Here is a 144,179-nt window from a genome sequence, read left to right as displayed (position 1 = left end):
TATGTTGGTAACGCTACGTAGCGCTCTGAATGAAAATCACTGACTGTGCTGTGTGAAGTCTGTGGCTGGTTTGCATTGTTGGAATAATTGCTATTGTACTGTTGTGCAGCTGGATGTGAACAGCGCGTAGCGTTGCGCAGTTGGAGGTGAGCCGCCAGCGGTGGTGGATGTGGGGAGAGAGATGGCAGAATTTTGAGAGTAGACGATCTGGACGTGTTTCCATCAGAAGGAGTAAGTTTGTAATACTGTATATCATGAGCTGATATGTATATATATATATATATATATATATATATGTGTGTGTGTGTGTGTGTGTGTGTGTGTGTGTGTGTGGACTTCTGAATATTATTAAGGTAAATACATTGTTTGTTCTCTATCAAATCTTTCATTTGCTAACTATGCCTATCAGTAGTTAGTGCCTTCAGTAGTTATAATCTTTTATTTAGCTGGCAGTATCGGCGCTCGCTGTATTGCAGTAGTTTGAGTAACGAAGATTTTTGTGAGGTAAGTGATTCATGAAAGGTACAGGTTATTGATAGTCAGGGTCATTCTTTTGTAGGGATTACTGAAAGTCAGATTGTACTGCGCTAAAATATTGTTGTGTCTGTTTAGTGTTGATCAGAATAATTAAAGAGAGAAATGTCCGAGTACGTTCAGTTCTGCTCAGCTGTTTGAAAATCAAATAACGTAGAGATTATAAAATTTTTCTAAGGGGACGTTTCAGATTTATTAAAAGATGACACAGATTACGTATCTTTAGTATGATGATTATGAGGGTTAGGGCGCCAAACTGCGTAAACAGTTCTGTCACAGATATATTCGTACCTTTCAACATTGGTCTAGTTTCTGATTCCTGGGAACGATGACTGGCTAATCTGTTAATATATGCAGTCTTGCTCCTCTGGCAATGACAGTTAGTAAGTAATGGCACTACTGATACACTTCTGCACTCGGAGGATACTGTAAAAGTGTAAAACTCTCGAGACACTGACCTCTAAGTGAAGCCGCAGTACAATTACGGACGTACCCTCAGATGTCGAGAAGTGGGAACAAGCAGTGCACCTAGGAACATTGTCGAACATGATCGTTCTGCTGTGGGAAAGCATAATGTAGCATGCTCGCACTCATCTCCAAATCTTTGAACACGGGGTACTCGTCGGTTAGTATTATTGTGACACTGTACTCCTTCCTCACATCTGTCTTTTCTGCAGTACGTTCGGTCCTTACTTCATTTTTATGGATGACAATGTGAGATCTATCGAACTGCACAGTTAGAGGAGCCCTTGGAAGGAGAGGATTTTCAGCGCATGGACTTCCCGCTACCCTTCTCCTCCATCCCCCACCCTCCGACTTAAATCACAACGAGGATGCGTTGCGGAGACGAATTTCAGTCCGTCCACTTGCACCAACGACCATCCATCATTTGTCAACCACGCTGGTGGAGGAACAAAATCCTCTGCAGCAAGAACTCCGTACCAACCTTTTGGACAGCGTAGGAGCACTTTGGAGAGAGTGTTATTTCCGTCCATGGCGAACTCATACCGTTTTAAGATCCATGTCCTGACTTTTTCAATGTCCAGGGGACCATCATGAATCGCGGTAACTTCAGTGTAATTACTGTCTTTGAATAAAAGTGTCATTTAAGGTCCTCGAATTGCGGACTTCGTTCATGCGGTGTCACCGTTAGACACTACGCTAGAAGTTGCGATAATCTATAGCGGTCCAGCACTTGCAACCTCTCTGGACTCGCCAGGGCTTGCAGCACCGCCGTATGGCGCAGACAGAGACTTGCAGATCGGACCGGCCGAGTCAGCTACAGGTCGTGAGAGAAGTCAGTTTAGAATAGCCTTCAGCTCTCTAGCTTCGCAGCCTCTAGTTCGCGCATGTATTACGCACGTAATAGTAGAATTGTGTTCTCTTGCTTGTTGTATAACACAGTTAATGTTTGTTAATGAGTCATTTGTATTCAAGAAAGACAGTTGTTGTTAGTTATGTTCCTGGAGTGCAGTAGCCGGACAAAGATAAGTAAAGGTATATATGTGAAGATGGTATCTGTTCTTTCGTACATGTCCGAAACAGCAGATACCATCTTCATATATATACTCCTGGAAATTGAAATAAGAACACCGTGAATTCATTGTCCCAGGAAGGGGAAACTTTATTGACACATTCCTGGCGTCAGATACATCACATGATCACACTGACAGAACCACAGGCACATAGACACAGGCAACAGAGCATGCACAATGTCGGCACTAGTACAGTGTATATCCACCTTTCGCAGCAATGCAGGCTGCTATTCTCCCATGGAGACGAGCGTAGAGATGCTGGATGTAGTCCTGTGGAACGGCTTGCCATGCCATTTCCACCTGGCGCCTCAGTTGGACCAGCGTTCGTGCTGGACGTGCAGACCGCGTGAGACGACGCTTCATCCAGTCCCAAACATGCTCAATGGCGGACAGATCCGGAGATCTGGCTGGCCAGGGTAGTTGACTTACACCTTCTAGAGCACGTTGGGTGGCACGGGATACATGCGGACGTGCATTGTCCTGTTGGAACAGCAAGTTCCCTTGCCGGTCTAGGAATGGTAGAACGATGGGTTCGATGACGGTTTGGATGTACCGTGCACTATTCAGTGTCCCCTCGGCGATCACCAGTGGTGTACGGCCAGTGTAGGAGATCGCTCCCCACACCATGATGCCGGGTGTTGGTCCTGTGTGCCTCGGTCGTATGCAGTCCTGATTGTGGCGCTCACCTGCACGGCGCCAAACACGCATACGACCATCATTGGCACCAAGGCAGAAGCGATTCTCATCGCTGAAGACGACACGTCTCCATTCGTCCCTCCATTCTCGCCTGTCGCGACTCCACTGGAGGCGGGCTGCACGATGTTGGGGCGTGAGCGGAAGACGGCCTAACGGTGTGCGGGACCGTAGCCCAGCTTCATGGAGACGGTTGCGAATGGTCCTCGCCGATACCCCAGGAGCAACAGTGTCCCTAATTTGCTGGGAAGTGGCGGTGCGGTCCCCTACGGCACTGCGTAGGATCCTACGGTCTTGGCGTGCATCCGTGCGTCGCTGCGGTCCGGTCCCAGGTCGACGGGCACGTGCACCTTCCGCCGACCACTGGCAACAACATCGATGTACTGTGGAGACCTCACGCCCCACGTGTTGAGCAATTCGGCGGGACGTCCACCCGGCCTCCCGCATGCCCACTATACGCCCTCGCTCAAAGTCCGTCAACTGCACATACGGTTCACGCCCACGCTGTCGCGGCATGCTACCAGTGTTAAAGACTGCGATGGAGCTCCGTATGCCACAGCAAACTGGCTGACACTGACGGCGGCGGTGCACAAATGCTGCGCAGCTAGCGCCATTCGACGGCCAACACCGCGGTTCCTGGTGTGTCCGCTGTGCCGTGCGTGTGATCATTGCTTGTACAGCCCTCTCGCCCTCTCGCAGTGTCCGGAGCAAGTATGGTGGGTCTGACACACCGGTGTCAATGTGTTCTTTTTTCCATTTCCAGGAGTGTATATATATATATATATATATATATATATATATATATATATATATATATATATATATATATATATATATAGTTTGACCATCTTCTCCTGTGTGGATGCACAAACAGTGCCTGGACTCTTACGGGAATCGGCGCTACAGCCACAAGTAATGAGTATGATGGATTCAAATGGCTCTGAGCACTATGGGACTCAACTGCTGTGGTCATAAGTCCCCTAGAACTTAGAACTACTTAAACCTAACTAACCTAAGGACATCACACACATCCATGCCCGAGGCAGGATTCGAACCTGCGACCGTAGCGGTCGTGCCGTTCCAGACTGTAGCGCCTTTAACCGCTCGGCCACTCCGGCTGGCTGAGTATGATGGACAGGGGCACTATGAATATAGTGCGGGACAATAAAGTTGCGAATGTGGGTCTCACGGTAGATGTGCCAGAGATAAATCCCTGCAGTCGTACTATCCTCCGTGTCCTCGGTGGCTCAGGTGGATAGAGCGTCTGCCATGTAAGCAGAATCCCGGATTCGAGTGCCGGTCGGGACACACATTTTCAACTGTTCCCGTTGACTTACATCAACGCCTGTATGCAGCTAAGGGTATTCAGTTCATTGTAATTAAGTAAAAGTTATTTACTAAAGTATTCCAGATTCCTACAACCACCCCACTCGTGCTAGCCTCTATCATCCTACTCCAAATCTCAGGGGCACCGATCGAAAAGCATCCTTCATTTGTGTGAGATCATGACATGCTGCCATCGGCCTTCACATGAATTCAGCTGCTTCCTGTAGGATACTGTAGCATTACTTTCCTTTCACCACCTAGGTTTCACAGAGCTATGTAACTTGTCAGTGAAAGTCTTAAGTATTGGACACTAGTGCATTAACAGGTTTGGTGACTAGAACGATCCAACCCACTACTTTTTAGCGTAACATCTATTTGCGAAAATTACATTTGCGGTTCGTATCTCACCACGTTTCACCTCTACACGTATTACTTCTGCCAATAAAGAAAATGGGCTTTCAGTATTCGTAGTAGCTGCATAAAATTATTTTCTGTGGCCACTTGACATAACACTGTATTTCATGATTTATGCAGCTTGGTTTCGCCTTTGTGCTATATAAATACAAATATTAATCATAACTGGTTCAGCAATATCATTAGATTGTGCATCAAATTCCTCTTCGCGTTAAAGAAACTGGAGTTTGATGTATTGTTTCTGATAGTCGAATTTTCTCCTGGACGTTCTTTGAAACCATTGTCAGTGCTGACAACATCAAATTTTCAAGACAGTGTACGCTCGTTTAAAGGGATGTGGAAGACGGTAGTGCTATTTCTTGCAAAGTTGAGCTACATACCACACGTCCCTTCAGTCGCTTTCTCGTGTTTGTGATCCAATTAAGTTAGGTGGCCAACACTTTCGCCGGCCGTGTCTAGTTGCCATTGTTATCTATGGCAATCATTAAAAGAAAAATGTGAAAAAATTAATATCAAAAAAGGCAGACTGACCGAGAGAAACATGCACTGGACCAATGAAACAATCGATGTTACACTCCTGAGTAAAGCGAGTTTGGAAGTGATTTCAGGAGCTCAAAAAAGAATCCAACTTATGTCTTAATATTTAAGGTGTGATAACTTTAAAAGCGTTTTCTGATTTTAAATAACTTAATGTTTTTCGGAGACAGTAGGTGCATTATTGACGTGCAGCCAGTAGTATGTTGGACATACTTTAGTAAGGTTGGAACTGATTTATTTTAGTAACCTGTTTGAGCTCTGAAATAAAAAACGTGCGAGCACTACCCACTCGTTAGTACAATTAATAAATTTGTATGTTGTGGAACATTCTACTCATAGTTTGGTCACTAAGCGCAACGGAAACGCCATCACATTGAAACAACACTTCAATGCGTTCCTGATTATACTCATTAATATAAGCGCCGCTAATCATGATAGAAGTTGTAGGAAATTTGTTCACAAATTGAAATCGGTATCATAATTACCAAACATTTAGTCAAATTCTAAACTAGAATGGAATATAATTGTAATACGGCTCTTGAAAACCTAAAATACAGGAAACTAACATGAAAGACCGAAGTTATCCATGTGGGGTTTTGATGCACATCGTTAGTAAGAGTGAAAGAAGCAAAAAAAAAAAAAAGGCTCCTCATTTGAGCAACTTCCATATTCGAATTAGCAAGAGAAAATAACTCGATGTACTCCACGTCCTATGTGCACAAAGAATCAATGAAATATGGACTGCTCAGAGCATGTACTCTAAAATATGAAACTAACACCTCATACTATTAGCAAAAAGCGTCACTTATATCTTCGAGCTGCACAGTCAGCATTGGACGACCGCCAGGAAGAAAATCACAAGAACTGAAACTTCTCTGTTCTCAGACTAAACTCCGTTGGAAGCATGCTTTAGGCAATGTGACGGACATGAAAGTACCTCAAAGCATGAAAAAAGAGGGGAACGCTGCAAAAATTCCCTGATATGACGCACAAATATGCGTAAACAACTTGATACGTTGGTATCGAGTCTGAACGCTCCGTTAGTGTTGGATGACGAGGCACATACAGCGTCCAGTAGGGGAGGTATTACACAAGATTAGGCGAACAGAAATACTTTTGAGATGGGACGAAATTTGTAATGTTTCATGGGCACGAAAAGGCGAAACTCTTGTTGATATCCACGCTGAATAGACACTTCGGACATTTCAAGTGAGCACTTAGGCGCTAGAGCACCCTTTCAGCCATGCGTAAGAGATTAACGCCCAGTAACAGCAACTTAGAACATGGTGTATGGCACCTGGGAGTCTTCCCAGGCTGCCAACCGACTTCAGGCGAGCTTTCCTGTCGCACTCGAGTCTAAACTAGAGTTGTACCGGAATCCGCTTCCCCATTTCAAAACTTATCAGCCATCACCCAAAAGTTTGTACTGCTCGCTTTTATTTACGACACAAATGTAGTGTTACAATGTTTCTCTGACAACTGGAATTTTTCTGACCTTCATATCATTGAACGTTCATCTTTTGACTTTTTCTTCTTTTCTGAGATGGGGGAGGATGTCTTAGTGAATCAGATGAGAGATACCACAGATTTTTAACATAGTATTTTTTCAATTTCAGTGGCCGAAGTTGCAGTTTGAGTGCAACCGGATGAATAACTCAGTTTTTTCACCATCTGGTTAACAAAGGTTTTTTTCATTTATTCTGATCAGTTTCTTGGCCATACTCGAAAACCGTCATTAGATCTAAAGGAGAAAAATATAATAACAGTTCAGAAAACTTTACATAATCAAATGTTAGATAAAGCATAAACACACACATGGAAAAACTAGTAGAAGCCGACCTCGGGGAAGATCAGTTTGGATTCCTTAGAAATACTGGAACACGTGAGGCAATACTGACCTTACGACTTATCTTAGAAGAAAGATTAAGGAAAGGCAAACCTACGTTCCTAGCATTTGTAGACTTAAAGCTTTTGACAATGTTGACTGGAATACTCTCTTTCAAATTCTAAAGGTGGCAGGGGTAAAATATAGGGAGCCAAAGGCTATTTACAATTTGTATAGAAACCAGCTGGCAGTTATAAGAGTCGAGGGGCATGAAAGAGAAACAGTGGTTGGGAAGGGAGTAAGACAGGGTTGTAGCCTCTCCCCGATGTTATTCAATCTCTATATTGAGCAAGCAGTAAAGGAAACAAAAGAAAAATTCGGAGTAGGTATTAAAATCCATGGAGAAGAAATAAAAACGTTGAGGTTCGCCGATGACATTGTAATTCTGTCAGTGACGGCAAAGGACTTGGAAGAGCAGTTGAACGGAATGGATAGTGTCTTGAAGGGAGGATATAAGATGAACATCAACAAAAGCAAAACGAGGATAATGGAATGTAGTCGAATTAAGTCGGGTGATGCTGAGGGAATTAGATTAGGAAATGAGACACTTAAAGTAGTAAAGGAGTTTTGCTATTTGGGGAGCAAAATAACTGATGATGATCGAAGTAGAGAGGATATAAAATGCAGACTGGCAATGGCAAGGAAAGCGTTTCTGAAGAAGAGAAATTTGTTAACATCGAGTATAGATTTAAGTGTCAGGAAGTCATTTCTGAAAGTATTTGTATGGAGTGTAGCCATGTATGGAAGTGAAACATGGACGGTAAATAGTTTGGACAAGAAGAGAATAGAAGCTTTCGAAATGTGGTGCTACAGAAGAATGCTGAAGATTAGATGGGTAGATCACATAACTAATGAGGAAGTATTGAATAGGATTGGGGAGAAGAGAAGTTTGTGGCACAACTTGACCAGAAGAAGGGATCGGTTGGTAGGACATGTTCTGAGGCATCAAGGGATCACCAATTTAGTATTGGAGGGCAGCGTGGAGGGTAAAAATCGTAGGGGGAGACCAAGAGATGAATACACTAAGCAGATTCAGGAAGATGTAGGTGGCAGTAGGTACTGGGAGATGAAGAAGCTTGCACAGGATAGAGTAGCATGGAGAGCTGCATCAAACCAGTCTCAGGACTGAAGACCACAACAACAACAACACACACACATGAATGTAACTGAACTGACACAGAATCTTGAAGCGATTTTTACTAGTCATGTTACAACGTTTCCGTGACAGCTGGAATATTTCTGATCTTCATATCTTTGCATTGTCATCTCTTGACTTTTTCTCCTTTTCTGAAAGATGTGTCAATGCATCAGATGAGAGACACCCGAAATTTTTAACATAATATTTTTCAGGTTCAGTGGCCGAAGTTGCAGTTTGAGTGGAATAGGGTGAATAACTCAGTTTTTTCACCGTCTGGATAACAAAGGTTCTTTTTATTTATTCTAATCAGTTTTTTGCCTATACTCTAAAACGATCATTAGATCTAAAGGATAAAAATATAATAACTATTCAGAGAACTTTACATAATGAGATGTTTGATAATATATATATATATATATATATATATATATATATATATATATACTGCTCTGCAAAACTTAATGACGAGGTAGGTAAAGTAATGTGACATATTAACCATTTTGTGGAAATCTATGATGGTGCGGGAACATGTTACCAGAGGTCTACCAGAAGTGCACAGGAAGGTAAACATCACATGTTTGAGGTCAGCGTGACAATAGTGCCAAATGGGGCTGACCCCGCAGCAAGAGGGCAGTTGAAGCAACGGCAGAAGACAGTGTGTGTCAATCAACAAACAGTTACGGTGGACTGTAGTGGTATCTTCACGACATTATGGGCTGGAGACAGTATTTGGGTGACTTCATAGAGGAAGAATCACCTGAAAACTGAAATAAGGACGAAGTGTGCCGAGTTTGGTATTCCTCGCCTTTTCGTTTAAGGGGAGCTGCACTATGTTTTGGTTCAAAAAATCGATTTTTTTAAATTGCATTTTTGGATCCATAAAGGAGCTTAGAATCCATCCCTGAAACGGTTTTTCTGAATACGAACGGAAATGTTTATTATTCGCTGTTGAACAAAATAATGCACCTACCTGAAATCGGCCTTTTCACGCACCAGTTTTTTTCTTTCGGAGGACGAGCTATTGTTCCAGTGCTTGGGAGGAAACACACAAAATTCAAACGAAAGTTTGAACGCGTCTGTTTGGAAGTTAGCCCCCCCCCCCCCCAGCATCTGTATTCTGGTGCGAAGACAGTGGAGATTTCGAGTTTCCTGGCAGTGAGCAACTTCAACCTTCAACGAAGGGTATTCAGCAACACTGAAGACCATTACAACGATAGACGTCACCCTGGGACTCCATTCGACGCAGTTCGCCAAGCATTCGGACGACCACCGGATTCAAGTGGCGGAAAACCGCTTGTCACCGGTCGTGCTAGCGGCTCTGGAGCAACGCAGGATGGCCCAGATCGAGCAGAACGCCCTCTATGAGAAAGAGGAAAGACTAGTTTATGGACTCAGAATAGCAGATTGAACGTAAGTTGCATAATATTGCATTTGTATGTAGTCAAAACTCTAAACGCGTTTTCCTCGAAATGACGTTTGTTTTTTTTTCGCGCGGTGTGGTAACTTCAAATCCACTGAGCCGATTGGCATGATTCTTTGTCTCCGACGAAGCCAACTAAATTGTCTAGGAGCTTAACACTTTTATTCCGATCCATCAACTACCAATATTTTTACTTGGCCGACGAAGTCGAAAAATTGATGAAAAAAAACCCTATTTTTTTCAAATGGCCGCCATTTTGTTTCCTATGGTCCAAATAACTTAAGCGATGTACAACTCCTAAAGAATCTTATATACTTCCCTAACGTCAAATCAATTCTGATTTCAGACGAGCCGGCTGACCTGTGACATATCGCGCGTGGAGGTCTTAATCGAAATTTTGTTTCGTTCCGACGGCACTTCCGTCTTTTCTCTTCGACACTTCCGGTTGAAAAAAAAAATCCAGTTTGTAGAGGAAATATCAGTTAAAATTTTGACCAAATTTAAAATTGATATCTATAACACATCCCGAGGAAAAAAGTCTCAAAAAATTTGCTTTTTTCAGGTCAAAGACAGTAAACCTTCCCTTAACGTAGATGGCGAGTGCTGTAGCCACAGGCTGAGCTGCCCGTTGGAGAGGAGACAGTCGTCCTCAGTCAACTATAGCATCAGACGATCGCCGCGTGGTGCACAGGCGAGGTGGGACCTACGTCAAACAGCGGGTGCGATCGCAAACACGTTTAACACTGTAGCCACGGTCCACAGCGGCACGGCGACAGCATAGGAGTGGCCACTTTGCGCGAAGACCAGTACCTTGCATTCCGTTGACGACCGCAGTTGGCCGGCACTGTTCGCGATGGTGCCAGGAGCTTAGAGCTGCGTGCTCTTCTCGACTGACAATACACTACTGGCCATTAAAATTTGCTACACTAAGAAGAAATGCTGATAATAAACGGGTATTCATTGGACAGACTTATTATACTAGAACTGACATGTGACTACATTTTCACGAAATTTGGGTGCATAGATCCTAAGAAATCAGTACCCAGAACAACCAACTCTCGGCTAATAACGGCCTCGATACGCCTGGGCATCGAGTCAAACATAGCTAGGATGGCGTGTACAGGTACAGCTGTCCAAGCAGTTTCAACGCGATACCACAGTTCATCAAGAGTATTGTGACGAGCCAATTGCTCGGCCACCAGTGACCAGACGTCTTCAACTGGTGAGAGATCTGGAGAATGTGCTGGCCAGGGCAGCAGTCGAACATTGTATGATTATATGATAGCGGAACAAACACTGGTAGCAGTTACTTCTGTAAAATATCTGGGAGTATGCGTGCGGAACGATTTGAAGTGGAATGATCATATAAAATTAATTGTTGGTAAGGCGGGTACCAGGTTGAGATTCATTGGGAGAGTCCTTAGAAAATGTAGTCCATCAACAAAGGAGGTGGCCTGCCAAACACTCGTTCGACCTATACTTGAGTATTGCTCATCAGTGTGGGATCCGTATCAGATCGGGTTGACGGAGGAGATAGAGAAGATTCAAAGAAGAGCGGCGCGTTTCGTCACAGGATTATTTGGTAACCGTGATAGCGTTACGGAGAGGTTTAACAAACTCAAGTGGCAGACTCTGCAAGAGAGGCGCTCTGCATCGCGGTGTAGCTTGCTCGCCAGGTTTCGAGAGGGTGCATTTTTGGATGAGGTATCGAATATATTGCTTCCCCCTACTTACACCTCCCGAGGATATCACGAATGTAAAATTAGAGAGATTAGAGCGCGCACAGAGGCTTTCAGACAGCCGTTCTTCCCGCGAACCATACGCGACTGGAACAGGAAAGGGAGGTAATGACAGTGGCACGTAAAGTACCCTCCGCCACACACCGTTGGGTGGCTTGCGGAGTATAAATGTAGATGTAAATGTAGATGTAGATTTTCTGTATCCAGAAAGGTCGTACAGGAGCTGCAACATGCGGTCGTGCATTATCCTGCTTAAATGTAGGGTTTCGCAGGGATCGAATGTAGGGTAGAGTCACGGGTCGTAACAGATCTGAAATGTAACGTCCACTGTTCAAAGTGCTGTCAATGCGAACAAGAGGTGACCGAGGCGTCTAACCAACGGCACCACATACCATCGCGCCGGGTGATACGCCAGTATGGCGATGACGAATACACGCTTCCAATGTGCGTTCACCGCGATGTCGCCAAACACGGATACGACCATCATGATGCTGTAAAAAGAACCTGAATTCATCCGAAAAAATGACGTTTTGCCATTCGTACACCCAGGTTCGTCATTGAGTACACCATCGCAGGCGCTCCTGTCTGTGATGCAGCAAGGGTAAGCGCAGCCATGGTCTCCGAGCTGATAGTCCATGCTGCTGCAAACGTCGTCGAACTGTTCGTGCATATAGTTGTTGTCAGGGATCCAGACGTGGCTGCACGAACCGTTACAGCCATGCGGATAATGTAGTGGACTGACAAGACAGCCAGTCCACAGTGAAGGGTAACCGAAAGGCACGCGTTTACACACGCCGGCTGGCGTTAGGTCTGAAACAGGATACGTAATGAATGCTATAAAGAAAAGTACGTAGCTGCTGGAATACTTAACTTTAATCCATCATTTGTATACAGCATTCTGGATGATACAAGTGAGACTCTCTCTAGATATGGTTAATGGCGCCTTGCTTGGTCGTAGCCATGGACTTAGCTGAAGGCTATTCTAACTATCTCTCGGCAAATGAGAGAAAGGCTTCGTCAGTGTAGTCGCTAGCAAAGTCGTCGTACAACTGGGACGAGTCCTAGTACGTCTCTCTAGACCTGCCGTGTGGTGGCGCTCGGTCTGCAATTACTGACAGTGGCGACACGCGGGTCCGACATGTACTAATGGACCGCGGCCGATTTAAAGCTACCACCTAGCAAGTGTGGTGTCTGGCGGTGACACCACAGATAAGATGATTGTCATCTCGACTGCTAGTGATACGAGGCCGTTGGAATCCAGCACGGCGTTCCGTAGTACCCTCCTGAACCAACCGATTCCATATTCTGCTAACAGTCATTGGATCTCGACCAATGCGAGCAGCAGTGTTGCGATACGATAAACCGCAAACGCGATAGGCTACAATCCGACCTTTATCAAAGTCGGAAACGTGATGGTACGCATTTCTCCTCCTTACACGAGGTATCACAACAACGTTTCACCAGGCAACGCCGGTCAACTGCTGTTTGTGTATGAGAAATCGGTTGGAAACTTTCCTCATGTCAGCACGTTGTACGTGCCGCCACCGGCGCCAACCTTGTGTGAATGCTCTGAAAAGCTAATCATTTGTATATCACAGCATCTTCTTCCTGTCGGTTAAATGTCGCGTCTGTAGAACGTCATCTTCGTGGTGTAGCAATTTTAATGGCCAGTAGTGTAGAATCCACCTGGGTAGTGATTCTGGTCGTACTCTCATGCTGAGAGAGGTTCGGAACACGTAATTCACCCAGGAACATTGTCGAACATAATCGTTTTGGTGATCCAGATGTTTGGGGTTGGGAGACACAACTTTGCGTGGTCTTGCTGACCTCCAAATACATGAAAACATTGTTGTGGCACTGTGGTCCATCTGCGTACTCTCAGTCGTGCATTGCCTCTTTGACTGCAATCGTTTGTGTGCCAATGCGCGACCGCATCGAGCTGCGCAGGTGGTGGAGGTCTTGGAACGAGGTAATACTCGGCGAATGGGCTGACCTGTACGTTACTGCGACTTAAATCTCACCAGGCTCGTGTGGTGTGCTGTGTGCAGACGTACCGCACTACGCTCACGTGCACTAACGACCATACAACATTTGTTAACCGCGCTGGTGGAGGAATGAAATGCTCTACCACAAGAACTCATTACCAACTTTGTGCCCAGCATGGGAGGATATTGCAAAACATGCATTGTCCTCCGTGGTGACCACACTCCCTAATGACAACCCCGTATTACCTTTCAAAATGCCCAGGGGTCCATCATAAACCGCGGTTTCATTGTGATTATTATTTCTGAATCAAATTATCTCTTTAGTTGTCTTCTGTACTATACTCTACTGTACTGGACTGTAGCCGTTCTTCCTTTGCATGGCTACAGCTTCATGGGATTACGTTACATGGAAATGACAAACCATGTGATAATTTAGTTCTTAAGTTTGCAAACTAGTGTACATTAAAACGTGTCTTGTAACATTCATTGAACTAATATGCTTGTCTGCCTATGTTTAAACGCTGTTCAACTACAGCATTCTAGGTTTGTATTCAACAGAGAATAACGAAATCACGTTATTGTCTATTAGTTTGAGAGGGCCGTCCAGTTATCTTCGGCTCGTTGCACGAAACACAACCATAAAACTGGGAAGACCACAGTATCAGTTCATTATTTTGTACATAAAGTACAAAAGTATTTTATTAATTTTCGTTTTCTTGTTCAAGGATTGTAAGTTCAGTGCTACAGCCGGCGGCTGTGGCCGAGCGGTTCTAGGCGCTTCAGTCCTGAACCGCGCAGCTGCTACGATCGCAGGTTCGAATCCTGCCTCGGACGCGGATGTGTGTGATGTCCTTAGGTTAGTCAGGTTTAAGTAGTTCTAAGTCTAGGGGACTGATGACATCAGATGTTAAGTCGTATAGTTCTCAGAGCCATTTTTTCGGAGTTACATTTAGTGAAAATACCCCAAAATTCGTTATATACGAGGAGAATCATCTAAATCTTGCGCCTCAAATAATTCGGAATGGAAAGTGCTATTGATATGGGGTTTTCGCAGATTTGATTGGTAGTCTGGGTCTCGAATTTTTAGCCAATGTACAGGTTGTAAAAATACTTAGAAAGTGTATTTTTTGTGCAAACACACGCTTTTTTAAATGGAGCAGCCCATATTGACATCGAGCGAGGTGGCGCAGTGGTTAGCACACTGGACTCGCATTAGGGAGGACGACGGTTCAAACCCGCGTCCGTTCATCCTGATTTAGGTTTTCTGTGATTTACGTAAATCGCTTCAGTCATATGGAGGAATGGTTCCTTTGAAAGGGCATGGACGATTTTCCTCCCCATCCTTCCATAACCAGATGGGACCGATGATCTCGCTGTTTGGTCCCCTCCCATAAATCAACCAAGCAACCAATGCATTATTTACATTTGAGCTGTGATGGCCCCGGCTTATGTGTTGGTTTGAACCTTCACTGTTAACCTGCGTTTGGTTTCCCCCGGTTATTGCGTTTGTGCCGTGGTTCTTCCTCTGTTTACTTGTGGCAGCAGTAGTGTGTATCGATATTCGGACCTTGTACTATCTTTGGTCTGGTGCTTATAGTTTCCGGCTAGCCGGTGTGCGACAGTCTGTCGTTTGGTGTGGATCAGCCAGGAAATCTCCGCGTGGCGCAGTGGGCCGGGCCCGCTGGCGGTCTCTACGCAGTGTGTGGGAGCTGTTCCGAATACTACGAAGTTCGTGGCTCACCGACCTGGGACATCAAAGTTGAGTTGTGATTTAATTACCGAAGCCAGTCCTTTCACATTGTGCTGTCGGTTATCATGGCTGATGTTTGGATGTTGGAGGTATTCCCTTGAGCAACAGCGGGCATTCGAGTTGGTGAAAGTTTGGCCAACATCCGGTGGAGTTTAACTGTATTTTGGTTATTTGAAGTCTAAGTGCACCAGCGGAATTTTCTGCCTTGTGGCCGTTATCGTTCCGGTTAGCTGCCCTGGCCGCTGACGTAAAATTCAGGCAGTGTCCTCTACTCATCGTGTTGTCGCTATCCAACACGTGTGTGTAGTTTTCGTAGCTTATGCGTACTTGGTTGTGGGCGGCTACGGCCTTTACGTTTTGGCACTGAAGTTCCTTGTGTACTGGTCGGGTGGAAAGCAAGTCGTCTTGTCGGTGGGTCCGTTGACTGTCTCTTGGTTGGGTTGCCGGCCTCTCGGATATAGTTTGGCCGACTACCTGTCTCCCATAAGCGAACGTTAGTATTTCAAGTGCAGACCGACCCCCGGAAACTTCTGAGCGCCGCTGGCTGTAATGCCTTTTCTTATTGTATAATTTAATGGCTCATAGCCGATGGTTTGAATTTGTATGCTTTCAGTTGGGTTTTAAATAATGGGCCTTCAGCCGCTTTAAAATTGAAAGTTCCTTACCTTTCAAGTCTTGCATTGTTCGGGCCTTCAGCCTCATTTAATTTTTTTTTCTGGATAAAGCTTTGGGCCTTCTACCTTTTCAAAATTTATTGTAGTTGTGTTTTTCAATCATGGACCTTCAGCTGTCTTAAAATTAAAATTCCTTACTTGTTAAATCTTAGATTGTTTGGGCCTTCAGCCTCATTTAAAAAAATTATTTAAGGATAAAGTCTTGGGTTTACTGCCTTGTAAAATTGTATTGTAGTTGTATTTTGAATCATGGGCCTTTAGCCGTTTTAAAAGTAAAATTCCTTATTGTTAAGTCATAGATTGTTCTGCCCTTCAGCCTCCCTTTTTAAAAATTATTTAAGGATACAGCTTTAGGCCTTCTGCCTTTTGGAAATTTATTGTAGTTGTGTTTTTAGATCATGGACCTTCAGCCGTTTTAAAATTAAAATTCCTTACTTGTCAAGTCTTAGATTCTTTGGGCCTTCAGCCTCATTTAAATATTATTTAAGGATAAAACATTGCGCTTTCTTCCTTTGGAAAATTTATTGTAGTTGTGTTTTAAATCATGGGCCTTCAGCCGTTTTAAAAATCAAACAGGTTGTGCCCTTAAGTCGTAAGTTTGTGTGACATATTTAGTAGATAATTAACCTCGGAAATGTTTGGGCAACTAAATAATGTTATATGTGTTCGAGTGTAGCTAACAGCCACTTATTTTTGCCCCTTTGCACAATTCCAGCTACCTGTTCTGTCCTGTTGATTTAACCAGGCGTTTCACATTAACAGATAACAAGTAGGGTAAATTAGAATGTCAGTGGTGTTTGATGTAGGAGGTTAGTGGTAGTGGCTTACGAGATATCGTGTTGTGTAAGGTTTCCACACCGACACTTGTCTGTGCCATTCAACTTGAGTAGTTGCTACGTAAGATGTTGTCATGTTTGCTTACAGTGTACTTGTGTATTCCTCAAGTGCATTGGGACTTGCTAGTCACTTAGTGTGTGACAGCTTTAAGGAGTAGTTTGTGAGTGGACGATAGGATTTACCAACGCAGAAAAAGCCGACATGCTCATCGTGCATGGAGAACGGAGGGGTGCCAGAAAAAGGGGAAATTAATGTTCTTGCTGCTGTTACAGCTGATCCGCAGGTTAGTTCACGAGCAGTCGCACGAGGAAGTGGCATTACTCATGCAAGTGTCCTACGTATTGTCCATCGACATAGGTTCCATCTCTATCTCATCTCTCTCCATCAAAAGATGCTTCAAAACGATTATGAGAACCGTGTTAAGTTTTGTTTAAGTGTAGGTGGAAGAACGTGGGGCCCAATAAAGACATCACCAACAATGCCTACCCAAACCTTGACATAAAATCTGTGTTGATGACGTGATTGCACAATTGCGTGCGGATTCTCGTCAGCCCACACATGTTGATTGTGAAAATTTACAATTCGATCACGTTGGAATGAAGCCTCTTCCGTAAAGAGAACATATGCGCTGAAATGAGGATTGACACATTGTTGGATGAACCATTCGCAGAAGTGTACCCGTGGAGGCCAATCAGCTGCTGATAGTGCCTGCACACGCTGTACATGATACGGAAACAACTGGTTCTCCCGTAGCACTCTCCATACGGTGACGTGGTCAAAGTTACCTTGTACAGCAGCAACTTCTCTGACGCTGACATTAGGGTAATCATCAACTGCGCGAAGAATTGCCTCGTCCATTGCAGGTGTCCTCGTCGTTCGAGGTCTTCCCCAGTCGCGAGTCATAGGCTGGAATGTTCCGTGCTCCCTAAGTCGCCGATCAATTGCTTCGAACGTCTTCCTGTCGGGACACCTTCGTTCTGGAAATCTGTCTCGATGCAAACGTACCGCGCCACGGCTATTGCCCCGTGCTAATCCATACATCAAATGAGCATCTGCCAACTCCGCATTTGTAAACATTGCACTGACTGCAAAACCACGTTCGTGATGAAGACTAACCTGTTGATGCTACGTACTGATGTGCTTGATGCTAGTATTGTAGAGCAATGAGCCGCATGTCAACACAAGCACCGAAGTCAACATTACCTTCCTTCAATTGGGCCAACTGGCGGTGAATCGAGGAAGTACAGTACATACTGACGAAACTAAAATGAGCCCTAACATGGAAATTAAGCGTTTCCGGACACATGTCCACATAACATCTTTCCTTTATTTGTGTGTGAGGAATATTTCCTGGAAGTTTGGCCGTACCTTTTTGTGACATCCAGTCTTACAAATTTCCCTTTTCTGACGGACACACGTCCAGATCGTCCGCTCTCAAAACTCTGCCATCTCTCTCCCCACATCCACCACTGCTGGCAGCTCACCTTCAACTGCACAATGCTATGCGCTGTTCACATCCAACTGCCCAACACTACAATAGCGAATATTCCAACGTGCCAATCAGCCACAGACTGCACACAGCACAGTCAGTGATTTTGGCTAACAGTACGAACCCGTGACTACCAATCCATTCACTGAAAACCGCACGTAAATAGCAGTTTCCATTTCCGCAATATTTGAGGTGCAAGTTTTAGGTGATTCACCCAGCGTACACTATACAACATTTACATATACAAACACGTATGAAGAAATAATGAGCGGTTTCATGTACTTGAAAAACAACCATGTTATAAAATGTGAAACCAAGACAAAAAGTTTGTCAGTAAAATCATAATGCAAGTTAAATATCAGTCATAAAAATAAATCAAATAAAAAGGGCGATTTCTGTAGGAGCCAGTAGGGCTCTCTGTGACCATCATGTTACTGTAAACAGAACCTGGATTCATCCGAAAAAAGCTGTTCACCTCAGCCTGCCTTTCCCTAGCAATGCTGTGCTAACTGCCGAAAGGCTGTCACTGATGCCCGCCTGTCCAAGTTAACAGCCACTAACGAAATCGGATTGCTACTGGTTGATGATTAATAGTGACAGACTTGGGAACTCTTAATCTTGTCTCGCAGGCTACAGCGAAGAGGAGAACGAGGTTGTTACACTATTTGAACTGCCAAGTTTTCTGCAGCAAAATGCACTCTTGTCTAACCTCTGTACATTATTTTCTGAAATGTTCTTTGAAACGAGAAACGCACCACAACATAATCTAACAAGACGTCGTATTAATGGATTCTCCCGTCATATTAAAGCTTCTTAGAGGTTAATTATGTGATACATACACTACTGGCAATTAAAATTGCTACACCAAGAAGAAATGCAGATGATAAACGGGTATTCAATGGACAAATATATTATACTAGAACTGACATGTGATTGCATTTTCACACAATTTGGGGGCATAGATCCTGAGAAATTAGTACCCAGAACAACCACCACTGGCCGTAATAACGCCCTTGATATGCCTGGGCATTGAGTCTAACAGAGCTTGGATGGCGTGTACAGGTACAGCTGCCCGTGCAGCTTCAACACGATACCACAGTTCATCAAGAGTAGTGACTGGCGTATTGTGACGAGCCAGTTGCTCGGCCACCATTGGCCAGACGTTTTCAATTGGTGAGAGATCTGGAGAATGTGCTGGCCAGGGCAGCAGTCGAACATTTTTTGTATCCAGAGATGCCTGTACAGGACCTGCAACATGCGGTTGTGCGTTATCCTGCTGAAATGTAGGGTTTCGCAGGGATCGAATCAAGGGTAGAGTCACGGGTCGTTACATATCTGAAATGTAACGTCCACTGTTCAATGTCCCGTCAATGTGAACAAGACGTGACCGAGACGTGTAACCAATGCCACACCATACCATCATGCCGGATAATACGTCAGTATGGCGATGACGAATACAAATCAGCTGTAGAATTTTGGAACACGTATTGTGTTCGAGTATAATGACTTTTCTGGAGACTAGAAATCTACTCTGTAGGAATCAGCATGGGTTTCGAAAAAGACGGTCATGTGAAACTCAGCTCGCGCTATTCGTCCACGAGACTCAGAGGACCATAGACACGGGTTCACAGGTAGATGCCGTGTTTCTTGACTTCCGCAAGGCGTTCGATACAGTTCCCCACAGTCGTTTAATGAACAAAGTAAGAGCATATGGACTATCAGACCAATTGTGTGATTGGATTGAGGAGTTCCTAGATAACATGACGCAGCATGTCATTCTCAATGGAGAGAAGTCTTCCGAAGTAAGAGTGATTTCAGGTGTGCTGCAGGGGAGTGTCATAGGACCGTTGATATTCACAGTATACGTAAATGACCTGGTGGATGACATCAGAAGTTCACTGAGGCTTTTTGCAGATGATGCTGTGGTGTATCGAGAGGTTCTAGCAATGGAAAATTGTACTGAAATGCAGGAGGACCTGCAGCGAATTGACCATGGTGCAGGGAATGGCAATTGAATCTCAATGTAGACAAGTGTAATGTGCTGCGAATACACAGAAACATAGATCCTTTATCATTTAGCTACAAAATAGCAGGCCAGCAACTGGAAGCAGTTAATACAATAAATCATCTGGGAGTACGCATTAGGAGTGATTTAAAATGGAATGAGCATATAATGTTGATCGTCGGTAAAGCAGATGCCAGACTGAGATTCATTGGAAGAATCCTAAGGAAATGCAATCCGAAAACAAAGGAAGTAGGTTACAGTACGCTTGTTCGCCCACTGCTTGAATACTGCTCAGCAGTGTGGGAACAGTACCAGATAGGGTTGATAGAAGATATAGAGAAGATCCAACGGAGAGCAGCGCGCTTCGTTACAGGATCATTTAGTAATCGCGAAAGCGTTACGGAGATGATAGATAAACTCCAGTGGAAGACTCTGCGGGAGAGACGCTCAGTAGCTCGGTACGGGCTTTTGTTAAAGATTCGAGAACATACCTTCACCGAAGAGTCAAGCAGTATATTGCTCCATCCTACGTATATCTCGCGAAGAGACCATGAGGATAAAATCAGAGAGATTAGAGCTCACACAGAGGTATACCGACAATCCTTCTTTCCACGAACAATACGAGACTGGAACAGAAGGGAGAACCGATAGAGGTACTCAAGGTACCCTCCGCCACACACCGTCAGGTAGTTTGCGGAGTATGGATGTAGATGTGGATGTAGATGTAGATGTAAATGTTTCAATGTGCGTTCACCGCGATGTCGCTAAACACGGATGCGACCATCATGATGCTGCAAACAGAACCTGGATTCATCCCAAAAAAATGACGTTTTGCCATTCGTGCACCCAGATTCGTCGTTGAGTACACCTTCGCAGGCGCTCCTGCCTGTGATGCAGCGTCAAGGGTTACCGCAGCCATGGTCTCCGAGCTGATAGTCCATGCTGCTGCAAACGTCATCGAACTGTTCGTGCAGATGGTTGTTATCTTGCAAACGTCCCCACCTGTTCACTCAGGGATCGAGACGTTGCTGCACGATCCTTTACAGCCATGCAGATAAGATGCCTGTCATTTCGACTGTTAGTTATACGAGGCCGTTGGGATCCAGCACGACGTTCCATATTACCGTCCTGAACCACCGATTCCATGTTCTGCCAACAGTCATTGGATCTCGACCAACGCAAGCAGCAGCGTCGCGATACGATAAACCGCAATCGCGATAGGCTACAATCCGACCTTTATCAAAGTTGGAAACGTGATGGTAGGCATTTCTCCTCCTTACACGAGGCATCACAACAACGTTTTACCAGACAACGCTGGTCAACTGCTGTTTGTGTATGAGAAATCGGTTAGAAACTTTCCTCATGTCAGCACGTTCTAGGTGTCGCCATCGGTGCCAACCTTGTGTGAATGCTCTGAAAAGCTAATCATTTGCATATCACAACATCTTCTTCCTGTCGGTTATATTTCGTGTCTGTAGCACGTCACCTACGTGGTGTAGCAATTTCAATGGCCAGTAGTGTAGTTCGTCTATAGGTTTTGATGAGTGACTTTGTCAGTATCCAAATAATATGTGATATTAATTGCCGTATGTTGGTGTACATGCGTTGACTTAGAAGCTTAAATTTTTTACACTGCCTTGGGCCAGTAGACCTTAGTATTTGCAGAACTTTCAGTTGATACCTCTAACCTTCCATGAGAAAAAGAGCTCTTAACAGACGTTTTTACCGACTCACCAACGAAACCCTAAAAACAAACAAAGGATTGTAAGACAAGGCACTTCGTTCGTTTTTCTATCATCAATAACACGTCGACCTTTAAACTGTTTTCAAGTGAGTCACGGTCACCTCTGGTGTTGTGAACTGAAATTTACTTAACGTAATTCTTTTTCCGGCTTTTCCTTTTTACAGGGGAATCAATCTGAAAGTTACCTACGAGTGTCCCACCTTGGTACGCAATATTTTCCGTCTATAATCGGCGTGGCTCTTCCCCTCCATCATGAAGGCTCTCTCCAGAGTGTTTTATTTCGGAAAAGGAAATCTTCGCAGGCCACAGCTGCCCATAGGTCACATCTTTGTTTTAAGGACACGAGAGGCGCAGCTAAAATTAGAAACGCCTTTTAAATGGAAGGCTCCCATATCGAAAAGATTACGAGCAATCTTTATGAATGCGGAAAGTTCGAGCCACGAAGTTCCCCCGAACAAGTCACGACTGGATGCTTATTTTGTGTTTGTACTTTAGCAGATACATTTATACACAGACATACAGTTACTGAATAATTCTTTCTTCGGAATTTTGGGTTGATTTATTGTCTTCTTGGTTATAAGTTGCACGAAAACGGAATTACTACATGCTTTATTGGTTCCATGTATATCCAAACATAAGATTACTGAATAATTAGATATTCCTGGGCATTGATGTATTGTCTTGGGATTTAAGTGTATGTTGTTGTTGTTTGACCAAGAAAGCAATACTGTATTGCAAAAAAGTGATATAATCGACAAGCAGTCTGCAGGTTTTGTAGAGACACGTGTTTACATGCAGACTTTGTGAATGACATACCACTAAGTACTGCCAAAGACATCGCTGATACACAAAAACAGCTTGTAACATTCCATTAAGCTTCGGGGAAACTTGGGGTGCTACTAAACAGAAAATAAGAACGTTAATTACGATATTATACAACTCTAGGCCTCAGTGGCATAACGAATAAAAAGGGACCAAGAAAAAATGAAATACGTTGTACAAAATGCAGTACGGAAATCCACTGGCAAATCTCTTAAATCCCTGTTACGATGCATATGCGAAGAATCCAAATTATGAGACACATTGAAAGAATGGACCTAAATACTCTTGAAGAGTAAGCTTAATAGACCCAGCTGTTACAAACAAACAGAAAAAGATCTTAAGGAATTAAGATCACCAAACTTGCAGGATCGAGGTGAAATCATAAACGTCAAACAGGCATGGGACTTCGAGGATAGGAAAAATGAGCACCCAACACACACGAATGGACCAAAGCAAACACACTTACGCGTCGCTCAGGAATGATTCTGGGCTAAACGGGAGGCCCGTATGAGTTTATTTCGATGATTCTAAGCGAGACATTCGCGAAAGAAGAAGAAAAGCAAGAGATTAAGCATTAGATGCTCAAAAATTCTACCCACAGCTCTAGTGACGATTTTGTCTCGTCATCGTTTATGTCTGCAAATAAATTCGCTCGATAGGGCAATTAGTTAAATCTCTTGCTGATATGTTGACTGGTTAATGAGATAAAATATTTAGCCAGTAGACATTAATAGAAAGTGGATGAGAGAGACATACCGTTCCAACAACATGCAGTGTTTCCGATTCATTGAAATAAAAGAGTTTCCCTAGCACACATCTTCTGCAGATTACATATGACGAATACTCATCGCTTTCGCTGTTTGCAGTCAAAGAAGATAGGTAAAATTTTTATAAAGACTGGGTATAATGATATTTGCCACTAACATTACATAGGCTGTCCTCTATCACAAAATTAGAACCAAAGCAGTCTCATTGGAGCAGATATGCCTGTATCTGTAACGAAATACACACTTTTTTTAACTTATGACATGAGTCTGTTCAAGAGATGATATCATAGGGAGTCCAAGCTCTTTATCTTTGGGTGAACTGGTTGTGGATTCCATAAAACAACGTTATACATGACTGAGAAGACCTTGAATATGCATTTTTCCTACTAGAATTTTGATTTGATTCGTTAGGCAGCACTCGCAATTTGAAGCCTGAATACAGTTGGATAGCCTGAGGAGTTCAAATGTGGTTCTGTGTAAGAAATTCTAGTAAAATATGTATTTTGGAAATTTTTTCGCAGACAAGCTAGGGACGTGTACGATTTTACTCTGTGAATTTCATTGCTTTTGGAAAAGAAAAAAGGTCACGACTCTGGACAAGAGCTTTATAATGGCAGACCTGACTGTGACCCAAGAAACTTTTCATCCTAAAATTAGATAGCCGTGTTTGAGTTGTGCGATACGACCCAGACGGACTGAGTAAGTCACAGACATGTAGCAGAAGCTTTTATCGATATCAGACTCCTTAAGTCATTCTGAGAGATAAACTTGGAGGTTGAATATTTCGTACCTGAAAGAAGGATATATTCTTTAACTGGCATGTGCCAACACTTTTATACTGTAAGTAGATCGGATATGTACTGTATACGTTGAACTACCATCCTTACGCAGTGTCGACTAATATGGCACATTTGTTTTGCCTTATGTGTTTCACTGAAAAATATCTAAACATGATGTAGCAAATGAAATTATCTTCCTCGGTACACCCTTAAAATTATGTTATGACATCAGAGAGTAGCAGTTCAGTTTTACGTTACACATAAAATTAACCGAGAAATAGTGGTCTCTGTCTTTCTAATGCAGAGCAGTTCCTTATGATAATTTTTGCACAATGAAAACAGAAAAGAGCTAGAATATGAGAAGACTCATTGATGTAAGGAGTAACAGAGATGAACAGAGTAGTATAAGAATTAGATTTATTTTCGAGCGGAAACGAAAAAGAGAATGTTCTACCAATACTAATTCGCAACGCAGTGTTTTATGCTGTTCATGAGCTCAGTACTGGTGCCTTTGTCGCTACATTTAGCCATTGGCGCAACAGAATACGACAGAGAAGAAGAGTAACTGTAACTCGCATAATACGTTAAGCTATTTATGTTGATATAAGGGTCACTATTCGTTGTGACTCAGCCAGATATCAAATCTGAATACAAATTCACCAATTTATTTTACTTTTGACTTTCGTTATGCCATGTTGTGGATAAACTAGCCACATTTTTAGTTATTCGTATCAGCAACAAGCAATGGTAAAAATACTAATTTCATTACCGAATGCTACTTGATGACAAAACTTGTCAAGTAAGAAAAATTTTTAAATAAGTGTTTCTCGTCACCAGATACCGGGCATCTTCTAACCAGTTTATCCACCCGTCGCCAAATTATGATCCCCCTAGTATGAGACCGGTTCCCTAATTAATAAATTTTTAGTTTTAATAGCTTTAATGCAATCCTAGACTGTTTTTATTTAAAATTTTTCATTTTTTTCGCTGTTTCCCAGGAACAACTTTCCGAAAGATGCTTAGTATCACTTTCTGTCCATAATTTTATCAAATCATAGGCATTATGTTTTGCCATCATCAAGTCCTCCATTGTGCATCTCAAAGGGGTACCTCCTGCAAACCGAGAAGAGGCCTATGCTTCGATCTTCGGCAGTTCGCCGAGCCTGCGGAAGCCCCACTTTGATATTCTCATTTTGGGTCTGTCAGCACCAGTACATGAACTTTTCTCTACTCTTCCTTCATAGTCTTAACGTCTAAGTCTTAGGAGGATAGTTTAAATGGTCGGCTGTGTAAAGGGGACTCCTCCTAGCCCTTAGTCTTCGGTGGGCAAAATTGATATCCATACAGCGGTTTTGTTTATGGGGCGAGTGCTTTAGATGTCTCGCCAGTGCCCGCAACTTCTCTTCCAAAGTCTGGTGGAGCAATCACTGACGAATAGTAAGTTTTCCCTCGTGGTGTTTCTCTATGGCAATCAGTGATGAGTCGACATGATCAATTCAGTGAAACGTCAACTTGTTTCACATGACTGGATCTGTATCAAACAGGGCAAACGTGCTCTGTGGCAGAGTGGCACGGAGTAAGGGCAGTGGTTCTCAACGCCGTTAGCACCCTACTTGTTTCAGCCAGTTTATGGAGGTTGCTATTTCTAGCTGACACCTCTTGTTAGGTGTTTCAATAGTGCTTTTTATAGGTCTGGGTTGCGAACCACTGTTACACATAAATTCGCATGCGTTGGGCAGTGCTCTAACTGAAGTTACTCGCAATTTCCTTTAATCCTGTTTCTTCTGTAGAGTGAAGGCACATACCTGAGTGTTTGTTTGTTTAGGCTTCGGATGGTTTTCTCTGTAGCAGTCGTGTACTCCGAAAAAGGACGTTTGATAGCTTCTTCTGTGTAGTCTCAAAAACATTTGCATAAGTACCAATAGCTCAATCATCCGTATGTACGAAGCTTCTGGTATCATCTGAGAAGGGTTAGTCATTCGTCTCAACATTGAAGGGAATTACGCATCCTACTTTAATGTCCGCAGGTACAAGCCTGATTTTACTTTTTCGATGGAAGCATGATGCCTTTCAGCTTCCTCGAACCTTCGTCGCCTCAGCCAGCCAGAGTCTGAGATTTTCGTTATGCTTATATAAAGGACTCGCGAAAATGGTGTTATCCATCAACCTCGTGACATCCTCTAATCTGACGCCGAGTTTTGATTCATCACATCAATGGTCTTTTGTGATGCATTTTCTAAGTAATGGATGATGAAAAAAGGGGTGTTTCACCAGAACAGTCACATGATAGAGAGTGCGCTTTGCTATTTTGTTATTGTTGTTGATGTTGTTGTTGTTGTTGTTGTAATCTTCAGTCCAAAAACTGGTTGGATGCAGCTCTCCATGCAACTTTATCCTGTGCAAGCTTCTTCATCTCCCAGTACCTACTGCAACCTACACACTTCTGCATCTGCTTAGTGTATTCATCCCTTGGTCTCCCTCTACGATTTTTACCCTCCACGCTCCCTCCAATACTAAATTGGTGTTCGCTTGATGCCTCAGAACGTGTCCTACCAACCGATCCCTTCTTCTTCTCAAGTTGTGCCACAAATTCCTTTTCTCCCCAGTTTTATTCAATACCTCCTGATTAGTTACGTGATCTACCAATCTAATCTTCAGCATTCTTCTGTAGCACCACATTTCGAAAGCTTCTAGTTTCTTCTTGTCTAAAGTGTTTATCGTCCATGTTTCACTCCCATACATATCTACATTCGATACAAATACTTTCAGAAAAGATTTCCTGACACTTAAATCTATACTCGATGTTAACAAATTACTCTTCTGCAGAAACGCTTTCTGTGCCATTTGCCTGTCTATGTTTTATACCCTCTCTACTTCGACCTTCATCAGTTAGTTTGCTGGCCAAATAGAAAACTCATATACCACTTTAAGTGTCTCATTCCCTTATCTAATTCCCTCAGTATCACCTGATTTAATTCTTCTTCAGTCCCTTATCCTCGTTTTGCTTTTGTTGGTGTTCATCTTATATTCCCTTTTCAAGACACTGCCCATTCTGTTCAGCTGCTCTTCCAGCTCATTTGTTGTCTCTGACATAATTACAATGTCAACAGCAAACCTCAAAGTTTTTATTTCTTCTCCGTTGACTTTAATTCGTATTGCAAATTTTCTTTTGTTTCCTTTACTGCTTGCTCAGTATACAGACTGAATAACATCGGGGATGGGCTAAAATCCTGCCTCACTCCCTTCTCAACCACTACTTCTCTTTCGTGCCCCTTGACTCTTATAATTACCGTCTGATTTCTCTACAAACTGCCACTTTCAAAATATGAAAGAGAATATTCCAGTCAACATTGTCAAAAGTTTTCTCTAAGTGTACAAACGCTATAAGCGTGGGTTTGGCTTTCCTTAAACTATCTTGTATAAGAAGTCGTAGGGTCAGTATTGCCTCGCGTGTTCCTACATTTCTCCGGAACCCAACTCACCTTCCTCAAGGTCGGCTTCTACCAGTTTTTCCTTTCTTATGTAAAGAATTTGTGTTAGTATTTTGCAACAGTGACTTATTTTATTGATAGTTCGGTAATTTTATCATTTGTCAGCACCTGTTTTCTTTGGAACTGGAGTCATAATAGTCTTCTTAAAGTCTAATGGTACTTCACCTGTCTCATTGATCTTGCTCACTAGACGGAACAATTTCGCTATGGCTGGCTCTCCCAAGCCTATCAGTAGTTCCTACGGAATGTTGTTTTCTCCTGGGGCCATGTTTCGGCTACGGTATTTCAGTGCTCTGTCATATTCTTCAAGCAGTATCATATCTTCGTCTCATCTTCATCTACGTCCTCTTCCGTTTCCATAATATTACCATCAAGGACGTCTCTCTTGTATAGACCCTCTATACAGGGTGTTTCCGGAAGAGTGTGCAAAAATGTAACAGGACATAGAGAACGCTCCAGTGAACAGTTTAAGGTATAAAAAGCCAGCTTAAGGAGGTATAGCAGTGAAATTGTCTATCGCTTTGTCTAGCACTACTGTTTTACAGCTTATATACAACACGTGTACACGTGCTGTGCTGTTTATTTACGTGTACATTCTTTATTTCGTGCAAGAAAACAAGGAATTTCCAGAACTGTAGGCGAATGTGATGTGATTCGAAACACACCAGGGATATTTGTCAGGATCTAGTTCGCTGATGTCATGCTTGCATTTGGGTTGATGGCCGTCAGTTTTAGCACATCTTGAAAGGTCCATTACAGTACAGTACGTTCATTGTATCAATGATGGTATTTGAAGTTAACTGTAACTAATGTAAATAAAGAAATGTGATGTTATTTTATTATCTCCTTAAGCTGGCTTCTCCGACCCCAGGTGCCCTACCTCAAATTGGTCAGTAGAGCACCGTCTATGTCCTGTCAGATTTTTGCACACTCTTACGGAAACACCCTATATCCTCCTTCCACCCTTCTCCACCTTTATGCTTTACCTTCTTTACTTAGGGCTGGTTTTCCATCTGAGCTACTGATATTCATGCAGTTGCTTCTCTTTTACCCAAACGTCTCTTTCATTTTCCTGTAGGCGGCATCAATCTTAGCTTTAATGATATAGGCTTCTACAACCTTACATTGTCCGCCCCCGGTAGCTGAATGGTCAGCGTGACGGATTGTCAATCTTCTGGAACCGGGTTCGATTCCCGGCTGGGTCGGGAAATCTTCTCTGTCCAGGGACTGGGTGTTGTGCAGTACTCATCATCATCCTATCATCCTCATCGACTGCAGGTCGCCGAAGTGGCGTCAAATTGAAAGACCGGCACTTGGCGAACGGCCTGCCTGACATGGGACCCTAGCCATAAGATTAAACTAAACCTTACATTGGTCCTCTAGCCATTTCCTCTTAGCCATTTTACGCCTCAGTCTCATTTTTGAGAGGTTTGTAGTCCATTTCGCCCGCTTCATTTACTGCATTTTTCTATTTTCGCCTTTCATGAGTTAAAAGCAATATCTCTTGTGTTACCTAAGATTTTTACCATCACTCGTCTTTTTAACTACTTGATACCTCTGCTGCTTCATTATTTCACCTCTCAAAGCTACCCATTCTTTTTGTGCTGTATTCCTTTCCAACTCTCTACAGCCTCTGATTCTTCCAGTTTATCCAGGTCCTATCTCCTTAAATTCCTACCTTTTTGCAGTTTTTACAGTTTTAATGTACAGTTCAAACCAATAAATTGTGGCCAGAGTTCGCATCTGCTTCTGGAAATGTCTTACAATATAAAACCTGATTTCGAAATCCCTGTCTTGCCATTATGTAATCTAGCTGAAACCTTCCGATGATTCCGGATCTCTTCCACGCATACAGTCTCCTTTCATGATTCTAAAACCAAGTGTTAGCTATGATTAAATTACGCTTCGCGCAAAATTCTAACAGGCGGCTTCCACTTTCATTCCTCTCCCTCTGTCCACATTCTCCTACTACTTTTCTTTCTCTTCCTCGTCAAACTATCGAATTCCAGTCCCCTACGACTCTTAAATTTTTGTCTCCCTTGCCTGAATAATTTCTTTTATTTCATCATACATTTCTTCCTCAGCTAGTTGGCACATAAACTTGCACTATAGTGATGGGTGTAGGTTTAGTGTCTGTCTTGGCTTCAATAATACGTTCACTATGTTGTTCATAGTAGCTTATCTGTCTTCCTATTTTTTATTCATTATTAAACCTACTTCTGCATTATCCCTACTCGATTTTGTACTTATAACCCTGCCGCCGTTGGATAAGCAGCTGCCAGCAGCAAGTCGTATACCCCTAGCTTCCTTATTTGTTAATTCTTAATTTCTTTGCGTGTTTTTGGGTACTTGCATTGTTTAATTCACAAACTTCGGGCGTATTATAGTATTTGAGAGTTGTAGCATCGCGCTTTAGTGTTTACTTCGTAGATTCTTAATTAAATTGCGTGTGAGTTTCGTATAGGAGGTGTAATTTCGAGTTTTAGTTACTGTAATCGTAAATTCAGGCAGATTGTAGCGAAGTCGTTAGGCATTTGTACAGGTTAGTTCATACATTCTTTGCGTGTTTCCCTTGCGTTATCTAGGCACGGACTCGTGTTTCAGTAACTGTTGTTCAACATCGATTAGAATGGACAGGGACTGTGATTGCTGTGTTCGGATGAGGGCTGAGTTGGCATCCCTTCGCTCACAGCTGCAAGCGGCGCCGACTTCGGTCGCGCAGCTTGAAACTGTTACCAATGGGCACCACTGTGGGGAGCCAGACTTGGGTAGCACGGGGATGTCAACCTCGACCCGTCTGTCCCCAGATCGGTCTGCCGCTGTGGTTGCCCCGGTTGCTGCCCGCAGTGGGGCTGAGCCCTCGCCTGTGGTTGATTGGGAGGTCGTTCCAAGGCGTGGCAGGCAGCGAAAGACGTCCCCGGAGGCTGATCAGAAAGCCTCCCCGGGCAATCGCAGAGGGTGGGCTTATTGGTAGTTGGGAGCTCCAATGTTAGGCGCGTAATGGGGCCCCTTAGGGATATGGCGGATGAGGAGGGGAAGAAATCCAGTGTGCACTCCGTGTGCATTCCGGGTGGAGTCATTCCTGATGTGGAAAGGGTCCTTCCGGATGCCATGAAGAGCACAGGGTGCAGCCAACTGCAGGCGGTGGCACATGTCGGCACTAATGACGTGTGTCGCTTTGGATCTGAGGAAATTCTCTCTGGATTCCAGCGGCTATCTGATTTGGTGAAGGCTGCCGGTCTTGCTTACGAGATGAAGGCAGAGCTCACCATCTGCAGCATCGTTGACAGAACCGACTGCGGACCTTTGGTGCAGAGCCGGGTGGAGGGTCTGAATCAGAGGCTCAGACAGTTTTGCGAGCGTGTTGGCTGCAGATTCCTTGACTTGCGCCATAGGGTAGTGGGGTTTCGGGTTCCGCTGAATAGGTCAGGAGTTCACTACACTCGGCTGGCGGCTACACGGGTAGCGCAGGCTGTGTGGCGTGGACTGGGCGGTTTTTTAGGTTAGAAGACCTCGGGAAAGTACGGGGTGGGATGCAATCTCAAAGGGTGCATGGCAAATACAGGACGTGCTTGGATCAAGGAACAGTCGGAATTGTAGTTGTAAATTGTTGTAGTTGTGCTGGAAAAGTCCCTGAGCTTCAAGCGCTAATAGAAAACACAGAAGCTGAAATCGTTATAGGTACAGAAAGCTGGCTAAAGCCTGAAATAAGTTCTGCAGAAATTTTCACGAAGTCTCAGAAGGTGGTCAGGAAAGATAGATTAGGCAGAATTGGTGGTGGAGTCAGTAGTGGTTTATCTTGCAGTGAAGTCGAAGTAGATACTCGGTGCGAATTGGTATGGGTGGAGGTTATACTTAACAGCCGAACTAAGTTAATAATTGGCTCCTTCTACCGACCCCCAGATTCCGATGATATAGTTGCTGAACAGTTCAGAGAAAATTTGAGTCTCGTAACAAATAAATGCCCCACTCATACGGTTATAGTTGGTGGGAACTTCAATATGTTGGCAAAAATATTTGTTGAAAACCGGTGGTAGGCAGAAAACATCTTCCGAGATTGTCCTAAATGCTTTCTCCGAAAATTATTTCGAGCAGTTAGTCCACGAACCCACACGAATTGTAAATGGTTGCGAAAACACACTTGACCTCTTAGCCACAAACAATCCAGAGCTAATAGAGAGCATCGTGACTGATACAGGTATTAGTGATCACAAGGTCGCTGTAGCTAGGCTCAATACCGTTTCTTCCAAAGCCATCAGAAACAAACGCAAAATAATTTTATTTAAAAAAGCGGATAAAGTGTCACTAGAAGCCTTCCTAAGAGACAATCTCCATTCCTTCCGAACTGACTATGCAAATGTAGACGAGATGTGGCTCAAATTCAAAGATATAGTAGCAACAGCAATTGGGAGATTCATACCTCATAAACTGGTAAGAGATGGAACTGATCCCCCATGGTACACAAAACAGGTCCGAACTCTGTTGCAGAGGCAACGGAAAAAGCATGCGAAGTTCAGAAGAACGCGAAATCCCGAAGATTGGCTAAAATTTACAGACGCGCGAAATTTGGCACGGACTTCAATGCGAGATGCCTTTAATGGGTTCCACAACGAAACATTGTCTCGAAATTTGGTAGAAAATCCGAAGAAATTCTGGTCGTATGTAAAGTACACAAGCGGCAAGACGCAGTCAATACCTTCGCTGCGCAGTGCCGATGGTACTGTTACCGACGACTGTGCCGCTAAAGCGGAGTTATTGAACGCAGTTTTCCGAAATTCCTTCACCAGGGAAGACGAATGGAATATTCCACAATTCGAAACACGAACAGCTACTAGCATGAGTTTCTTAGAAGTAGAGACCTTATGGGTTGGGAAGCAACTCAAATCGCTTGACACGGGCAAGTCTTCAGGTCCAGATTGTATACCGATAGGTTCCTTTCAGATTACGCTGATACGATAGCTCCCTACTTAGCAATCATATACAACCGATCGCTCACCGATAGATCTGTACCTACAGATTGGAAAATTGCGCAGGTCGCACCAGTGTTTAAGAAGGGTAGTAGGAGTAATCCATCGAACTACAGACCTATATCATTGACGTCGGTTTGCAGTAGGGGTTTGGAGCATATACTGTATTCAAACATTATGAATCATCTCGAAGGGAACGATCTATTGATACGTAATCAGCATGGTTTCAGAAAACATCGTTCTTGTGCAACGCAGCTAGCTCTTTATTCGCACGAGGTAATGGCCGCTATCGACAGGGGATCTCAAGTTGATTCCGTATTTCTAGATTTCTGGTATGCTTTTGACACCATTCCTCACAAGCGACTTCCAATCAAGCTGCGGGCCTATGGGGTATCGTCTCAGTTGTACGACTGGATTCGTAATTTCCTGTCAGGAAGGTCGCAGTTCGTAGTAATAGACGCAAATCATCGAGTAAAACTGAAGTGATATCAGGTGTACCCCAGGGAAGCGTCCTGGGACCTCTGCTGTTCCTGATCTATACAAATGACCTGGGTGACAATCTGAGCAGTTCTCTTAGGTTGTTCGCAGATGATGCTGCAATTTACCGTCTAGTAAGGTCATCCGAAGGCCAGTATCAGTTGCAAAGCGATTTAGAAAAGATTGCTGTATGGTGTGGCAGGTGGCAGTTGACGCTAAATAACGAAAAGTGTGAGGTGATCCATACGAGTTTCAAAAGAAATCCGTTGGAATTCGATTACTCGATAAAAAGTACAAGTTTCAAGGCTTTCAATTCAAGTGAGTACCTGGGTGTTAAAATTACGAACAACTGCAGTTGGAAAAACCACATAGATAATATTGTGGGGAAGGCGAGCCAAAGGTTGCGTTTCATTGGCAGGACACTTTGTTTTGTATTATCACGTAATAGGGGAGAGAGTGTGGCAGATATGGTACGCGAGTTCGGATGGAAGTCATTAAAGCAAAGACGTTTTTCGTCGCGGCGAGATCTATTTACGAAATTTCAGTCACCAACTTTGTCTGCCGAATGCGAAAATATTTTGTTGAGCCCAACCTACATAGGTAGGAATGATCATCAAAATAAAATAAGAGAAATCAGAGCTCGAACAGAAAGGTTTAGGTGTTCGTTTTTCCCGAGCGCTGTTCGGGAGTGGAATGGTAGAGAGATAGTATGATTGTGGTTCGATGAACCCTCTGCCAAGCACTTAAATGTGAATTGCAAAGTAGTCATGTAGATGTAGATGTAGATACTTATCTGACTAGAAGTCCTTTACTCCTGCCACTGAACTTCACTAACTCTCCCTAGATCTAAGTTTAACCTATCCAGTTTTCCGATTATGTGATCTGCATTTCACACTCCGATCCGTAGAACACCAGTTTTGTTGCTCCTGAAAACGACGTTCTCCTGAGTAGTCTCCACCCAGATATCCCAATAGGGGGTTATTTTACTTGCGGGATATTTTACCCAGGAGGTCGCCATCATCATTTAACCATACAGTAAAGCTGCATGCGCTCGGGAAAAGTTGTGGCTATAGTTTCCCCTTGCTTTCACTTGTTCGCAGCACCAACTCTGCTGTGCTACTTTGGTTGATGTTACAAGGTCAGATCAGTCAATCATCCAGACTGTTGCCCCTGCAACTACTGAAAAGGCTGCTGCCCCTCTTCAGGAACTACACGTTTGTCTGGCCTCTCAACAGATACCGCTCCGTTATGGTTGCACCAACGGTACGGCCATCTGTATCGCTGAGGCACGCAAGCCTCCCCACCAGCGGCAACGTCCGTTTACATGGTTCTGTGCTATGTACTTTTCGAATTGTTTAAATTAACTGACCTCGTTTATTTCTAGTTATGCAATTCGAATAATGGCTTGTGATTTGCCAGTGGGGTACGCCTCGTGGTGGGAGAAATTCTTGGTCAGTCTCCAGCCGTGGAAGATGCATTTGAGGATCATAGTCGCCCATGATTAGTGCCACAGGTCTCGGGACCCCTTCACAAGTCTGCCGCCGCTTGTACCTCGGCGTCTGTCGCTTTGTGGTACCCAGATTTCCCTCTTCGTCATGCTACACATTTTCCCAAAAGCGGAACTTTTGCTTGCCTTGCTACCTGCCTCTTGTCACCATATCTACACTGCAGTGATGATAATCACTCGTATGACAATTAAGTGTTTGTTTCGGCGAATGACAACGAGGTATTACGCACCTCTAATAAAATCTTTTACGAGGCGTGTGTGGTCAAAAGTGTTGAAATAGCAAAAAGAAGAAACAATTACAATACCGTAATACACTGAAATTCGTGTACACATATACGCACACACACACACACACACACACACACACACACACACACACACACACATATTCCATCCTTACTTCTGGTTCCCTGACGACGTCCAAGGCACACCACAAAGCAATTATCCGAAGGTGACGGAAATCGGAAGGTGTGACGTACATCTACAGACATACAAATGATTAAAATTTCAGAATAAGTGGATGATTTATTCAAGAGCAAGAGATTCACGAAGTGAGGAAGTCTTCGTCCACATCTGACCCTTATGCAAGCAGTTACCGACTGAGCATCGATTGATAGGTTTCTTAGCTGTCCTCCTGATGGATACCGCGTCATATACTGACAAACTGTAGAATTACATCGTCAAAATTGGGTGCTTGTTTGAAGGCCCTGCCCATAGCACTACAAACGCTCCCAAGCGGGGAGGGTGTGGTGACCTTGACGGCCAAGATACGGTTTGGCAAGCACCATGACCAGCAATAGAAACTCTCGCCGTTTGCGGAGGGGCATTATCTTCCAGAAATATAAGCTCAGGATGGCTTGGCATGAATGGCAACATAACGGGACGTAGAATATCGCCAACGTACCGCTGTGCTGTAAGGATGCTGCAGATGACAACCAAAAGGTCCCTGCTAAGAAGAGAAATGGGAACCGTAACCATCACATGTGACTATCGGGCCGTACGGAGGTTGACATCGGGTTGGTATCCCACCGACATCCGGGAAGTCTCCAGATATGTTTCCGCTGTTCACCAGGGCTCAGTTTGAAGTAGGACTCATCCCTGAGGCCAGTTCTGTTCCATTCAATGAGATTCCAGGCATTTGGGTCGTAGCTACTTGGTACAATTGCAAAGAAAATATTGCTGTATTTGAGAAACTAACATTATCAGTAATTAGCAGTGACTTAATGCACCAAATGAAATTCATTGTTGCACATACAAGTAGTGTCACTATCGCTGACTGCATATGGCGTCATCCTGGTTGATCACGTAACGACATGGTACAGTATCGTCTGCCCGTTATCCGAGGTAGCAGCGTTATCTAATCTATCCGCCCCTCTATTTTCAGCAGATTATCTGCCACGTGGAATCTGGTGAGCGTGGATCAGAAAAGATCTCTTAAATGCTGACTGAAACGTTGCTCCCTCGGTTCCTAAAATAGACATGAAAATACGTCTTTGCGTTCTGATTCTGCTTGTGCTCACGAGAGCAGCGATTTCATCGATTGTTAATTGCGCAACGACGAACTTAAGAGATCTGTACCCGACTTTGAAGTAATAGTGGACGACACATACGTATAAACCTAAGAAAGAATGTCGTAACTTTAAATAGTACTAAATCTGCAACAGATCATATGTGGTAACGAGTACCGGCCAGTACTGCCTCAACATAAAAGAAAGGTTAAAAATCATTTATTCGGTGACAGAAAAATGATTCCTCATCTGGTAGGCCATGATTCACACTCTCGTATCTGTAGATAATATATCGACGAGGCATACGTATATGTGACTACGTGAACATAGGCCCTCAGACGTCGTCGTTTGAGTCAGACTGTATCTGGTACAGAGGCAAGCTGGAACATAAAGACTATAAATACTATGCTGCTTCTGATATTTTAGTAGATGAGTCTCAGTGGGGGTTAAAAATTATCTCATGAAATCCGACAATGAGTTTCTACAGTTTCACGAGAGAGCGCAGAGCCGTTGTGAAACCACACGAGGAAACATAAAGACGATGGCAAAACAATTATTACTTAGAAATATAACAGCTCATTCAAGGAAACTAGAGCTAAAAGTAAGAGGCAGGTAACAAAGAATATGTAAGTAATACTGGTACTTAATCAGTTCATTCTGAAACACCTAGCTGGACTGTATACAGTGAAGCATATTACGGCTACTTCATTTTAACACTATTCAAGTTTAGCTACAGCAACATAATATGAAATTTTAGTGTACATGAAAGGTACTATGCGTATTACTACCTATAGTACATACATCGTAATCAGCAAGCAAATGAACCAATAAATAAAGTTTTACTAACTATAATAGAAGATTCCATCTGTTTCTACTAAAGACGAATCTTCTTCTTCTTTCTAGATTTAGCTTAAGATAAGTGTGTTCCAGTTTCCTCATAATAATTTGATTTCTTATCCCAACGATGTTCTCCTAAAAGTTTTTACAGCAATGAAAGGCTTCATCGGAGGTCATAGGCTCCTACAAATAGACCGTGTTTCTTCCACGAGTTTTCCTCTGTGAGGATTTCATATAAAATACTGCTCTTCTGTGGTTATTACTGATTCTATCCACTCACGATATTTTACAGTTTCCAGGAACTCAATTTCTGATGTTTGCAGTATTTATTCGACCGAAACCAAAATTCTGCTCTGTACAACAGTGTAGGAATCACCATTACCTAAAAAAAATTTTTTACGTCTGTTTCCTCAATTTCCATTTTGTGCTGCATGCAATTGTTGCAAATATTCTGTGGTAGTTGTTTAATATTTTATGTCATTTTTCTCTCTACATAGATTATGTTTCGAAGTCAGAGACTTATGCCAACTTGAGCTGTGGCATATAATCTCATATGACATATGCGTCCATTTTATAGATATGGAGCCTTTTTTATGCGCTACTGTTACGGTCGTTGGGAAAAGATTACTCACTTGATGTCAAACAAATTAACTTAAATGACACCTTTCGAATAAACTCATCTCCAGAATATCTGCAGAAAGGTTACAAAAGTCATGAGGAACACAGCTTTTCGAAGTTATTACCAAATAATAAAATGAACAAAATTTTTGAAGAACATAAATTAAAATGAACATACCAAAGGAGGTCGGGAACTTCACTTCATACACACTGTATGGTGTCATGTATCAAAATCAGCGTACGGCTAAATCAGAAAAATCCAGTCTAGTCCTGTCTATTATCATTTTGTTAATGTACGTGCATTCTGAAACGGTGTATTTTAACTAGTACTTCGACAAAAAGTTTCCTTCATTCACATTTTGGCATTATATAATTGCTCACGTAAACAATTTTTCTCTTTAAGCTCCGCAGTGTAGTTGCGTGCCCATTTTAAATAATTTTTGTCATCGTTATTTATTATTAAAATTATATTTCTTTTTATCTGTGTATTATATTACGTAATTAACTGTTTGCGAAGGTATGTAATAAATAGACGTTGTCAGTGGGGATCTCTGTTTCATTCCTCTTCCTATTTTTACTTTTACCTATGCTAACTTAATTTTTAGCAGTGCAGCTTAATTAGATTCCGTACTTTGGAAAATATAATATATATATACATATTTTTAATTTTTTCTGTAATATGACACATGGCCATTGCACCTCCCAGCTTTCACCTGTTTTCTCTCCCACCCATACCGTATCCTATAGCTTAGATTTCATTCTTATTTTATTATAATTCTCTTGGATTTGATGTACTCTTATTATGCATTTTATGGTCTTTGATGTATAACGTCCTCTTTGATATACTTTCTTATCAAGTAATTTCATCTGTATTTTGCTTGTCAAACGCGTTCAGTGCTACCTTCCTCTACTATTCGTGCCACCTGCTTGCCATGTTTGCTACTTTGTATGTAGCGTCATATATTCTTACTCAGTTGTACTCTGATGGTACATGTACATGACGCCATACCATGTGTATGGAACTCCCTATCTCCTTTGGTATGTTCATTTTATGTTCTTCAAAACTCTTGTTAATTTTATTTAAAAATATGAGTTTACTTGAAACACATAATTAAAGTCGCAGTGATGAACATCAAGTGGCTAATTTTTCTCCAGCGACCATAACATCAGTGTATTAAAAAAAGCTCCACATCTGTAAAAAGGTGTGCATGCTCCTTATATGACTATATATAATACCTCGAAATGACGTAAGAGTCCTACTTCGAAACACAGATTGCAACTTAAACTGTAGAGAGGATAATAACATGCGCCAGTGTTTCACTTTCGATGTAAATTTGTAATCTGACTGATTCCTTTTGTTGGAAAGCTACACTGATGAGAATGTAAATTGTTATACCATGAACACATTGACTGAAAGCAACCAAAATGATTACTATTTCCTTGCTTGTGTGATATGATGATCAAAATTTCTTCCTCATGCGAGCTCGTTTCCAGTAAAAAATAAAAAATAAAGAAATAAAAGATATCATTCCAATAGATGAAGAATGGTGTTAGTACATGATTGCTATTCTACATCTTCATCTACTTCTACATGGTTACTCTGCAATTCACACTTAAGTGCCTGGTCATTGAACCATTTTCATACTACTTCTGTACCATTCCACTCTCGAATGGCGCGCGGGAAAAAAGAACACCTAAATCTTTCCGTTCGAGCTCTGATTTCTCTTATTTTATTATGACGAGCATTTCTCCCTACGGAGGTGGGTGTCAACAAAATATTTTCGCATTCGGAAGAGAAAGTTGGTGTTTAAAATTTCGGAAATAGATCTCGCCGCAAAGAAAACCGCCTTTATTTCAGTGACTGCCACACCAACTAGCGTATCATATCAGTGACACTCTCATCCCTATTGCGCGATAACACGAAACGGACTGCCCTTCTTTGCACTTTTTCGATGTCCTCCGTCAATCCTACCTGGTAAGGATCCAATATCGCGCAGCAATATTACGGTTGAGGACGGACAAGTGTAATGTAGGCTGTCTCTTTAGTGGGTTTGTCGCATCTTCAAAGTGTTCTGCCAACAAAGCGCAGTCTTTGTTTCACCTTCCCCACAATATTATCTACGTGGTCCCTCCAATTTAAGTTGCTCGTAATTGTAATTCCTAGGTATTTAATCGAATTGACAGCCCTTAGATTTGTGCGATTTATCGTATAAATTTATGGTTCAAATGGCTCTGAGCACTATGGGACTTAACTTCTTAGGTCATAGGTCCCCTAGAACTTAGAACTACTTAAACCTAACTATCCTAAGGATGTCACACACATCCGTGCCCGAGGCAGGATTCGAACCTGCGACCGTAGCGGTAGCGCGGTTCCAGACTGTAGCGCCTAGAACCGCTCGGCCACCCCGGCCGGCCCCAAAGTTTATCGGATCTCCTTTAGTACAAATGTGGATGACCTCGCACTTCCATTTGTTTAGTGCATATAGTAGCTGCAACTTTTCAGGTGGAAATCGCAATACAGCATAGCTTTAGAGCGTGCACATGAGCTTTTCGCTGTCTTTCAGACTTTGAGAAAAGTCGAATCATGAACATTAGAGCATCTTACCGAAACATCGCATACACAGTTTACTACAATTCAGTGAATTCAGAAGAATGGTGACGTCAGGGACTGATGCCAACAGAGTGACAAAGAGAATAGGCATGGGTCCTTCAAGAAGGAACACACTGCGAGATTATCGTGCGGTTGTTCGGCTTGCTCTGACGAGCAGGCAGTTGACAACAGGTGAATCCTGGGGAGATGTTTCAGACAGTGTCACTACGACTCATCAGGAAAAGGATCCTGAGATTTGGTTTGAGATCTCGAATTGCCATGTGTAATTTATCTGCAATATCACACCACAGCTGCAGAGGAATTTCAAATGTTGACACAGCCACAGAAAACATAACAAAAGGTTGCCGCACCTCACAACATCAAAACGAAGTACACGAGGTGAAAGTGCGTCTACACAACACAGGTACAAAAATATACCGTCCAGCCATATTAATGTGACCATCTGTCAGAATCCTTGGAAACCAGTTTTTGCAGCGCGGACTGCTGTAAGATGTGCTGGAGGAGAGTCAGTGAGTTCCGGAAGACACCAACAGGAATATGAAGCCAAGCAGACTCAATTTCCACGGCCAGCTGAGCTATGTTTCTGAGTTGGGGATCCACGGCAGCAATAGCCCGATTGAGGTAGTGCCACAGATTCTCAGTTGGGGTTACATACAGGGAATCTGATGGCCAGGGGAGACGGTAAACTTATCCAGCCGCTCTTCAGACCATGAGCGCACACTGCGAGTTGTATGACGCGTTGCATTGACCTGGTAGTAGATCCAATTGTGCCGAGGAAAAACGAACTGCATGTAGGGGTGGACATGGTCCTCAACGATAGGTTCATAACTATGTTGATCCATTGTGCCTTCCAGAACAACGAGATCACCCAGGGAATGACATGCAAAATTACCCAACCCATAATGCTCTGTCCTACCGCCTGGATCGTTCCGATGATCGCTGCACGGTTTTTGCTCACGCAGAAGGCCTTCTGTCTGGTGGAGCATAAAACGTGATACATCTAGAAAGGCCACCTGTTGTCGCTCAGTAGATGTCCAGTTGGCGTGCAAACTCCAGGCTTCATACCCGATGTACAGCAGCCGGCATGGATGCATGAACCTGGCGCCCGCTGCACAGTCCCGTATACAGCAACATTCACCGGACGGACGTTGAGGAGACACTGTTGGTAGCCCTTTGGTTCAACTGGATGGTCTGTGGTTCAAAAGCTGCGCGTCTATTCGTCCATACGCATGTCCGTAACAGTTGATCATATCTACTCTCTAGAGCCCAGGGAGCACCACAGTTGCCTCTCTCCGGGTTTGAATAGCGCCACTTTGACATACACCATATACACTCCTGGAAATGGAAAAAAGAACACATTGACACCGGTGTGTCAGACCCACCATACTTGCTCCGGACACTGCGAGAGGGCTGTACAAGCAATGATCACACGCACGGCACAGCGGACACACCAGGAACCGCGGTGTTGGCCGTCGAATGGCGCTAGCTGCGCAGCATTTGTGCACCGCCGCCGTCAGTGTCAGCCAGTTTGCCGTGGCATACGGAGCTCCATTGCAGTCTTTAACACTGGTAGCATCCCGCGACAGCGTGGACGTGAACCGTATGTGCAGTTGACGGACTTTGAGCGAGGGCGTATAGTGGGCATGCGGGAGGCCGGGTGGACGTACCGCCGAATTGCTCAACACGTGGGGCGTGAGGTCTCCACAGTACATCGATGTTGTCGCCAGTGGTCGGCGGAAGGTGCACGTGCCCGTCGACCTGGGACCGGACCGCAGCGACGCACGGATGCACGCCAAGACCGTAGGATCCTACGCAGTGCCGTAGGGGACCGCACCGCCACTTCCCAGCAAATTAGGGACACTGTTGCTCCTGGGGTATCGGCGAGGACCATTCGCCACCGTCTCCATGAAGCTGGGCTACGGTCCCGCACACCGTTAGGCCGTCTTCCGCTCACGCCCCAACATCGTGCAGCCCACTTCTAGTGGTGTCGCGACAGGCGTGAATGGAGGGACGAATGGAGACGTGTCGTCTTCAGCGATGAGAGTCGCTTCTGCCTTGGTGCCAATGATGGTCGTATGCGTGTTTGGCGCCGTGCAGCTGAGCGCCACAATCAGGACTGCATACGACCAAGGCACACAGGGCCAACACCCGGCATCATGGTGTGGGGAGCGATATCCTACACTGGCCGTACACCACTGGTGATCGTCGAGGGGACACTGAATAGTGCACGGTACATCCAAACCGTCATCGAACCCATCGTTCTACCATTCCTAGACCGGCAAGGGAACTTGCTGTTCCAACAGGACAATGCACGACCGCATGTATCCCAACGTGCTCTAGAAGGTGTAAGACAACTTCCCTGGCCAGCAAGATCTCCGGATCTGTCCCCCATTGAGCATGTTTGGGACTGGATGAAGCGTCGTCTCACGCGGTCTGCACGTCCAGCACGAACGCTGGTCCAACTGAGGCGCCAGGTGGAAATGGCATGGCAAGCCGTTCCACAGGACTACATCCAGCATCTCTACGATCGTCTCCATGGGAGAATAGCAGCCTGCATTGCTGCGAAAGGTGGATATACACTGTACTAGTGCCGACATTGTGCATGCTCTGTTGCCTGTGTCTATGTGCCTGTGGTTCTGTCAGTGTGATCATGTGATGTATCTGACCCCAGGAATGTGTCAATAAAGTTTCCACTTCCTGGGACAATGAATTTACGGTGTTCTTATTTCAATTTCCAGGAGTGTACTTCAACCACGGCCGCACGCGAACACTTTACAGAATTAGCCGTTCCGGAAATGCTTCCACCCATCGAATGATCATGCCATTTTGGACGCCAGAGAAATCGTTCCGTTTCCTCATTACAAAAACTGCGCTGCTTTGCGCTCTCCCCATCCCCCTCCCTCCCCCCACCTCTCCTCCACTCACGTTATACGAGGGTGAGTCAAATGAAAACCTTCAATTTGTAATAACAAATCGAAATTTCGCGCCGTTATCCTGTAAGTTGGTTAGCGCGCTATAAACAGCGTGCAGAATGGCCTGTAGGTGGCAGCATAGGAGTAGGATGTTCGCAAATGGTCTGACTTCAGTGGATGATGCTCCTCGTCCAGGTCACGCACATCAAGCTGTGACTCCACAGAACATTGCAGCAGTTGAAGCCATAGTGAAAGGAAACCGCTGAGTGGCCCTGAATGACATTGCAGCATGTTTACAGATTAGTCATGGGTCAGCTCACCACATTGTGCGTGATGTGCTCCAGTTTCACAAAGTGTCTGCAAGATGGGTGCCGCGGCAGCTGACTCCTGAAATGAGGGAATGACGTGTTGATGCTTGTGGAAAACCTCTGCGGTGCTTTGAACGAGAAGGTGATGGCTTCCTTGCAAGAATCGTTGCTGGGAACGAAACCTGGCTTCACTTCCACCAACCAGAAACGAAGAGTGCGAGCGAGCAATGGCGCCATTCGTCATCACCAAAACCAAAGAAGTTTCGACCAGAACCATCAGCAGGGAAGGTTATGCTCACTGTCTTTTGGGACGAAAAAGGCGTCATTTTGGAGCATTACATGCCTAGAGGGAGCTCTGTCACTAGTGCATCATACACAGATCTCCTAAAAAATCATCTGCGGCCTGCGATCAAACCAAAGCGACGTGGATTGCTGTCAGTAGGTGTCCTTTTGCAACATGACAATGCAAGGCCCCACACTGCCCGTATAACAGTTGCAACAACCGCAGACCTGCTTTTTGAGTGTCTATACTCACCAGACTTTGCCCCAAGTGATTTTCATATATTTGCACCACTCAAAGACGCAATGGGAGGAAAGAAGTTCCGTTCCGATGAAGAGGTACGCCACGCGGTGCATGACTGGTTGCGCGGACTACCAAAAGAATATTTTTCTAAAGGAATTTATGCACTTTGTAAGCGCTGGAGGACTTGCATTGAGCGTGGGGCAGATTATGTTGAAAAGTGATACAGCTTCGTAGCACATCTGCACAATAAATAATACTTGAAAAAATGTTTAAGGTTTTAATTTTACTCACCCTCGTATAAACCTTGAACCGCCCGTGTTGCCACCTGCAGTCTGCGACTGGTTATCGCACATTGATCTTGAACAAAGGCGGTGGTTCAAATGGTTCAAATGGCTCTGAGCACTGTGGGACTTAACTTCTGAGGTCATCAGTCCCCTAGATCTTAGAACTACTTAAACCTAACTAACCTAAGGACATCACACACATCCATGCCCGAGACAGGATTCGAACCTGCGACCGTAGCGGTCGCGCGGTTCCAGACTGTAGCGCCTTGAACCGCTCTGCCACTCCGGCCGGCAAAGGCGTTGGTAAGATTAACGTCACTGGGTCGTGTATATACAGGCTCAGTGAAGTGCAGTGTCGTAAAAATTCAGTGAAATGCAGTGCTGTAAAAATTGAGCACCTCTGCCTGGAAGAACATGTGGAATGAAGTAGGAAGCAAAAAATCGCTAGTAATAATAGTAATTTAATAATGTTAAATAGTAGTAATGTAAAACGCGGGAACTGTTTACGATCTTGACAAACAGGTTTGTGAGGAAACCGCCTACTTATAGCGATCACTGAAGATGTTTTGAAATAAAGTGAAATGCTTACAGTCTAAATAAGACTTTTACTATAGCCACAAAAGACGGTAGTAACCTATGTAATTTGTATTACTCCGACAGCGGGGAAAAGGAGGCCTACAACAACCAGAAAAATACAATTTGGCTAGGAGAAGATGAAAAGGATCGAAAAAGTGACGTGAGAGGAAGGAAGGATAATATACGGCACCTACCCCGGAGTGTAGGTATTTCTTTCAGGGGCAAGGCAGGGGAAACTCGAGCGCCAGTGCCGGAGTCCCTCACCATTGGCCTTAATTGGACTGGGAGCCCTTGACGAAGACGACTGTGTTTGACAGGCTTTCACTCCAGGGGCAGCGAACCTGACTCCAAGCTGACGCCTTCAGTTAAACGAACGGTTCGGCACAGACGTCGTGCACCTCTCAAGACCTCGACATCGATATTAGTTCATCTCTCACCATACTCCGTATTCTATTTTTTTCATAAGTTTTGTACGAAAAAAACTGTACTTTCCATCTCTTTATGTGTGTTTACAGATATCAACAAACGTATCTGCTTGAAGCTTTTTGCAAATATCTTCAGTTTTTCGACTGGTGTGATTTCATCTCCTGCTTGTTCCTATTCTATTCATAGGCACATTTCCGACGTGCCCTACACTCTCGATCTGTTTTTGAGTTTAAAATCTTTGTATAAACATAGAATTTATTTTTTGTCAGCTGTTGATTTCAGCGCGAAGATTACTCCTGATTTATGAACCTGATGTTCCATTAATCCAAATTCTTTATTTTTGATTATGATATTCCATAGACCCCTTTCCTCCTTATTCTTTCTGCATGTTCAGCTTTTGGACTTTGCAGCTCTCATCATCTGCAAACCGAGGTATCAGTGCACGACACCATAGAGATGGCCCTGCAAACCATACGAAGTAAAATCAAGGAAAGAACAAAAACGAACAAGAACTGTCTGTAGGCCTCGTTTTCTTAGATGAGTTACAACGTAAAGTATGTTCACTTTTTGCAGTTGTTCATTAAACAAAACCCACTGAAACATGTTGGGGTAACAAGGAAAAACACTGTTTTGCATAAAAGGCGGAACCTATATCCAATAACTTTCTGCACCTATTTGACTTTTGCTCTATGTCCTCTTGGTTGAAATTATTGATCTTGCCACCTTTTCCTCAGTCTGCCTCTAGATCTTCTGCCTACTGGGTAATAATTCATAGTTAATTTTAATATTTTTCCGTCTTTCTTTCTTGTTACATGATACTTCCAGTTGATCCTGTATTCCTTAATCTGCTCATTTAAGTTCTGCACTCCCAGTTCTTCTCCAATGTCAGCATTTCTCCTCCTATCGGATAGCACGTACACAGCTACTTTTCTAAGGGATCGTGTCTTCGACGCTTGTTTTCTTTGCTCATTTCCTTTTGTTACAATCCACAACTCACTTCAATATATCACGCTTCATACTGACACTGTGTAGCTTCGTTCCTTACTCTAGTTCTGAGGGTTATAAAGACTGCTATAATAATGTAATTAAACCTTTATACTTCCTTTTCTATGTCCGTTTCTGTCATGAACGAGATGGTATTTCCTAAGAAGTTTGAACAGCATACCTTTCTATTTTATGAACATTTGTTATTATCTTGCTGGGAATTCTCTCCTGGTTCCTGAAAGTCATCACTTTTTTTTTCTTTGAAGGTACTAATAGATAGAATAACTTGGCTGTTGTGGATAAAATATGAGCAGCTGTTTGGACTGTGTTATCGCCATCAGCAGTCACAATTCTTCAACGGATTTCATTTCGTACATTATACGGAAACTTCATTCATCATTGTAGTAGCTGTCAGTAGCTCTAACGAACATTGCAATTCCATACAATGAAATCAAGTAGTCAGGAAAAATACTCTGATGTGCAATGATTTCCGCAGGTACTGGTGGTTGCCCATCCATGTCAACAAATGCAGTATCATACCGGTAAACATTGTCGAGGACTGAATGCTGTTTGAGAGCATTATTCCAGTGAAGTCAGTCATAGTTGTAAAATATCCAGCGGCAACCACCAGGACTTGGTTTAAGCTGGAGCGATCGAATAAATACAGTTGTCGATTAACCAGGAGAGAGACAGATTCATTGCAAAAACGATGAGGGAGAGAGTAGTTTATTGGTAGGGGTTCTTTTGTATTAATGGGAGGAATAGAGAAGAATTCCGTCAGTGATGTCTTTAGTCGGTGCCGTAGGGTACGTTTCGGGACGAGGCATGTACCAATAAATTATGGATAGCGTAGGAAAATGCGCAAGACTGTTCTGAGGTGATGCTGTGTATGGGGAATGTCTTATTGCTGTAGCAAAATATTTCGAGGATAGACGCTTGACGCACGGATTGGCCGCTGATCCTCAACACAAATACTGTTAGTCAATATAACGCATTGCGGAACGTCTCACTATCGTTCGATTACAATACTGACAATCAGTTATTGTAAGAGTAACGAATACAAAATGCTGCAAAAGTTATGTGTATCTTGTAGAGATTTGCCTTTAAACTTGCATGCATTCCAAGTAAAATCAGTCGTTACTTTCTCCCACACACGTCTCGATTAATTATCACGACGGTAAAAATAAAATTATGGTGTGGCATTATTGACTAGAAGATGCCATGTGAGTTTCTTTGTCCGCCTAGTGGGTCTTTTTATATGATGCCACTTTGGCGACTTGTGCATCGATGATGGTGAGATAATCAGGAGTACATCACAGCATCCAGACTCCGAGTGGATAAAATCTCAGACCTGGACACATAGCTACCTTTTCCCCCCCTAAATATCGGTCAATTTTAATATCCACAACATGAACTGATTTTAATTTCTTGCATGACATACGTTGATGTCTTTCTTGAACTATTTTTAGATGAAAAACACAGAACAGAATTTAGAATATGCCACAGAACTTGTTACAGAATACTTGTTTTCTGTAATCATTTGTTATCATAGGCCGTAGTGGCCGATCGGTTCTAGGCGCTACAGTCCGGAATAAGTGGATAAAATCTCAGACCTGGACACATAGCTACCTTTTTCCCCCCTAAATATCGGTCAATTTTAATATCCACAACATGAACTGATTTTAATTTCTTGCATGACATACGTTGATGTCTTTCTTGAACTATTTTTAGATGATAAAAACAGAACAGAATTTAGAATATGCCACAGAACTTGTTACAGAATACTTGTTTTCTGTAATCATTTGTTACCATAGGCCGTAGTGGCCGATCTGTTCTAGGCGCTACAGTCCGGAATAAGTGGATAAAATCTCAGACCTGGACACATAGCTACCATTTTCCCCCCTAAATATCGGTCAATTTTAATATCCACAACATGAACTGATTTTAATTTCTTGCATGACATACGTTGATGTGTTTCTTGAACTATTTTTAGATGAAAAAAAACAGAACAGAATTTAGAATATGCCACAGAACTTGTCACAGAATACTTGTTTTCTGTAATCATCTGTTATCTTAGGCCGTAGTGGCCGATCGATTCTAGGCGCTACAGCCTGGAACCGCGCGATAGCTACGGTCGCAGGTTCGAATCCTGCCTTGGGCATGGATGTGTGTGATGTCCTTAGGTTAGTTAGGTTTAAGTAGTTCTAGGGGACTGATGACCTCAGATGTTAAGTCGCAGAGTGCTCAGAGCCATTCAAACCATTTTTTGCTATTATAGGTTATCTGTCTTGAGCTGACTGCAATGTAATTAAAAAGAATTACACCAGACGCGGCTAGTTTTTATTTACAAAGCTTATTCTGTAAACTGGATACATTTATTTTTTGATTCTTTTAATTTAAAAACGGAGTTTTCTATATGAAGTTGGTCTGCAGGCTACTTACGGTGTTTCTTTACATAATCTGCTCCTTCCCCTCTTGGTAGCAGTGGTTGGTGTCGACAGGCTTCATTTCACACCTGCAGTTTTTGGTATTTTGCGTTATTTCCAGCGCCACATTATTTATAATTGACGTTATTAACTGTTTTTCATTCATCACTGCCACAGTGTTTATGCCTATTGGTTTGTTTTCGTCCACGTTCTGAGTGTATGTGTTGTTTGTATGTGTGAGTGTGTGTGTGAGAGAGAGAGAGAGTGAGAGAGAGAGAGAGAGAGAGAGAGAGAGAGAGAGTTAATGAAATTGTCTTGTACGTAGGTAGAGACGTTAGAGGAGCGATGTTTTGTCTTTGTTTTTGAAAGGGGGGGGGGTGCGGGGAACGGCAGGGATGGCCTGGACAGTGATTGTGGTGAAACAGATGTGGCAGGAAATGGTAGTGGTAAATGGAACATGTGGTTATTGTGTACTTTTAATGTTATATTATTAAGTAGCCATACAAACAAACGTTTGCTGCTGTTACCCTATGCCCATTCTTTCAAAAACAATTCCAAGCATGTTTCTGTGGTTCTTTTGGCGTGAGTAATCGATAATTTTATGTAATTCGCACTTCACATAAATGTGGAATTCAATTGTATTGTCAGTTTCCAGATCATTAATGACGTAACTGACGCACTGCCCCATTAACCAATGCATGATATCGTTTTTTAAAATGGTAAGGTGTCGAGCAGCTTGTAGAACAATATAATAAGAAAAAGTCTGTTGAAGATCTTGAGCTAGATTATCTCTAAGCCATTTCCAGCTTTGTGTATTGCCAGCACATATACATCTGCGTACTGCCCTGCATCCACAAGATAACATTCCTGGCACAAGTTTGTTTGGCTAATCTCCATTGCATTCAGCCTTTCATTCGTGCTGTCAATATTATTTACAGTTTTATACCATGCCGTAAGTATTTTAGATGAAAGTCCGCTCATGTTTGTATTTTCCCTTGCAGCATCCAATTCTCTATTTGAGTATTGCCTTTATAATGTCGCTGGACGTTATCTGTCGCGCAACAATGATCTCATTTGTTAAGGTAAGTTATTTTCACAAAGTACGTCTTTATGTGTTGGAGCTGTCGATTTATGTTCTGCACATCTACCTGTGCTTCGTGAGTTTCGGGGCTGAAGATTTCAAATATTTACATCTCATTCTCTATGTATTTTCTTTTAGAATAGCCGCGGTCCTTTCTATAAAAAGTGCAGAGGCGTCGTTTTTTATACATTTCTAAAAAAAATTTATACACCTGAATTTTTTGGATCTATACTGCCTCTCCTTGTGTCTTCTCTGAGTAGTTCTCCTTTCCACAGAGGCGGACACAATGGTCAACGCCGAGCTTATATGGAGGCAAACCAACGGCCATACTTGTCGCCTACAATCCGCGATTGAATCCGGAGACGAGATGAAATGATACCAATATATTACGTGCCCTCCACCACACACCATCTGGACAGTAACAGAGTACTACTCTAAATGTAAATACCACAAATTAGTGGCACTGTTGTTTGTTCATCTGTAACAAGATAACCAAATCCAGCGTGCTTGAAAACAACAGCAGCGCTCAGCCTTGCATGACACACGTCCTGTACCCCTGTTCTAACGTGAGATGTATGGTGCCCGGTCGACTGGTAGCCTCTCATTATTTCTGGACTTAGTTCTACTCGGCTGTGTCAGGCTGCCACAGTAATACCGTGGCAAGAAAACCGAATGGCCAGCCTGTCGCTCCGCAAATATTCACTCCTGGTGATTAAAAATACTCGTCCGACACAGACTGAAAGAACTGCAGGTCGAATTCCACGAACACTTCGGATTTTATCGTCGTCGTCGCCTGTCTCGCAGTTATTTTTAGAAGTCGCGCTAAATTCAGTGCTCAATATTTCGGCGTGTCTGATGTAAATGTAGCCGGCGGATGCAGGTTTCCTGCTCAGGATAAGAATATACCGTCTGCGGTGCCCTGAAAGAGAACGACGAGGCAGCACGCGCCACTGAATGCAGAAACGAAGTTGAGGGTTGAATGATCGCTGCCAGAGCTACGCACGTTATGTGACTCAGAAGTTAAACTTTAACTGTCATTTCTTAAGGAGATGTTTTCGTTTCCTGAAACATCAATGATACCTGCATTTTTTCCATACTAGATCAGCTGATAACGCGCAGACGGAGGTGACAAAATTCGTTGGATAGCGGTATGCATGTGTACATGTGGCGGTGCCAGTCAGGGGGTTCAGCGAACCACCTTCAAGCTGTTTCTCTACCGTTCCACTCTCGAATGGCGCGCGGGAAAAACGAGCACTTAAGTTTTTCTGTGCGAGCCCTGATTTTTCTTATTTTATCGTGATGATCATTCCTCCCTATGTTGGTGGGTGCCAACAGAATGTTTTCGCAATCGGAGGAGAAAACTGGTGACTGAAATTTCATGAGAAGATCCCGTCACAAAAAAAAGTCTTTGTTTTAATGATTGCCACTCCAATTCACGTATCATGTCAGTGGCACTATCTCCCCTATTTCGCGGTAGTACAAAACCAGCCGCCCTTCTTTGAACTTTTCCGATGTCATCCGTCAGTCCCACCTGATGCGGATCCCACACCGCACAGTAATACTCCAGAATAGGGCGGACAAGAGTGGTGTAGGCAGTCTCTTTAGTAGATCTGTTGCACCTTCTAAGTCTTCTGCAAATGATTCGCAGTCTTCGATTTGCTCTACCCACAACATTATCGTTCCAATTTAGGTTACTTCTAGTTGAATTTGCAGCCTTCAGATTTCTGTGACTTGTCACGTAATCGAAATTTAGCGTATTGCTTTTAGTACTCATGTGAATAACTTCACACTTTTCTTTATTCAGGGCCAATTGCAACTTTTCGCACCTAACAGATATCTTATCTAAATCAATTTTCATTTTGGTTATCTGATGACATTAAAAGACGGTAAATGGCAGCATCATATGTAAATAATCTAAGGGGGCTACTCAGATTGTCTCGTATGTCGTTGAAACGTCCCCTTAGAACAATTATACATGACTGTGCTTAAACTGACACAATATTTTTAGCGCAACGCAATCTGACTTTCAAAAATCCCTACAAAAGAATGGCGCTAATAAAACCTAACCTAAACAGCCTACTTACATAGCCCCCATGCTCCCCACAAAACATTTTACAAATTGTTTTGGGCACTGGCCAATACATATTTGTTAAAATTTTTTCACAATTACAATAACAAAGAAATCAAATGCACACACGTATTGATACAATGTTGGTCAAAAGCTAAAATTTTCTCACAGTCCATAAAGACAGTCCTGATCGTTCATCACAGTAAAATCGCAGTGTTTTTCTCAAAGTCTGAGCACTAAAAGAAAATGCACACAGAAGTAGTGGATTTCCATGCAGTCTTGAAGAAGTAGTATTGTCCTAACGGAAAGACAGTGCTGACTCTTGATATGCAGGCAGGTAATGGGCCACAACAGAGTAAACCCACAGCAGAGTCAGTCGAAGTTTTGAAGAATATTGGTAGGTAGGTCATCACAGAGCAGACCCACTGTAGCCCTGGTAGAGATTATGGTATTGGTGGGCCACCAGAGGTGCAGACCCACTGCAGTCCTTGTAGAAATAATGGTATTGATGGGTCATCAAAGGTGCAGACCCACTGTAGACGTTGTAAAGACGGCCAACAGCCATCTGTTGCGACTGTGCAGGTGCACAATCACCATCGAAGAGTCTTGCAGAGAATATAGCAAGTCCATAAACCACCACTTGTGCACTCAAAAAGTTTTTGGAATTGTCCTTAGAACCAGCAATGCTGTTATCCAGTCCCTTGCTGAATTATTAACACATGTGCAAACACTAACAGTCCCTACTTCTCACATATTGTCCATATACTATGACCAACAGAAACGTGTGCAGTGAAATGGAACTCACAATGGTACAAAATACATCATTAAAGAACATAACAATACAGATAACATTTGTAGTAATACGGGCTTCACAAAAGAATCGAAATAACATATACATCAGTGTTACAAGAATTATGACATAAGTAAATACATAAAAGATCAGAATAACTTTTGAAACATCAACTTCACACATGAGCATTAAAACAAAACAGAATAAATAATGTCTAAACATCTTTACAAAGAAAATAACATAGTGTTTGAAAAATTCTACAACATAAATCTTATTAGCTAAACACGTAAAGACAGGAAAAAGATAAATACACAAGGGTACATAAACACATAGCGGAATAATACAAAAGGAAAGACAGTGTCCTTTTTCAGTGTAACATTTGGTACTGCAGTCCAACCCAAAACTTCATTCCATAGATCTTTCCTCTTATTTCAACATTTGTTTCCACCAAAAAAAAATCTTATCCAAGCATGCTTTCTGTATTTATATGTTCACATATTTCTTACCTCATTATTTATTTTCCATTATCTTACCTCATCATTTATTTCCAAGAAAATCCTACCTAAACCTGTTGTCCCTAAACCCTCCTTTTTTGTTCATATCCTCTTTTAAATACTTTTTTTGGCCAAACCATTTTCTTATAGCTTCTCAATGCATTTCTTACCATTCATCACAACTCGTTCTCTTATATAGCCTACCCCATCTTAAGCTAACTTAAATCTACTGAGCTCAGATGCTAAACTAAGGGACAAGGTAATGCAGCAGCGCAAAACAATTAACACAAACAGCAATGACAAAAAAATGCAAATTTGCAAAGCAAGCAGCAGTAAATCTATATTAACAGATAAAATGCAAAATTACAACTAATATGAGGTAATGTGCAACAACAAGAAAAATAAGTCAGTAGTAAAACTGGCTTAACAGAGTAATGTAAAGTGAAATTTAGTAGCACTATGCCTGGCAAACAGCAGCAGCAAATGCAATAACTTATACCTAATAATGACAAAGCTCAAGCAGAAAAAATATTACAGTAAAAATGGCCATGTTTAATACCTATGTCACGTCTTAACTCTAGCGTGATGCATCTCGAGAACTTACTCTAGCAGACAAGTTACCAAATCGTAAATGTATGGGTTTGACAGGTACTAATTCTTGTGCAACATGTCTTCAAAATATTTCACAAGACTGGAGAATTCAGATTGTTCGAAATGTTTCATCATTATGATGCTATGTTTTACTCGGTTGAGACCAATATGCTGAGAGGAAGGCATGATAAAATTCTCCTTCACTGTGGCAATCGTGAATGACCGATCGCATTCTTACAGCTGGTTCATTCTCTAAATAGCCACACACAAATTCTAATCTGTGCTGCAATGACCAGTTGGAGAGAATTGATGAAGCCATGCTCGTGGATGAATGTCGTTGCCAGAACTCTTAAATGTTTTGAATTTACGTGTAGTAATGAAGAGCTTATAGTCAAAATCATCGTGTCGGCGAGTTGCACGTCGCTCATTGTTACTTCGTTTCGGCGGTTCCATCTCAAAATTCGGTGCACCTTGCCAATTTCTTTCATAATTTCCGAAATGCGCTGTGTTATTATTTAGTGGCTGTTCCGTATTCCTATGTCCCTTTTCCTGTATTGGTGCGCGAGTGTCCTCTGAAATACGTAATTCTTGTATTACCTGTGTCAGCTGATCTTGTACTTCCCGGATTTCTCTTTGGTGTTGCGTATTAATTTGATTCTGATTTTGTTTGAATTTCCTAATTTGATCCCACTCTTCTGTGTCATTAAAGACTACCGGTTTTGTATCATTCAGATTATCATCTATCTTCGTAGATAAATTATTTAGCTGATCCTAAAGTTCAACTACTTTCTCTGATAATGAACTAATTTCCTCTATGTGTCTTTCTGAGCCAATTTTCAGAGTATCTACTGTGTCCTTTAAGTTTCCCTGAGTTTTTGCAAGTTGCGTAACCGAATCGGTAGATGAAACTGAGTCAATTTTAGCTTGCAAGGTCTCATGATTTTCATGAACAATAGTTTGCAGTTCTTTTATGGCTGCTTCGTGATTCTGTAATGCATTTTCATGCCGCGAAAAAATAGGTTGAAAATGCTCACAAATTTGTGTTTTTACGTCATTACAGACTTTTTGACATTTCGATTCAATGTTATGTAACTCAGTAATTAAATCTTCACGTGTTTGTTGAAGCGTGGTGTCTAACTTCCGAAGATTTTGGTCCATTGTGTCTAACGTTTGAAGCTTTTGCTGTGTTTGTCTCTGATTTTGTTCCATTGTGTCTAACTTTTGAAGATTTTGTTCCATTGTGTCTAACTTTTGAAGCTTTTGCTGTGTTTGTCTCTGATTTTGTTCCATTGTGTCTAACTTTTGAAGCTTTTGTCCCATTTGTTGCATTAATTGTAATAACAATGCACTGGTGTGTGAAACATGTTCCTCAGTGCAATTCGACAATGCATTTGAACCGGCAATATTCGCATTTTGAAAAGCAGGAAATGTGTCTTGACTTATTTGAGAAAACGGCGAGGACGCAAAACCTGAATCTACAGTATTTGCAGGATTGTGTCCTGTCATTTCGGATTCCTGAGGCAAGCTGTTGCCGACCAATCGATCGATAATGCTTCCCTGTTCACTAATTGTTTCACTGCCTACACCATTATTTGCAGCCCGCTCCATTTCCCTATGCACAATTACCATATTACTACTTTGAACATTAGTTAATTCATTACACGGTGGCGCTAACACACTGCTTTCGTCTTCACTGTCATTTCTCAGTTTACTTTGGAGCCTAGTATTACGTTTTTCACACGCCATTATTGTCACAATACTTCACACAACAACACAGAAAAGCACCATTTGAAGAGAAAAATAAGAAAACACATTAACATAGCATTGAAAATAATATCTCGTTAATTGCAAGCGCAGCTGCGAAATACTTGGTGCAAATCTACATGCATGCCACAACTGTTTTACTGTACAAGAATGAAAAACTTCAACTACAAAGGAAATTCTCTCTACAATTACGCGCTAGCAATAAACAAAGGATGCACTAATTGCACAAACTACAAGAAAAAAAATCAGAAGATTCCAGTGAGGTATCCTAGGCTAAGGGTCGACGTATGAAACGTCCCCTTAGAACAATTATACATGACTGTGCTTAAACTGACACACAATATTTTTAGCGCAACGCAATCTGACTTTCAAAAATCCCTACAAAAGAATGGCCCTGACTAACATTAACCTATACGTTTCACAAATCACTTACCTCACAGAAATCTTGGTTACTCGAACTACTGCAATACAGCGAGCGCCACTACTGCCAGCTAAATAAAAGATTCAAACTACGGAAGGCACTAACTACTGATAGCCATAGTTAGCAAATGAAAGATTTTTATAGAGAACAAACAATGTATTTACCTTAATAGTCATCAAAAGTCATAATATATATAGCAGTTCATGACATACATTTCAGAATTCCGCCATTTCTCTCCCCACATCCACCACTGCTGGCGGCTCACCTCCAACTGCGCAACGCTACGCGCTGTTAACATCCAGATGCCCAACGCTACAATGGCGAGTATTACAACAATGCCAACCAGCCACAGACTGCACACAGCACAGCCAGTGATTTTCATACAGAGCGCTAAGAAAACCTAAACAGCCTACTTACATCGTTAATATAGATCAAGAACAATAGAGGGCCTATAACACTTCCTTGGGAAACGCCGGATATTACTTCTGTTTTACTCGATGGCTTTCTGTCTATTACTACGAACTGTGACGTGTCTGACAGGAAATCACGAATCCAGTCGCACAACTGAGGCGATATTCCTTGGCACCCAGTTTGGTTAGAAGACGCTTGTGTTCAGGCTCAAATCTACTCGTCCCTGCTCTGCTGGAGTGTTGCCGAAAGATAGGACTGACGGAGAGCATCTAAGATGTTCAAAGAAAGCCAGGTGATGGCGAAATAGGGTAGAGAGTACCACGGATACAGTAACAGAGTTGGGGTGGCAATACTTAAAGCAAAGGCGTAATGTTTTCGGAGTGATCTTTTCGTGAAAATTATCGCTAGCCTTCTCTTCCGTATTCAAAACTATTTTGTTGACTACGACCTACTATGGGAAAATGATCGTCGTAACAAAATAAAAAAAATCAGAGATTGCACAAGCTGTTTGAGAGTGGAGCGGTCTAGATATAGTCTGCAGCTGGTTCTATAAACTCCGTGCCAAACATTAAAGTGTGAAGAGTCGGTGTAATCATATAGGTGTAGATGAAATGACGGTCCCTGCACATATTTGATATAAAGAATGGGCAAAGGAAGGGAACGGATGGACGAGGTTTCGCTACTTCCAGCCGTGGTAACGCAATGGCGGAAGTTCATTATTTGAGCTGGACCGGGATTCGAACCCGGATTTAATGCTTCTCATGAGCGATGGCCTTCACCGCTTCTGCCATCCGGACACGGCCCCTGACCGACTTAAATTTTCAACTTCTCGCACTCTGCATTGCAGTGTGCCATGTCGATTAATCTCCTACCCTCAAATTATTGATTTCGTCAGTATTTCCGGCGACCTTAGTGCTCTTCCTGCGGGTCTTCCCGCATTTCGCTGCTGCAGGAGCCTAGCGTTGCAGCCTTCCTACAAGGTGCAAGCACAGAGAACAACATTGCAAGCCGGCCGTGGTGGCCGAACGCTTCTAGGCGCTTCAGTATGGAACTGCGCGACTGCTACGGTCGCAGGTTCGAATCCTGCCTCGGGCATGGATGTGTGTGATGTCCTTACGTTAGTTAGGTTTAAGTCGTTCTAAGTTCTAGGGGACTGATGACCTCAGAAGTTAAGTCCCATAGCGCTCAGAGCCATTTGAACAACATTGCGAGAGGTGATGAGCTGATACGGGAAAACAAGCGTATTTCGGTGAGTAATACTGCAGCAACAATGAATTTGAGTGTCGAAGTTGTGTGTGTGTGTGTGTGTGTGTGTGTGTGTGTGTGTGTGTGTGCTCGTGCGTGTTGGCCCGTGCCCATACAGCAATGTCGACAGCTGGATGTCGATTATGAAAATACGACCGTAAGGACAACAGAGTGACCAGTCCCCGAGAGAATAAAATCTCCAATCCGTCAGAGAATTAAACCCGTGCCCCTTCGGTAGAAATTTGCCGTGCTCACCAATTGTTCATACTGTTCTTCAAGAAAATGTTTGTGAACTGAGTTCCAAAATATTTTATATCACAAATGAAACAATGGTGCATGGATATATGAAAGAAGGCCTAAAGTTCGTCTCCTTATAACCCCCAAACTTATTCTTCGAATCTGGCAATTCAAAATACAGTACGTAACTGTTACTTTACAGAACTAGACCGGGATTACGCTGAAAAATAAATTTTGTGTTCCATTCTTGTAAAAGATCCTTAAAAAATTCGCGGTTTGTATTCTGTGACAGTTGAATAAACAACATCATTGCCTGCGAACAGCCTCGCGGAGTTTCCGACGTTATCCTCTAGAGTGTTTATATGGGATGTGTCAGGAGGACAGGCACATGCTTTGAGGGGTGATGGTGATTCTGAACGAAAAACTTTATGTTGTCATATGCCCTATTCCCAGAAGTTTCCGCGACGGAACGTGTGTAAATACATCGTTAATCATCTTCTGTATTACCCAGCTCATTGTCATCGTTTACAATGCACCACAGCGGTGTACAGGAATTCTAGACGAAAAAATTGCTACAGGACACTTGTCGCCTATCAAGTAGAAAAACTACCTCAAATTGGCCTACAAATGGTTCAACTCGCTCTAAACATTAGGGGGCTTAACATCTGAGTTCATCAGTCCCCTAGAACGTAGAACTACTTAAACCTAACTAACCTAAGGACATCACACACATGCATGCCCGAAGCAGGATTCGAAACTGCGACTGTAGCAGCCGCCTGGTTCCGGACTGAAGTGCCTAGAACCGTTCGGCCACCGCGGCCGGCAAATTGGTCTACAAAAAATACCGAAGCTACCATGCATGTGCGTCTATTTTCGCTCCCTTTCTTGGTGCAAACTATTACCCTATTCAAAACAAGGTATTTTTTGTGGGATATTTAACTTAGTAATTTTGTGCGATATATTTTCGCTAGAGGCCTCGGTTTTCGACTTATTTAAGGAAACTTACAAAACTGACATTAAAGGTTAGGGCATATGTCCAAATGATGTTTTTCGTTCAAAATCAAGCACGTACCTTTGCTCCCGATTCACCCTCTATGAATTGTAAACTCTCGTAACCCTATAACAGTTCCTTGATATACGCCAGAAATTGCATTTACTTCTTGTGCATTTCATCCTGTTATCGAAGTTTTGACAAGTTCCGTCTGTTAGGAAGTCCCGAATACAGTCACAAATGGGTTCGTTACTTGATAGGATTGTATACTGTTCACTAAACTGTCTGAAATGCTCTCGCGTTTCAAAATAGACTGAAGTGACAAAAGTCATGGCATACTTCATAACATTGTGTTGGACCTACTTTCGTGAGGCGTAGTGCAGCAGCTCGACGTGGCATAGTGTCAACAAGCTGTTGGAAGTCCCCTACAGAAATAGTGAGCTATTCTGCCTATACAGCCGTCCATAATTACGAAAGTGTCGCCCATGCAGGATTTTGTGCACAGACTGACTTCTCGATCACGCCCCATAAATGTTCAATGGATTGATGTCGGGAGATCTGGGTGGCCAAATGATTATCTCGAATTATCCCCAGTGTTCCTCAGATCAGTACGAGTAATGGTGGCCTGGTGACGTGGCACACAGGCATTCATAAAAAATGCCATCGTTGTTTGGGAACACGAAGTCCATGAATGGCGGTAAATGGTCTCCAAGTAGCCCAACACAATCATTTCCACTCAACGATCGGTTCGGTTGGACCAGAGGACCCAGTCCGTCCATGTAAATACAGCTTACACCATTATTTAGCGACCTCCAAGTAGCACAGTGCCTTGTTGACAACTTGGGCCAATGTCTTCGTGGGGGTCGCACAGCACTCTAACCCTACTGCCAGCTCTTACCAATTGAAATTAGGACTCATCTGACCGCCGGACGAGGTGGCCGAGCGGTTCTAGGCTCTACAGTCTCGAACCGCGCGACCGCTATGGTCGCAGGTTCCAATCCTGCCTCGGGCATGGATGTGTGTGCCGTACTTAGATTAGTTAGGTTTAAGTAGTTCTAAGTTCTAGGGGACTGATGACCACAGCAGTGAAGTCCCATTGTGCTCAGAGCCAGAGCCTCATCTGACCACAGTTTTTGCGTCGTCTAGGGTCGAACCGGTCACCAGCCCAGGAGAGGCGCTGCAAGCGATGACGTGCTTTTAGCAAATGACCTAACGTCGGTCGTTTGATCCAAACGACAGGCATACTAGTACTCCGACGACAGACAGACAGACACTAACTGCCGCACAAACGCGAACGAGAGACAGATCAGCAACTGGTGACGCGGGACTGACCCAGCCTCACTCCGACTGACCAACTGCCACAGGCGTGTTTTTTTTTTTCTTTATTGTGATTTTTATCACCTTACACAAGGCGGGCTGTCAGCAGCTGAGTACGCCGCTCTTCAGCCTTGAGGGCACTATGTACTGTGTTAACTGCGCCACATAAGTGCATCTTGCCTGTGTGACAACGAATCGACCCAGTGATTTACAATAAGTAATACATAGAGGGGGCACAGAGCATACAATCAAAACGGCGGGCAAAACAATGTAGACACTAAAAAACAAAAAACATGGAGCCGTTCACGCTGGACGAGAAAACATCACTGATACTAGTTGACATGACGCACAAAACATGGATGATGGCGACGGTACACGTGAACAGTGGCGGCGTGACAGTGAACAAACACTAAACACAAACGAAGGCACACACACGAGACACTGATGGCGAAGACCACCGGCGCGCGAATGATCACTGTGCGTGTGCGAGTCCGGAGACCTGCCAAGAGAGGAGGAGGAGGAAGGGGAGTGTGGGAGCGAGAGAGCAGAGATGCCACGGGCAGGGGAGGTAGGGGGAGGGAGGAAGGGGGTGGGGAAGCCCGGGGGAAGAGGGGTGGAGGGAGGGGAGGGGGAAAAGGAAAGAGAAGGGAAGGGAAGAGAAGGGAGGGAGGGTGCCTAAAGGAAAGGACACCGGAAGTGGGGGGTGGGGCAGGGTCAAAGTTGATAGGAGGGGTAGATGGAGGGGAGGAGGACATCATCAGGGAGGGGGAGCTGGTGGACGCCACCTTGGGAGAGGGTAAGGAGGGTTGAGAGATGGAGACCGGGTGGGACGTGGGAGTACAGGCGTGTCAGTGGATGGGGGTGGGAGAGGATCGGGGAGACTAGTGGGTGAGGAGGATCGAGTTTACGGGAGGTGTACACGATCCGTATCCTTTCAAGGAAAAGGATGATGTGGGGGAAGGGGATGAAATTGTACAGGATGCGCGTGGGGGAGGGGAGACGGATGCAATAGGCGAGGCGGCGCGTGGGGTAGGGGAGACGGATGCGATAGGCGAGGCGGAGAGCATGGCGTTCAAGGATTTGGAGGGATTTGTAAAAGGTAGGGGGGGGGCGGAGATCCAAGCCGGATGGGCATAGCAAAGGATAGGGCGGATGAGGGATTTATAGGTGTGGAGGATGGTGGAGGGGTCCAGACCCCTCGTACAGCCGGAGAGGAGCTTGAGGAGACTGAGTCGGGATCGTGCCTTGGCTTGGATTGTCCGGAGGTGGGGAGTCCAGGAGAGGCGACGGTCGAGGGTGACACCAAGGTACTTAAGGGTGGGAGTGAGGGCGATAGGACGGCCATAGATGGTGAGATAGAAATCAAGGAGGCGGAAGGAAGGGGTGGTTTTGCCTACAATGATCGTCTGGGTTTTGGAGGGATTGACCTTGAGCAACCACTGGTTGCACCAAGCGGTGAACCCGTCAAGGATTGGAGAAGGTTTTGGGAGCGCTGCAGGGTGGGGGCAAGGGCAAGGAAGGCGGTGTCATCGGCAAACTGGAGAAGGTGGATGGGGGGTGACGGCTGCGGCATGTCCGCCGTGTACAAAAGGTACAGAAGGGGGGAGAGGACCGAGCCTTGAGGCACACCGGCAGAGGGGAAAAAGGTGTAGGAATCTGTGTTATGTATGGTGACATAGGAAGGACGGCGGGAGAGAAAGGAGCCGATCAGACGGACGTAGTTAATGGGAAGGGCGAAGGTTTGGAGCTTGAAGAGGAGGCCGGAATGCCATACGCGGTCATAAGCACGTTCGAGGTCCATGGAGAGGAAGATTGCGGAGCGATGGGAATTAAGCTGGTCGGATAGGAGATGAGTGAGGTGAAGGAGAAGGTCGTCGGAAGAGAAGGACGGCCGAAAGCCACACTGGGTAATGGGAAGGAGGCGGTGCTGGCGGAGATGCTGGTGGATGCGTCGGGTGAGGATAGATTCCAGGACCTTGCTGAAGACCGAGGTAAGGCTGATGGGACGGTAGGAGGAGACGGCGGACGGCGGTTTGCCAGGTTTAAGGAACATGAGGATACGGGAGGTTTTCCACAGGTCGGGGTAGTAACCGGTGGACAGGACTACATTGTAGAGCCTGGCCAGGGTGGAGAGGAAAGAGACAGGAGCTTCACGAAGGTGACGATAGGTGACACGATCGTGACCAGGAGCGGAGTTGCGTTTTGTGCGGAGTGTAACAATGAGATCCTGTGTAGTGATAGCACAGGCGTGCTTATAGCGCCCCTTAAATGCACGTGAACAGGCAACCTTTCCGCTTTCCCACCAGAGGGAGACACCAAAGCTGCGATTGCCACAGCGGCGCCACCGCCAGAAACGGAGGGCGACCGCTTCACACCAAGTGCTGCGGCTCGCTCTTCAAAACAGCAAATTTTACCACGGCCCACCCTTTAAGGCCAAATTTCACCGCACTGTCCTAATGAATACGTCCATTGTACGTCCCACATTAATTTCTGCGGTTATTTCACGCAGTGTTGCTTTTGTGTTAGCACTGACAACTCTACGCAAACTCCGCTGCTCGCAGTCGAAGTGAAGAACGTCGGGCACTGCGGTTTACGTGGTAAGAGGTAATGTCTGAAATTTGGTATTCTCGGCACACCTTAATACTGCAGATCTAGGACTACTGAATTCCTTAACGATTTCCGAAATGAAATGTCCCATGCGTTTTACTCCAACTACCATTCCCCATTCAAAGTCTGTTAATTACTGTCGTGCGGCCGTAATCACTTCGGAAATCTTTTCACATGAATCACCTGACTCGAAATGACAGATCCACCAATGCACTGCCCTTTTATGCTTTGTGTGCGGATACTACAGCAATCTGCACACATGCATATCGCTATCCAAAGAATTTTGTCACCTCAGTCCACGCGTTATCAAAATACAGGTATCATTTATGTGCTCTCCCCAATGCATCCCACCTTGCGAACTTCAATGCAGTCGCTACTGGCATCAATAAAAATGAGGTCAGAGCCGAAGGCATCCCCCGAAAAGATACAAGTGGTAGGGAGTACTTCGTGTTGATGGGGATGAGATGATGATGATCAGGACAACACAACACCCACTCCCTGAGCGGAGAAAGTCTCCGACCCAACCGGGAATCGAACCTGGGTCCCTTGGCATAACAGTCCGTCGCGCTGACGACGCAGCTGCTGGGGTGGACCAAACATTTGAAGTTCACTAGGCCCATGCCTTCCCGCTCCACAACGCCTGGACTTCCAAAACGATCAACTTCAACGATAATCCAAGTTGCATATGAGGGTACGTCCAACATTGTCGAACACCATCATATCGGTGGTACAGATGTTATGGATTGTGAAAGTGGGTAGGCCGGTCGCCTGGTGCAAGTCTTTTGAGTTGACGCTACTTCGACGACTTGCGTGTTGATGGCGATGAGATTCTGATGATTAGGAAAACACAACATCCAGCCCCTGAGTGGAGAATATCTCCGACCTGCCTGGGAACCAAACCTGGGCACCTTGGCATGACGGTTATAGCGATATGTTTACGTAATGTGTATACATAAACATAGAGTTATAAATGTCCCCGTTCGTAGTCGCTAATTACAGCAATATGTTTACTTTTGTGCTGTAACATATAGCTACACTCCTGGAAATTGAAATAAGAACACCGTGAATTCATTGTCCCAGGAAGGGGAAACTTTATTGACACATTCCTGGGGTCAGATACATCACATGATCACACTGACAGAACCACAGGCACATAGACACAGGCAACAGAGCATGCACAATGTCGGCACTAGTACAGTGTATATCCACCTTTCGCAGCAATGCAGGCTGCTATTCTCCCATGGAGACGATCGTAGAGATGCTGGATGTAGTCCTGTGGAACGGCTTGCCATGCCATTTCCACCTGGCGCCTCAGTTGGACCAGCGTTCGTGCTGGACGTGCAGACCGCGTGAGACGACGCTTCATCCACTCCCAAACATGCTCAATGGGGGACAGATCCGGAGATCTTGCTGGCCAGGGTAGTTGACTTACACCTTCTAGAGCACGTTGGGTGGCACGGGATACATGCGGACGTGCATTTTCCTGTTGGAACAGCAAGTTCCCTTGCCGGTCTAGGAATGGTAGAACGATGGGTTCGATGACGGTTTGGATGTACCGTGCACTATTCAGTGTCCCCTCGACGATCACCAGTGGTGTACGGCCAGTGTAGGAGATCGCTCCCCACACCATGATGCCGGGTGTTGGCCCTGTGTGCCTCGGTCGTATGCAGTCCTGATTGTGGCGCTCACCTGCACGGCGCCAAACACGCATACGACCATTATTGGCACCAAGGCAGAAGCGACTCTCATCGCTGAAGACGACACGTCTCCATTCGTTCCTCCATTCACGCCTGTCGCGACACCACTGGAGGCGGGCTGCAAGATGTTGGGGCGTGAGCGGAAGACGGCCTAACGGTGTGCGGGACCGTAGCCCAGCTTCATGGAGACGGTTGCGAATGGTCCTCGCCGATACCCCAGGAGCAACAGTGTCCCTAATTTGCTGGGAAGTGGCGGTGCGGTCCCCTACGGCACTGCGTAGGATCCTACGGTCTTGGCGTGCATCCGTGCGTCGCTGCGGTCCGGTCCCAGGTCGACGGGTACGTGCACCTTCCGCCGACCACTGGCGACAACATCGATGTACTGTGGAGACCTCACGCCCCACGTGTTGAGCAATTCGGCGGTACGTCCACCCGGCCTCCCGCATGCCCACCATACGCCCTAGCTCAAAGTCCGTCAACTGCACATACGGTTCACGTCCACGCTGTCGCGGCATGCTACCAGTGTTAAAGACTGCGATGGAGCTCCGTATGCCACGGCAAACTGGCTGACACTGACGGCGGCGGTGCACAAATGCTGCGCAGCTAGCGCCATTCGACGGCCAACACCGCGGTTCCTGGTGTGTCCGCTGTGCCGTGCGTGTGATCATTGCTTGTACAGCCCTCTCGCAGTGTCCGGAGCAAGTATGGTGGGTCTGACACACCGGTGTCAATGTGTTCTTCTTTCCATTTCCAGGAGTGTATAATCAGCGGTGGAAATATATTTGCGGACGCCGACCGTGTGCGGCTGTTTCTTGTTGGATCGTCTGAGCAGTCGGAAGTTTCATAGCAGAGGAGAATAAATGATTAAGAAAATATAATTATTTTTGGATATCTCAACATGAATTTCCTAGGGGACCGTAGATTATCATGCATTTACCAGTAGAATATGGCGCGGAGAAAATATTTCGCCGCATACAACTTCCGTCCGATTTCGACGAAAGAATTCGTGACTGTGAACTCTCTATTTGGCAGAAACATAAAGAAAATTAAATAACTTCATGAAGGAGTGATACATAGATTCTATATTAAATAAATAGTCTATACGACAATTGCATTTAAATCTGAATTATGGCAATTAATAGATGAACTTACACTGCAATGAAAGATTTAAGACAGATGCCGTTTTGCCTGGCACTTCTCGTAATAAAAATAATTCCTTTGACGTTTTCACACACACTTCGCACAATAAATCTACTGCTATGCAGTATTGCACTTTTAGTATTGCACTTTTACTTTACACTAAAATATTATTATTTTTAACGATAATAATACGGCGGCAAGACACAAGTTACAAGAGACAAGAGAAGAAATTCATTGAGAATATCTCGTACATCAAAAAAAAAAATGTGTAAAAGTGTTCTTCTTCTGTCCGTTTTTCGCGCCGCGGTTTTCAAAGTCAATAACTCACTGCATCTCTGACGGCGCTTCGACAATAAACAAGTTAGGTCACAGGTCGTTCACCTTTTGCATTCTCGCAACATTATTTGCTAACTGTAGCTGTTGCCGAGCGACTGCTCGATTAGTGAATGATTTAAAATGATAAGACAATCACATACTGTTACACGGTTCGTTGCGCTGACCGCTCAGCTATCAGGGCAGACCAAATATTAGCAGGCTAGTAGGCCCATGCCTTCCCACTCCATAATACCTGGACTTCCAAAACGATGAACTTCGACGATATTCCAAGTTGCATAAGACGATACATCCAACATTGTCAAACATCATCATCTCGGTGGTACAGGTGTTACGGAGTGTGAAGACTTAACGTTGTATGGGCGTACTGACATCTCAATCTTTGAACTCGATACTCTCACTGCTATTTGTTATTATGACACTGTGTGGTTCCTGGACTGCCTTCCACCTAAATTCATTTTAATGAATAACAATGAGCTACCTTTGGAACTGCTCAGGTGCTCAGGTGGAGGAGCGCTTGGAAGGGGAGGATATTTAGAAAATGGACTGCCTGCTCGTTGCCTCTACTTACATCCTATTGGGAATGTATTTGACGTGTTCGGGAGACATATTGGAGCACGTTCACATACACCAACGACCATCCAACAGTTGTAAGCCACGTGGGTAGAGGAATGGAACGCCCAACCACAACAACTCCATACCAAGTTTGTAGGCAGCATGCGTGCATGTTGTAGAGTATGCACTCCTGTCCATGGTCATCACATACCTTATCAAGAATGGTTTTGGCCTTTTGCTGTGTACAGTGGACCATGATGCATCACGGTGACTTCCATACAATTATTGTCTTTGAGTAAGCCACGTCTGTTCATTTCATTACGTATTTGTTTCAGTTACTATCCATACTGTACTGCGGCAGTCCTTTCAGCATATCGTCGAGTTATGTTACTTGTGAGTGGCACATCCTGTAAAAGTTACTTTCATCCCTAAATTTCGCACACCAGTGTAAATAAATTGCACAAATAGATGAAGACACCCATTACTGTTCAATTAAACCATCTGTGATAAATCACAACTGACAGTGACATTCATAAAACCCTAGAAGTAACCTTGCGAGGTGACCTTAAGCCAAACTATGTCATCAGAATTAGTAGGAAAAGCAGATATCGATAATAACTAAATGTGGCTCAATGGCTGTCTGTAACTCTTACAATTGGAAGGCACTTCGGTGACTTTGAAAGAAGTCTGTTTGTATGTTGGCAGCGCTTTAGATTGTATTAATATCGCTGACTGTATTCTGTGCCCTCGGCAAGAGATTCTGTGGTTGTACGGACTAGCAGTTAGCGAGCGGATAGAGAAGTATTTGGACACGATTTTCTTAGTAGAGACTCAGTGTTGCTAGTACAAGTATTGTAAACTGAAGATGGGTGTAGTAGGTAATGTTTACGTAGTGGTATTATTGACAACTATATAATTTTTGAAACTGGATGTCACATGAATGAGATAAAATCTTGTAAATACACTCCTGGAAATTGAAATAAGAACACCGTGAATTCATTGTCCCAGGAAAGGGAAACTTTATTGACACATTCCTGGGGTCAGATACATCACATGATCACACTGACAGAACCACAGGCACATAGACACAGGCAACAGAGCATGCACAATGTCGGTACTAGTACAGTGTATATCCACCTTTCGCAGCAATGCAGGCTGCTATTCTCCCATGGAGACGATCGTAGAGATGCTGGATGTATTCCTGTGGAACGGCTTGCCATGCCATTTCCACCTGGCGCCTCAGTTGGACCAGCGTTCGTGCTGGACGTGCAGACCGCGTGAGACGACGCTTCATCCAGTCCCAAACATGCTCAATGGGGGACAGGGTAGTTGACTTACACCTTCTAGAGCACGTTGGGTGGCACGGGATACATGCGGACGTGCATTGTCCTGCTGGAACAGCAAGTTCCCTTGCCGGTCTAGGAATGGTAGAACGATGGGTTCGATGACGGTTTGGATGTACCGTGCACTATTCAGTGTCCCCTCGACGATCACCAGTGGTGTACGGCCAGTGTAGGAGATCGCTCCCCACACCATGATGCCGGGCGTTGGCCCTGTGTGCCTCGGTCGTATGCAGTCCTGATTGTGGCGCTCACCTGCACGGCGCCAAACATGCATACGACCATCATTGGCACCAAGGCAGAAGCGACTCTCATCGCTGAAGACGACACGTCTCCATTCGTCCCTCCATTCACGCCTGTCGCGACACCACTGGAGACGGGCTGCACGATGTTGGGGCGTGAGCGGAAGACGGCCTAACGGTGTGCGGGACCGTAGCCCAGCTTCATGGAGACGGTTGCGAATGGTCCTCGCCGATACCCCAGGAGCAACAGTGTCCCTAATTTGCTGGGAAGTGGCGGTGCGGTCCCCTACGGCACTGCGTAGGATCCTACGGTCTTGGCGTGCATCCGTGCGTCGCTGCGGTCCGGTCCCAGGTCGACGGGCACGTGCACCTTCCGCCGACCACTGGCGACAACATCGATGTACTGTGGAGACCTCACGCCCCACGTGTTGAGCATTTCGGCGGTACGTCCACCCGGCCTCCCGCACGCCCACTATACGCCCTCGCTCAAAGTCCGTCAACTGCACATATGGTTCACGCCCACGCTGTCGCGGCATGCTACCAGTGTTAAAGACTGCGATGGAGCTCCGTATGCCACGGCAAACTGGCTGACACTGACGGCGGCGGTGCACAAATGCTGCGCAGCTAGCGCCATTCGACGGCCAACACCGCGGTTCCTGGTGTGTCCGCTGTGCCGTGTGTGTGATCATTGCTTGTACAGCCCTCTCGCAGTGTCCGGAGCAAGTATGGTGGGTCTGACACACCGGTGTCAATGTGTTCTTTTTTCCATTTCCAGGAGTGTACATTATTTTCTCTTGAACAAAATCTTTCTTTTGTAACCATATGCCCCCTAGTAGTTAGTCTATAGTAGATAGAATCTTTAATTTAGCTGGCTGATGTTGCTGCTTGCTGTAATTACTGTAGTTCGTGTTATGAACATTTTCTGTAAGGTAAGTGACTTATGAAAAAGTATAGTTTATTGTTAGGATTTCTTGCAATTTAGGGCCATTCTTTTGAGTTAATTATTTGAAGCCGTGTTGTCACTGTATAGCAGTCATATTGCGTTGGCCTTGGGTGGAACTAATGAGTCTTTATTCATTTTTATCATTTAAAACACTGACCTACAGAATTTTCCCCGACAAAGACATCTCAAACTTAACCTATTCATTTATTACCCACAATATACAAGCCCAGCGCAATCTGACTGCTATACAGTGACAACATGGGTTCAGATAATTAACACAAAAATTGTACTTTGTTTGCATTTTGTAAACTGTTCACATATACTTTCGGAACCACTGTGATACCGTGAGAGCTTGTATGTGTTCTTGACATAATGCTCTCCTGTGCTGGGCTGTGCGCTAGCCTCTTTGGCATATACCAATTGTTGTGTTACCTGTCAACTTCACTGGTTCCACATCTGCTACTTTTAATCTCCCTGCACTCCTGCAAGCGCTCGCATAGATGAAGAAAAGAGAGGCCGTTGACGTCGTTACTGACATTTCTTTGTAGAACACACCAGAAACACAAAATACACTATTACTTGTAAACATATGATTACACTTTGTGGTTTGTACTTTGTTCTACGTACTGAAATGATTATGAATTGATGAAAAATATTCTTATGTTCACACACCTGATTATGACAAATGTCTCTCTACAAGAGTTGAGAGAATTTATATTGACTTATGAAACGCCACATGGCTGTTGAATGATGATTGTATGTTTCACTTTGTACATATGTACTTATTTTATTTGTTATCCGGTTTCTAGGTGCGCTGCAGCATAGGTTTCATAAAATAAAGTTCAATACATATGCACATATGAACACTTTCTGTCAGCAGAGCCATTAAATAATAATTTTATGATCCACATTCGTAAACAAGAGCACTTGGAAAGGAAAGAACAATAAGAAGGAGAAGGGACTAGTAACAGGAACTGCATACATAATTTTATTTTCAAGGAACTGGTAATTTGTTTTTGGTAGAATGAGTTGTTATGGTGCACCACTTCAGTGTTAAGATGTGAATAGAATCATTCCATTTCACATGAGAGATAGAATAGATATTGTGCTGGCACTTTGCATAGTTTTGATGATCACAGATGCGCACAATCTTACACATATATTTCCCTTATCTGCATTCTGTCTTTACTGTAATATTTTTTCTGCTTGTACTTTGTCATGTTTAGGTATATGTTATTGCATTTTGTGCTGATATTTATCAGGCGATGTCCTACTGAATTTTACTATGTATTACTGTGCTAAGCCAGTTTTACCACTGACTTATTTTCTTATTTGCTGCATATTGCCTTATATCAGTTGTATGTTGCATTTGCTTTGCTAATTTAGATGTGCTGCTGCTTGCTTGCCAATCTGCACTTTTGTCATTGTTATTTGTGTTAATTTTTTGTTCTGCTGCATTGCCTCGTTCACTGGTTTATGTATCTGAGCTCAGTAAATTTAAGTAAGATTAAGAGGGGTATGCTATATAAAAAATGCGTTATGATGAGTTGGGAAGAAATGCATTGAGAAACTATAAGGAAAAGGTCTGGCCAAAACGTATTGTATAGCGAGGAGCAATTATTTTGAGAGGAAATGAACAGATATATGTAAGGTATAGTGACAACAGGTTTAGGTAGGATTTTCTTGGAAACGAATGATGAGGTAAGAAAAATATGAAAGTAAAAGCACTAGTTGAAAGTGTAAATATGTAAGTAGGCTGTTTAGGTTCTTATATTGGTAACGCCGCCGCCACGTAGCGCTCTCTGTAAAATCACTGGCTGTGCTGTGTGCAGTCTGTGGCTAGTTTGCATTGTTGTCTGCCATTGTAGTGTTGGGCAGCTGGATGTGAACAGCGCATAGCGTTGCGCAGTTGGACGTGAGCCGCCAGCAGGGGTGGATGTGGGGAGAGAGATGGCGGAGTTTTGAAATTTGTAATACTGGATATTATGAACTGCTATATATATTATGATTTTTCAACACCATTAAGGTAAATACATTGTTTGTTCTCTATAAAAATCTTTCATTTGCTAACTATGGCTATCAGTAGTTAGTGCCTTCCATAGTTTGAATCTTTTATTTAGCTGGCAGTAGTGGTGCTCGCTGTATTGCAGTAGTTCGAGTAACGAAGATTTTTGGTGAGGTAAGTGATTTGTGAAAGGTATGGGTTAATGTTAGTCAGGGCCATTGTTTTGAAGGGATTATTGAAAGTCAGATTGCGTTGCGCTAAAAATATTGTGTGTCAGTTTAAGCACAGTCGTGTATATTTGTTGAAAGGGGAAGTTTCATATGGAGACCCTGCCAGGATACCTCACTGGAATCTTCTGATTTTTTCTTGTAGTTTGTGTAATTAGTGTAGCTATTGTTTACTGCTAGTGTGTAATTGTAGAGAGAATCTCCTTTGTAGTTGCAGTCATTCATTGTTGTACAGTAAAACAGTTGTGGCATGCATGTAGATTTGCACCAAGTATTTCGCAGCTGCGCTTGCAATTAACTACATATTATTTTCAGTGCTATGTTAATGTGTTCTCTTATTTTTGCTCTTCAAATTGTGCTTTTCTGTGTTATCGTGTGAACTATTGTGACAATAATGTCGTTTGAAAAACGTAATACTAGGCTCCAAAGTAAACTGAGAAATAATAGTGACGACGAGCGTAGCTTATCAGCACCACTGTGTAATGAATTAACAGACATTCAAAGTAGTAATTTGGTAACTGTGCATAGGGAAATGGAGTGGGCGGCAAATAATGGTGTAGACAGTGATACAGGTAGTGAACAAGGAAGCATTATCGATCGATTGGTCGGCAACAGCTCGCCTCAGGAAACCGAAATGACAGAACACAATATTGCAAATACTGTAGACTTAGGTTTTGGGTCCTCACCGTGTTCTCAAATGAGTCAAGACACATTTTCTGCTTGTCAAATTGTGCATGTTGCCGGTGAGAATGCACTGCCAAAATGCACAGAGAAACATATTCCAGACACTAATACATTATTATTGCAATTAATGAAACAAATGGAACAAAATCAGAGACAAATGGGACAAAGGCTTCAAAAGTTAGACACAATGGAACAAAATCTTCAAAAGTTAGACACAATGGAACAAAAGCTTCAAAAGTTAGACACAATGGAACAAAATCTTCGGAAGTTAGACACCACACTTGAACAAACACGTGAAGATTTAACTACTGAGTTACATAACATTGAATCGAAATGTCAAAAATTCTGTAATGACGTAAAAACACAAATTTGTGAGCATTTTCAACCTATTTTTTCGCGGCATGAAAATGCATTACAGAATCACGAAGCAGCCATAAAAGAACTGCAAACCATTGTTCATGAATTCATGAGACCTTGTGGGCTAAAATTGACTCAGTTGCCTCTACCAATTCGGTTACGCAACTTGCAAAAACTCAGCAAAACTTAAAGGACACAGTAGATTCGATTTCAACACAAATGGACACTCTGAAACTTGGTTCAGAAAAACACACTGAGGAAATGTGTTCACTATCGGAGAAAGTAGCCGAACTTTCGGATCAGGTCACTAACTTATCTACAAAGGTAGATGATGATCTGAATGACACAAGACCAGTAGCCTTCACTGACACAGAAGAGTATGAACAAATTAGAAAATTCAAACAAAATCAAAATCAAATAAATACACAGTACAAAAGAGAAATCCGGGAAGTACAAGATCAGTTGACGCAGGTAATACAAGAATTACATATTTCAGAGGACACTCGCACTCCAGTACGGGAAGAGGGACATAGAAATACGAAACAACCACATAATAAGAACACAGGACACTTCGGAAATTATGAAAGAAATTGGCAAGGTACACCGAATTTTGAGATGGAACCGCCGACCGACGTAACAATGACCGACATGCGACTCGCCGACATGATGATTTTGACTATAAGCTGTTCATTACTACACGTAAATCCAAAACGTTTAAGAATTCTGCCAACGACATTCATCCAAAGCGTGGCTCCATCAATTCTCTCATTGTTTTCCTCCCAACTGGTCATTAGAACACAGATTAGAATTTATGTGTGGCTACTTGGAGAATGAACCACCTGTAAGAATGCGATCGGTCATTCACGATTGCCACAGTGAAGGAGAATTTTATCATGCCTTCCTCTCAGCATATTGGTCTCAAGCTACACAAGACCGAGTAAAACATAGCATCATGATGATGAAACACTTTGAACAATCTGAATTTTCCAGTCTTGTCAAATATTTTGAAGACATGTTGCATAAGAGTCAATATCTTTCAAACGCATACAGCCCTTCAGAACTCATCCGCATTTGCTTAATGAAATTGCCTGAACATTTAAGAAATATTATTTTGGCAGGGCGTTGCAAAGACGACATTGAAGCTTTTCAGGGACTCTTACAAGAATTAGAAATTGACACTGACAATCGCGGAATGCGAAAACAGGAACACAAGAATGACAGGTCACATCCGTCACAATTCCACGATGAAAGAAATAATAACTGGACACGACAAGGCTATTCTCACAATGCAAATCGTGAACAAAACAGACACCACCCATATGTCAACCACTGGCAGAGTAATAGTTACAGAAAAAGATCGCATTTCCGTAGTAATGAATATGACAGAGACAATCATAGAAACAGACAATATGGCAACCAGAACTATTATTATCATGGGAGACAGAATAACTTCAGATGCAACGGTCCACCATGCAGTGATAATTCAGGGAGAAATTCTCCACCACTTAACCGACAACAAAGAATCTACAAGAACTACCGACAAAACGTCAGACCTGAATTCCATCAGGACTGGCGAGCTTCAAACAGGGCAGGGCTTTCTCGGCAAGGCGAATTTGTAGAAGTTAGGTCTCCTAATCCCAATAACGACGTGCGCCAACAAAGAAACAAACAATGACTCGCACCGCAGGCAGCCACTTGCGCCCGCTGGCTCAGGGAAAAATAACATTGACGCTAACCTTGAGCAAAATTCCAGTATTCTTTACGGACGAATACCGCATGATAATTGCATTCAAGTTGAAACTCTGCGTACTGAGAAGAGCAAAGGGTTACACAACATCTCACATGTAAAACCATTTATTGAGAGATAAACTGTTTTTTAATTTAGTCTTTGCTATAAAAATTTCCCTTCACGTTACTAGTACTCTTTGTCACACTGAGAAACTGTTAACATGCAACAATGTTTTGAAGTTAACTATGCAGTCTAGAACCTAGGGAATATTTTTAAACAGAAATTATGAATGCATTGTTATAGTGAACAGACAACACAGTGTTGTTATTTGTACATTCTTGCTTGTTAGTTGCACGATTACGTAACGACTATAAGGCTTACATACTTGTAACATATAAGAGTACTGCTAATGAGATTTTAATGCAACATTTTGGTTCACTTGAAAATACATTCTGGATTTAAGGTACTTTCTGTGAGATACCAGATGAGACAATGGTTAGATTATGTGACAGCTACGCGATTTTATCACGACGCTACTAATGAGTGACAATTTACAATGTTGCTTTTGCGGTGTTTCTGTTTCATATCTGCACAGTTTTTCTGAATTATTCTGGAAAGTAAAACATGTTTTAGTAGTAACTTTAGTGGTATAGCTACAATGAGACTGCCTTTTCTGTAGCACAACAATACGTTACAGCACAGTACTTTCTTGATCACAGTAAGGTACGTAATAACTACGATATCCATATGCAAAGCATTTCACTTTCGTTTATGATGAGGTAAGTACATTGACTTCAGCAGAACTTTGCTTACAGAGGACGATAACTACGACAGTTCCACAGAATTATCTTACAGCAAGACGCACATTTAGTGCTACAGGACACGCATTTGAGTGATTGATTTTGTACTTAAACCATTTATTTTTCAAGATTTTTGAATTACAAAGAAAGTTTTCCGTGATACACTTCATTCCATTGCTGTAATCTGTAACACCTGAGGGTATAATTACATTAATCCTCAGGGGGGTACACGCTTACTTTGTGTACCATGTGTTTGGCAAGCACAAGGAGCCCTAGCTAATATGGTATTTGCTTATACAACTTTACACATCGGTACCATATTTCTCTAGCACACAAATTACACAGCTATATGATCATTTAACTGAGAGATAAACATTTTTTTTCTACATCAGTGACACATGTTTACGCAATTACACATGGGTAACTTCACACTTATGAAATTGTATTTTGTCTGTACTTTTTGAACTGTTCATATTTTTCGGAACCATTGTGATACTATGAGAGCTTTGAATGATGTATTTGGTAAGGGAGCATGATTTTAAAGTACGTTTGAGGCAGATGACACTTTTGACATGAGCAGAGAATTTTGTTAGGTTTTGAAATTATTGGAGGAAGCTACGACGATTTTGAGAGTTGACTGAGGTGTTATGATGTTATTATTACGATGACTATGTGTGTTATGCTGTTGCGGTATGTTTATGATTAATAAGCTGATGCTGTATGAGTTATTTGATTATGCTACGTATCTGTTATGATGAAATATTGAAGAAGTGTCGACGAATAAGGTAAGGAATAATGAGTAGTGGCTAGGGACTCTGGTTTGTGAAAAAGGTTGTTGGAAACCAAGAATCGTACATTAAGAGTTATGAAATGTATTTAAATGCGTGAATGTATTACAATGTATTGGACACTGTTATATCAATAGGATTTTGTTTCTACAGCTTTTTAATGCAAATTCTTGACCTGTTAAATATTTTTATATGAGACTGTCACTGTAGCGGAAATTGCTGTCGTAAATATTTCCGTAAGAAAGTTAAGTGACCACCTGCACGTAATGCATCGTGGGCACCCAGCTGCGTCAGACGCCTGGAGAAAAAGCCATTAGTGTGTGCGTTTTCAGAGGCACAGGTAGAAAAAAAAATGGGAGGCCCTTATCCTCGCTATTGACATTTCCTTGTTGAAAGCATACTGTGGAGATTGTAATTTATGATATTTACTGAAATGCCTAATAAAATGACGAGAAATGGTGGTGGTGGTTAGTGTTTAACGTCCCGTCGACAACGAGGTCATTAGAGACGGAGCGCAAGCTCGGGTTAGGGAAGGATTGGGAAGGAAATCGGCCGTGCCCTTTCAAAGGAACCATCCCGGCATTTGCCTGAAACGACTTAGGGAAATCACGGAAAACCTAAATCAGGATGGCCGGAGACGGGATTGAACCGTCGTCCTCCCGAATGCGAGTCCAGTGTGCTAACCACTGCGCCACCTCGCTCGGTGACGAGAAATATTTTTATGTCTATACACCTGATTATGACTACTGTCTTTATAGTTGAGAGATTTTTTACTACCTTATGAAATGCCGTATGGCTAATGAATGATGTTTCATGCCTTCCTTTGTACATATTTTCATTTTTTTAAATATTTAGTTTCTAGCTGCACTGCAGCATTGGTTAAAATAGAATTTTATAGATGTACTAATATAAATATTTTCTGTCTACAGATCCAGTAAATACTAATTTTGTAATACATTTCCCAAAAATGGGGGAGCACAAAGACATTTCCCTTCAGAGGAATTGCATACGGAATTTTCTTTTCAACTGCTTGGTAATTTTTTTTGTAGAATTAGTTTTTGTGGTGCACCACTTTAATTACATAGACATTAAGATGTGAATATACATTTCCCTTGTCTGCATTATTGTCGTTACTGTAACATTTTTTCTGCTTGAGCTATGTCATGTTTAGATATAACTTATTTCATTTGCTGCTGCTGTTTGCCAGGCATAATGTTACTTTGTATTACGCTGTTAAGCCAGTTTATTACTGATTTATTTTTCTTGTTTGCTGCTCATTGCCTTATATTAGTTGTAATATTGCAATTGCTTTGCTAATTTCTATAATGCTGCTTGCTTCACAAATCTGCATTTTTTTCATTGCTGTTTGCGTTAATTTTTTTGTGCTGCTGCATTGCCTCGTCCCTTAGTTTAGCATCTGAGCTCAGTAGATTTAAGTTAGCTTAAGAGGGGTAGACTATATTAGATACTGACTATGGAGAATAGGTAAAGAATGCATTGAGAAGTTATATGAAAAAGATTTGGGCCAAAATGAGTACTGTACAATGAGAAATAATTATTTTGAAAGAAATATGAATAGAATACAGGGAGCAGGTATAGATAGGACTTTTTGGGAATAATGATGAATGAAGGGAGATCTCCAAGAAGCAAAGAAAGTTTTGTTTGCAAAATACTGCAATGAAACAAAACCTGTCCTTTCCTTGTGTTATCCCACTGTGTGCTTATGTACCCTTGTTTATTTATCTTTTTCCTGTCTTTATGTGTTTAGCTGATGAGAGCTATGTTGCAGAATTTTTCTGATAATATGTTATTTTCTTTGTAAAGATGTTTAGACATTATTTATTCTGTTTTGTTTTAATGATCATGTGTGAAGTTGATGTTTCGAAAGTTATTCTGATCTTTTATGTATTTACTTATGTCATATTTCCTGTAACACTGATGTATAAGTTTATTTCTATTCTTTTGTAAAGTCTGTATTAATACAAATGTTATCAGTATTATTATGTTTTAATGATGTATTTTGTAACTTTGTTATTGTATTTTTATGTTATAAAATTGTAATTGACACCAGTTCATCAAATTAAGTAACTTGTAAATAACATTTCACTGCACACGTTTCTGTTGGTCATACTATATGGACAATATATGAGAAGTAGGGACTGATAGTGTTTGCATGTGTGTTAATAATTCAGCAAGGGACTGGATAACAGCATTGCTGGTTCTACGGACAATTCCAAAAACTTTGTGAGTGCACAAGTGGTGGTTATGGACTTACTATATTATCCGCAAGACTCTTCAATGGTCATTGTGCACCTGCACAGTCACAACAGATGGCTGCTGGCCGTCTCTACAAGGACTACAGTGGGTCTGCACCTTCGATGGCCCACCAATACCGTAATCTCTACCAGGACTACAGTGGGTCTACTCTGTGATGACCTATCTACCAATATTCTTCAAAACGTCGAATGACTCTGCTGTGGGTTTGCTCTGTTGTGGCCCATTACCTGTCAGCATGTCAAGAGTCAGCACTGTCTTTCCGTTGGAAGGACAACACTACTTCTTCAAGACTGCATGGAAATCCACTACTCCCATGTACATTCTCTTCTACTACTCGGACTTTGAGAAAAAAAAAACACTGTAATTTTACTATTATGATGAATGATCAGGACTATCTTTATGGACTGTGAGAAAATTTTAGCTTTTGACCAACATTCTATCAATAAGTGTGTGCATTTGATTTCTTTGTTATTGTAATTGTGAAAAAATTTTAACAAATATGTATTGGCCAGTGCCCAAAACAATTTGTAAAATTTTTTGTGGGGAGCATGGGGGCTATGTAAGTAAGCTGTTTGGGTTCTTATATTGGTAACGCCGCCACCACGTAGCGCTCTCTGTAAAATCACTGGCTGTGCTGTGTGCAGTCTGTGGCTAGTTTGCATTGTTGTCTGCCATTGTAGTGTTGGGCAGCTGGATGTGAACAGCGCATAGCGTTGCGCAGTTGGACGTGAGCCGCCAGCAGTGGTGGATGTGGGGAGAGAGATGGCGGAGTTTTGAAATTTGTAATACTGGATATTATGAACTGCTATGTATATTATGATTTTTCAACACTATTAAGGTAAATACATTGTTTGTTCTCTATAAAAATCTTTCATTTGCTAACTATGGCTATCAGTAGTTAGTGCCTTCCGTAGTTTCAATCTTTTATTTAGCTGGCAGTAGTGGCGCTGGCTGTATTGCAGTAGTTCGAGTAACCAAGATTTTTGGTGAGGTAAGTGATTTGTGAAAGGTATAGGTTAATGTTAGTCAGGGCCATTGTTTTGTAGGGATTATTGAAAGTCAGATTGCGTTGCGCTAAAAATATTGTGTGTCAGTTTAAGCACAGTCGTGTATATTTGTTGAAAGGGGACGTTTCAAATATAGACAGGATTCTTTGTGGAAACAAATGTTGAAGTAAGATTTCGGCAGGAATTAATAAAGTTTTAGTTGGAAATTAAGTAGTTTTTGTTGAAAGTAAATCAGATATGAGCATGAAGTATATTATTACAAAAAAGAGAGAGAAAAATGAAACAGAGGTATAAAATGCTCACCACAGGTACCACAGTATCAAATGATCACAGATGCGCACAATCTTACACATATATTTCCCTTATCTGCATTCTGTCTTTACTGTAATATTTTTTCTGGTTGTACTTTGTCATGTTTAGGTATAAGTTATTGCATTGGGTGCTGATATTTATCGGGCGATGTCCTACTGAATTTTACTTTGTATTACTGTGCTAAGCCAGTTTTACCACTGACTTATTTTCTTATTTGCTGCATATTGCCTTATATCAGTTGTATGTTGCATTTGCTTTGCTAATTTAGATGTGCTGCTGCTTGCTTGCCAATCTGTACTTTTGTCATTGCTATTTGTGTTAATTTTTTGTTCTGCTGCATTGCCTCGTTCACTGGTTTATGTATCTGAGCTCAGTAAATTTAAGTAAGATTAAGAGGGGTATGCTATATAAAAAATGCGTTATGATGAGTTGGGAAGAAATGCATTGAGAAACTATAAGGAAAAGGTCTGGCCAAAACGTATTGTGTAGTGAGGAACAATTATTTTGAGAGGAAATGAACAGGTATTACAATTTGACACATTTACACTTGAAAACAGATCCTGTCCTTTCCTTTGTGTTATTCCACTATGTTTATTTGTACCCTTGTAGATGTGTGTTCTTCCTATCTCTTTGTGTTTACCTGATAAAATAAATTTGGTAGAATTTCTTTTACTTCTAATACAAGGCTTCGTTCATCACGATTAGGACTACTGTTATCCTCAAATCTAATCTTTGCTTTGTACCATGTTCTTTACATCAGGAAGATGTGCAGACATTATTTATTCTGTTATGCTTCTACTGATATTCTCATTTTTCAATTATTTACTTGTGCCATAATTCCTGTGATACTCAGATATAAGGTTATTTTTATTCTTTTTGTAAAGCCTGTACTACTACAAATGTTATTTGTATTATCATGTTCTTCACTACAATGATTTTTCTTTACATTTGTAATTGTATTTGTATGCTGTTAAATTCTAATTGTATATTCACCAGTTCTTCAAGTTAATTTTAATGCGCACATTTTTCTGTTGTTCATTCTATATGTACAAATTCTCAGAGATAATATGACTGTGTTAGTGCTTGCACATGTGTTGATAATTCAGCAAAAGACTGGTTAAAAGCATTGATGATTGTAAGGACATTGCAAAAAAAAAAATTATTAGTGAGTGCACAAGTGGTGGCTCAGGGACTTGTTATATGCACCTATACTGACTACACAGTAGTGGCTCATTGACTTGCTATATTATCCACAAGACCCTACGATTGTGACTGGGCACCCACACAGTCGCAACACATGGCTGCTAGCCATCTCTACAAGGACTACAGCGGGTATGCACCTTCATAATCTCTACAAGAACTACAGTGGGTCTGCTATGTGGTGACCCGTCAATTCTACGAATATTTTTCAAGACTTGGACTGATACTGCTGTGGGTCTGCTCTGTTGTGGTCATCAGTCCCCTAGACTTAGAACCACTTGAACCTAAGTAGCCAAAGGTCATCACACACATCCATGACCGAGGCAGGATTCGAAACTGCGACCGTAGCGGTTCGCGGTTCCCGGCTGAAGCGTCTAGAACCGCTCGGCCACAGAGGACGGCTGCATATTACTTAACCTTTGTGTGCTTCTGATCTATTTGATATTGTGAATATAATAAATTTTAACAACTTAGTCATAGCCACTGCCCAAAACACTTTGTAAAAATTTTTGAGGGGAGCATGGGGACTATGTAAGCAGCCTGTTTGTATGTTTGGATGTTGGCAGCGCTATAGACTGTATTAATACCGCTGACAGCGCTCTGTGCCCTCGGAAAGAGATTCTTTGGTTGACCAGACTAGCAATTGGCGAGTGGGTAGAAAAGTATTTTGACATGATTTTCTTACTGGAGACTCAGTGTTGGTAGGACATGCATTGTAAAATGAGGATGGATGTAGCTGGTAATGTTTGGGTAGTGCAATTATTGAAAAGTATATATATTTTTGGAACTGGATATCACATGAATAAGCTAAAATCTTCTAAATACGTTGTTTGCTCTTCCACAAAATCTTTCTTTTGCTGACCATTTGCCTCCTACGAGTTAGAGTCTGCAGTAGTTAGAATCTTTTTATTTAGTTGGCTGTCCTTGCTGCTTGCTGTAATTGCTGTAGCTCATGTTATGAATATTTTCTGTGAGGTAAGTGACTTATGAAAAAGTATGGTTTATTGTTAGGATTTCTTGTAATTAAGGGCTCACACACATTTGAACGGTTTTTTAATGAATTTATACCGTTTTAGTGTGTTTTTCAACCAGAAAAACGATCTCTGTGGTATTTCAACATCGAAATAAACTTCAATGGAGACACTTTAAACAGGCGTCAAAAAATTTAACCATGGGCAAATATTTTCATTACGGCTGGTGTGGGTAGCTTACAGCTAGGTACTCAATGCGCAAGAGCAGACTGTCAACTGCAGCCCGGCAGTGGTCATATTTAAAAACAGCTCTTACTTTAAAGACATTTATCGTAACAGAGAAGAATGTTCGAAGTGAAAAGGTGTGGCATTAGGAAGAAGAAATTGTTGTTGGGATGCAGTCGGACTAGAACAAAAATTAGAAAATAGTGACGATAAGGTATATAATGATGGTGGGATGAACTTGGTAGACAGACTGCAGCTGCATACGTTTAAAACGAACGTGTCTCACATGGAAGAGAAACAATTCGGTAAACGAAATATTCGTATGTAGGCTTATCCATCCATGTAATTTAGAAATATTTCTTACAAATTTTCTCAGTTAACATGAACTAAACTCAAGTTGTGAGAACGACACCAGTGTCACCAAGTGAACAGCCGCCATTACTCTAGAGAGCAGCAGATGCTTGAGAGTGCCGGAAGCATATTCTGCCTCGCGGTTTTTGTGGGGCTCTAACGGTAAAGCGATTCATTAAAACCGAAAGCTTGAAAGAACGATTCCCGGTGGGGGTCACTGTTTTTTCACACTCTCTTCAAGGTAGCATTCACGTCTCAATGATATGGAAATTTGCCAGAAACGAAACGTGACTCGGATTCCACGTTAAACTGTAGCTTCCCTTTTCCCGGCCGGATAACTTGTTACGGGCAAGCAAGTAGCCTAAGTTATATCCAGTTGAGTGCAGTCGTTTCAGACAAACTTCACAGAGAAAGAAAAGAGACCCCACTGGCCGGAGTGGCCGTGCGGTTCTAGGCGCTACAGTCTGGAACCGAGCGACCGGTACGGTCGCAGGTTCGAATCCTGCCTCGGGCATGGATGTGTGTGATGTCCTTTGGTTGGTTAGGTTTAATTAGTTCTAAGTTATAGGCGACTGATGACCTCAGAAGTTAAGTCGCATAGTGCTCAGAGCCATTTGAATCAAAAGCGACCCCAAAATATGTGGTCCTACATCCTCTATGCATACAGTAAAACGTATCATTTATATGAAGAAAATTTTACAGCAGCCCAGCGTAAGACTGAACTTTCAGCTTTCTGTTATCCTTGAATCAAACAGACACAAAAACGATTCTCTGTATGGTAGGGAAATAGACATTACCTGTTTATAACCATACAAATTATGCAGAAGACTGGAAAACGAATTTCCACTAGCGAGAAAGAGATATAGGCCTTTTAAAGATCATAATGTCATGGGCGCGATCTTATTGAATGGCATTTGCAAATTTCTTTCGGATCAATACACAAGATTCAGAAATACTTTTATACATGTTTGAGAGACGTATTTAGAAACGTGGCGACGACCATCTCAGACTGCCAATTTCTGCTTCCTTCGCATTAGCAATAGTAATTCGTTCTCTTAACACACTGCAAATTTTTCGAGCAACGGGCAGTGAGTTACTCAACTCTGAAATATTCTAACAAATATAGATAATATGATTTTTACAATATGAAATAATAAAATATTTATAATAAATGGTTTCCCTTCAGTCATTTGAGAATAATTGCATAGCGAAAAAACACGCGTATGCAAAATATGTGGTTCTTTATTTGCTCTTTCAGTAGCGCAACTCAGGTTTCAGCTTTATGCCTTCCCTGAATGAAACCTAAATGTGGGCACCATTCTTTGCGATAAAAGCGTCCACTACAAAGAATTTGGACAGGTTTCGAGAGGGTGCGTTTCTGGATGAGGTATCGAATATATTGTTTCCCCCTACTTATACCTCCCGAGGAGATCAGGAATGTAAAATTAGAGAGAGTCTAGGGTGCACGAAGGCTTTCCGGCAGTCGTTCTTCCCGCGAACCATACGGGACTGGAACAGGAAAGGGAGTTAATGGGAGTGGCACTTAAAGTGCCCTCCGCCACACACCTCTGGGTGGCTTGAGAAGTATAAATGTCGATGTAGATGTAGAACTAGTCGTAATGAATACTAAGCTTCACAACAGGTGCGTCGCCCATGTACAAAACATTAAATCATGCCTGGTTTTCCTTATTTTCTCTTTTACTGGTGACATTTCAGCCAGCCTTCGATTCGTATTAAATCACTCACTCTCACTCACTCACACACACACACACACACACACACACACACAGAAACATGCACTTACAGCCATGATTCGCTTACAGTATTTAAATTGGTGGTAAACATATCACTTACATCACATGTGCTCCCAACATTGCCATGAGATGTCACTCTTAACTGCAGTTCAGTATGGAACACATGAAATGTAGTAGCAGTTGGGAATACGAAAAAGCATCAGCTGTATGACGACATGGTGACAGTGAAAATTTGTGCCGGACTGGGACACGAACCCGGATTTTTCGATGCAGACGAGCGGTCGGCTTAACAGCTTTGGTTATCCGTGAACGAGCTACAGCTAGAGCCAGACTTCCATATGTCGTTGTTCCTAAGTCACAACCTGTACTTGTGCGCACATTGTGTAATTCCGCTACAGATGAGAATATTTTAACTGAAAGTCACTGCCTGGTGTCGCCGGATAAGTACGGTATTTCAGTGCCTATTTTGAACTACGCAATGTTCCTTTGGACATGCATTCATGCATGTAATATCGCAATATGGTACAGAAAAATGGCTCTGAGCACTATGGGACTTAACTTCTAAGGTCATCAGTCCCCTAGAACGTAGAACTACTTAAACCTAAGTAACCTAAGGACATCACACACATCCATGCCCGAGGCAGGATTCGAACCTGCGACCGTAGTGGTCGCGCGGTTCCAGACTATAGCGCCAAGAACCGCTCGGCCACACCGGCCGGCAATATGGTACACATAACGTTCATGCCTTCAGATAACTTTCCTGACGTGCGGTGCTTGCGTCGGATAAGTTGATTTGCAGTTCCTTAACATTTCTCTCTGAATTTTATTCGTAGCCCTACGCGGTGGCCCGCAAAGAAAATGCGCTACGACAGTCAAGTCGTCCGGTTGTACATATTTCATGTTACCCGGGAAAAGCAGGGCCGGGTCAATAGTGAGTGATAACTTCAGTGCCATCACATTTAAGCAACCATTGGCAACAGCCATATCTGTTACATTAATAGCCCTTAGCTTATTTCCAGCCTGGGTCATGCAGAGAACTTCTTACGGGAACCACGGAGAATACCGGCGCCTGTCTAAACAAGATGGAGCCACGCTACGAAATCTACAGAGGGCGGTGAAGAAGGATTTACGGCGGTGGTTCATACCCAGGAATTTGGGTCACCGGCTGCTCTCTCATTGCCAGGCGGCTGTAGGACTCACCAACAGGCTCGCGTGTTGCTGCACTGGATTTTCATCTTGAGTGATATAGGGGGTCCGTGAAGGCTTCCATCATCCCAGGACTTTTTACAGTAAGCAGAAGCAACTACCTTGTGCCGTTTGCGTTTTTTCTCTGAATTCACCTTGTGAGGAACTCACTTCTAGGAAAACACAATCTAAGACACAGTCTGTTTTCCTTCGAGTTGGAGGCTAATTTAAGTAAAAATGGCACTCACTGGGCATTTCGCGAGCTACTAGACAAGATACGCTGATGAGCCAAAACATTGTTACCGCTATCCAGACTGAGCGCTCAAACTAAGAGTCTCAACTTCCGAACCCTCATCATGATACACAGACTTCCCGTTGAATGTTCCCTAGTATCCTCAGATAATTCCCCCTGTTGATGGATTAGTAACGGCGCACGTATCTTAGTGTCAAAGAAAACAAAAGTCCTAAGGTACAGTAATTATGAATTCCACTGACCTGCATAAATTTTACTAGCTGCTCCATTTACTACAGGGCAGCAGCCTTGCCGCAGTGGATACACCGGTTCCTGTCAGATCGCCGAAGTTAAGCGCTGTCGGGCGTGGCCGGCACTTGGGTGGGTGACCATCCGAGGTGTCACGAGCTGTTGCCATTTGTCGGGGTGCACTCAGCCTCGTGATGCCAATTGAGGAGCTACTCGACCGAATAGTAGCGCCTCCGGTCAAAGAAAACCATCGTAACGACCGGGAGAGAGGTGTGCTGACCACACGCCCCTCCTATCCACATCCTCAGCTGAGGATGACATGGCGATCGGATGGTCCCGATGGGCCACTTGTGGCCTGATGACGGAGTGCCATTTACTACGTTGTTCGGAATAATGTCCCCCAGCGTCAACACAGGAGTGGCATGGTAGCAAGAAGCACTGTAGTACCCATTCCAATATTGGCGGAGTCGTTTCATCAGTGTCGCAGGCAGCGAGAATTCTTGCCTCTTCGTTTTCGACAGGCGTTTCGTACACAAGACTCAGGTCAAGTCGGTGGAGATCAGGTGCACTCCTCTGCCTACCCACGATTCAAGGAATGTCTGATCCAGGTGTTCACGAACCCTCAGTCCAGATTTAAATGGAGCTCCATCATGTAGGAACCATGTTCGTTGACGAATAACGAGTGGAATGTGTCCCAAGCTACTGCTGTAGGCTACAGTGCAGACATTGCTTATGTCAGTACGCAGTGCGTCATCTGCATTCGGCAAGCTGAGTTATTATCTCAACCTCTACACCTAAGTGATTTCCATTCCTATAATCTTAGCAAACAACTGCACCGGTACATATATTCCATATTCAGAGCTATTAGAACGATCTGACTTACAACTTCCTATTCGATCGTTTCCGGGCAAGGGTCCCCTACCTGAAAATGATAAATTTACCCTTCTCCAACAACCCTGTAATTTTTGTAATATCCTCCTGAATAAGCACACCAGACACGAGCAGAGAATCACTGTAGTGGCTATTTGGGCAGCTAAGGTGAAATCGACTGCCATAAGGGACTTTGACCAGGGGCAGATTGTTACAGCCCACCTGTGAATGAGCGTCTTTGAAACGGCCAAGCTGGTCGGCTGCTCGGGTACTTCTGTCGTAAGCATCTATGGGAAGTGGTTGGCCCGCATCTCGTGGCCGTGCGGTAGCGTTCTCGCTTCCCACGCCCGGGTTCCCGGGTTCGATTCCCGGCGGGGTCAGGGATTTTCTCTGCCTCGTGATGGCTGGGCGTTGTGTGCTGTCCTTAGGTTAGTTAGGTTTAAGTAGTTCTAAGTTATAGGGGACTGATGACCATAGATGTTAAGTCCCATAGTGCTCAGAGCCATTTGAACCATTTTTTGGAAGTGGTTGTAAGACGGTGAAACCACCATTGTGCAACAAATTGTTTGACGTCCACGCCTCAAACAGAACATGGACTGTAGAAACATGCCAGCTTCATTGAGCAGGATGGATGGCGATCTCTGGCACATCTGACGACAGATTGCTGTACGCGTCGGATTGAAGTATGGTCCAATAGAAACCTCTCGCCATGTCGGACAAATTTCGTTCCTTGTCACACCAGGTCGGTTTTCATGTCCGGAATCCGTATGGGCTGTCGTCGATATGAACGAATGCCGCGGAAATAGGCCGGTGGTGGCAGTGTTATGCTTCGGAGTACGTTCACTGGTGTTCCATGGGACAACGACGCCACGACACCATGACAACTAAGAATTCTCACTTGAACATTATTTTGTACTACGTGGATCCCTTCATGTTTGATGTCCCCCCCGCCTGCGATGGCATTTTCCTAACATGGTCTGAACCCAACGGAACAGATCTTGGGCACTAGCGAGAGTCAGCTCTGCGCTCGTAAAGCTGCGGTCCGTAGTTTACGGAAACTGCGTGACCTGTGAGTAGCCATCTAAATCCACGTATCTCCGAAAACCTGCCATGGACTTGCCTAATTCATGTCAAGCAGAATCCCTGTTGCATTCCTTTCTATACATGTAGCAAGACGCTGTTAATTAGATGCTTACAATGCTTTGCCTGATCAGTGTATTTCGCCGCTGAGGAAGTCCACGACGTATATTAACTTACGAAACAATGTAACGCCTCGTACAGCAGTAGTCATGTTTAATCACTGACACAGTATGACACCTTTTACGTTAGGGATGAAATGTGTCTATAGGTGAGCCAGTTGCTACGTTGGGATATGTTACGAAGGAAACTAATGCTTGTGTAACACACCACGTAACTGTCAATCAAATGATATTCCCAAATGGTATGATGTTGAATATGCATTGATGAATCACTTGAAAACTGTTATACAGATGAAATTACAATACTACTTAGAAGAAAAGAAAAGATTAGTGAAAAAACAATTTTTTTCCAACAGTTGTACATGATTGTAACTCCTAAGAATAGGAACATTGCTGTACTGTGGGGAGATCTCAGACTGACTGCGAAAGATTCAGTTCAAATGCTCGCTTAGTTCCATACTTACGGGTACTTACGGTCAATGGACTTTTCCACCATTTTCTCATTGGATAGATTCTAACTGAGATATTCAATTCTGCAAGTAACGTACAGTTTCAGTCCACAACTCCCATAGCCAGTGCAATGGCGTAAAACCGATTTTCAACAATAAATATGCTAAGACCAGTCAACGGATGGACGTCTGATGGTACGAAACACGCTGAACACGGTATATGTAACAAAGGTATCTCAGATCCCTCAGCTTTTCTCATTGCCATATTACCTCTGTAAATATGTCAAATACAGAAACTTTCTCCTTTTTCAACTGGAACCTCTTGCTACATACTTTTCATTGGGCCAGTAGAGAAGACAATTCGCCAAGTACAATTTTAAAATTTGTAAGGTAATCAGTAAGAAGGATCTTACTGTTGACCTCTGAACTGTCCCTCTCTTCCGTAATAAAATAGGACATGAAGATATGGAAACTTCCTTGAGTCTAAGATATAAATTTTAAATAAATTATCTAATATTTGAAAGCCTGCACTGTAGAAACAATAGGTTTGTTTATTAATAAATAAATCTTCTGCTACCAGTCACGATTTTTCTTTATTTTACTTTTCGCACGAAGCGTTTCGAGAAATAATTCTCATTTTCAAGTGCGTTTTTTGTGTGTATTAAGCTAATTCTTTTGATGTTGTCAGTGTGTGTGAGTCTGCTTCATTTTGTTGACTTTTAAGTTTTCTAATGGTCCATTTGTGCAGTGTGATGTTTAGTGTGTGCGAGACGCTGCACAAATCGATTATACAGGGTGTCAAAGGAATGTTGTTGAATAGTTTGAGAGGTGGTAGCACTCATGGAACCAAGGAAAATAAGTCCACTAAACATGGGTTCGGAAAAGAATACATTCCTAGATAAACATGCGTTTTTAGGGAGGGCTGTGCGACAGATGGTTGCAAGTACACTACTGGCCATTAAAATTGCTACACCACGAAGATGACGTGCTACAGACGCGAAATTTAACGGAAACGAAGAAGATGCTGTGATATGGAAATGATTAGCTTTTCAGAGCAATCACACAAGGTTGGCGCCGGTGGCGGCACTTACAACGTGCTGACATGACGAAAGTTTCCAAGCGATTTCTCATACACAAACAGCAGTTGACCGGCGTTGCCTGGTGAAACGTTTTTGTGATGCCTCGTGTAAGGAGGAGAAATGCGTACCATCACGTTTCCGACTTTGATAAAGGTCGGATTGCAGCCTATCGCTATTGCGGTTTATCGTTTCGCGACATTGCTGCTCGCGTTGGTCGAGATCCAATGACTGTTAGCAAAATATGGAATCGTTGGGTTCAGGAGGTAATACGGAACGCCGTTCTGGATCCCAACGGCCTCGTATCACTAGCAGTCGAGATGACAGGCATCTTACCCTCGACTACAGGAAGGGATAGGTTGGTAGTACATGTTCTGAGACATCAAGGGATCACCAATTTAGTATTGGAGGGAAGAGTGGGGGGTAAAAATCGTATAGGGAGTCTCTGGACTGAAGGCCACAACAACAACAACAACATTGCAGGTTCTTGGCGGCAATGAATCCTTTCTTCAGAATGTTAGGTGGTAAAATTATCTTGACACAGTAACGCCACATTGTGACGGTTATGTCAGGTTTTGGTTTGTTGTGGATGTTATTAAACTGCTTATAAAATGAATATTTTTAAAGAAAGTTGCGAGTGTTGTTAGAATGCCTTGAGTGAGATAACTAAATCAAAAGACGAATTAATTAAACTTGCTGCCACAAGTGGTACTTTTCCCTCCATCTAAAAATAAAAGCTAGCTTAGTAGATGGTATGTCTAGACGAAACCCACAGCATTTGTTTCAGCCAAATAATGTTGTAGAACAAGGGAAATAGGAAAGGCCATAAAAACGTAACAGAAAATCAGGAAGTTAATTGAATGCTTTTTTTTTTTTTTTTTTTTTTTTTGTCATCGGTCTACTGACTGGTATGATTATGATGCGGCCCGCCACGAATTTCTTTCCTGTGCTAACCTCTTCATCTCAGAGTAGCACTTGCAACCTACGTCCTCAATTATTTGCTTGACGTATTCCAATCTCTGTCTTCCTCTACAGTTGTTGCCCTCTACAGCTCCCTCTAGTACCATGGAAGTCATTCCCTCATGTCTTAGCAGATGTCCTATCATCCTGTCCCTTCTACTTATCAGTGTTTTCCACATATTCCTTTCCTCTCCGATTCTGCGTAGAACCTCCTCATTCCTTACCTTATCAGTCCACCAAATTTTCAACATTCGTCTATAGCACCATATCTCAAATGCTTCGATTCTCTTCTGTTCCGGTTTTCCCACAGTCCATGTTTCACTTCCATACAATGCTGTACTCCAGACGTACATCCTCAGAAATTTCTTCTTCAAATTAAGGTTCAAATGGTTCAAATGGCTCTGAGCACTATGGGACTTAACATCTGTGGTCATCAGTCCCCTAGAACTTAGAACTACTTAAACCTAACTAACCTAAGGACAGCACACAACACCCAGCCATCACGAGGCAGAGAAAATCCCTGACCCCGCCGGGAATCGAACCCGGGAACCCGGGCGTGGGAAGCGAGAACGTTCAAATTAAGGCCGGTATTTGATATTAGTAGACTTCTCTTTGCCAGAAATGCCTTTTTTGCCATAGCGAGTCAGCTTTTGATGTCCTCTTTGCTCCGTCCGTCATTGGTTATTTTACTGCCTAGGTAGCAGAATTCCTTAACTTCATTGACTTCGTGACCATCATCCGGATGTTAAGTTTCTCGCTGTTCTCATTTCTACAACTTCTCATTGCCTTCGTCTTTCTCCGATTTACTCTCAAACCACACTGTGTACTCATTAGACTGTTCATTCCGTTCAGCAGATCATTTAATTCTTCTTCACTTTCAGTCAGGGTAGCAATGTCATCAGCGAATCGTATCATTGATATCCTTTCACCATGTATTTAAATTCCACTCCTGAACCTTTCTTTTATTTCCATCATTGCTTCCTCTGTACAGATTGAAGAGTAGGGGCGAAAGGCTACAGCCTTGTCTTACACCCTTCTTAATACGAGCACTTCATTCTTGATCGTCCACTCTTATTATTCCCTCTTGGTTGTTGTACATATTGTATATGACCCGTCTCTCCCTATAGCTTACCCCTACTTTTTTCAGAATCTCGAACAGCTTGCACAATTTTATATTGTCGAACGCTTTTTCCAGGTCGACAAATCCTATGAAAGCGTCTTGATTTTTCTTTAGCCTTGCTTCCATTATCAGCCGTAACGTCAGAATTGCCTCTCTCGTCCCTTTACTTTTCCTAAAGCCAAACTGATCGTCACCTAGCGCATTCTCAATTTTCTTTTCCATTCTTCTGTATATTACTCTTGTAAGCAGCTTCGATGCATGAGCTGTTAAGCTGATTGTGCGATAATTCTCGCATTTGTCAGCTCTTGCCGTCTTCGGAATTGTGTGGATGATGCTTTTCCGAAAGTCAGATGGTATATCGCCAGACTCATATCTTCTACACACCAACGTGAATAGTCGTTTTGTTGCCATTTCCACCAATATCTATACATTGATCATTAAACACCAGAAAAACGAAAGGCAGCCTTTACATAATGGGACGTTAACAATCCACAATTCCGGAGCACCGTCATGTTATCATCGGATTACGAATTTACAAGAGAAAAGTATCAAACAAGAAGTAAATGCTCCTCCAGCCCCTAGAGAGTTCTAACTAGTAAAAATATGGGAATCCGCCTTTAGAGGAATATGAGGGATACTACACTCCTGGAAATGGAAAAAAGAACACATTGACACCGGTGTGTCAGACCCACCATACTTGCTTCGGACACTGCGAGAGGGCTGTACAAGCAATGATCACACGCACGACACAGCGGACACACCAGGAACCGCGGTGTTGGCCGTCGAATGGCGCTAGCTGCGCAGCATTTATGCACCGCCGCCGTCAGTGTCAGCCAGTTTGCCGTGGCATACGGAGCTCCATCACAGTCTTTAACACTGGTAGCATGCCGCGACAGCGTGGACGTGAACCGTATGTGCAGTTGACGGACTTTGAGGAGGGCGTATAGTGGGCATGCGGGAGGCCGGGTGGACGTACCGCCGAATTGCTCAACACGTGAGGCGTGAGGTCTCCACAGTACATCGATGTTGTCGCCAGTGGTCGGCGGAAGGTGCACGTGCCCGTCGACCTGGGACCGGACCGCAGCGACGCACGGATGCACGCCAAGACCGTAGGATCCTACGCAGTGCCGTAGGGGACCGCACCGCCACTTCCCAGCAAATTAGGGACACTGTTGCTCCTGGGGTGTCGGCGAGGACCATTCGCAACCGTCTCCATGAAGCTGGGCTACGGTACCGCACACCGTTAGGCCGTCTTCCGCTCACGCCCCAACATCGTGCAGCCCGCCTCCAATGGTGTCGCGACAGGCGTGAATGGAGGGACGAATGGAGACGTGTCGTCTTCAGCGATGAGAGTCGCTTCTGCCTTGGTGCCAATGATGGTCGTATGCGTGTTTGGCGCCGTGCAGGTGAGCGCCACAATCAGGACTGCATACGACCGAGGCACACAGGGCCAACATCCGGCATCATGGTGTGGGGAGCGAACTCCTACACTGGCCGTACACCACTGGTGATCGTCGAGGGGACACTGAATAGTGCACGGTACATCCAAACCGTCATCGGACCCATCGTTCTACCATTCCTAGACCGGCAAGGGAACTTGCTGTTCCAACAGGACAATGCACGTCCGCATGTATCCCGTGCCACCCAACGTGCTCTAGAAGGTGTAAGTCAACTACCCTGGCCAGCAAGATTTCCGGATCTGTCCCCCATTGAGCATGTTTGGGACTGGATGAAGCGTCGTCTCACGCGGTCTGCACGTCCAGCACGAACGCTGGTCCAACTGAGGCGTCAGGTGGAAATGGCATGGCAAGCCGTTCCACAGGACTACATCCAGCGTCTCTACGATCGTCTCCATGGGAGAATAGCAGCCTGCATTGCTGCGAAAGGTGGATATACACTGTACTAGTGCCGACATTGTGCATGCTCTGTTGCCTGTGTCTATGTGCCTGTGGTTCTGTCAGTGTGATCATGTGATGTATCTGACCCCAGGAATGTGTCAATAAAGTTTCCCCTTCCTGGGACAATGAATTCACGGTGTTCTTATTTCAATTTCCAGGAGTGTATTCATCATGAGAGAATAGAACGGCTTTGTGTGCAACATCTATTACTCAAGCAGCATCGGTGTACGGTTTGCAGTCGGTTCACATAGCAGACTGCGTGCAGACAGACTTCATGTGATTGCGGTAGGCACGTGCAACCTCTCATGGTACCACTAGATTTTTTCCGAAGCAACTGTAAACAAAACTTAATCTAAGGTAATGAAATAAAGATGCAAAGCAAAGATGGCAGCAATTTCCACACTAATTTCTATGGGTGCTCTCGCAACCAAATTTCACTTCTGAGAGCCGTCCGGAGTGGCCGAGCGATTCTAGGCGCTACAGTGTGGAACCGCGCGACTGCTATGGTCGCAGGTTCGAATCCTGCCTCGGGCATTGATGTGTGTGATGTCCTTAGGTTGGTTAGGTTTAAGTAGTTCTAAGTTCTAGGGGACTGATGACCACAGCAGTTAAATCCCATGGTGCTCATAGCCATTTGAACCATTTTTCACCGCTGAGAACCTGCATGAGAATGAGGTGGGGAGCGTGTCTCGTTGTAGAGTCTCCGCCAAGTCTCTGCCGGTAGAGAGTAGTTCCTTCATCCATCTTCATCGGGGAGGCTGTGCTGACTCCCCTGCGGCTTTTTAGAAGATGTGACTTGCTCATATGCTGTCCTTTTTGCAGTGTCACCCCACGAAATAAAGGTCTTCCTCGGTGACTGTGTGGTTGCAAGGCCAATTTGTATCAAGCAGTTTCTTTCTTCAAGGAATTACGCCATCTTATCACTTAGTCAACACGTTCCATACCTGTGTTATATGTGTGTGTGTGTGTGTTTCGTTGGCGGGGTGGGGGGTGAAAGGGTATCTTGTACGATTCTATAAATGTTAAAAAGACAAAATTCGTTATTTGCTGTTAACTTTGTTAACAATAAAAACTTTAAAATACATTGATGTGTAAGTATGATTCAGAACCTGAAAATATCTTAGAGCATACTCTTAGCAAATTCAGTGCTCTGTCAATAACGCGAACTAGAAAGGGGGAGGTACTTTACGACCAACAAAAAAAAAATTCGTTAATTTTTATTGACATTTAAGCGCAACACACGTTTTAAAGAGATACTGATGTGCAAGTAGAGTCCTAAAGTGAGAATATTGTATATGAGATGCATTGTGAAAAGTCACGTCTACTTTCAATTAAACTCAACGAAAAATTTTACACATTTGTGGAATCTAGTAGAAGAATTCATTCCAATCAACAAATATTTTCTCATAAATTTAAAATATAAAGTACCTGACCAGATTACTGTACTTTTAAAAGCTGAGTATAAAATAAACCCTTCCTCCTTGGCATTGCGAGAGGTAAACTCTGTGTTTGGCATATAATAAAATTAAAATACTGAGGAAAATTGTTGTTACAGTGGAAAATGCAGTGGAACTATGGTTGCAGCCATCAGATCTATAATTTGCACTCCTGCATGCGTTTGTGCGTAATGTTAATGGAATAATTAGGCATACTTTCATTGTACGGACTGTATGAAACAGTCACTGACGTCTCTCCATCTGTATAGGGTATATAAAGGAAAAATCTGAGGTTTAATAAGGTCTTAGTAGCTGCAGCTTGCAGGAGATATAATAATTATGAGACTATTATACGGACAGTACCACTATCAGTATATTGTAAAAGGTGTCTAGTTGCATATCACATTTCATGTACGAGAAACATATGAATTTACGAAAGAATTGTAGTGAAATCACATTTCTATTTCTTGGTAGCATCGATGACAAGAAACCTTTTCTTTTTCTTCCTTTTTCTTTATATTTCATATCTTTCGAACCATGCCCGTTCAGTCGTCTTCAATAGTGGAATCTTCAATAGTGGCATATCCTTACGAGTGTTATAATTTTAATTAATATTGTGTTTATACTGGTTCCTGGTGAGGAGGAAAGTTAGTTATTAGTATTTTATTTATGATCTCATTCATAAGCAGCCATATCACCGTCATCACAGTTGCTCAAGAAAGTTATAATTGAGCTTTACTTGTTCAATCAGAATCGGACGATGACTCTCCTTGTCCGCAGTCTCGATGATTCGAAGCGATCTGCAATCCCGTGTAAACAAAAGTCTTGGTTTTCTTGCGTTGCGTAGTCAGTCGGGCAACCCCAGATCAAGTGGAAAGTTTGCTTTGATAGAGTTCTATTATCCGATGAAATAATGGAGCTCTTGGATCTAATAACTGCAGGTTCGTTTCCAATTCATCGGAAGTTCCCTTCTGATTACCAACTAAACGACACCTCCGTGTAAATTTCCAATTAGAGAATACATATATAACGAAGTTCCTTACACACCTTTGATGTAAATGCTCAATATATATTTTCTTGAGTAGCATACAATATATTTTCAATCTCTTTCTTCCAGTAATCTTGATAGCAAAATTACAATTATTCAATGCGGCTACTCGGCACGGAGAAGACCCTAGAAGTCCTCTCAACACACGCCAGAGAGAGTATTACAAAGAGTAATTATGCGCTCATGGAATAGTAATGGTACTGTACTACTTTGCGCATCGATTCTGCTAGTATATAAATGGTCAAGTAGGAAACGTAATTCATTCATAGAATTGTGCAGGGATAATTAGTAGAATATAAAGAGATATTACAGTGTAATGACAACAAGGTATCCAAATCCCTAGTGGAGCAAACCTCCGACCCAGCTGGGAATCAATTCCGGACCACTTCCCTTAGCAATTCACAGGGCTGAAAGCGCAGCTACCGAGGCGGACCGACGAGAAAGCTTTCTTTTGTTTAAGCACTGTTTGACGTTCTTCCCAACTCAGACCGAAGAACCACGGGCACTTCGAGACCTCAATGTACCAACCAGCCACTCCGACCGACTGCAAGCACTGACACGTGCTGTAAGCAAGTGGCCAGGGAGGCCGCACCGCTCGGTAAACACGAATGCGCGGCGATGACTGGCAGTTCAAAACATAACACAACATGTGGGTCGGTCCCGCGTCGCCCGTGGCCCAGTGCCGCGCTTCATCAACACGTCGTGCGTCTGAGACTCGTAATCGCTCACTCGACGGTGACACGGAAAGGTGTGGTGGGGACGAGTGCAGCTGCTGCCGACGCCGCGAGCCGCGCATGTGGGCCGCGACCGCCACAGGCCGGTAAACAAATTGCGGCGCCGGACGCGATCGTACGGCGAGCCGCGTCGTCCCCCACTGGGTGAAGGTAATGCCCACAGGAGGCCCGGCGCCCCAGTTGGCCGGTAAACAGATTACCGGCGACACTGGTGATCTCTGACAGATCGCACGCAGAGAGGCCATGCGATAATTGGCCCCTTCATTGCACTCTCTAGAGTCTGCGAAAACAACCTGAAGCTGTTCAGTTCGAATTAACCTTGGAAAAACGTGGCGGTCTTTACAGGCCTCGAATGACAGATGCGTCAGCGGATAGGTCACTGAAATTAGAGATTACCATGAGCGTCGAGATGGTTGCCCTTGTACAGGGGTAGCTCACGAGCTGATAGAGAAGCGTTGCTCCTAGTCCGGTACCAGCCTGGCGTATAGGGTTCCATCACTGGAATCGTCTGACCGCCTTCTTAGCTGTGACGTTTGCCTGCCATGCAGCAACTACGTGTTCTATTCCCGGCCAGATTGGAGATTTTCGCCGTTCGTGGACCGTGTGTTCTGCTGTCCTCGTCATTGTTTCATCATCACCGACACCCAAGTCACCCAGCGTGGCAAGACGTGAAATAAGACTTGCAACACGGTGGCCGAAAATTCCCAGATGGACCCTCCTGGTTATCAATGCCACACGATCATTTCTTTTTTCTCCTGAAATCTTGGATATTGTTGAAAAAGAGAACCACGTCTTATGCTTTTTCTACACTACTGGCCATTAAAACTGCTGCACCAAGAAGAAATGCAGATGATAAACGGGTATTCATTGGACAAATATATTATACTAGAACTGTTATGTGATTACATTTTCACGCAATTTGGGTGAATAGATCCTGAGATATCAGTAAACAGAACAACCACCTCTGGGCGTAATAACAGACTTGATACGCCTGGGCGTTGAGTCAAACAGAGCTTGGATGGCGTGTACATGTACAGCTGCCCATGCAGCCTCAACACCATACCACAGTTCATCAAGAGTAGTGACTGGCGTATTGTGACGAGCCAGTTGCTCGGCCACCATTGACCAGACGTTTTCAGTTGGTGAGAGATCTGGAGAATGTGCTGGCAAGGGCAGCAGTCGAACATTTTCTGTACCCAGAAAGGCCCGTTAGGGACCTGCAACATGCGGTCGTGCAGTATCCTGCTGAAATGTAGGGTTTCGCAGGGATCGAATGAAGTAGAGCCACGGGTCGTAACATATCTTAAATGTAACGTCCAATGTTCAAAGTGCCGTCAATGTGAACGTGACCGAGACGTGTAACCAATGGCACCCCATATCATCACTCCGGGTGATACGCCAGTATGGCGATGACGAATACACGCTTCCAATGTGCGTTCACCGCGATGTCGCCAAACATGGATGCGGCCATCATGATGCTGTAAACAGAACCTGGACTCATCCGAAAAAATTACGTTTTGCCATTCGTGCACCCAGGTTCGTCGTTGAGTACACCATCGCAGGCGCTCCTGTCTGTGATGCAGCGTCAAGGGTAACCGTGCCATGGTCACCGAGCTGATAGTCCATGCTGCTGCAAACGTCGTCGAACTGTTCGTACAGATGGTTGTTGTCTTGCAAACGTCCCCATCTTTTCACTCTGGGATCGAGACGTGGCTGCACGATTCGTTACAGCCATGCGGAGAAGATGCCTGTCATTTCGACTGCCAGTGATACGAGGCCGTTGGGATCCACCACGGCGTTCCGTATTACCCTCCTGAACTCACCGATTCCATATTCTGCTAACAGTCATTGGATCTCGACCAACGCGAGCACAGCAACGTCGCGATACGATAAACCGCAATCGCGATAGGGTACAATCCGACCTTTATCAAAGTCGTAAAACGTGATGGTACGCATTTCTCCTCCTTACACGAGGCATCACAACGTTTCACCAGGCAACGCCGGTCAACTGCTGTTTGTATATGAGAAATCGGTTGGAACCTTTCGTCATGTCAACAAGTTGTAGGTGTCACAGCCAGCGCAATCCTTGTGTGAATGCTCTGAAAAGCTAATCATTTGCGTCTCACAGCATCTTCTTCCTCTCGGTTAAATTTCGCGTCTTTAGCACGTCATCTTCGTGGTTTAGCAATTTTAATGGCCAACAGTGTACATCCGCGAAGAAAAACATATTTTCAGAACAAATAGTTTCATCTGCATCTACATTATGTGACAAAGACAAAAACCTAGAATTGACCACTAGATATCACAGTTTAAAAGGAAGCTGGGAGCATTGTGTTGGCAGTAGAGAAGCAGTAACAGCAGACTGGGTCAGTCAGACTTCGAACGTGGACTACTCTTTGGATGGCACCTCAGTAACAAATCCATCAGGGTTACTACTTCTAAGGCCGTCCAACTCTACTGTTGGTGACGTGACCACAAGAGAACGACCACCGCGAATACAAGACCAGGCAGACCTTACGTACTGACGGACAGGGAACGTTGAAGATTGCGGAAGGACGTTATGAAATATAAGTTTACCATGGGATCAGCGGAAGTAATCATTGGAGAGTTCCAAAGAACTACCAATAGCCCAGTCATCTGAATGGTTGTGCGTAGGGAGTTAAAAATAATGTGGTACAAATGTAGAGCAGCCACATGACGTTTGAGGTGGTGGACGACTGGAAACGAGTGATTTTGAATGATGACTCATGCTTTAACTTGTGACAGTCCGATGGAAATGTTTCGGTTTGTTGAATTCCTGGATCACGTTACTTTCCATCACGTGAAGTGCCGAAAGAGACGTGCGGAGGACATTATGTTACGGTATGGGGATATTTCTCGTTGTTTGCGTGTGGTGCGCCCCAGCATTGTGTACATTCATGAGGCAATGATTTGTGGACAACAACGCTCCTGCCAAAGGTCCCCATCTGAAGCCAACACCTTTGGGACGAGTTAGAACGTCAACTTCTATCGAAATCCTAGCGTCCATAATCACTGCCTTTTATGGTTTCGTCTCTTGACGAAGATTGGGCTGTTATTCCTCCACAGATGGACGTCCCATTGAAGGTGTCCGCAGCAGAGTTCAAACCATAATAAAGATGAAGGGTGGAACACCTCATGTTAATGTCCACCAATAGGTGTCCAGATAGTTTTGACCCGACTGAGTTCATTTGCATCTACGTCTGTACTCTGCAGTCCACCTTGCGGTGTGAGGTTAGGATACTCTCCGTTCCACTACATTTACCAACCTTCTCCCAATCGGAAACGGATGTAGGCTGAGCGATTATCGATTAACCTCCGTACGAGCTCTAATATTTCAACAACATCCTCTTGTCTGTAAGATCGCTTCATTACAAAACACTGAAACAGTTTTGCCACAGACATATCTGTCATCGTCTTCTTCACTCGTCTTGAAAACGACCACTGCAAAGACGGTCGAAAAGGCTGTAGTATAGTTATTTAACTGTTTTATAGTGACACGAGTCCGCAGCTCGTGGTCTAAAATTTTCCGGCAGTTACTAATCATACAATCGGAATCTACGGTAGTTCTTCATTTCTTCACGCAAAAATTGGTATACTCTGCATTAAAAAGTTGCTGTCCTTTTTTGGGGATAGGATGATGTAACCCCGATTTTTATCGATAATTCTTTATCAAGTATGAATGTGTCATCTTCAGAAGCATCGCATGAAGCTAATCCCATACGTTAACCTTCGATGTATGTGAATTTTACGATGAATGTCAAATGGTCTAATGTTTTTCGCCAAGGAAAGAAGCAAGCGCTTGTCGCCGCTCATAGTAGTTGCCGCGGTCATCGTCTTAGCTTGTCACAGATGCCCATGTAGTAGGCCTGCTGTAGGAACCAGACTGGGTAAGACTATGTCCCTTATTACACGCAGAAAACGAATGATCTATTGCCGGAAAACAGCAGTTCTGTGTCGAGATAACATTGGTATTTACTAAAGATACAGGAATTTCTTCACTTTTATTTTATTTTTAGTAAATCATTATGTGATTTGTTACGTGTGACTGGCTTTGTAACTAAATGGTCCTCGTAGTTACGGCGCTCCAAAAAAAAGCAGCTTACAGGGAACTCTTCTGTCCATAGTATAGATGGTCAGCCACGTGAGACGTAACACCCCATTTATTTCGTGAATGGTTCGAGATATCGAAACGAGATTTTCACCAAATGATAGTACGCAAACGGACATGTACTTCTGTTACGTGAGAAAGAGTCTTAGCTCTTACATCGATGGACATACTGAAGCAAGTATAATTTCTCAAACGGAATGATATACTTTCTTTAACGTCACCCGAAAGCACTTTAAAAGAAGTGTACAGAGATATAACACTCGTTAATTGTGAGATTGAATCTCTTCGTAGAGGAAACATAGAAATATTCTAAAACTGAGAGGCAATTCAGTCGTGATCGTATACTGCGTTGTAAACACTCCCATGCTAAGCTACGTCGTCGTATGAAGACTTCTTACTTTTTACTTGTCTGCACTGCAAAACTAGCAAGAGCTGCGTCGTCTATCGGCCGGCCATTTCTGCTTCGATATTCCTTTTTGCAGACATGTACACCGTTGTGGAGTAGTTACACATACTACTTTTATACGATGAATGTCAAAGAAATTCTGTCGAAACACTACGGTAGTATAGGGATGTCCGTCCTGGACGTCGCTATCCGTCGCGCCAGGCACTTGCGCGAAATATTAGTTCACTAATGGGAACAGGCAGCTGCAGTGTCAAACGGAGATCGAGGAGAAAGACTACAACCGGTAAAACACCTGAAGGAGCATTTCTAAGAGGCTTATCAATCGGCACAGTGCTACGAGACGTATTGCTGAGGTATGCGGGACCAGCCGAGGCAAGTGTTGCTCGCATCTTCAAACGACATAAATTCCACCCTATCATCCGTAACTTCATAAGGTACTCGGAAGACGTCATTTCGAACACTGTGTAGAATTTCATCGTTTCGGTTTGCAGCCCCTGGGACAAGACGATTTCCTGATGTGTACTCTTTACTGATGAAGCAACGTTTATGAATCACGATAATCTAAATTTGTGTAAAATCCACTACTTGCCACTCGAAAATCCTCGCTGGCTTGATCGGGGACAATATCAACGACCACAAAGCGTAGATGTATGGAGCATCACAGAAGATTCAACTTACTTCATCCTAGGAATCTTAAATGGAGGTACATGTGCACCTTTTCTTACGAACATTCTACCTGTTATTCTAGAAGATACCGACTTGCAAGTCGCCCAGTGTGGTGTCGCCTGAAATAAGACTTGCACCCGGCGGTGGAAATTGGCCGGACGGGGCCTCCCGGCCAACAATGCCACACCATCATTTCATTTCTAGAAGATGTACCACTGGGAAAGAGACAGTGTATGTGCTTCTAACAAGACTGCCCAGCTCACTCTTCCAGTGTTGCAGTGCAAACACTGAATGAAAAGTTTTTCGTCCAAGTTCTCTGATTCGATTCCTCTCGATTTCTTTTTATGGGAGCACTAACGATGCAGTATATCGTGAAGACCCAAACACGCCAGGCGATTGGGCCGTCGAATCGCCACAGTATGCAACGGCGTATCATCAGTTCATATACCTCTCGAGAGGCGACTGCAAATGTGTCTTGCCGCGTGGTGTAGCCGTGCGGTCTCAGGCGCCTTGCCATGGTTCGCGCGGCTCCTCCCTTGACCATGGGTGTGAGTGTAGTCCTTAGTGTAAGTTAGTTTAACTTAGATTATTCAGGAGTCTCCAGGCAAAGACACTCCAGGAATTATTTTTTTTTTCAAAATGCAAAGTGAGTTGTTATAGTAGTTCCTTTTTTCTCCGTAAAGAATCAATGGCCAACGCTTCTTCTTCGGCTTTCACAGGTAACCGACAAAAGGAAGTGTTTAAATGGAAAACTATCTGACGAAACCGCAGATATTTTCACAAAAACATGGAAATGTACACATATTTGAAATAGTTTTCCTTAACTCCATCTGACGGGGCAGAAGCTAGTACATGCCGAAGTTCCACATACGAAAATCATGGCGGACCCTGTATCTAAGTCGTATAGGAAATGAGTTTTCATCTTACTACCATAGGCCTATCTTGCTGGATATAACGCATGAGAGATCTGCTTGGCGGTGTGGTTGACTTCGGCCCCACTGAGTTCCAATTTTAGTACTTTTTCGGATTTCTTTGCCAAAGATTTCAGCGTCAATATTAATAAGCTCTATATCACTGTAACTCTCTTTCCAACTCAATACAGTTATGAAAAGTATACGGTTTCGTTAAGAAAATCATACTTGCTTAAAAACCTCGGTTGATACCGAGGTTCAGAGCGCTATTCATACAAAATATTACGTGTCTCTCAGCGTAATATCTATTGTGGGAAACCTTGTTTCGATATGCGAAATCGTCCACTAAATAGAAGGGGTGTTACGTCTCACGTGACTCACCGTGTATATGAATTCGTGTGTAGCAGTCCATGTGTCAGAAGTTTTAAACGTTCTCACGACAGAGATGGAGAACTACAAATATTTTTGAAGGTAACTGTTTGAATATAGCTGTCAGAATAGCAGTCTCGTCACTGTGTTCTACAGAGGCAGCAGTAATTTTCTTCGCGCTGTATGAAACAGAAAGGGCTTTGTCTGACAGAATAAGCTTTACATTCAGATGTCAAAGAGTTTCATTATCGGCTTTTTTTTCTCGTTGCTGCGATGAATTGGCTGCTGGGAACAGCGATGTAGGAAAAGAGGACCTCGGGCGCTGCTAGAAGAGCCTGGTGGCTAATGAGAGACAGGCGAAAGCCGGCTGTATCGGGAATCGAAGAACCTATATCAGTCGCTTCCTATAACAGGCTATTACTGGCAGGAATCAATGTGGGGTTTGAAAGGAGTCTCGTGTCGAATGGAACTGGTAAAATAGTTTAAGAACACCGAAAAATTATAAAGGTTATAGGAAAAGACATTCAGAAGAACAGTTATACTCGTAAGTTAGAAAATAGCTATCGGCAGTTTCATTACCAGTCAACGGTATAAATTAACTAAAACATGTACCATATCTTTGGCAACGGTATTGATACCAAGTATTCGATTATTTCATAGAATGCTTATAAGTACCCGGATGTAAGTATCGGAAATATTATGTGCTGTTTACTACTGCTTTAATAATACCGTTAACATTTAGTATTTATCTGGTATGTAAGAAACACAACCGCAGCATTAAAAACTACATACCATGATCAGTCTATAATGATACTGAGGATGTACCAACTATCTTGGAAAATTGCTTCGAATATTGATTTTATACTCAATCTGGTTCGTGCAAAGACAGAATATTTCTCATGTTTTGCCTTGTGTTCCAAGTGAGTGTTTTCGACTAAAGAAAACTTGTAGTAATGCACTGTACTAATTGAACGTATGTTCAGCATAAAATTTATGTCAAGTACATTTTGTTTGGTTGGAACACCTGTCGTTGCTGGTTATGTTCGTGTTTGACTTAAAAACTTAAAATAAAATCTTCCAGTGAACAGCTAATGCTTTTCGCGGATTGTTGTGTGCACCATATCATAGATTTCATATTTCGCCTTAAATTAGATAAGTCTTTTGCATCAACAAAATGTTTAAAAATTCATGAAGAAGCAATCAATATCTTGAGATACTTTTGCTACCGATACCTTAATTCCTGTACTATCCAGATATAGATACAATTTTTTGCACCAGTACCTTCAGGCGATATTGCGTCGGCTCTGTTATTAAACCGTAACTAGTAAAAATTTCTCGTGAACGTTACTCTCGAATTTTCTGCCCCTATCTGGTATCTAATACTGACATGAAATTGAGAAGGCTCCTGGAAGACCACGACAGGTAGATAACTTTCTAATGATACAGTTGGTGGAGGATTGAAAATACGGAGAAGGAGAGGTTGGAAGCTTTTGGTACGTTTTGCAGTCCAAGAATGTTATAAATTAAGTGGTTAGGTGAATTTAAGCATTAAGAGTTACGGGAAACCATAGGCGAGGAGAAAATTGTATCGAAAACCTTTATCAAACGTAACAGGTGTTGGAATGTACTGTACAGCACCCAGGAATAATTAACATAGCACTACAAAGAACAGTAAAAGGGCGAACACTGAATGTGTAGAGAACAGCAACTTATTACCAAGCTTTGCTAAAGATAGATTTTAAATTATGAACCCACAACCACAATTTTTGGAAGATCATTTGAAGCCACACGAAGAGAATATGACAATACCAGCGGTCATGAACAGCATACCACGGCCGTCTTATATCTTATGTTATAAACTCTATGCAATTTTAAAAGGGGTATATATATATATATATATGAGCAACCCCACACTGTAAAACAAGATTCACGAATCTATGATTCAGTAGAGAATTCTGTGGTGCCGGAATGTACTACAGTAGAACTTCAGTTATCTTAATGCCAACCAACCGGATTACAAATTATCCGAATCGTTTCGACGAAAAATAAATTTGTACCGTATGAGTAAAATTGTTGGTTTTGTTCGATATTGTTACACTGTACAGCGAACTGCAAGTTCCTTTATCGTTCTGAAATGAATCGGAAACAAATGTAGTAAAAAATAAAATCTTCCAGTGAACAGCTAATGCTTTTCGCGGATTGTTGTGTGCCCCATACACGCATTCTCGCGTTTGTGGTGCGGTGTAGACATCAGATTGTGCCCTGAACTTGACGTACACATCGATGTGTCGCTACACGTTCCATTTTCCGTGTCTTTTATTTTGTTTTGTGTGTGTGTTTTAATTTAGTGTGCGGCAAATGTCTTCTAAAAGGGAACTCATTGCCTTGTCGTTGCAGACAAAATAAAAGTCCTTGAACAATTAGATAAAGGCGTGAGTGGTATGCAGTTAGCTGAGATGTTTGGGGTTAGAACATCAAAAACTTCATATATATATATATATATATATATATATATATAGTACTCAGTTTTAAACTTTGTGTCTGTCCTTGTGAGAATGAAAATGGGAGTTCGTCGAGAAAAGCGATGAAAACAGCAGAACAGAGAAAACCTGAAGAGTCATTAGTCAAGTGGTTACTGCAGCAGCGAGCATTGGGAAAACCTCTTTCAGGGCCGATTGTCTGCGAAAGAGCAAAAAATTTACCAGAGAAAATCGACAGTTTGTATTTATTTAAACCGAGCAATGGCTGACTAAGTAATTTCAAGGCTAGGCACGGCACTCGTGAGTTGAATGTAAGTGGTGAAAAACTGTCAGCAGACCAAAAAGCATTGGAAAAATCAAAATTAAAGTAGGATCTTGAATATTAATTTTTATATAAGCATGTGATTCAGACCATATTCGAAAAGCTTTGACTGAAACAATTTTATCTTCTAAAAGGAAAACTAGCGCACCTGACCATAAGATTACTAAAGACCGTGTTACCATGTTGAACTGTGCTGACTCTACAATAAATCAGAAAATACCCCTTCTGCTGACGAAAATCGCAAAACCCTTGGGCTCTCATAAATCTTAAAAAAACATCCAATATTTTTACAAAAATGAACCAAAGACCTGGATTGTTTTGCGAATGATAAGGTTAATGATGCTGATGATATTTGGTTTTGGGAGGCGCTCGACTGCGTGGTTATCAGCGCCCTTACAAATTCCCAACCTTTGCTCAGTCCGATTTCACCACATTCAGGAATGATGATGAAATGATAAGGACAACACAAACACCCAGTCATCTCGAGGCAGTTGAAAATCCCTGACCCCGCCGGGAATCGAACCAGGGACCACCCGCTCAGGTGGTAAGGTTAAGTTTACATGCCTGAAGTACGAAAGTACCAAAAGGTCACAAGGAAAGAAGGCAGTAAGGTGACGTTAATTTCGATAATGCACCCACACACCCCACAGAAAACATTCTAGATAGAGAAGATGGACATTTCAAAACACACTTCCTGTCGCCCAACGTAACGAGTTTGCTGCAGCCAGTGGACCAATCGGTTAACGAATCTATGAAGTGACATTATATAAAACAACTTTTGAGAGAGATTTTGATAGAAGATGAAAATGAAGAAGCATTGTGGCTCATCACCAAAAACTGAATTTAAAGGATTGCTGTTACCAAGAAGCATGGAATTTGGTGAAGACAGCCATATTAAAAATAGCTTGGAATAAATTGAAAGGCATTTCAACGAAATATGAGGTATGGAAAGATAAAAAGAAGAAGCCTGAAAAGTAAGAGGAAGGAATTGAACAGGCAAAGGATAAACTATCCCTTGAGGACTTAAGAAAGGACTTTTCGAATATTTCTGGACATTCTGATTGCAGTGCAGAGGATGCAGGCGATTGGATTGATTGTGATTCTTTGGATGATGCTGAATTCCAAATTCTCAGAACCATGAAATCATTCAAACTGTGAGAGAAGAACCTGACGGCCTGAAGGAAGACATTGTCTCTGAACCAGGTGCGGGGACCAATGACCTCAGCAGTTTGGTCCCATAGAACCTTACCAAATTACCAGATGCGAACGTTTGATAGCCTTGACACTGCGCTAATATGGATAGAGTGGCAGTATGCATGTGGTCACTTTACACAGCTGCTCACCATCAAGCGGATGGGAGTTTGGCTGCAAGGAAAAAGGCTGAAGACATCAAAACAACTCACTCTGACGTATATGCTCCAGAACTGACACCATATGTAAGCATGGTACTGTACAAAAACGAAACAACATTGTTTTGTATTCATTAAGTTAATATTACTACAGTATATATACACAAATTTAGTGATTTTGAAAGGATCGACCTGTTCTCATGATTTATCCAACTATCCGAATATCCTGTTATTCTCGAGTCATCCGGATAACTGGAGTTCTACCGTACTTAACTATCCTTGAATTTTTTTTAAAAATGAATTACTATCGATGTATTTCTTAAGAAATGAAAACTGTTTACAAATGTTCCCATTAAGGAGATTGTCGCCGTTGTAGAAGCGAATTTGCTATAGCATTTGAAAATTGGAATGGGCAAGTACTAGACGATATTGGCAAGTTACTATTGGTATTGCTTTCAGTTACTTTAAATTTACTAAGAAGCCATCAAAAGAATCGGTTAGCCATAGGAAGCTTTTTGACTCGACCTGTTGCAGACATATTTGGCCCAGAGTGCAGGTTTTCTTAATAATTTTGTCACATAGAACGGTACATTATATCTCATAAAAGTTTGTCGTCGACAGAATCTTGTGACACGCCTGTCTCTAGCCCACAGAGCGTGTTACAAGTCGACACTTGAAGAAACGCTCCGTCCACTGATGAACCTTACTGTTGTAGCGCAGTCGTCTTGTGAAATCACGGATGTGCTACTGAATAACTGAAGTAGGAATCCAATAACTACAGACTAACAGACTAAGAAGTGCAAGTTGGATTCAGACACAGGAGTAGAAAAAGGCCGTTTTCGAGACTGACTTCTTAAATTTCCACTCCATAATCATGATACAATGAAGATGAACATTTTGAAGATGATTACAACAGCCAGTGGATTCAGTAATGAAGAAACTGAGCGTTTTCGTAAAAGACTTGAAAACCGGATAAACCAAGGGAGCTGAAACCACTGTCAGACTGTTTCATGAAAAAGAAGTTCGCGTAAGTTTCAAAACTAAGACATCCTTAGATTATATACTTCCTAATAGCGTCCATGATAACGAAAACGAGTTTGTTAATGTGGTTATCTCTTGTAACCATTATAACAGTTTTTACATTGGATCAAAGGAGCGTCATGTTTTGGAAAACTGTAACGAGTTTACTATAGGTGCAGCAAAAGACAGTCCGCTACTGGTAATCACGTTATTAAAAATAAACATATTATAGGACATCTGCAGTAATATCGAAATTTACGTGTCAGTCTTAGGAGTCATTGATTTTGGAAGAAACGGAGATTTATAGTCATATGAAATGAAGGGCGGAAAAGTTACGCAGTGATCAAACACAGCTTAGAGTAAAAAATGGTAAAAGGATTTTTTGCTGATGCGGGTTTCATGGATGCTCTTTTAATCCACAGCATACTGGTCTTGTTAATCAACCACTATGCTTCACCGTCAACTTTTGGTCGTTAGCTATGCTTGCCGCGGTTTTATTTGTTTCTCTCTCCTCTTCTTCTTTAACTCCATACTTGCTCCTTTGCCTTAACGGCACCTCCCCCTGTTCAATACATATTTTGTGAAGTTTAAATGATTTTTGAAGTAATTCGTCTAGAAGCAAGAAGTAAAATGGATTACACAGGCATCTCAACGATGCTCTAAACCACGTACAGCAAATGAGACTGCACAGTCCGCGTAACTCACCACACAAATATTCTCTAGCGCTCTGTAAACGTCTACGAATCTATGTTAAGCACCTAAATCCAAATTCGCAACCGTTACCTCATTTGTTCTACATGATTTAGAGCATCACTGAAAGTCGCATCAAATGTTTCTCTAATCTCTTTTAGTTCCTACTTTTAGACTGATCACTTCACAGAACATTGGATCGTCGTTTTTGATATATTCGTTATTTCAAAATTTTTATTTAATGTTAAATATCACATCAATGTAATCGTTTAAGCGCAAAATAGCTGGGCCTTTACATAGGTAGCAGCAGTTGTTGGTGAAATATTTCTAATTTCCCTTAAATCACTAACTGAGTATTTCTTAATTATCCTGAATATTTTCAGGGTGTTACATCATTATTTTCAAAACTAGACCTCGCGCTGGTCAGTCTGATGCCACATTTTTCTATTTGCCACTCTTCGTTTGCCTTTGAAAATTCGGAAAATACAGATTGTGTAATTTATAGGAAGCCTTGTTTCACTCCGGTCAAACATTTGTGCCCAAAATTTGATCACTGTCATATATTAATTTATCATATTTACATTTTAGATGATAGGGGTCCATTTTTCAAGTACAACTATTTATACGTTTTACATGCACTAGTTTGTTTCAAGTTGCAGATGCAAAAAGAAACGATGGATGTAGAGTGGTTTGATAACTCGTTTTCATGCAACAGGGGTGCTTAACTCTTCGATCGCTATCGATCGATCGACCGCCATGGCTATCAGTCGATTTTTCAAAACCTTTGCGCAAAATCTGTTTAAATGGGCTCTTTTTGAAAATTCCAATTTGTTTAGAACGAATGTTTCGCACGGTATTTGAAGGCGGTAAGTCTGACAACACTGTCTCGATCTCGTGCGTCGCCACCCCATCACCATTTCACCGCCTTTAACGTTCGCGCCAAGCAACTGTCTTTCTTCCTGCCCGGTGAGTCTGCTACACACGAACTCTACTTTGGTGCACTGTGAGCTGGGATTGCGGTGGAGGAGTGAGGTGGAGATCAGCGTTTAACGTCCCATCGACAGTGAGGTTCAAAAAATGGTTCAAATGGCTCTGAGCACTATGGGACTTAACATCTGAGGTCATCAGTCCCCTAGAACTTAGAACTACTTAAACCTAACTAACTTAAGGACATCACACACATCCATGCCCGAGGCAGGATTCGAACCTGTGACCGTAGCGGTCGCGCGGTTCCAGACAGAAGCGCCTAGAACCGCTCGGCCACCAGCGGCCGGCGACAGCGAGGTCATTGGAGAGAAAGCTCGAATGAGGAAAGGATGGGGAAGGAAATCGGCCGTGTCCTTCGTTAAAGGAATCGTCCCAACATTTGCCTGAAGCGGTGTAGGGTACTCACGGGAGACCTAAATCAGGATGGCTGGACGTCCTCGCTAAAGCGCATCCAGTGTGCTAGCCACCGTGTGGGGTTGCAGTGAGCGGGGAGAGCGCTCAGCATTTTCTGCGGGTCTTTTCCTTAATTTAAATAAAATATGAAACGTTTTTTCAAATGGTTCAAATGGCTCTGAGCACTATGGGACTTAACATCTGAGGTCATCATCAGTCCCCTAGAACTTAGAACTACTTAAACCTAACTAACCTAAGGACATCACACACATCCATGCCCGAGGCAGGATTCGAACTTGCGACCGTAGCAGTCGCGTGTTTCTGGACTGAAGCGCCCAGAACCGCTCGGCCACCGTGGGCGGCGTGAAACGTTTTCCTCAAATACAGTCAGAGCTGTCAGATGATCTAACATCACTGGATCAAGAAGCTGCACAGAAGTATATAACCAACCTGACGATCCTGAAGGCAGAATTCGAAAATCTATTTTCTGATTTAAAATTAATGGAAGCTGTTCTAGTTTTCATAGCTGAACTGTTCCAACAAGAGGCTGTGGAAGATATTTCAAATGAAATGAGTACTCTTTTCTTTCGTAGTTCGATTTCAGATTGACATTAACTTACAGAATACAATGAAAATAACTTTCGGAAATTAGTGAGTGTAAGAATCTACCCTAATGTTGCAAAAGTAGCGTCGCATGTTTTATCGTTTCTCGGATCAACTTATCTATGCGTGACTTCGTTTCCAACGGCAAACATAATGAAAACTAAGTTTTTTTTTTGTTATGGTTTTACGGCGCAAAACTGCTAAGGTCATTAGCGCCCGGGAAAACTAGGTGTAGTAACGAAGTGATTCATCCTCACCTTTCAGACTGTGTAAGGTTGGGTCTGACACATTATTCATCAGCTTATAATAATCCTGGCAGTCATATGCAAAGCCTAGTATCCCACTAAATTGATTTCAGTTTTATGAGGGTGGACGTTTTATTTTTTTCACATCTGTAATATCTTGAAAACTGAGTGGTTAGCTTGCAACTTTTGATAGAGAGAAAATTATGTTTTATGCTTTCGCGTGTAATTGAAATCGTTAATTTTGCTCCACCTAAACTTTTACGAATTTTTAACGCAGTGTATCTCTAAATGGACTAAGCTACATGCTGTGGATCTCAAGCCAAAAAGGTTGAACACCGCTGCCACACAGTATCACCAGGATAAAGTAGTAAGTATTGGATTTCCATAACATTACATTCACATCACGATATGTGATGAGATGGATAGCTGTTGAGGTCTGTTGTGGGCTTCTCGTGATACCAGGGCCCGTCGATGCAGCCTCTCGCGACTGCGCGTCGTATACGGGGAGTGAGTTTTCGCGGCAGTGGTAGGCTTGTGCTTTGCGACAAGGTGTGGTGGAAGCGCGATTCGGCGCCGGCGTAAGGTTCGTCGTACACCTGGACAGTGCTGGGATAAACAGGAAGCTGGCAGTGCGGACAAAGATCCTCAGGACACAATTTTTGGGTAATACATCGTCATATCGTGCCACGATTCCCTCTGTATGCTAGATATCTTACCAAATGAGTGGCTAAAACGAGTACGGTACGAATGGCTTTCGGTTGAAATCGGTGGATTTAATTCTGGTGACAGACTGATTTTTAGCGTAGGCCGAAGGCTAGGTTACGTTGAAAGGTGATAGTTCGGTTGTGAGATGGGGAAGCCAACGCATGTTATTACTAAATGAAGTCTGCGGTAACGTATTGACCTGTAGCGAAGCCTAAATGTTCTTGTTCATGCCATATTTAGACGTTCTATTTCACCCGAATTCCAGTCATACCTTACTTATTTTAATCGCTTCTTCTTTATTGTGTAAATGATAATGGACAGTCAGTAAGTAGTTCTACTACTGTGGAAATATTTACATGATTAATATTATTCATGGTCAGATGGATCTAAATCTATATCTATATGGATACTCTGCAAATCACATTTAAGTGCCTGGCAGAGGGTTCATCGAACCACCTTCACAATTCTCTATTATTCCAATCTCGTATAGCGCGCGGAAAGCATTAACACCTATATATTTCCGTACGAGCTCTGATTTCCCTTATTTTATCGTGGTGATCGTTTCTCCCTATGTAGGTTGCTGTCAACAAAATATTTTCACGTTCTGAGGAAAAAGTCGGTGTCTGGAATCTCATGAGAAGATTCCGTCGCACCTAAAATCGCCTTTCTTTTCATGATGCACAGCCCAAATCCTGTATCATTTCTGTGACACTCTCTCCCATATTTCGCGATAATACAAACCGTGCTGCCCTTTTTTGAACTTTTTCGATGTACTCCGTCAGTCCTATCTGGTAGGGATCCCACACCGTGCAGCAGTATTCTAAAAGAGGGCGGACAAGCGTAGTGTAGGCACTCTCCTTAGTAGGTCAGTTACATTTTCTACCTGTCCTGCCAATAAAACACAGTCTTTGGATAGCCTTCCCCACAACATTTTCTATGTGTTCCTTCCAAATTAAGTTGTTCGTAATTGTAATAACTTGGTATTTGGTTGAATTTACGGCTGACTCATTTACCGTGTAGCCGAAGTTTAATGAATTACTTTTAGCACTCATGTGGATGACCTCACACTTTTCGATATTTAGGGTCAACGTTTTGTTGAGGAATACAACGTATACAAATTTTCAGTAACGTAGCATAGTAATTGTGTTGTTATTCTCTCAAAGTCTTTTGCAGTGAGAATTGTTTAGTGGTTTTATTATTTAGCTTCTTGTATTCCATGTTCTATTATTTATACAGTTCTTAAATTGACTCTTTTTAAAACTCTGTACATAGGCGCCTCCTTTGACACTTCCATTTTCTTAACTCATGGCAGTGACTGATTTATTAGTATAACTGCCCTCCTACCTTTGTAATGGGGCTGTCTATATTTTTGTGTTGTTGCTGTTGTGGTCTTCAGTCCTGAGACTGATTTGATGCAGCTCTTCATTCTACTCTATCCTGTGCAAGATTCTCCATGTCCCAGTACTTACTGCAACCTACATCCTTCTGAATCTGTTTAGTGTATTCATCTCTTGGTCTCCCTCTACGATTTTTACCCTCCACGCTGCCCTCCAATTTATGATCCCTCGATACCTCAGAACATGTCCTACCAACCGGTCCCTTCTTCTTCTCAAGTTGTGCCACAAACTCCTCTTCTCCCCAATTCTACTTAATACCTCCTTATTAATTATGTGATCCACCCATCTAATCTTCAGCATTCTTCTGCAGTAACACATTTCGAAAGCTTCTATTCTCTTCTTGTCCAAACTATTTATCGTCCATATTTCACTTCCATACATGGCTACACTCCATACAAATACTTTCAGAAACGACTACCCGATACTTAAATCTATACTCGATGTTAACAAATTTCTATTCTTCAGAAAAGCTTTCCTTGCCACTGCCAGTCTAAATTTTATACCCTCTCTACTTCGACCATCATCAGTTATTTTGCTCCCCAAATAGCAAAACTCCTTTACTACTTTAAGTGTTTCATTTCCTAATCTAATTCTCTCAGCATCACCCGACTTAATTCGACTACATTCCATTATCCTCGTTTTGCTTTTGTTGATGTTCATGTTATATCCTCCTTTCAAGACACTGTCCATTCCGTTCAACTGCTCTTCCAAGTCCTCTGCTGTCTCTGACAGAATTTCAATGTCATCGGCGAACCTTAAAGTTTTCATTTCTTCTCCGTGGATTTTAATACCTACTCCGAATTTTTCTTTTGTTTCCTTTACTGATTGCTCAATATACAGATTGAATAGCATCGGGGAGAGGCTACAACCCTGTCTTACTCCCTTCCCAACCACTGATGCCTTTCACGAACCTCGACTCTTATGACTGACATCTGGTTTCTCTACAAATTGAACTGGCTGGAGTGACCGAGCGGTTCTAGGCGCTACAGTCTGGAACCGCGCGACCGCTACGATCGCAGGTTCGAATCCTGCCTCGGGCATGGATGTGTGTGATGTCCCTAGGTTAGTTACGTTTAAGTAGTTCCACTGCTTCCCTTTCATGCCCCTCGACTCGTATAACTGCCATCTGGTTTCTGTACAAAATTGTAAATAGCCTTTCGCTCCCTGTATTTTACCCCTGCCACCTTTAGAATTTGAAAGAGAGTATGCCAGTCAAATTTTGTCAAAATCTTTCTCTAAGTCTACAAATGCATGCCCTCGGGAAAAATTACGGCTGTAGTTTCCCCTTGCTTTCAGCGGTTCGCAGTACCAACACAGCAAGGACGTTTTGGTTAGTGTTACAAGGCCAGATCAGTCAATCATCCAGACTGTTGCCCCTGCAACTACTGAAAAGGCTGCTGCCCCTCTTCAGGAACCACACGTTTGTCTGGCCTCTCAACAGATACCCCTCCGTCGTGGTTGCACCTACGGTACGGCCATCTGTATCGCTGAGGCACGCAAGCCTCCCCATCAACGGCAAGGTCCATGGTTCATGGACGTTTGTGTTACATTTGTATCTATCCCACCCCCTGGGTCTCAAGGTTGGCAATGAAATTAAAAGTTCCCATTTAGACGCTGATAGCAGTCGTTCCGAATCCGGTGCCTCCCGCAGCTCCGTAGCACTAGCGCCCTCTGCCACCGCAGTATAGACAGGCAGACACCTCACTTTCCCTTGTACCCTCCTCGCTACGTGACACAACGCGGACGCCAGCTAGTCATGGCTCTGACACCACAGTTTGTGCTTTAGTTCAGAGAGTCTCGTTCTTGTTAACACTGAGAGCAGGGCTTCATTTCTTGCTGCATTGTCTGTAATGTCTTCATACGCTTTGCAACATAAACTTTCAGTACTGGTGGTGGTAAAACTCTACCTAGGTAGGAAGCTTACCGTCGCTTTTGTCATGTCCCACCGCTCCTGCAAGCTACCGTCTATAGTACATGTTTTCCTAAATTCATGTGGTCCACGAAATTACTGGCCCCTGCGATTTACTGCCGGGTATTACTAATTTCTAGCGGTGGGTTTTAACCAAGCAGTAAAAATTTGAACGCAACGGATAACGCATTTTTTTGAACCACTACAGAAGGCACCTATACAGGGCTTAATAGGCAATATATAGCTTTCATTTGGTTTCATGACCCAGAATTCGGCTGTGGTACTGACTCTCACGTATTCTTTATGATGGAGGGAACAAATAAGCAGTCGAGGGTAGAGATTAATTGATATTTATTCAGTACCGATGGTGTTTCAACAACTAGTCGTGTTTCTCTTGCAATATATCGGGAATCAAAAAGTCAGTAGAGATTTGAAAACTGAATAAATCATGGAATAATGTAGATAGAGAGGTACAAATTGACACACATGCTTGGAATGACATGGATTTTTATCAGAACCAAAAAATACAAAAGTTCAAAAAATGTCCGACAGATGGCGCTTCATCTGATCAGAATAGCAACAATTAGGATAACAAAGTAAGACAAAGCAAAGATGACGTTCTTTACAGGAAATGCTCAATATGTCCACCATCATTCCTCAACAATAGCTGTAGTCGGAGAATAATGTTGTGAACAGCACTGTAAAACATGTCCGGAGTTATGGTGACGCATTGGCGTCGGATGTTGTCTTTCAGCATCCCTAGAGATGTCGGTCGATCACGATACATCTGCGACTTCAGGTAACCCCAAAGCCAATAATCGCACGGGCTGAGGTCTGGGGACCTGGGAGGCCAAGCATGACGAAAGTGGCGGCTGAGCACACTATCATCACCAAACGACGCGCGCAAGAGATCTTTCACGCGTCTAGCAATATGGGGTGGAGCGCCATCCTGCATAAACATCGTACGTTAGACGAGGTGTTTATCAGCCAGGGTGGAGATGATGCGATTCTGTAACATATCGGCGTACCTCTCACCCGTCACGGTAGCAGTTACAAAACCAGAATCACGCATTTCCCCGAAGAAAAAAGGCCCCATAACGGTAGATGTGGCAAATCCAACACATACCGTGACTTTCTCGTCGTGCAATGGAGTTTCCACGACAGTTCTAGTATTTTCCGTAGCCCAAATTCTGCAGTTGTGGGCGTTGACAGACCCTCGGAGCGTGAAATGAGCTTCGTCGGTCCACAACACGTTAGTCAACCAATCGTCATATTCCGCCATCTTTTGAAACGCCCACACCGCAAATGCCCTCCGCTTCACTAAATCGCCAGGTAACAATTCATGATGCCGATGGATTTTGTACGGATAGCATCGGAGGGTACGCCAAAGTGCCAACCAAACAGTAGTGTATGGAATGCTGGTTCGACGTGCGACTGCACGAGCGCTGACTTCCCCGTGCATAGACGAACCCGCTACAGTCTTCATTTCTTCCTGAACTATCTCAGCAGCATTACGCGCTGTGCTCGGTCGGCCACTACGGGGTCTATCGTCTAAACAACCCTTGGCTTCGAACTTCGAAATCATTCTCGCCACAGCTGCATTTGTCAACGGACCTTTACCCGTTCGAATCTCCTTCCTATGGCGATAGGATCGTAACGCTGAACTAGCACATTTCCCATTCTGATAATACAGCTTCACTAAAAGCGCCTTTTCAGGATGCTGGCGCATCTGATTCTCTCTGTCATTGCAGCTCCTTTTATACACGATTGTCATGAGCAGTCACTGACATTTTGCTGTCCAGCGCCATCTGTCGGACATTTTGCGAACTTTGTTTTTTTTTTCTAATAAAACCCCATGTCATTCCAAACATGTGCGTCAATTTTTACCTCTCTATCTACATTATTCCGTAGTTTATTAAGTTTTCAAATTTATACTGACTTTTTGATCAGCCGGTACATCATCAAAACTGGTCTCTCTAGTTAACATGGTTCAATTTCACCACGTAATTATGGAATGGGACAGGGGAGCGCAGACCTGGGTTCAATGTAATTTTATACAAACACACAATTATACCTAAACCCATGCTTATTACATTCAATTGCTATAGGTGACGCAGAACAAATTCAGCAAAGACACTACAAGCAAAACTAGGTCGGGGTGGCAGAGTATTTCGCAAGTCTTCATCAAATCAATGGGCATTAAAATATGATACTTTCATTAGTGGCACGAGTTTAAACCATGTATTTTACTTAAGGCACAACATCGCCAACAAATCAAATAGTTAAGGGGGAGCACAAGAAACATCATCACTTCAATGCTATTCAACACACGTGGCCAAGTTCCGGTAGCCAACAGAAATCCACAAAAATACGGTCACGCAAGATTATTCCTTCCCTATTTTACACTCGCCTACTTTAGTATGATCATTCATCGTGTACAATATATTTTCAGATCGAAACTACAGTTTATCGTTGTGGCGGTTGCTCCAACCGACCACTGGCGCGGAAGCAAGTTCACAAAGAAAACATACGGAAATTAAATAAAAATACCCCAAAATATTACTGTAAATGAAAGAGTAGATTAAAATACATTGAATGAGTGAATTTCCGTTAAGCACAGGGCTTAAGGTCCATGGCGCATGGCCTGACCAAGTCACACGCTGAAAGTTCTACTGCAAATTCGAATAAATTATGAAAATAAATTCCCGCATGGTGTTTAGTGGTAATCTCGCAACTGATTTCAATATCTGGACTTCATTACCGAGCAGATTTTAGACCATCTAATACCTTTGTTAACATTACCATGTCTGGCTAGCGCCACGGCCCAGGAAAAAGTGCTCGACCGGACATCTCGGCTAACCGTTCTTCGTTCAAAAGGTGGTGGAGGGGATAGTTCGCCAACCTAACAGAGCCAATAATCTGGCCTTCGTGATATCTCTGACGTGATTTGCCCGCCATCTTTGCTAAACATGTTCACGTTTAGGGGGTTGGTACTATCTTACCGCAGAACGACTCTACACATGCAATGCTACGACCTCTGACCAGAGCTTTCAGCACATCATATACTATCTCATTCATACAGTCCAAGGTCGCATATGGAAAACGACGCAAGTAAAAGGGCACACATGAAGTAAAATGAATAAATGAATAAATAAACGCGACTTGGTCCATTCTCTTCTGTTTGTTATACGCGGAATTCACTTCTGCAGAGTCAAAATACTCTAGCTATAGTTCTGCTGTACCGGAATTTATTGGAGAAAATATGGAACGGGACAACAAGTTCCGTTTCAGCTTGAAGAAATACCAGTTAAATAAATTTATGCTTAATGTGCTAACTTCTGCGGTAATCATTTCTTCTCCCGTCCAGCTACCTTACGATGACAGTTGACAAACCTCTCTGTACTCCATCTGTCCTTACTGTTGTGTACAACGTCTTATACAACAGCAGTTTATACCCGTTTTAACTGCAGTACAGTGGTAACATAATCGAATACCGACATGGAGCTGTCACAGCTGTTGGAGATCGATCTCTACCTCCAGCCCGCACCACCCATGGTGCTGCAGTCTACAAGTATCTCAGCTAGAAGATCTCTGGGAGGGGGCCACGCCCCCAGAGGTCAAGTCAAGTTACCAGGCACGACGCTGCGACCTGCGATCGGCTATAAGTGTGCACCTGCCGCACAGCGACTTCGTTCTCTTGTGTGCTTGCTACATGGAATGTTCACTGTTCCTGCCACTCTCTGTTGACGACTGTGGCTTAGAGCTCGGCGGACTCCATATGGATCTTAACACAGGCCAGCTATCTTCTGCTTGTGTGGCATCGAACTTTTAAATTATTGTGTTTACTGTGTGTTTCTACTGTGTCAGTGTAATAAGCTAAATAAACTGTCCTCTTAACTTTAGAATTCTACAAATATACAGCGTCGTCTGTCGATCGTGACCTGGCCAAATATCTCACGAAATAAGCATCAAACGAAAAACTACAAAGAACGAAACTCGTCTAGCTTGAAGGGGAAAACCAGATGGCGCTATGGTAGGCCCGCTAGAATTCGCGCCATAGGTCAAACGGATATCTGCGTTTTTTTTTAAAATAGGAACGCCCATTTTTATTACATATTCGTGTAGTATATAAAGAAATATGAATGTTTTAGTTGGACCACTTTTTTCGCTTTGTGATAGATGGCGCTGTAATAGTCACAAAAATATGGCTCACAATTTTAGACGAACAGTTGGTAACAGGTAGATTTTATAAATTAAAATACAGAATAGGTACGTTTGAACATTTTATTTCGGTTGTTCCAATGTGATACATGTACCTTTGTGAACTTATCATTTCTTACAACGCATGCTGTTACAGCGTGATTGCCTGTAAATACCACATTAATGCAATAAATGCTCAAAATGATGTCCCTCAACCTCAATGCATTTGGCAGTACGTGTAACGACATTCCTCTCAACAGCGAGTAGTTCGCCTTTCGCAATGTTCACACATGCATTGACCATGTGCTGACGCATGTTGTCTGGCGTTGTCGATGGATCACGATAGCAAATATCCTTCAACTTTCCCCACAGAAAGAAATCCAGGGACGTCAGATCCGGTGAACGTGCGGACCATGTAATGGTGCTTCGACGACCAATCCACCTGTCATGAAATATGCTATTCAACACCGCTTCAACCGCACGCGAGCTATGTGCCGGACACCCACCATGTTGGAAGTACGTCGCCATTCTGTCATGCAGTGAAACGTCTTGTAGTAACATCGGTAGAACATTACGTAGGAAATCAGCGTACATTGCACCATTTACATTGCCATCGATAAAATGGGGGCCAATTATCCTTCCTCCCATAATGCCGCACCATTCATTAACCCGCCAAGGTCGCTGATGTTCCACTTGTCGCAGCCATCGTGGATTTTCCGTTGCCCAATAGTGCATATTATGTCGGTTTACGTTACCGCTGTTGGTGAATGACGCTTCGTCATGACGTTTTTGAGATTCCCGATTCTCGCGCAATTTGTCTGCTACTGATGTGCGGATTAGCCGCGACAGCAGCTAAAACATCTACCTGGACATCATCACTTGTTGAAGGTCGCGGCCGGCCGGAGTGGCCGAGCGGTTCTAGGCGCTTCAGTCTGGAACAGCGCGACCGCTATGGTCACAGGTTCGAATCCTGCCTCGGGCATGGATGTGTCTGATGTCCTTAGGTTAGTTAGGTTTAAGTAGTTCTAAGTTCTAGGGGACTAATGACCTCAGCTGCTAAGTCCCATAGTGCTCAGAACCATTTGAACCATTTTGAAGGTCGTGGTTGACGTTTCACATGTGGCTGAACATTTCCTGTTTGCTTAAATAACGTAACTGTCCAGCGAACGGTCCGGACACTTGGATGATGTCGTCCAGGATACCGAGCAGCATATACACTCCTGGAAATTGAAATAACAACACCGTGAATTCATTGCCCCAGGAAGGGGAAACTTTATTGACACATTCATGGGGTCAGATACATCACATGATCACACTGACAGAACCACAGGCACATAGACACAGGCAACAGAGCATGTACAATGTCGGCACTAGTACAGTGTATATCCACCTTTCGCAGCAATGCAGGCTGCTATTCTCCCATGGAGACGATCGTAGAAATGCTGGATGTAGTCCTGTGGAACGGCTTGCCATGCCATTTCCACCTGGCGCCTCAGTTGGACCAGCGTTCGTGCTGGACGTGCAGACCGCGTGAGACGACGCTTCATCCAGTCCCAAACATGCTCAATGGGGGACAGATCCGGAGATCTTGCTGGCCAGGGTAGTTGACTTACACCTTCTAGAGCACGTTGGGTGGCACGGGATACATGCGGACGTGCATTGTTCTGTTGGAACAGCAAGTTCCCTTGCCGGTCTAGGAATGGTAGAACGATGGGTTCGATGACGGTTTGGATGTACCGTGCACTATTCAGTGTCCCCTCGACGATCACCAGTGGTGTACGGCCAGTGTAAGAGATCGCTCCCCACACCATGATGCCGGGTGTTGGCCCTGTGTGCCTCGGTCGTATGCAGTCCTGATTGTGGCGCTCACCTGCACGGCGCCAAACACGCATACGACCATCATTGGCACCAAGGCCGAAGCGACTCTCATCGCTGAAGACGACACGTCTCCATTCGTCCCTCCATTCACGCCTGTCGCGACACCACTGGAGGCGGGCTGCACGATGTTGGGGCGTGAGCGGAAGACGGCCTAACGGTGTGCGGGACCGTAGCCCAGCTTCATGGAGACGGTTGCGAATGGTCCTCGCCGATACCCCAGGAGCAACAGTGTCCCTAATTTGTTGGGAAGTGGCGGTGCGGTCCCCTACTGCACTGCGTAGGATCCTACGGTCTTGGCGTGCATCCGTGCGTCGCTGCGGTCTGGTCCCAGGTCGACGGGCACGTGTACCTTCCGCCGACCACTGGCGACAACATCGATGTACTGTGGAGACCTCACGCCCCACGTGTTGAGCAATTCGGCGGTACGTCCACCCGGCCTCCCGCATGCCCACTATACGCCCTCGCTCAAAGTCCGTCAACTGCACGTACGGTTCACGTCCACGCTGTCGCGGCATGCTACCAGTGTTAAAGACTGCGATGGAGCTCCGTATGCCACGGCAAACTGGCTGAAACTGACGGCGGCGGTGCACAAATGCTGCGCAGCTAGCGCCATTCGACGGCCAACACCGCGGTTCCTGGTGTGTCCGCTGTGCTGTGCGTGTGATCATTGCTTGTACAGCCCTCTCGCAGTGTCCGGAGCAAGTATGGTGGGTCTGACACACCGGTGTCAATGTGTTCTTTTTTCCATTTCCAGGAGTGTATATCACACGACCGTTGAGCATTTTGATCACAATAGCAATACATCACGATATCGACCTTTTCCGCAATTGGTAAACGGTCTATTTTAACATGGATAATGTATCACGACGCAAATGCCGTCCCCACTGGCGGAATGTTTCGTGATACCACGTACTTATACGTTTGTGACTATTACAGCGCCATCTATCACAAATAGAAAAAAGTGGTCCAACTAAAACATTCATATTTCTTTATGTACTACACGAATATGTAATAAAAATGGGGGTTCCTATTTTTTTAAAAACGCAGTTGATATCCGTTTGACCTATGGTAGCGCCATCTAGCAGGCCAACCAGAGCACCATCTGGTTTCTCCCTTCAAGATAGACAAGTTTATTACTTTGTAGTTTTTTCGTTTGACGCTTATTTCGTGAGATATTTGGCCCGGTCACGATCAATGGACCACCCTGTAGAATACACGTTTTCCAAAGAGTACTTGAATCGTCCACTATGACGATTTTGATCTCAAAACTGCCTGATTAGGGTGCTTGGTAACAGGGCGAAAGGTCGGATCCTCCGCTTCTTCCCATTCCCAGCGTCACAGTCGCAGCCGCACACACTCTGCTTTATGTGGTTTTGCGGTGTCGGGAGTATGATAGTACTGCCCACAATATCCGGGCGCTTCTTTCTAACGCCATGTCGTAACTGTCGCACCGGGAAGTCCCGTAGTACTCTGGGATCAATGTTCTGCCATGTGGAACGAAATGGCACACAATGACATGCGTGACGTCATACGCACAGGTCGCTGTCAGTTTCTCGGGGGAAGATACTGACGTAATTTTTACTGCTATGGTGGTCCAGCACGTTGCCACTACGCGGATTGGCGTTTGAGTTTGTATGTCACCTCCCAAATGCGTCGATGGCGATTATTGTCGACGGGAAGTGGACGACGTCCTGTTGCCAGGGTACTAGGTGGTAGTGGTCGGAGCATATTTCATATCGCACCCAGCGTTGAACATCCGTCAGTTCATACGGTACCCACCGCTATAAGATTTTGCACAGTTGCAGCTCTGTCCGCAGTATGCTGTGGCTGGCGCTTGCTCTCTCTAACTCTAGTAACATCCATCGTCTGTCTTCCTCTAGAAGCTGCTTTATGCACGTCGGTCTGGACATGGACAGGCCGTCTCGAGCGTTGCTAATCTTCGGTTGCCACACGTCCTTGCTGAATGTTCCTTATCAGCCATGATACCGTAGAGTTTTTTTTTTTTTTTTTTGTCGTCAGTCTTCTGACTAGTTTGATGCGGCTCGCTACGAATTTCTCTACAGTTTTTGCCCTCTACAGCTCCCTCTAGTACCATGGAAGTCATTCCCTCATGTCATGTCCAATCATCCTGTCCCTTCTCCTTATCAGTGTTTTCCTCATATTCCTTTCGATTCTGCGCAGAACCTCATTCCTTACCTTATCAGTCCACCTCATTTTTAACATTCGTCTGTAGCACCACAACTCAAATGCTTCGATTCTCTGCTGTTCCGGTTTTCCCACAGTCCGCCGGCCACGGTGGCCGAGCGGTTCTAGGCACTTCAGTCCAGAACTGCGTGACTGCTACGGTCTCAGGTTCGAATCCTGCCTCGGGCATGGATGTGTGTGATAGGTGAGTTAGGTTTAAGTAGTTCTACGTTCTGTGGGACTGATGACCTCAGATGTTAAGTCCCATAGTGCTCAGAGCCATTTGAACCATTTTTTTCCCACAGCCCATGTTTCACTACCATACAATACTGTACTCCAGACGTGTATACTCAAAACTTTCTCCCTCAAATTAAGGCCGATATTTGATATTAGTAGACTTCTCTTGGTCAGAAATGCCCTTTTTGCCATTGCTGCTCTGCTTTTGATGTCCTCCTTGCTCCGTCCGTCATTGGTTGTTTTACTGCCTAGGTAACATAATTCCTTAACTTCATCTATTTCGTGACCATCAATCCTGATGTTAAGTTTCTCGCTGTTCTCATTTCTACTACTTCTCATTACCTTCGTCTTTCTTCGATTTACTCTCAATCCATACAGTGTACTCATTAGACTGTTCATTCCATTCAGCAGATCATGAATTTCTTCTTCACTTTCACTCAGGATAGCAATGTCATCAGCGAATCGTATCATTGGTATCCTTTCACCTTGTATTTTAATTCCACTCCTGAATCTTTTTTTTATTTCCATCATTGCTTCCCCGATGTACAGATTGAACAGTAGGAGCGAAAGGCTACATCCTTGTCTTACACCCTTTTTAATACGAACACTTCGTTCTTGTTTGTCCACTCTTATTACTCCCTCTTGGCTGTTGTACATATTGTATGTGACCCATCTCTCCCTATAACTTACCACGACTTTTCTCAGAATTACGAACATCTTGCACCATTTTACATTGTAGAACGCTTTTTCCATGTCGACAAATCCTATGAACGTGTCTTCATTTTTCTTTCATTATTAACCGCGTCGTCTCACGTGCATTTACCCTTTCTAAAGCCAAACTGATCGTCAGCTAGCGCATCCTCAATTTTCTTTTCCATTCTTCTGTATATTACTCTTGTAAGCAACTTGGACGCATGAGCTGGCTGTTAATCTGAAGTGCGGCATTCTCGCACTTGTCAGCTCTTGCTGTCTTCGGAATTGTGTGGATGATGCTTTTCTGAAAGTCAGATGGTATGTCGCCAGACTCATACATTCTACACATCAACGTGAATAGACGTTTTGTTGCCATTTCCCCCAATGATTTTAGAAATTCTGATGGAATGTTATCTACCCTTTCTGCCTTATTTGATCTTAAGTCTTCCAAAGCTCTTTTAAACGCTGATTCTAATACTGTATCCCCTATCTCTTTTAAATCTACTCCTGTTTCTTCTTCTATCACACCAGATAAATCTTTCCACTGATAGAGGCTTCCATTGTATTCTTTCCATCTGTCCGCTCTCTCCTCTGCATTAAACAGTTGAACTCTTAATGTTATCACCCTCGCTTTTAATGTCACCGAAAGTTGTTTTGACTTTCCTGTATGTTGAGTCTGTCCTTCCGACAATAATTTCTTTTTCGATGTCTTCACCTTTTTTCTGTAGCTATTTCGTCTTAGCTTCCCTGCACTTCCTATTTACTTCATTCCTCAGTGCCTTGTATTTCTGTATTCCTAAGTTTCCCGGAACATTTTTGTACTTCCTCCTTTCATCGATCGGTTGAAGTATTTCTTGTGTTACCTATAGTTTCTTCGCAGTTACCTTCTTTGCACCTATGCTTTCCTTCCCAATTTCCGCGATTGCCCTTTTTAGAGATGTCCATTCCTCTTCAACTGTACTGCCTACTGAGCTATTCCTTATTGTGTATCTATAGCAATAGAGAATTCCAACCGTATCTCGTCATTCCTTAGCACTTCCGTATCCCATTTATTTGCGTATTGATTCTTCCTGACTAACGTCTTAAACTTCAGCATACTCTTCATCACTACTATATTGTGGTGTGAGTCTATCTCTGCTCCTGAATACGCCTTACAATCCAGTATTTGATTTTGGAATCTCTGTCTGACCATGATATAATCTAACTGAAATCTTCCCGTATCGCCCGGTCTTTTCCAAGTATACCTCCTCCTCTTGTGATTCTTGAACAGAATATTCGCTATTACTTGCTGAAACTTGTTACAGAAATCAATTAGTCTTTCTCCTCTCTCATTCGTGGTCCGAAGCCCATATTCTCTTGCAACCTTTTCTTCTAGTCCTTCCTCTACGCACACTGAACTCGCATTCGGGAGGACGACGGTTCAATCCCGCATCTGGCCATCCTGATTTAGGTTTTCCGTGATTTCCCTAAACCACTCCAGGCAAATACAGGGATGGTTCCTTTGAAAGGGCACGACCGACTTCCTTTCCCATCCTTCCCTAATCCGATGAGACCGATGACCTCGCTGATTGGTCTCTTCCCCCCAAACAATCCAATTCCTTCCTCTACAGCTGCGTTCGGTCTCCCACGACTATTAGATTTTCGTCTCCCTTTACATACTGTATTACTCTTTCAATATCCTCGTACATTTTCCCTATCTCTACATATTCAGCTTGCGACGTCGGCATGTATACCTGAACTATCATTGTCGGTGTAGGTTTGCTTTTGTCGATTCTGATAAGAACAACCCTGTCACACTCTCTGCCCTAGCTTATTCATGACGAATCCTACTCCCGTTAAACCATTTTCTGCTGCTGTTGATATTCCCCTTTACTCGTCTGACCAGAAATCCTTATCTTCTTTCCACTTCACTTCACCGACTCCTACTATATCTAGATTGAGCCTTTGCATTTCCGTTTTCGAATTTTCTAACTTCCTTGCCACGTTCAAGCTTCTGACATTCCACGCCCCGACTCGTAGAACATTATCCTTCCGTTGATTGTTCAATCTTTTTCTCACGCTAACCTCCCCCTTGGCAGTCCTCTCCCGGAGATCCGAATGAGGGACTATTCCAGAATCTTTTGCCAATGGACAGATCATCATGATACTTCTTTCAATTACAGGCCTCATGTCCTGTGGACACACGTTACATTAATTCAGTGGTTTCCATAGCCTTCTGCATCCTCATGCCGTTGATCGTTGCTGATTGTTCCGCCTTTCGGGACAGTTTCCCACCCCTAGGGCATGAGAGTGCGCTGTACCTCCTTCCACTCCTTCGCCCTCTTTGATAAGACCGTTGCAGAAAGAGGGGTCACTTCTTAAGCCGGATGTCTTCGGGCACCAATGGTGATTATTAATCAAAGTTTAAGGAGTGGTGGGATTCATACCCGGGACGGAAGACATTTTGATTTTGAAACAAAGACGCTGTACCTACACCACGGAGTCTAGGCATGGTGGTGTGGGGGGGGGGGGGAGGGAGGGAAATGTTTCCAAGGGCGCCCACGAATTCACTGTGACATTCTCTGGCGCTTCTCCCTCGGAGAACGGTTATTTTGATGTATGCGCGCTGCTGAAAGCGGATTACGTCCACCTCGCACTGATTTCGCAGCGCAGTCTGTGTTACTATTAACAATCACGGAGCCATATCTTATTGAGAATACACAAGATGCCCACGTATCTTCAACACGACAAATAGCAATTTGTGACCCTCTCACATATCTGCAACAAACAATAGTTGAATTGGCTTTTATCCCAAACCTCGTATAACCCTTTTCAGAAACTGGAGTGACTTTTACAGTCACATGCGACTGTTCGCTGCCCTAGGAATTCTCGATTACTATGAGCTACGAAAAGATCTATCCTGCAGAGTATTCAGCGTAACATCCATCTGGAATTCGATAAGGGTCTGGTGCCTAGTTCACTTTAAGTAAGTTTAATTGTTTTTCAGTAGCGGAGGGGCTTCTATCGATGTTTTAGTGTGCGAGTCTGTGACGGTTAAACACTTATATGATAGCTCCTCTTGCGTGAACATATTTTTATGTGAGTAATTCAAAATATCACACATATTTATCTGCTTCTCATTATTATTATTATTATTATTAACTTTGAGTGAACTGTAACAAAATTAGGTGCATTGTACTATGTCGCATGTTACGGTGTATACTGATTTTAAATTGTCCATAGAGAATAATGGGCATCCTGCAAGTATTTGCAACGTTAATGAAGGCGCGATTTCTTCAGAAAATATTACGACGCTGCTGAAAACTGTAGGGATAAAGATCGTTAACTCACATAAAAAATGGGAACTAGGGTTTCTAGCAACTCGCACGCGGGTATACACATCGCACCACTCTCTAGGCCACAGGATTGAGGAGCGTCTGAGAATTTCGTTTGTTTTGGCTTCAAGAATGTTTAGCATATGTCACGGTCGTCATCTTTGCCTTTGTTTTCCGTAAGCAAATGTTTTCTTTGAAAGCGGCAACTGTGCAGTGTCGGCCTCGTTACTGACTCGGCGGCTGCAAGGGAAAGTGTGCCATTAGTTTCCGGGATGGCAGGATAGTGACCCCACCAGCCACTCATACGCATCCAGAAACAACGACGCTGAGGCTCTCTGCAATAACTGAGTAACTCGTGTTATCAGGACACAATATCCACACATAGTGAAACCGAACACCACCTACAAAATTTCGGAGTTTGTTCAGGGATATCTCCCGAGCACAGGGTGGTCAAAAAGAATACCACAACTTTGAAAATCTGTATTTAATCGAAGAAGCATGATGGAATTTTGGGTAATTCATAAATGTGAAGCGTATTTACCAAAGTCTTTTCCAGTAGGAAATAAGTTCATAACTGTTCATTATGATCCCATCCACACACTGGAACAACATCAACCCGATATCGAACTCGTTCCACACTCTCTGTAGCATCTCTGGCGTAATACTTTGGATTGCTGCAGTTATTCTTTCATTTAGTTCGTCAGTGGTAGTTGGTAGAGGTGGTCGAAACACCATATCTGTAATATACCCCACAGAAAAAAATCACAGGGGCTGAGGTCACGGCTTCTTGGAGGCCAGTGATGAAGTTCTCTGTCACGAGCTGCCTGACGGCTAATCCATTGCTGTGGGTACTTCTCATTCAAATAGGCAGGGGCAGATAAGTACCAGTGGGGTGGTGCCCGATCCTGCTGGAATATGAATTGACGTTCTTTCTTCTTCGAGTTGAGGGAACAGTCAATTCTGCGACATTTCCAGACAGATCTGTCCAGTTACAGTTGCACCTTCGGAGAGAAGAGGACAAAAAACTTTATTGGCTGAAATGGCACAGAAAACGTTCACCTAGGCGAATCACATTCATGCTGAATTGTTTCCCGCTGACTCTCAGTGCCCCATATACGGACATTGTGCCAACTGACTTTCATTATTGTGTGAAATGTTGCTCCATCACTAAACTATAGCTTCGAAATGAACCAGTCATCTGTTTCCATTTGCTCAGACAAATTCGTAGAACTCGCTTTTTTTACCATATAAGCTTCGGAAAAGGCTTGAACCAATTGTAGACGATAAGCTTTCATTATTAACCTTTCCCTTAGGACTCTCCAAATGGTAGCGTGCGGAATTTGCAACTCTCTTCCATCTCGGCTGGTCTACATTTCTGGACTGCAAGAAAATGCGATGCTGCCAAAGTTTTCTTCACTCGTGCGCGGCCGTCCGGAACTTTCCCCTATGCACAAATAGCCTTCCTTTGCGAATTTTTTATACCGACGTACGACACATCACCTATAAGGAGGTTGAACACCATACTTGGTTAGAAATGCACGCTGATTAACTGTCTTCGATTCACTTCTGCCGTACTCGATAAATGGCATAACAATATTGATAAATATAGACTATGAACAGAAGTCTCTTGGTAAGGCAAAATATTTAGAATTTCTTGATGTGTGCATCGATGAGAAATTGAATTGGAAGAAATACGTCCATGAACTGTTGAAACGGTTAGGCTCAGCTACTTATGCTATTAGGTTTATTGCAAATTTTGATGATAAACATATCAGTAAATTAGCCTACTACGCCTATTTTAATTCACTGCTTTCATATGGCATCATATTTTGGGACAATTCGTCATTAAGAGAGAAGGTATTCGTTGGACAAAAGTGTGTAATCAGAATAATAGCTGGAGCCCACCCAAGATCACCTTGCATACATTTATTTACGGAACTCGGGATATTCACAGTATCTTCGCAATTCATATATTCACTTATGAAATTTGTCATTAATAACCCTTCCCAATTCAGAAATAACAGTGAAGTGCATAGCTACAACACTAGAAGAAAGGATGATATTCACTATTCTGGATTAAATCTCACTTTGCCACAGAAAGGGGTGAATTATACTGCCACAAAAATCTTTGGCCATTTGCCAAATAGCATTAAAGTCTGACAGATAGCCATCCAACATTTGAAAGGAAATTTCTGATTGGCACTTTTTCTACTCAGTAGATGAATTTTTAGATATGAAGTAGTAACTGTAAAAGAAATATATGTATTAATTAATTATTCTGTGTACAGAAAACTTAAGTTAAAGTGACACGTTCCACATAATTACGAAACGTCTTATTCATGATCTATGGAACAAGTGTTTATTTGTGTATGGAAGTATGACGCTAATACTATTCAGAGACAATGTTTAAGGGGACCACACCCTGCCTATGTAACACATGTTAATTTAGACAAGTATTTGACCCATTTCTGAAAAAACTACTTGATGCAGGACCTTAATATTTTTATTGTATGTTAAATTATGCTAATAGAGACAACTGTATGAAAGTATACTTTCTGAATTTTATAATTTTTAAGAAATACTTTTTTTTAAATTTAGTAACATAAAATATTAAGTTTTTTCTGCAGGAAATATTTTTTTGTGGACTTCCTAATGGGGGAATATTAATGAATGTAGTACTAGAGGTGGGTTTTTATATTATGCAGAGTCTTTGAAAATTTCATTCATTTATCTACGATAGTTTCTGATATAATGGGGCATATATACTGAAAATTTTAGTTTGCGGGAAATTGACTTTAAAGAAAAAGCTTTGAAATTTGTTAGTTACAGTTAATTAAAACTGTCCTGCTGCATATGATGGCCCTTCTTTGGCCTCTAGAATGTCTTCCAGATTCTTTTTCACCTTCCTGGATGTTTGTCTTGCTTTCTTGACCATATTAGATGCAGACCTGTCTGCATCGGCTATCCTCATTTTATCGCAGTGTTGCAGCCCAGTGATCGTATTTTCACGAGGATTAATTCCCAGCTTTTTCAGTACCCAACACTTTCCAATAGTACCACAATTGAATGTAATAACAGCATCATGAACTCCTAGTTTCATTGTATACATGCCTACAAATACAGTTTTAGGAAGGCCGTTCCAAATTATGCTGTTGAAACATTCATGTGGGTTCTGCTTCTGCCCATGTAGACATTTCCTTCGAAGGTCAGGATGAGCCAAGTCTCTGAAAATAGGTTTAATTGCTACCGAGCGAGGTGGCGCAGTGGTTTTCACACTGGACTCGCATTCGGGAGGACGACGGTTCAATCCCGTCTCCGGCCATCCTGATTTAGGTTTTCCGTGATTTTCCTAAATCGTTTCAGGCAAATGCCGGGATGGTTCCTTTGAAAGGGCACGGCCGATTTCCTTCCCAATCCTTCCCTAACCCGAGCTTGCGCTCCGTCTCTAATGACCTCGTTGTCGACGGGACGTTAAACACTAACCACCACCACCAGGTTTAATTGCTGCAATAACATCAGCAGGAAGAGAATGCTGGTGAGAATAAGATTCTCCAGTTGCCTGAGCCCTGTTATATTTACACCATGAATTTCCTCCTGACGGACACAATCCATGACATGGCTTATCATCAGTAGAGGACTTATAGAAGAATATGCCCGAAACATCTCTCTTCATTGCCTCCATTATTTATTTCTCCTAACTGCTTGCCCAATGTATTCATGCAAGTTTTCTGTAACAGCTACTCTCAATCACACTTGAACGAAACTAACCGCGTGTTTGAAAGCGTGTTGTTTACAAAAAGCAGAAACAAAAGAATACCGACCGTTGCATTCCCAGGATAGCCAACACACTCGGGAGTAAAAAAAAAATATCTAACGTACAATGTAGGGGATGTAAAGATCTAATATATATGCAGAAAAGTGAGTGACAGAAAAGTGGGCGTGGAAAATTCTCTTTAAATGCTCGAAACAAATTTTTTTTCAGGAAAGTCCTTTTCAGAGTACTAAAATAAAACCTTAATCTACCGAAATATGATGAAAACCGAAAATCGATTTTTTTCGACCTGAATCACAATGTCCCTTAAACGGCCATGTGATGAGTATTTCTCTAGCTGTATTGTCTCGCTCCTCAGATTTCTTTGATGTGGGGAGATTAGCCGCTTGGTGTAGGAAACACCGGCAGACACTCCAGATCCGTTTGGTTGATGCCGCAGCCGTTTTTCGTGAAACACCTGGTTTTGTTGAGAGTATTAGATAATCTTTGGCACGAAGGCGCCATTTGAGAATTATTGAAAACGTACGATATTTTGAGCAACATCCCTAAAACAAATTTGATTAGACAGCGGTTTAAACGCCGTTCCGAACACTTCCTTCCTGGTGGGCATAACAGCGTCGATAAATTCGAGGAAAGACATCTTTCCACTGGGGTGCATTTCAAAAACAGTTCTTTATTCAGCACTAAGTGTGCCGGCGTCTGCAAAACGAAGTCTCATCCAAAACTTTGTGCCTCATGACTGCGCCACAAGTAAAGACATTGGCTGGCAAACGCAGCAACCAATCGCAGACATCTCAAATATTTCACTACGCCGCCGGAGCCGGGAAGTTGCATGTGTACGATCGTAGTGTTGCTGTCCGCAGTCTACATTGTGAGTCGGCTGTTTATGTTTTCTTATCGGCAACGTTACGTAGCGCTCGGTATGAAAATCACTGGCTGTGCTGTGTGCAGTCTGTAGCTAGTTTGCATTGTTGTCTGCCATTGTAGTGTTGGGCAGCAGCAGCTGGATGTGAACAGCGCGTAGCGTTGCGCAGTTGGAGGTGAGCCGCCAGCAGTGGTGGATGTGGGGAGAGAAATGGCGGAGACTTGAAATTTGTAAGACTGGATGGCATATATATTATGATTATTAAGGTAAACACATTGTTCTCTATTAAAATCTTTCATTTGCTAACTATGCCTATCAGTAGTTAGTGCCCTCAGTAGTTTGAATCTTTTATTTAGCTGGCAGTAGTGGCGCTCGCTGTATTGCAGTAGTTCGAGTAACGAAGAGTTTTGGTGAGGTAAGTGATTCGTGAAAGGTACAGGTTAATGTTAGTCAGGGCCATTCGTTTGTAGGGATTTCTGAAAGTCAGATTGCGTTGCGCTAAAAAAATATTGTGTGTCAGTTTAAGCACAGTCGTGTATAATTTTTCAAAGGGGACGTTTCAATATGTAATCGCCTGCTTACGACAACAGTATCGTTGTAGCACAGGTTCGGCTGCATGCGAATAGAACATTCTGAACTTTATATCCGTTAAAGACTATTTTACTCTTATATGAAACTATCATTCTGCAATTAACAAAGCGCTAAATATTATGTCACTGACAGTATCAAATACACGTCATCTGCATGGACCCTAACTATTTGCAAAGCTTTTCACCATTTTTTTTTACCATGTTCAAGTTTGAAAGCATTAGTAGCAATTTGTGTGTATGTTGTAGTGTCTGCTCGGGATTCTTCTGAAGTGCTTCGGTTGCTACAATACACCACAAGTACATAGCTTCTGCCATGTCCTGTTTTCAAGTACGTCTCTATGTACCCACGTTTGTTATAGATGCACCTGAACACGGGTCATACCCGGAAGTACCCAAGGACAAAACTAACTTTCGCATAACGTGTCAGTGCCAAGTAAGATAGCTCGATAAAACTTTGACCTCACGTAGGAGAGCCTGCTACAGTATAGTAAATAAGGCAACTGAAAGAAACAGAAATGTCACTGTTCTTCAAAGACAATAATTGCACTGAAGTCAACCGCAATTCACGATGCTCCTCTGGACATTAAAAAAGGTGGGACATGGTTCTTAATAGGGTGTACACTCCTGGAAATTGAAATAAGAACACCGTGAATTCATTGTCCCAGGAAGGGGAAACTTTATTGACACATTCCTGGGGTCAGATACATCACATGATCACACTGACAGAACCACAGGCACATAGACACAGGCAACAGAGCATGCACAATGTCAGCACTAGTACAGTGTATATCCACCTTTCGCAGCAATGCAGGCTGCTATTCTCCCATGGAGACGATCGTAGAGATGCTGGATGTAGTCCTGTGGAACGGCTTGCCATGCCATTTCCACCTGGCGCCTCAGTTGGACCAGCGTTCGTGCAGGACGTGCAGACCGCGTGAGACGACGCTTCATCCAGTCCCAAACATGCTCAATGGGGGACAGATCCGGAGATCTTGCTGGCCAGGGTAGTTGACTTACACCTTCTAGAGCACGTTGGGTGGCACGGGATACATGCGGACGTGCATTGTCCTGTTGGAACAGCAAGTTCCCTTGCCGGTCTAGGAATGGTAGAACGATGGGTTCGATGACGGTTTGGATGTACCGTGCACTATTCAGTGTCCCCTCGACGATCACCAGTGGTGTACGGCCAGTGTAGGAGATCGCTCCCCACACCATGATGCCGGGTGTTGGCCCTGTGTGCCTCGGTCGTATGCAGTCCTGATTGTGGCGCTCACCTGCACGGCGCCAAACACGCATACGACCATCATTGGCACCAAGGCAGAAGCGACTCTCATCGCTGAAGACGACACGTCTCCATTCGTCCCTTCATTCACGCCTGTCGCGACACCACTGGAGGCGGGCTGCACGATGTTGGGGCGTGAGCGGAAGACGGCCTAACGGTGTGCGGGACCGTAGCCCAGCTTCATGGAGACGGTTGCGAATGGTCCTCGCCGATACCCCAGGAGCAACAGTGTCCCTAATTTGCTGGGAAGTGGCGGTGCGGTCCCCTACGGCACTGCGTAGGATCCTACGGTCTTGGCGTGCATCCGTGCGTCGCTGCGGTCCGGTTCCAGGTCGACGGGCACGTGCACCTTCCGCCGACCACTGGCGACAACATCGATGTACTGTGGAGACCTCACGCCCCACGTGTTGAGCAATTCGGCGGGACGTCCACCCGGCCTCCCGCATGCCCACTATACGCCCTCGCTCAAAGTCCGTCAACTGCACATACGGTTCACGTCCACGCTGTCGCGGCATGCTACCAGTGTTAAAGACTGCGATGGAGCTCCGTATGCCACGGCAAACTGGCTGACACTGACGGCGGCGGTGCACAAATGCTGCGCAGCTAGCGCCATTCGACGGCCTACACCGCGGTTCCTGGTGTGTCCGCTGTGCCGTGCGTGTGATCATTGCTTGTACAGCCCTCTCGCAGTGTCCGGAGCAAGTATGGTGGGTCTGACACACCGGTGTCAATGTGTTCTTTTTTCCATTTCCAGGAGTGTATAATCTCCAAGGACGGCAATGCATACAGCAACGTGTGCTTCCATGTTCGACAATGTTCCTAGGTTCATTACATGTTCATACATCTCGCCATATGAGGGTTCAAGTGTTATTGTGTGGGAAGTCATAATGATGCGTGGGCGTACTGACCTATAGATCACTGAAAGCGGTACACTCACCGGTCAATGTTATTGTGACTGTGTACTCCTTCTCCACGTGCGTCTTTTGAGTGACGCATATGGTCTTGACATCAATTGTAGGTATGCCAGTGCGCCACGACACCGAGCAGCATAGGCGAAGAAGCACTTGGAACGACATGATATTCTGCGAATGGACTATCTCGTCTCTGCGACTTAAAACCCAATGAGCACGTATGGTAGGCTGCGAGTAGAAGTGTTGCGCTATGTCTACATCCACCAACGACCATACAGCAGTTGCCAACGCTCTACTGGAGGAATCGCTCAACTAAGCGAATTCCTTACCAACCTTGTGTCCATTATTGAATAGCCGGCCGAGGTTCTAGGCCCTACAGTCTGGAACCGCGCGACTGCTACGGTCGCAGGTTCGAATTCTGCCTCGGGTATGGATGTGTGTGATGTCCTTACGTTAGTTAGGTTTAAGTAGTTCTAAGGGACTGATGACCTCAGAAGTTAAGTCCCGTAGTGCTCAGAGCCATCTGAACCATTTGAACTATTGGATATAGGAAAGTTTGTGTTGTTGTTCCGGCCTTTGAACGGCCCGTCACCCAAAAGATTACAACCCAAGTAACCTTACGCTACTTTGCTAGGACGCAATGTCATGGTTGTGTTTTAGACTCTACAAAGAATTAAAACAGTTTTGTATCACAGAAAATGCTATACCGCGGAAGAGTCATTCACTTAGCATTACGATGAGACCTCCCACGGTATTCAACAAACGGATATTGGCAAAGGAACATTATTAATGACAAAATTGCTACAATTGTGGCTTTTTTAAATTCGAAGTGAAAATCGATTAGTTCTTCCGGTTTTCTCACACATGCCTTATCATTTGCTCACTCATAAAAAGACAGTACATTAAAATAGTATGTGAAATAAACGAAAACTTGTGAGCAAAAAACGATAAAGACGTTATTTATGCCGTCAAATGTCTATTGGTAAAGTTTTAAAGAGTATGTTAAAAGTGAGAATCATGGTGTCACAACACATTGGTACACACTGGCTCGCTCATGAATTCACTGCTGGCAACATATCACTTTACACGTAGCAGTAATTCGCTCCCTCGTGTACTCATAGTTATTGGAACACCCTTGTATACCATAATCGCAGCGAAAACATCTAACGGCGTGAGGTGTGGTGAATGTGTTGGGTACCTCTCAATACTACTGCGTCTTGTCACGACCGGTTTGGAAAGAAACTGAAAGATTATAGTGAGAACATGCACCATGGCGGAACAGCATCATCTGACGAGTTGTCAAGGGCTCATCTTCTAATAACAGGGGTAAATTACGTATTAATACGTGTGTACCTTTCGCTGTTCATCATTCCCTCAACGAAATAGCGGCCGATGTCTCGGTGCCCTATTATGCCGCATCACACATTCAGAAGTAACTATTGTTGTTACCGAGTCGGATAACTCAGTGATTAGCACACTGGACACGCATTCGGGAGGAAGACGGTTCAGACTCGAGTCCGGCTATCCTGATTTAGCTTTTTCAATGATTTCAAATGGTTCAAAAGGCTCTAAGCACTATGGGACTTAACATTGGAGGTCATCAGTCCCCTAGACTTGGAACTACTTAAACTTAACTAATCTAAGGACATCAAACACATCCATGCCCAAGGCAGGATTGGAACCTGCGACCGTAGCAGCAGCGCGGTTCCGGACTGAAGCGCCCAGAACCGCTCGGCCACAGCAGCCGGCTTAGTGATTTCCATAAATCACCTACGACAAATGCTGGTATAGTTCCTTTGATAGGGCACGGCACCTTTCCTTCACCTTCTTTTCCATCCTTCCATAATCCGAGCTCGTGCTCCGTCTCTGATGATCTCGTTGTCGACGGTACGTTAAACACTAATCTACTCCTCCTCCTTTTGTTGTTTGAAAACCAGACGAAGCCAATGTGGGTTTTCCGTTGGCCAGTGGTGTGTGTCTCTTAAATTTACATTCCCGTGATATATGAACGTAGCCTCATTAGTAAACACTATTCTTTTCAAGAAATTATTGCCTAACTAACTGTAGAATCCATTGACAGTATACAATACGATATTGAAAATCGCTGCTTTCAACCGCTAGTTACTTACACGATGCCTTCTATTACTAACACCAGCCTCTTCTAAGTCGTCAGGCACTTTATTTTGTACTACAAAATTTCTGATCAGTCATTAAAACCGATAGACAATGCAGTAAAGTTTAGTGCCGGCCGCGGTGGTCTAGCGGTTCTGGCGCTGCAGTCCGGAACCGCGGGACTGCTCCGGTCGCAGGTTCGAATCCTGCCTCGGGCGTGGGTGTGTGTGATGTCCTTAGGTTAGTTAGGTTTAAGTAGTTCTAAGTTCTAGGGGACTGATGACCTAAGATGTTGAGTCCCATAGTGCTCAGAGCCATTAGTAAAGTTTAGTGCTTTTACATTGACAACGCTCGCCTACAGAAATGGTAAACTGTTAGAGAACGTCCAAGTGCGAGAACAGCAACATAGATGTCTTCCAGTATGCCCGTACTCGAAACGTAGCTTGTCCAGCCCCCATGGATCGCAAATGCCTGTCTTGAGAAACCGTTACGTTACCAAAATTAACCACTGTGTCCTTCATCTCTCTGTACCCTATGATCTCTCCTCTGCTCTCGATTGCGTGTATGAGTAATTAAATGAGAAGGGTGTGTTGTGTGTTCGTGTCTGTGTGTGTACGAGAGAGAGAGGAGAGAAGGAGAAAGGGAGGGAGTGAATAAGCAATAGGGAAAAGGATGAAAGTGCTAAACAAAACACTGAAAACACAAGTGTGTCATAATTCATGTCACATTAGAAGGAGAGAGCAGAAAGTGATACACTGCAAGATTGTTTTGAGAACGAAGAATGCACATTGAAATAGGGGATTAAAAAGAGCATTTTTTCACAGGTTCTGGGCTGCATGACAAGAGAGAAGTGAAAGAGGGCTAGAGAGAGAGAGCTTAAGAGAAAAAGTATAACTGAAACGAAAACTGCTTGACTTTTCAATTAATGTTCGGGAGATGAAGGCAAAAAATGAGAGAATGAGAGAGAGAGAAAGGAAACGTGAGGGGAAACTCAAACAGAAAAATATTGAAAGAAACAGTTCATAGTTCTCGGAAGACGGAGGGGGAAACAATGAAAGGACGGGAAGAGAGAGCTAAGATAGACATAGCAAAAAATTATTTCAAAAAGTAGTCCTAAATTTTTTACTATTGTCCGCATGAAGGTAGAGAAAAAATGAAAGACAAATGGATAATGAAAAATACGATTAAAAGAATCTTATTCCACTTAAAAAGTTAACTTAAAGGGAAAGTAACTCATATTTTCTTATCTCGAGTTCGATACTTATTTGTCGTCTTCTTCCGCTGGCTCTTAATGTCAGTAAATTGAGCAAAAGAACAGATAAGGAATGTAAAGTGTTTTCAGGACTCTGATGTCTTGTCCAGAATTCCTTACTATTCATAATTTCAATCTGCGTCTTGTCATCGAATTTAGGAGGTGTTGGACAGAACTGATAAGACAGCCAACTTCCTTCAAGGTCTCACGAACTCACTCCTGTAGGGCTTCACTTGTAATCGTTCGCTTACGAGACTAGTTATCAGCCGTGTTCAGTCAGATTCAGTCCACATATTCTCCATTCGATTCACATCAGCATCTCGTAGTGGCAAGAGTATGATGCTGGTACCAATGTGGTTTAATAAGCCACAGCTGCAAAGTACTAACACGAATTCTTTACAGACGAATGGAAAAACTAGTAGAAGCCGACCTCGGGGAAGATCAGTTTGCATTCCGTAGAAATACTGGAACACGTGAGGCAATACCAGAGGATCAAGTAGATAAAAAGAAGAAGGTTAGTAGAAATCCTTGGGTAACAGAAGAAATATTGAATTTAATTGATGAAAGGAGAAAATATAAAAATGCAATAAATGAAGCAGGCAAAAAGGAATACAAACGTCTCAAAAATGAGATCGACAGGAAGTGCAAAATGGCTAAGCAGGGATGGCTAGAGGACAAATGTAAGGATGTAGAGGCTTATCTCACTAGGGCTAAGATAGATACTGCCTACAGGAAAATTAAAGAGACCTTTGGAGATAAGAGAACCACATGTATGAACATCAAGAGCTCAGATGGAAACCCACTTCTAAGCAAAGAAGGGAAAGAAGAAGGTGGAAGGAGTATATAGAGGGTCTATACAAGGGCGATGCACTTGAGGACAATATTATGGAAATGGAAGAGGATGTAGATGAAGATGAAATGGGAGATACGATACTGCGTGAAGAGTTTGACAGAACACTGAAAGACCTGAGTCGAAACAAGGCCCCCGGAGTAGACAACATTCCATTGGAACTACTGACGGCCTTGGGAGAGCCAGTCCTGACAAAACTCTACCATCTGGTGAGCAAGATGTATGAAACAGGCGAAATACCCTCAGACTTCAAGAAGAATATAATAATTCCAATCCCAAAGAAAGCAGGTGTTGACAGATGTGAAAATTACCGAACAATCAGTTTAATAAGCCACAGCTGCAAAGCACTAACACGAATTCTTTACAGACGAATGGAAAAACTAGTAGAAGCCGACCTCGGGGAAGATCAGTTTGGATTCCGTAGAAATACTGGAACACGTGAGGCAATACTGACCTTACGACTTATCTTAGAAGAAAGTTTAAGGAAAGGCAAACCTACGTTTCTAGCATTTGTAGACTTAGAGAAAGCTTTTGACAATGTTGACTGGAATACTCTCTTTCAAATTCTAAAGGTGGCAGGGGTAAAATACAGGGAGCGAAAGGCTATTTACAATTTGTACAGAAACCAGATGGCAGTTATAAGAGTTGAGGGACATGAAAAGGAAGCAGTGGTTGGGAAGGGAGTGAGACAGGGTTGTAGCCTCTCCCCGATGTTATTCAATCTCTATATTGAGCAAGCAGTAAAGGAAACAAAAGAAAAATTTGGAGTAGGTATTAAAATCCACGGAGAAGAAATAAAAACTTTGAGGTTCGCCGATGACATTGTAATTCTGTCAGAGACAGCAAAGGACTTGGAAGAGCAGTTGAACGGAATGGATGGTATCTTGAAGGGAGGATATAAGATGAACATCAACAAAAGCAAAACGAGGATAATGGAATATAGTCGAATTAAGTCGGGTGATGCTGAGGGTATTAGATTAGGAAATGAGACACTTAAAGTAGTAAAGGAGTTTTGCTATTTGGGGAGCAAAATAACTGATGATGGTCGAAGTAGAGAGGATATAAAATGTAGACTGGCAATGGCAAGGAAACCGTTTCTCAAGAAGAGGAATTTGTTAACATCGAGTATAGATTTAAGTGTCAGGAAGTCATTTCTGAAAGTATTTGTATGGAGTGTAGCCATGTATGGAAGTGAAACATGGACGGTAAATAGTTTGGACAAGAAGAGAATAGAAGCTTTCGAAATGTGGTGCTACAGAAGAATGCTGAAGATTAGATGGGTAGATCACATAACTAATGAGGAAGTATTGAATAGGATTGGGGAGAAGAGACGTTTGTGGCACAACTTGACCAGAAGAAGGGATCGGTTGGTAGGACATGTTCTGAGGCATCAAGGGATCCCAATTTAGTATTGGAGGGCAGCGTGGAGGGTAAAAATGGTAGGGGGAGACCAAGAGATGAATGCACTAAGCAGATTCAGAAGGATGTAGGTTGCAGTAGGTACTGGGAGATGAAGAAGCTTGCACAGGATAGAGTAGCATGGAGACCTGCATCAAACCAGTCTCAGGACTGAAGACCACAACAACAACAACCAATGTTGGACAACTGCAGCTAAACATATGGAATTATGCACAGGGAACCTATCTTCCTTATCACTGAAGGCAGCAACATATTCTTAAGGAAATAATCTTACTACCAGCTGCAAGTTGCCCAATTCCGTGAAGTACTCAGCGTTTATCACAGATATCTAACGCCAACAAGAATCTGTCAGTCACCCACTTCTTCTTCTCGTCGCTACGCCCTCACTGTGTCCATTTCCTCGGGTGTATAAAACATCCTTTGATCGTCTTTTGTCGAGTAAAACAACTCATAAATAAAAATTACTCTGTCCATCGCAGCTCTTAAAACGGAACTCCACGAGTACCAGTCCGTACAAAACGTTTTCGTCACTGATTTCTGATTCATGGTGGATCTTCATGCCTACAGCCCAGCTTCCTTCATCCTATGGCGCACTGTCACGGAAAGCGGGTAAGCTCTCCGCAACTGCGGCGTGTTTAGAAACACAGATTACAAGTTATCGTTTCTTACGCACAAACTCCCTATCCTACTGGCGCGAGTTCAATCTCTTCATGCCTGACCAGATGCTTCCATACAGCCAGTAATACTCCAGCAGACGACTAACAAGTGTAGTGCACACAGTCTCTTAAGTAAACACGTTTCATCTTCTAAGTGTTCTGCCAATAAAATGTTCTCTTTGGTTTGCCTTTTCCATGACATAATCAATGTGAACATTCCAGTTTAACGTGTTTGTAATTGTAGTTCCTAGTTATTTACTCGAACTGAAAGTCTTTAAATTTGTGTAAGCTGTCGTACATCCGAAATTTAATAGCTGCGGATGACCTCTTGTAGATGACCTCGCACTTCTCCTTATTGAGAAACAATGCACTTCTTGCACCATACAGTTATCTTGTCATTTTGCATTTGTCTTTGATCTTCTGATGGTTTTACTAGATGGTAAATGACAGCATCATCGGCAAGCAATCTAAGAGAGTCTTTTAAATTCTTTATGTAGATTAGGAACAGCAGAGAGCCTATAATACTTCCTTGGGAACGCCGGATGTCACTTCTGTTTTACTCGATGATTCTCCGTCAGTTACTACGTACTGTGACCTTTCTGAAATGAAATCGCAAATCCAGTTGCACAACTTAAAAGATACTCCATAGGCATGCAATCTGATTAGAAGTCGCTTGTGAGGTACAATGTCGAAAGCCTTATGCAAATCTAGAAATATGGAATCAATCTGAGATCCCATGCCGATAGCACTCATCACTTTGTGCGGATAAAGACCTAGTTATGTTTCACGCCAACGATCTTTTGTGAATACGTGCTGAATGTGTCTCAATAACCGTTATCTTAGAGGCAGTACACAGCGATCAAACACAGCATATGTTCCAAAATCCAAATGCAATACGACATTACTGGTATGTGTCTACAATTCAACGGATTACATTTATTCCTGTTTATTGAGTATTGGTGTGACATGCGCAACTTTCGAACCTTTTGGTACGGATCTTTCGACTATTGAGCGGCTGCATATGATTGCTAAGTATGGGGATATTGTATCAGATGCTCTAAAAAGAACCTTATTGGTGTGTTATCTGGATCAGAAGGTTTGTTTTTATTAAATCCTTTTGCTGTTCGATACACGTACACCTGAATAAAAAGTTTTTAAGAAACTTGCGTGAATGGGAAAAATAGTTGTGACTATATATATATATATATATATATATATATATATATATATATATATATATATATATAGTTTTCAAGCTTTCTTGTGTTCTTTGAAGAAGGCACGCGGATTGAATTTTGTAGGTGACTTCAAGGAGAGAAATCCATTTGTAGTTATTGACACCTGTTCTGTCACCTTTCCTGTGTAACGGATGGATGAGTGCACATTTCCATTCTTCAGGTACCTTTTCCGTTTTCAAGATGTCTGTGATTATTTATGTGAGCTCCTCAAGTGTATTTGGGCCTATGTTCTTTAATAGTTCTGCAACGATATCATCTTCTCCAGAATGCTTTCCAGAAATATAACCCTAAGAAGTCACTGGAGACTCAACAACAATATCTTCAGATCAAAAAGGAAGACTCAAAAGTTATCAGACAAACAAAGAGGTGGCTCGTGAAGGACCAGTTGGACTCGATAGAAAAAGACTTCCGAGATCACAATACTCGAGACTTTTATAGGACGTTTGCTGGGAGGATTCGAGGATACACCCCTCAGAACTTATGTTGCCGAAAACCAGAAGGCAAACTCGCGCTGACCAACCGAAATACTTCTCAGAGCTATTCAGTTGCCAAGAGCCCAGATGAAGAGGGCCCAAAGAGACTCCCGCACAAGTAAACCCAGAATCTCCACCACCTATCAGAAAAGAAATCCATAGACACATCTTCAGACTCAAGAATAACAGGACATCTGGAGAAGATGGTATAGTTGCAGAACTATTGAAGAACATGTGCCCAAATGCACTTGAAGAGCTCACACAAACCATCACAGACATCTGGAAAACGGAAAAGGTACATGAAGACTGGAAATGTGCACTCATCCATCCGTTACAAAGGAAAGGTGACAGAACAGTTGTCAGTAACTACAGAGGGATATCTCTCCTTGAAGTAACAAAATTCTATCCGCGTACCTTCTTCAAAGAACACAAGAACAGCTTGAAAACAAAACTGGCGACCTTCGAACCGGTTTCCGACCGGGGAATTCTTCTGTTCAACAAATTTTCAGTTTGAAGATGCTATTGAAATACAGTGCAACCCGAAGCTCTCCGATCATCTGTGTATTGTTCGACTTGAAGACGGCATATAATTCGGTCGATCAACAGTCCCTCTTTAACATCTTAGAAGAACAAGGACTTGATCGAAAGACATTCATCAAGGAAACGCTCACGGGCACGAAGTCAAAAGTCTCATTTGCTTGTAAATCCTCCTAATACGCTACTCATCCTTCACTCCCTGCAAATAAAACAACACTTGTTCTTCACGGTTTTCTTCCCTGCTTGCATCCTAGATACTGCATCAGTCACAATATTGTTTTTTCCTTTTACATATCTTACCTCCAAATCAAATTGGTGCAAATACAAAGCCAACCTAGTTATAGTACTCAAACTTCTGAAATCCAAAAATAATTGTCAAAGCCTCTAATTCTGAAATGTAATAGTTCTTCTCATGTGGCTGTAATGTAATACTAGCAAAAGCAATGATTTTGTGTTCAACCCCCATCTCATTAGGGACTAATAGGAAAATTTCTATCCCCAAACCCCAAAACCTTGCATCAGTACTCATACAAAAAGGCAGTGAAAAATTTGGATGTCCTAACATCTTACTATTTACTGATTCTTTTTTCAAACTCTGAACTGCCTCTTCACACTCTTCTGTCTAATTAAACACTACATTCTTTTACAACAATTACCAAGGCAAGGACGGTTAAATGACTGATCTGATGCGAACTTTTAGTAAAAGCCAAACAAGCCAAACACCTGGATAGTGAATTTGAAGGAAAGAAAGATGCTGATCGGTGACAGACTTTGCGCAAACTCATATCCACGCCACGGTTTAACATCTGTCGTAAAGATGCTTAGACATTATGTATTCTGTTCTGTTTTAATGCTCATGTGTGAAGTTGATGTTTCGAAAGTGATTCTGATCTTTTATTTATGTATCTACTTATCTCATAATTCCTGTAACATTGATGTATATGTTTATTTCAATTCTGTTGTAAAGCCTGTACTACAAATGTTATCTGTATTGTTATGTTCTTTAATGATGTATTTTGTACCTTTGTAATTGTATTCTAATGTTATAATATTGTAATTGACACCAGTTCATCAATTTAAGTAACTTGTAAGTTACATTTCACTGCACACGTTTCTGTTGGTCATAGTATATGGACAATATGTGAGAAGTAGGGACTGATAGTGTTTGCACGTGTGTTAATAATTCAGCAAGGGACT

At 43.1% G+C, this 144,179-nt stretch overlaps 1 pseudogene; it reads left to right on the top strand.

Annotated features, from left to right (window-relative positions):
• Positions 1-85,198: 85,198 nt before the first annotated feature.
• Positions 85,199-85,316, top strand: LOC126102359 (5S ribosomal RNA; annotated as a pseudogene).
• Positions 85,317-144,179: the final 58,863 nt, after the last annotated feature.

Source organism: Schistocerca cancellata, chromosome 9 (assembly GCF_023864275.1).
Source record: "Schistocerca cancellata isolate TAMUIC-IGC-003103 chromosome 9, iqSchCanc2.1, whole genome shotgun sequence".
In the NCBI taxonomy this organism is placed as follows: Eukaryota; Metazoa; Arthropoda; class Insecta; order Orthoptera; family Acrididae; genus Schistocerca; species Schistocerca cancellata.
This window is presented reverse-complemented; position numbering and strand designations above follow the sequence as displayed.